The sequence below is a fragment of the Mytilus galloprovincialis genome, chromosome 3 (assembly GCF_965363235.1).
Source record: "Mytilus galloprovincialis chromosome 3, xbMytGall1.hap1.1, whole genome shotgun sequence".
Classification (NCBI taxonomy): domain Eukaryota; kingdom Metazoa; phylum Mollusca; class Bivalvia; order Mytilida; family Mytilidae; genus Mytilus; species Mytilus galloprovincialis.
The window spans coordinates 78203300-78347478 of record NC_134840.1 but is presented as its reverse complement, the minus strand read 5'-3'; the positions used below and the strand labels follow the sequence as shown (position 1 = coordinate 78347478).

General features: G+C 32.5%; 2 protein-coding genes and 2 long non-coding RNA genes across 4 annotated transcripts; 2 read left to right on the top strand and 2 right to left on the bottom strand.

The window, feature by feature from the left end:
• The first annotated feature begins 4768 nt into the window (after nucleotides 1–4768).
• LOC143069046 (uncharacterized) lies at nucleotides 4769–11337 on the top strand. The gene is made up of 5 exons (XM_076243481.1): nucleotides 4769–4924; nucleotides 8600–8674; nucleotides 9043–9108; nucleotides 10441–10488; nucleotides 11035–11337. Exons 1-5 carry the CDS (start codon nucleotides 4873–4875, stop codon nucleotides 11238–11240), a joined length of 447 nt encoding a protein of 148 aa, XP_076099596.1. The 5' UTR covers nucleotides 4769–4872; the 3' UTR covers nucleotides 11241–11337.
• Nucleotides 11338–41078: 29741 nt separating this feature from the next.
• Nucleotides 41079–46157, bottom strand: LOC143069047 (uncharacterized). The gene is made up of 3 exons (XR_012976306.1): nucleotides 46055–46157; nucleotides 42453–42540; nucleotides 41079–41578 (listed from the first exon to the last, which is right to left on the bottom strand). It is a non-coding gene; the product is annotated as an uncharacterized LOC143069047 (long non-coding RNA).
• A 5963-nt stretch (nucleotides 46158–52120) lies between these two features.
• On the top strand, nucleotides 52121–56828 carry LOC143069048 (uncharacterized). Its single transcript, XR_012976307.1, has 3 exons — nucleotides 52121–52347; nucleotides 54868–55068; nucleotides 56439–56828. It is a non-coding gene; the product is annotated as an uncharacterized LOC143069048 (long non-coding RNA).
• Nucleotides 56829–70812: 13984 nt separating this feature from the next.
• Nucleotides 70813–141917, bottom strand: LOC143069040 (uncharacterized). Its single transcript, XM_076243474.1, has 66 exons — nucleotides 141860–141917; nucleotides 139665–139946; nucleotides 138258–138419; nucleotides 136942–137058; nucleotides 136612–136731; nucleotides 135827–135943; nucleotides 134978–135094; nucleotides 132685–132801; nucleotides 132028–132144; nucleotides 131358–131474; nucleotides 130550–130686; nucleotides 129974–130106; nucleotides 129212–129328; nucleotides 128537–128653; nucleotides 127515–127651; nucleotides 127067–127199; nucleotides 126533–126652; nucleotides 125313–125477; nucleotides 124016–124132; nucleotides 123263–123399; nucleotides 121655–121787; nucleotides 120553–120669; nucleotides 118902–119348; nucleotides 117843–117950; nucleotides 116555–116796; nucleotides 114289–114584; nucleotides 113224–113519; nucleotides 112491–112693; nucleotides 111831–112020; nucleotides 109336–109629; nucleotides 108343–108453; nucleotides 107472–107716; nucleotides 105490–105794; nucleotides 104350–104645; nucleotides 103860–104062; nucleotides 102756–102945; nucleotides 101907–102005; nucleotides 97630–97701; nucleotides 96356–96451; nucleotides 96118–96189; nucleotides 94232–94327; nucleotides 93282–93353; nucleotides 91536–91631; nucleotides 91203–91274; nucleotides 90759–90854; nucleotides 90439–90510; nucleotides 89711–89806; nucleotides 89391–89462; nucleotides 88662–88757; nucleotides 88342–88413; nucleotides 87623–87718; nucleotides 87299–87370; nucleotides 86479–86574; nucleotides 86165–86236; nucleotides 81596–81691; nucleotides 80515–80586; nucleotides 79575–79670; nucleotides 78416–78520; nucleotides 77138–77371; nucleotides 76289–76516; nucleotides 75195–75227; nucleotides 74196–74423; nucleotides 73720–73746; nucleotides 72662–72889; nucleotides 71855–72140; nucleotides 70813–70939 (listed from the first exon to the last, which is right to left on the bottom strand). Exons 1-65 carry the CDS (start codon nucleotides 141915–141917, stop codon nucleotides 71869–71871), a joined length of 9447 nt encoding a protein of 3148 aa, XP_076099589.1. The 3' UTR covers nucleotides 70813–70939; nucleotides 71855–71868.
• Between the last annotated feature and the right edge of the window lie 2262 nt (nucleotides 141918–144179).

The window sequence follows — 144179 nt, the reverse complement described above, 5'->3', positions numbered from 1 at the left end:
AAGGGAAAATTAAGATTCGGACGAAGCATCGGAAAAACAATTGCATTGTTGTTATTCAATGTTACATTGTGATCGTCCTGAATATGTTTCTAAAATATCACTAGACTTCGTTTAAATCAACTCGATAAAAAAAGATTGTGTTTTATGGAAATAAAAAGACAAACTCCTATATTATATAATATATGTTGAGTTGATATGACGCTAGAAAAAAGTAGAATGACAAAAATACAGTACTGCAACTTCCAAGGAAAATTTAAAACGGAAAGTCCGTAATCAAATGACAAAATAAAAAACTCAATCAAATCAGACAATTAGATATCAACTGGCATATTCATAAATTGTTTCAGGCATTTTTTTGTGTAGAAAATTTAGGATTAAACCTGGTTTTATAGCTAGCTAAACCTCTCAGTTGTATAACAGTCGCATAAAAAGACATTTTATTGACAACGATTTGTGATCAAAACAAACAGCCATAATAGGTAAAAATGTCAAAAATATGGAACCAGCATTCAATATTGTGTATAATCTTAATCACATTGTATAATCAAAATAAAAACAAACAAATGTGTGAACAAAAAAAGGGCATACAGACAAAGCACATAAGCAAAAACGAAAGACAAGAATAAAAAAAAATACCAGGGCACAATAACTTAAACTTCTATTTCTTGTTTTATTACTACTGCATTTTTTAGCTAACTTGTAGTTTCTCTTTAAAGTGTTATCATACTTTTTTCTCAGAAACAATTGCAAATACTACAAACTTGATCTCTTTGAAGTTTTGACGAAAAGAAGAACGCTATTAATTTCATATGAAAACGTTCTGGTAAAAATGTAAATAACAAAAATACCGAACTCCGTGGAGTATTCAAACGGAAAGTACGTAATCAAATGACTAAATCAAAACCTCAATCACACCAAACGAATGGATAACAACTGTCATATTCCTGACTCGGTACGGACATTTTCTTACGTACAAAAATGGTGGATTAAACCTGATTCTATAGCTAGCTAAACTTCTCACTTGTATGACAGTCTTTGTAGAAAAAGTCTAAATATAAAATATATATGGTGCTGATTATGACGATTGAAGCAGGGAAGAAATCACTTAACAAAAGTCAATTCAGAAGTAATCATGTTCTTAAAAACATTCATTATGTATTCAAATGGCTCTGATCTTACAATGCATGCTTTTAAAAACCCACTTGGTCTTATGCGTTTTTGTTGTCTTTCAATTTTTCTAAGATAAATACAAGCTTTTTTCATTGTAGGTTTCCCACGGCGATATAGACAAAGGGAAAATTGAGATTCGGACGAAGCATCGGAAAAACAATTGCATTGTTGTTATTCAATGTTAGATTGTGATCGTCCTGAATATGTTTCTAAAATATCACTAGACTTCGTTTAAATCAACTCGATAAAAACAGATTGTGTTTTATGGAAATAAAAAGACAAACTCCTATATTATATAATATATATTGAGTTGATATGACGCTAGAAAAAAGTAGAATGACAAAAATACAGTACTCCAACTTCCAAGGAAAATTTAAAACGGAAAGTCCGTAATCAAATTGACAAAATAAAAAACTCAATCAAATCAGACAATTAGATATCAACTGGCATATTCATAAATTGTTTCAGGCATTTTCTTGTGTAGAAAATTTAGGATTAAACCTGGTTTTATAGCTAGCTAAACCTCTCAGTTGTATAACAGTCGCATAAAAAGACATTTTATTGACAACGATTTGTGATCAAAACAAACAGCCATAATAGGTAAACATGTCAAAAATATGGAACCAGCAGTCAATATTGTGTATAATCTTAATCACATTGTATAATCAAAATAAAAACAAACAAATGTGTGAACAAAAAAAGGGCATACAGACAAAGCACATAAGTAAAAACGAAAGACAAGAGTAAAAAAAATACCAGGGCACAATAACTTAAACTTCTATTTCTTGTTTTATTACTACTGCATTTTTTAGCTAACTTGTAGTTTCTCTTTAAAGTGTTATCATACTTTTTTCTCAGAAACAATTGCAAATACTACAAACTTGATCTCTTTGATGTTTTGACGAAAAGAAGAACGCTATTAATTTCATATGAAAACGTTCTGGTAAAATGTAAATAACAAAAATACCGAACTCCGTGGAGTATTCAAACGGAAAGTACGTAATCAAATGGCTAAATCAAAACCTCAAGCACACCAAACGAATGGATAACAACTGTCATATTCCTGACTCGGTACGGACATTTTCTTACGTACAAAAATGGTGGATTAAACCTGATTCTATAGCTAGCTAAACTTCTCACTTGTATGACAGTCTCTGTAAAAAAAGTCTAAATATAAAATATATACAAATAAATTGAAATAAACAGAGTCAGAATATAATGTTATTCTTTGTTTCATAATAAACCAAACGTTGGGAAAAGCAGGCTATACATGTAGAGCTTTTGAGCAAGTTTTGTTAAATGTGGATATGTAAATGAATTCCCGCGTATCAACCTATATTTATTTTTCTTCTGGCTGAAACTGTCACAGGAACATGTCTACTCTCTGTATATGATATATCAACCTAGATCAGATAAGTTCAGGAAAAAAAACCAAAAATAAGCGATTGATGAGAAGCAAAGACTAATACTTTAGAAATTGAGTTTTTAAGCAAATGCAAATACATCGAGAAGACAGCAAAAACCTATTTGCCGACGTAAGGAATCTATTGATTAAGTTGTTTGATGTTCTGGAGGGCTGCCAAGTCTCACGCTTAATACTCGCTGATGTTCATGCTTTTTTGGTGGTATTTTCCTTTGATCTATTTTTTTTTCTCTTTGATCTTGGCTAAATGTGCGCATTTGCTTCATGAAAAGTTGGCACAACTGGTTTTTTTTAAGAATCAGTATTGTTCATTGCTTTGACATTACAGGGCAATCACTATTAATTTCTGTATAGCTGTGTGTATCACATGATGATGTGAATACTGTTCATACATGTATATGGTTATGAAAGAGAGAACTAGTATTTATTGATAATTGATTGTTTTATGTTCAGTGGCAAATATTTCATAAATGTTCAGGATGAGAACTTATTAATAATAACCATGATTATCAGTAAGTATGCTGTACTAGGGGTCGACCGGAATGATGGACTAGACATTAGGAATGCCGCTGGAACACAAGGGTACATTTGATAAACATTTAGCCTTACAATATGTCACCTACATATACGGTCATACAAAAGACCTCGGTGGCCTAGTGGTCCACGAAGTTACTACTGTAATCACTAGCCAGTCAACACTGAGGTTGCAGATGCACTCGACTTCAATCTTAATTGACTACCATTGTCAGTTTCCTATCGAAGGTCTAAGGTTTACTCTGGGCACTGGTTTCCCTCCACAAAAACATTTGCCGCATTGGGATTTGGATAATAGGACAAACAGATGCTCAATGTTGCTCTTTTGTTACGACCGTCCGTAGAATCCTTGCCAATATGGAGCGTCTGTATGACTGTTAGGGATCATGTATAAACACGCGGCCACGTCCGGTACGATGTCTGTCCAATACACCCTCATTTTCCAGAGGCAGTCTTAATTTTCTGTCTTTCAATCCGGGCGATATCCTTCTTCAGGACCTACTAATTATATTAATTATTTAATTTACATGATTTTTGCCCTGAACATGCATGAAATATCTGCCACTAGACGTAAAGCAAACTTCAATTAATAAATAAAATTACCTTTTAAGCAGATTGTTTAAATTTACGAAATAACTAGTCACACAATAAGTCACACAATAAGTCAAGCAATAAAGCAAAATGCTATAAGATCGTAGATTGCCTACTATTTATGGGATATCATACATACATGTACCAGACGAGTAGTGCTGTCTTTTCTATTTAATTTGTATACTCATAAGTGAAAATAAACACAAGTCCTGACATGTCTGGCACCCGATTCTATGAACTGTATTTTTTATTTAAAAGGCTTGCACATGTGTTGCTCTGTTGAGTTGTCGAACGTACTAAGGTGTCGGACTAATGGGATGAAGAAATAGCCTGTATATATATATAAAAAAAATGAAATTATATCGCGTCGAAATATATTTTTTTTCTAGATCTTATTGCAAAGTGTCATTGATATAGCTTTTCTTGATATTCATGTATTGTCATCCACATAACTGTATTTGACTTTCAATCTTAATACTTATAATTTTTTATTCAAACTAAGATAATCGAAATGGAAAAAATAGGTGTCATTATTTAATTAAGTGAATTTAAATTAAAAATTGGCACAGAAAAAAACTTAACCATTTAATTATAAGAAAACGATTTTATTTCAATAATATTTTTAGTCAAACAAACTAAGATAGATGTATAGGCATCCGATGATACCAGGTCCAAATTGGTTCCAGTGTTAACTTTGCAGTAGTGTGAATCAGAATTTGTGGTAAAAACTGGGAAAAAATACAAAATTTGATTAAAATCATTTTGCGCTTGAATTTCAACAAAAATGGATATAAAGGTACACTACGTGTTTAATAAATGCACTGAATATTGTACTCAATACAATTAAATAGTCTTTATAAAACATATGTATTTAATAACAGTGGATAATTTGAAATATTGTATTAATGTATAATTAAAATTTGTTCGTCGCAAGTTGTCTACTGGTAATATATTAACTAGAAATCAATTTAAAGTATCAATCTGTCGTTTCAATACAATATGATAAAGAAAGAATCGAAGGTAGCTCACGTATTACAGAACAGCTGTAACACCTTACTGGGGTATAAAATGCAGTAGTTTAGAACAGCAAATGCAAAACGGTTGTCTACCAGTCATATACACAACAACAACAATCCAGAAACATATCATCCACCATGAAGGTTTTCGTAATACTGTGCGCCTTTGCTGCTTGTATGTTTGCTGCCGGTAAGTCTCTTGTAAAATTAGGTTTTTTTTAAAATTCATTTCATGAAGTATTTGAAAGATTTATATTTCAATTTATCGATTTCTACTGATAGTTTAGTTTTTAACACTATACCTTTTCATACGTTTATTTGCAACTGTCTTAAGTCAGGAACCTGTTCGGTGTGAGCCAAGGATCCGTGTTAAAGCCGTTCTTTGGCCCGTAATGGTTAACTTTTACAGCACTATTTACTATTACCACATCTTCTGATATCTATTTAATTCTGATAATTAAATTTTCAATTTTGGCCACGCCAAAAAATATTTTTTCGGAAGACATGGTTAAATTATTTTTTCATATTTTATTGTTTCATGAAAGCAACTTATATTAGACAACTTATCGTTCGATTATTAGCATAATGGAGAGAAAGCTAGCATGCAATTTTAAATCTAAACATATTAAAGGCTTTGCTAATTAATATAATCATTCAAATAATTTATTGATTGTTAACGTACAGTCACAAATATGTCATTATAATTCAATGCATATTAATTTATTAGATGTATTATAATCGCAATAAATATAGTAAAAAGTTTGAAAAACAAAAAACAATCATGTTTAAATAGTTATAATAACTAAAGGTAGATATAATTTAACTATCAATGTGTCCCGTAATTACATTTCATTAAAGTAAAGACAAAATGCATTTAAGAATTGAGTGTTTCTTTTTGTAACTTTTTGTGACCGAAGTACATTTTGTATGAAGCGTGGAAGCGCTTCATTCTCAAAATGTGCGCACGGTTAACGCTTTTACAACCCTATAAAGTTACAAAAAGAAGCATTCAATACTTATAATTACATTTTATAGCTAGGATCATAAAAACACGATTTTTATCAAGTTTTTATTGAATTTACCTGTGCACTTTATTGTGAGACCTCGTGTCATCATGAATAAAAAATCTTATTCTGAAATGAAGTTCATTGTGAAGGAATAACGCGAGATTGCAGTGCAGTCATTCAGAATAACGTATTATAAAGAAACATACATCTAATGTAATTATATTTAAATGATTCTATCTACATGCCGATTACGCAATGTTATCGTCTTTATAATTATGTTTAAAACATTCTATTTATGAAAAAAATAAAGTCTTCATTAAAAACTAAGTTAGCCTGCCCTTTTTTTTTATTGGTTGTGTTTTTCCGTTTTTGTTTCTGCTTGTCTGTGTCACAGTATATGTTATGTGACACAAATATAAAAACAAAGATAAGCCTATTTATAGTGTATCTTATTTTTTTTTCATATTTTATTGTTTCATGAAAGCAACTTATATTAGACAACTTATCGTTCGATTATTAGCATAATGGAGAGAAAGCTAGCATGCAATTTTAAATCTAAACATATTAAAGGCTTTGCTAATTAATATAATCATTCAAATAATTTATTGATTGTTAACGTACAGTCACAAATATGTCATTATAATTCAATGCATATTAATTTATTAGATGTATTATAATCGCAATAAATATAGTAAAAAGTTTGAAAAACAAAAAACAATCATGTTTAAATAGTTATAATAACTAAAGGTAGATATAATTTAACTATCAATGTGTCCCGTAATTACATTTCATTAAAGTAAAGACAAAATGCATTTAAGAATTGAGTGTTTCTTTTTGTAACTTTTTGTGACCGAAGTACATTTTGTATGAAGCGTGGAAGCGCTTCATTCTCAAAATGTGCGCACGGTTAACGCTTTTACAACCCTATAAAGTTACAAAAAGAAGCATTCAATACTTATAATTACATTTTATAGCTAGGATCATAAAAACACGATTTTTATCAAGTTTTTATTGAATTTACCTGTGCACTTTATTGTGAGACCTCGTGTCATCATGAATAAAAAATCTTATTCTGAAATGAAGTTCATTGTGAAGGAATAACGCGAGATTGCAGTGCAGTCATTCAGAATAACGTATTATAAAGAAACATACATCTAATGTAATTATATTTAAATGATTCTATCTACATGCCGATTACGCAATGTTATCGTCTTTATAATTATGTTTAAAACATTCTATTTATGAAAAAAATAAAGTCTTCATTAAAAACTAAGTTAGCCTGCCCTTTTTTTTTATTGGTTGTGTTTTTCCGTTTTTGTTTCTGCTTGTCTGTGTCACAGTATATGTTATGTGACACAAATATAAAAACAAAGATAAGCCTATTTATAGTGTATCTTATTTTTTTTTCATATTTTATTGTTTCATGAAAGCAACTTATATTAGACAACTTATCGTTCGATTATTAGCATAATGGAGAGAAAGCTAGCATGCAATTTTAAATCTAAACATATTAAAGGCTTTGCTAATTAATATAATCATTCAAATAATTTATTGATTGTTAACGTACAGTCACAAATATGTCATTATAATTCAATGCATATTAATTTATTAGATGTATTATAATCGCAATAAATATAGTAAAAAGTTTGAAAAACAAAAAACAATCATGTTTAAATAGTTATAATAACTAAAGGTAGATATAATTTAACTATCAATGTGTCCCGTAATTACATTTCATTAAAGTAAAGACAAAATGCATTTAAGAATTGAGTGTTTCTTTTTGTAACTTTTTGTGACCGAAGTACATTTTGTATGAAGCGTGGAAGCGCTTCATTCTCAAAATGTGCGCACGGTTAACGCTTTTACAACCCTATAAAGTTACAAAAAGAAGCATTCAATACTTATAATTACATTTTATAGCTAGGATCATAAAAACACGATTTTTATCAAGTTTTTATTGAATTTACCTGTGCACTTTATTGTGAGACCTCGTGTCATCATGAATAAAAAATCTTATTCTGAAATGAAGTTCATTGTGAAGGAATAACGCGAGATTGCAGTGCAGTCATTCAGAATAACGTATTATAAAGAAACATACATCTAATGTAATTATATTTAAATGATTCTATCTACATGCCGATTACGCAATGTTATCGTCTTTATAATTATGTTTAAAACATTCTATTTATGAAAAAAATAAAGTCTTCATTAAAAACTAAGTTAGCCTGCCCTTTTTTTTTATTGGTTGTGTTTTTCCGTTTTTGTTTCTGCTTGTCTGTGTCACAGTATATGTTATGTGACACAAATATAAAAACAAAGATAAGCCTATTTATAGTGTATCTTATTTTTGTATGTCTAATGTTTTGTCAATAATAACAGTCTTATGATGAACCTGAGTTGAACTCTGTTAAATTCTTTAATAAATACATAGTTTATTCATTTTGCCCTTTTAGGGACTTCCGGTTGTCCGACTGCTAGGTTCAATATTGTTTCAATATTATACAGTACTGTATAAATATGCTGCACACTGGAAAGGGGAAATAACATACTCATCGGTTGTCACATGTCATTATTTACATTAATTTGTGTAGCTATACAATGTAATGTTTGCATTTTGTATGTATCTTCATATGGTTAATATTTGCATTTTGTCAGAAAAATAATAGTCTAAAATTGATTTTAATAAATCTGAAAAGTAGTAAATTTAAACTTGAAAAGTGTTCAGCTACTTGTAATCTTAAACTGTAACTTTTAAAACAGAAAAAGAAGTAAAATAAATGAAACCAGTAAAAGAAAATGGATAACAATAATCCATGTTGAATTCAGCAGACATTAAATTTAATTGTATTAATTTACAGGAGAATCTGTGCCTGGGGTTGAACCTCCTGTGATTGACCCTCCTGTGATTGACCCTCCTGCATTGGAGACAAGCGGTATGGAAGATACTTATGTACTTTATTTTAAGAATGTGGACAAAGCATCCACTATGTCGTATTTGTAAAAATATTTCATACGTTTTTGTCAAATTTTATCTTCGTTCAAAATGCTCAGACAAGTTACATTTAGTTTTTTGTTATTCAATATATAAAGTCATATTTTATCGTATCTCTTGATTTTTCCCTCTCTTTCGTATCGTTAATTATTTATATCTATGCATTCAATGTGACTTTTAATAAATGAAAGTAATTAAAGCTATATTACTATACTTGTTTCGTTTGTGTTATATACGCTTTAATTATGTATGTCAATTCTTTGTAAAATATGAATTTAGCAAAATCATATCTATATTTTTATATTTTAGATGCCGTTGTGGTTCCGGACGCGCCAGCAGTAGCTGTAGAAGCGCCAGTAGAAGCAACAGAAGAAGGTGTGTATCGATTGATTTAAGGTGGTACCCAACACCTTGATTAAAATCAATTTGGCTCGTTTATTTTTCTTTTTTTTTCATTTTTTTTACAAAATATATATTTGACCTTTTAACAAAAATACAAAAATTTAAAAGGTTTTGAACCAACAATTTCATCAGAAAACTTTCATTTTGACAAACACTAATTTTGATCATTGGGAAGCTTAATATTTCCGTAACAATACAGTGTGATTAAAACGTTTATCTGATTTTACAGCGTTATCTCCCTGTAGTGTTAGGTACCGCCTTAAACAAATGGTATCAATCTCAAACCAGTTCTAAGAGTCGTCTTGTCCTGCTTCAATCTCATTATGACTTTGATATGAAGAACAGCTAAAAAAAAACGTTTTTTGTTTGATTAAGAGTTTTGTCAACAATTTTGTGTACACGTACCCTAACCTTTCGTTTCCATTATATTAAGTTGTGTTGATAACAATTAAGGTTTTCACGTAACCAATATGTAATAGAATTGAGAATGAAAACGGGGAATGTGTTATAGTGAACACTATCCGACGAAAGAGCCTAAAACAGCCGAATGCCACCATTTTAATATTTAACACAGCGAGAAAATCCCGAACCCGGCTGCTTATTTCATGCGATATATCATATAAATGTACATTAAATTATGAAACATATTTCCCTATGTTCACCCTAGCCCTCTCTCGTTCATTGTTGATTATACATATTCAATTTAATATTTGATGAATAAAACAACCGATTATTTATAACTTTATGTAAATAATACGCAGGTTTATTAATTTTACCATGTTTTTAATCGACTTCTCGGATTCATGCATATTAGTTTCAGACCTCCAATTCAAAACTTCTTTATAATCAACTATTTTTTTCAATATTCACAGTTTTAAAACATTTTACCTGTTTTTTTTATTATTAAATTCAACTTCATAGAAATTATGTTTGTTCCGAATTGTACATGTATGCCAATCAATTGTCATCCAATGTTTAGTCTTCCATTGAAATATCATCGTTCGGACGGAAAGTGCTACTAAAATAACCCTTCGTTTTCTGGAAATCTTAAATTAGTATACTAAGAAGCTAATTAATCCTCAATGTGTAATGCAAAGTCATGGACATGTACATTTAGGCTTAAAATGGTCTTCATGTAATAATTTCTGTCAACAAAAGTTTTATTTTCGGGGAAGGGCAACTTTTATATGATCTAAATTGCATTGGAAGAATTGATGGTCTGAATGTACACGTGTGGGATTGAATTTGTCAAAATTATTCGTTAGAATTAGTTCATTATCTGATTCATGTATATTTTAATTTTAGTCGCCCCTATGTCTGTGGAAGCACCAGAAGAAACAAGCGAAGAAGAAGGTGTGTATTGTATAAACTTAACAAATAGTACCAATCTCATACCGAGGCTTATTGACGTCTTGAAATTGCAAGTAGATATGTTAGTTTTTTCCATGTCTATAACAGATTATACCTCTGACTTGATAATCTTTTAGGTAGTCCAACTTCCGTTACGTGTGATATATATGATCTTATATTTTATAATTATGGCGGTGCAATACTTTCTTTTATTTACTTTTTATTGGTCTTTGAAAGTCTACACATAATTGTTTCTCCCGCTTCATTTGAACTCTAGTGGATGGTCTCCTTGGCTTTCTTACCACATTTCTTCATTTTTATATTCGTATTTGTACTGTTTCTTTATCTCACAGGAAAGTTGTCGGGTGAATTATGAATTTGTAATTATTTCAATTTTGTGTATTTTATAGTTTTTTTTATTTAATAATGATACGTCTGAGATGTTCTGCAAAGTTAGAAAGCAAATGAAAATAAGAATTTGCTTTGCAATTTGATTCTTGTTTCTACATTCATAGTTAAAAAGATATTGATTTTAATTTTAATATTCAGAAGGTGACAGCAGCAGTGAAGAACAAGAAGAAGAAGAGGAAGAAGAAGGAGATAGTGAAGAAACATCTTCAGAGGAAGCAGAAGGAGATGATGAAGAGGAAGAAGAAGAGGCAGAGGAGGAGGAGGAGGAAGCGGAAGAAGAAGAGGAAATAGAGCAAGAAAGTGCAAGTGAAACATCTGCTGATAATAGTGATGTAGTTGAATAATCTTCATCATAGAGTACTAGTGGTGATACATTAATAACTAGCGCTAATAAATATGCTGCGACTCAGTAAAACATATATATTAAATAATAGATAGACATTTATTGTTCAATTTATTAATAAAGTTTGCACCCACATATAAAACATGGTGTTGTAAATCATATCATATACAATAGTAAACACACTGTGCTAGTTCTTCCCTGTTGCTTGTTAGCGAAAGGGAAACTTTTGATTTCGTACATGTTAAAATTACCAGTATCAAATTGTTTTATAGATACGCAATCAAGATTCAAATACATCACAAGATATTAAAAAGATGTGGTATGGTTGCCAATGAGACAACTATTTATTGGTCCAAATGAAGCGGATTATAAGCACTGTTGATTTGTTGTCGTGTTAGTAAATTCAATACCATATCTGTTAAGATAATGCAATTCATCTATGCGCAACTCCTGTTTCGACATCTCTAAACTACAAAACATGTATAGCTGTGTCTCGACTCAAAGAATATCTTACGACACGATTTAGAACAAACTACCAAACAAAATCATGTTATTCTAGCAAAAAGTAAAATCACAAAAAAATCCGAACTAAGAGGAAAGTTAAAAAGGAAAGTCCCTCATAAAATGGCAATTTTAAAATAAAAAAAAAACCAACACATAAAACGAATGGATAACAACTGTCATATTTCTGATTTGGTACAGGATTTTCATATGTAAAAAATGGAAGATTAAACCTAGTTTTATAGCTAGCTAAACCTCTAAAGAGTTTGGATAGCTCCAGATCACATGGCTCTTTAAAAAATGACAACACTTGCCACAACATACATCTTCAATACCATTTTAAATTCTTTATTCGTTTGATCCCTTTAGTCAATTCACTAGATTTCTCTAAAAAGTTGTCATGTCATTTTGAAATTACTTTTAATGAATGTCTTCGCAATACAAAGCTGATTTTAGAAGTTAGTTTTAAGACTGGTTTGCTCGAAGTCTATAGAGATATGTATCCCGATTAAAACGCTTACTATACATATATATATAAAAAAATAACACATATGACAAGCAAGAACCAACGACAACATGTTATAGTCTTGGTATCTATGCAATAGTTGCCACTGGACGTAAAAAAACCAAATAATTGAATGATGTTACTAGGTAACTAGTAACAAAGTTTTCGATGGGATCAATATTTTGCATTTAAAATCGCAGCCATCTGTTGTCATAAACAAACATTGATACTTCAATTCGACTTTGTACTATTCTATATTTAAACAGTGTAAACTTTGTTTAAAACATACGTCGTTAACAGTGATCTCCATGGGGTGTTTAACGATGGCGCACCGCCTTCGTTCAAATGTCTTGCGCCATCGTCAAATGACTCGCGCCATCGTTAAATTGTCTTGCGCCATCGTTAAATTGTATTCCGCCATCGTTCAAAACTTCATCGTTTTTTGTAGCCCGACGCCATTTTTTTTATCAATTATAATCAAATGCATGTAATTGCATAACCCTTAGGCTTTTTATGTTATAATCCAATAAAGTTGGGGGATATCCGGATTAAGATCGCTAATCACTTGTACCTGAGCTTGTACAGGTAGATCAACAAACCAGACAGGAGAATACTATCTGAGGATAGACGATCCATTTGTCGAATTAATCAACTAAGTTTCAGCAAATGATTATGATAATTTAGATTAAATAAATAAATTAATAATCCAGTTATAAAGAAAACAGTTTAACAAGTCGAACACGTGCTTTATTTTGACTTACGCAATCAGCATCCCCCTTTTTAAAGAAGTACAAAATAAGACGCAAAACAGTAAATATAATTTCATTGCAAATAACTCGAGTACTGCTGTAACAATAATTTATAATTACTTTAAAAGTTTAAAAGTAAAACCTTAAATATTTCCTGTAAAGAAATATCGTATCGTAATTCCGAATTCATTTCGTATATTACAATCAAATTTATACATCCGCGTTTCCGGTTTCTAGGATTCAGACTCGAAAGATGCATGTTGCACAGCATCAATTTGCCAGATAAAGTCATTAAAAACCTTTTCATTTGTCAACGTTTGCTTTACAAATCTCTTTAACCTTTTACATAACCCGTACGAATCGTTTTGTTGTTGCTGCAAATCAGACATACCGGTAACGGGTTCTGAATTTGACAGTGTCCACGAAAAATAAGCTCCACATCATATGATTTTTAACCCCCATAACAATTACCAAAAATACAAGAAATCTACATGGGGACCTTCATGACAGCTTTTGGTCATTCTCGACTAAGGGGGGACCATGAAGACTTGGCATTTGAATGGTTAAAAACGACAATAAATGAAAATATTGATACTTTTAATTCTATAATGAAAATTCAAATAAATATAATTTAAATAAGCAATGAATTAGCATGTTCACCATTCCTTGTATGGAGGGATAAAATACTTCCGATCGCGCTACACTGTACAGCGTAGACACGGTTTGTAATGGTGAAAGTTCCTCCATCGTTCAATTTTCATCCATGGAGATCCCTGCGTTAATATCAACAAAAAAGCAATTTTCATAAAAATTGCTGGATGCTAACTGTTAATGCACACAAAAAAAGATAACTAGCATCGTGCTTTTCTCCGATTGTTTATGACGTCTAGACACTGTTGGATGTGTACCGATAGATACTTTGCTTGGGAGAGCAGGATTTATGACTAGTGTGAAGCTAGCCGTCGATAGCAGCCGGCGTTAATATTCATGAGGCCAACCTTCAATAATATTCATGAGCCGTCAATAATATTCATGACATGACTTGCGATCGAAGAAGTGTTGTTAGAAACTATGAACGATCATTATGATTAAATAACGTTCCTATTTATATTTGATATTGCTTCAAACAGGCATGTCAATGGGTGTCTTCTTCGAGGTCCGCGTTTACTTAATCAAATTTGGGTCTTCTGCAAGGTCTGTGTCTTTAAACAACATTGTAAATGTAACAAAAACAATGTTAATGCTTCCATAAATATAAAACCAAGTAATGGTCTATTAAAAGTCTGTGATAAGAGAAAAAATGTAAACTGAAGCAATAATAAATAAAAAAAAAATATGATTAAATAGAAATTTAACGGGACATTACACCGAAAAAATAAAGAAAAGAACAGTTCTTATAAATATTCTTGTCTTCTCAAAGTATTTACATAAATAGCAACTTTACATTACAAACTTTAAATTACAAACTGAAATAAATGACAAGGAATTAATTACCATGTGGGCATTCCATAATTTGTACAAATATAGTCCCATCTCAAAAGTATTCATATCGTAAATGCTATCGATTATCATCAATATCAAACAGACAAGACAAAAAAAAATTTAGAATTAAAGAAAAAGAGTAAAGTAAACCCTGACAATTACTTTATTAATAACCTTTCTTTATTTAAAACTACGGCGACTAATTGGAGACTTAACTTAATAAGGTAAACTGCTATTCAGATGTAGTCTCTTAACATAACCCATATTAATTATTCCCTAGACCACTACGAGTGTGTCAGCAACGGGTAAGGTGAGAACTCTTGTATATCACAAAGTCCGAATAAATTATTGCCGGCTGGCTAAACTAAGAGATTATACTCTTGGGCCACTATACCAGAGGTAGAGGTAGTCATCCACTTTAAATTTGCTCAAAGCGCTTACGCCCTAGACCCGTGCTAGTTAGTTAACAAAGGGTACAGGGGTACTCTGTTATATTACGACGCATCCGAAATAAATTATTGCCAGCTGGCCAAGCTAAGCACTTCTCCACATTATACCAGAAGTAGAGGTACTTATTGCCCTAGACCCGTACAAGTTTATCAGCACAGGGTAAAGGGATACCCTGGTATATCACGAAGTCGAACTGAACTATTGCCGGTTGGCCAAAGTAATAGATTCTCCACATCGGCCATTATAACAGAGGTAGATGTAGGTATTGCCTCTAAAATGGCTCATAGCACCTATGACCAAGACCCGTACGAGTTAGTATGGTGGGTACCCTCATATATCACAAATTCGAAATGAACTATTGCCGGCTGGCCAAACTAAGAGATACTCCACGTTGGCTATGATACCAGAGGTACAGGTACATATTCCTTTTGAAATGGCCAATAACACTTATACCCTAGACCCGTACGAGTTTGTCAGCAGAAGGTTTAAAGGGGTATATGGTATCCTTCTTTACAACGAAGTCAAATTACACTATTGCCGGCTGGCCAAAATAAGAGATTCTTATACCAGAGGTAGAAGTAGGTCTTGCCTCTTGATGGCTTATAGCACTTATCCCCTAGACCCGTACGAGTTAGTCAGGAAAGGGTAAGGTGGGTACCCTGGTATATCACCAATTCGAAATGAACTATTGACGGATGGCCAAACTAAGAGATTCTCAACGTAGGCCATGATACCAGAGGTAGAGGTACTTATTGCTTTTAAAATGGCCCGTAGCACGTATACCCTAGACCCGTACGAGTTTGTCAGCAGAGGGTTAAAAGGGGGATATTTTTTCTTGGTTTACAACGAAATCGAACTGAACTATTGCCGGCTGACCAAACTAAGAGATTCTCCACATCGGCCAGTATACCAGAGGTAGAGATGGGTGTTGGCTCTAAAATGGCCCATAGCACTTATCCCCTAGACCCGTACAAGTTAGTCAGGAAAGGGTAAGGTGGGTACCCTGGTATATCACAAATTCGAAATGAACTATTGCCGGCTGACCAAACTTAGAGATTCTCCACGTGGGCCATGATACCAGAGTTAGAGGTATTTATTGCCGTTGCAATGGCCGATAGCACTTATACCCTAGACCCGTATGAGTTTGTCAGCAGAGGGTTAAAAGGGGGATGTGGTATCCTGGTTTACAACGAAGTCGAACTGAACTATTACCGGCTGGCCAAACTAAGAGATTCTCTACATCAGCCATTATATACCAGAGGTAGAGGTGGGTATTGGCTCTTAAATGGCACGTAGCACTTTTGCCCCAGACCCGTACGAGTTAGTCAGTAAAGGGTAAGATGGGTACCCTGGTATATCACAAATTCGAAATAAACTATTGGCGGCTGGCCAAACTAAGAGACTCTCCACGTGGGCCATGATACCAGAGTTAGAGGTACTTATTGGCTTCAAAATGGCCCATAGCACTTATGCCCTAGACCCGTACAAGTTAGTCAGGAAAGGGTAAGGTGGGTACCCTGGTATATCACAAATTCGAAATGAACTCTTGACGGCTGGCCAAACTAAGAGATTCTCCACGTGAGCCATGATACCAGAGTTAGAGATACTTATTGCCTTTGCAATGGCCAATACCACTTATACCCTAGACCCGTATGAGTTTGTCAGCAGAGGGTTAAAAGGGGGACGTGGTATCCTGGTTTACAACGAAGTTGAACTGAACTATTGCCGGCTGGCCAAACTAAAAGATTCTCCACATCCGCCATTGTACCAGAGGTAGAGGTGGGTATTGCCTCTAAAATGGCCCATAGCACTTATGACCGAGACGCGTACGAGTTAGTCAGTAAAGGTTTAGGTGGTACCGTGATATATCACAAATTCGAAATGAACTGTTGCCGGCTGGCCAAACTAAGAGATTCTTCATGTGGGCAACTGTACCAGAGGTAGAGGTTGACATTGCCTTTAAAATGGTACATAGCACTTATGCCCTAGCTGCGTACGAGTTTGTCAGCAAAAGGTTAAAAGGGGAGGTGGAACCTCTATTTACAACGAAGTCAAAATGAACTATTACCGGCTGGTCAAACTAAGGAATTCTCAACGTTGGCCTTTATACAAGATTTAGAGATGGTCATTGTCTCTAAAATGGCCCATAACACTTATCTCTGGCTGGCCAAACTAACTGATTCTCCACTTGGGCCATAATACCAGAGGCAGAGGAAGTTATTGCCTGTAAAGTTACCTTAAGTAATCACGCCCTAGACCAGTATTAACTTGTCTGCAAATGGTAAGTAGGGGGAGGTGTAAGCTCTGTTTATAATGACGTCGAACTGAACTATTGCCGGATGGCCAAACTAAGGGATTCTCTACTTGGGTCATGATACCAGAGGTAGAGGTAGTAATTGTCTTTAAAATGGCTCATAACACTTATGCCTTAGACCTGTAAGAGTTAGTCAGCAGAGGGTAAAGGGGGTACCCTGGTATATCACAAAGTCGAAATGGACTGTTGCTGGCTGGTCAAACTAAATGATTCTCCACTTGGGCCATAACACCAGAGGCAGAGGAAGTTATTGCCTGTAAAGTGACCTTAAGCACTAACGCCCTAGACCTTATGCCTCAAACCCGTAAGAGTTTGTCAGCAGAGGGTTAAAAGGGGGATATACTAATCCGTATAAGTGGACATAAACGATAGTTTGTCAGCAGAGGGTTAAAAGAGATTCTCCACAAGGGCCATTATTGTTGAGATTATTGCGGGAACGTAACGTTCGAACTATTGTACTTGTTCTTTGTCGACGTCGTACTGCCTTGGGCGGAAATATGTTCTTGCATATTAAATGTTCTGGCTGAAAAGTTGTTGTAGTACATGTTGCCTGAACTATAATCTATATTTATGGTGCCGTGACCAGGATCTCGAAAAATTAAAATCAGTCAGATCGGGGAACAGAAGCGCTATCACCAAACTATTCCGAAATAGAATAAATCGGAGAGATACTTTCTAAACCGCTTGCTACCTTAATCCAAGTAGCCTTAAAGTTTTCCGGAACTTGTTCATTTCAGTCCAATCCATTTTTCCATAGATCCTGTATGAGCTTCTTTGCTCGTAATGTTCCCGGTCTAAGTATTCCAAGTGGATCGCATATTTTCGAAGAATAATTTAACGTATTGGAATATCACATTTCTGAGATATCAGATCATCGGATCTGCTATTCCATAACATACCAAGTACTTTTGTGTTTTTGTCCGTATATAATACATTTTCCGTCTTAGCTAGCATACGTATATTCTCACTGTTTGACGTCCAGGATCGTAGGTTGAATCCGGCTTCCTTCATCATTGGCCTCGCTTTTTCATAATCAGCCTTCCGCTCGTTCTTTAAACTTGTCAGAATGTTGTCTACGTACAAATGTCTTTCCGTCAATGTAGCTTTTTTACTGTTATAACGTTGTAAATATTCCAGTATCGTATCGTTTAGTTTTAGCAAGTCGCTCCGAACAGGACGGATTTGAACTTGTAAATCTGTAGATAACTTGTTGGGTCGGATGGGTTACTTAGCCACCAGAAACGTGTAGCGACTCGGTCACCCTGGTTTAATCTTACATGTCAAAAGACTTTTTCAATATTCGTTGTTATGGCAACAGGATTGGCTCTAAATCTCATCAGAATTTTTGTCAGGTCTTTTAGCTTTGGTGGTGTATCCAAAAGGCAGTCATTCAAACTTGGCGAATTAGGCGACTGGCGACAACTTCAGTCGTAAACAATTCCGATATGCGTAGTGCTTTTGATTCCGTCTGTACTGGAGGATGAGGAATGTAGTGATTTTTTTCTTGAGTTTCGGCTGTTATGGTAGCACTCCACAGTTAGGTGTGTAGTTTCGTATGTTGGCCCCTGTTGATTTTTCAAATATAAGAGCTAGTGCAGAATGTTGGCATGGATACACAGAAAAGGAATTATTTTAACTTTTTAACATCAAATCTATGGAAGATACTGATTACATGCATATGCACATGTACAACACAAACAGTTAGGTTAATGTATTAGAAATCCAGGAATAGGAGATGATAAAACATTTTGTGGCTCATTTTAAATTTTATTTTCTAACTGTGGAGTGCTATCTTATGGCACATCAGAAAGCACAGACATGCACTTTTTAAGATAAATTTAACCACAAATTTTCAGTCTTTTATGTTCTTGGTTTAGTTCTGAAGGTGAAACATCTGCTAGGACTGCAATTCATGTTTATTTTATTGTTTACTGTCCTTAGCAACCAAATGAACACATTTTGACACTGAGACATGTTTGCGGTCTTAAATGTGTACTCCATTAGCTTCGCCCTTGTAACCAAAGATTGCGCTTTATATGATATCCTCAGAATGTATTGCTTTATATTTTTGAATGTGAATAAGTCAAATAAACATTTTTAGCAGGATTTCATATTATAATTTGGAATTAATTAATTTTAATGATACCAGTACTGTTAGAAATTTATGCCCTGCTTGAGAGCTTCTTAACCAAGGTTAAGTATCCTAGTGTTCTTAAGCGATATGTTTTCTGACTTTCACGGGTAAGCTGTTCATAATAATGACCGTATGTTTCTAGTGACTGACCCAAAGCTTCTAACCCCCTTACGTAACCTTCCATTTTATCGTAAAAACTTCGTAAGCTTGTTAGCTAATTTGTAGGTGAAGGGATTTCGAATAATGCCTGCATGTATGCATTTATGATTTTGTCTTGCTGAACGAACCTCTCTTTTAACAAATTTACGGCTTCATCGTAATTTACATTTCTGAGTGCGAAACCTGATGCTGATCCTAGTGCTTCGTGTTGCAGTTGAGCTTTCAAGTAGTTTTTTAAAAACTTTTGTTTATTTGTAAGTGACAGGTTCAGATGTACGGCCGACTTATATGAGTTCCAGAAGTTTTGCCATTCTTAAATGGTGCATGAAAAAGTGGGAAGCTTAATTTTTGATCACTAGCTAGAGAAAATGTATTTTGTTGCGTGATGAAAGTGTGACTGGCTTGAACAGACGGGTTTTCAAACGACTATGCGTTGTATTAATTTGCATTGTTCTACGTTTGAACAAACGATATAGTTTCTGGATTTAATGTGTGAGTTGTAGTACTAAGTATGTGAATCAATATGACTGGACTGCGGATATCGGACATTTTGTATGAACGTACGCACATGTCGAATCGTTTCACATCTTCCGGTTCCGTTAACTTTTGATTTTTTTCATTCAAGTCCAAAAAACAATGTTTTGTTTTGCACAAGTTTTCCGAATATTGCAATGACTTTTCTTCATCGAAATGCGTATTCTCCTTTGCTTCATCTAATCTTCGGAATACCTTGAACTACACGTACTTTGCTATGCAAGTCTAAAGGCGTATGGAGCGACTGCATATCTGAATAACGGAACCGAAACTACGTTAGTGATGGCGAAACGTATTGTTGACAGTGAACAACATAACATAGCAGGTCATATCCAACTACCGATATACCAAACATCTGAGATGACAACATAAGGAAATATCCAAGAATAGACAATTAGGAATCTTCATAGATGACGATGGCCTTGTGATCAGACGAACAGAAGGATCCACAACACCACGATTTCAGAGAATACCAAATTTCTGTATCTATTACCTGCAAATCATTCACCTACCAACTGTTATACTAATAACCGATAGGCGCACAAGACCGTTTACTTCATTCTGGACTAAATACTACGCTAACTTATATACAACAATCGTATTATTGACACTTAGACAATTTAGAAGTTATTAAATAAGTTATCGCTGCTGCTATTCGTTGTAATGTTAACATAAGTGTGATGTGTTGACATTAGGAGCCCAAATAGATACATATGAAATAATCATACATACAGGTACATACTAGTCGCTTTTGTTACTGTTAGCCATATAGTTGCCCGATTTATCCACGTAACGATATTGGTGCCAAATGACCAGGATGAATTTGAAGCTGAAACCGATACGAGCAGGGTATAGAAGCGCCGTTTCAAGAATATTCAAGAAATTCGACGAAATTCGGCAGAGCGGAACAAAATTTGTTGATTCCGATGAAATTTCGAAACTGAAATCGTTGACTCGGATTTAATTTAGAAACAAAAATAAGTCAAATAGCAAAATTTATCAATGTACAAACATCAACGCTAAAAACAAATACCGCTAGTTCACCAAATCACAGACATGAATGCATTATTTTAAAAACCTCTCACTAAAATACCATACTGAGGTTAAGTATTTTTGTACGATAAAACTCCCTATGTAGATGATTGCAAATCACACCAAAGTTGAAGAAAATGTAAAATACAGCATCATACTGGTTAATTCAAAGACGAGGTTGAAAAAGATGAAACACAGAGTAACACTAATGGAAATATTAGCACAATTCAGGAAACGAAATAAAACACAAGAGAAACTGACACAGTTCTTCACTCACAGACACAGACCAATGTATTATTAAAAACTGCCATAGCGCAAGTAGGTTAAGACATTCAATGAACTAACGGAAACACATTATTTGACGATGGCGCACAGAGGTCCTTTGTCACAGAAAAATCCCTGCAAATCCAAATCACACAGGTACGTCAATGACATATTAGCAGGTCACAACTTTGAAAAGATTAACTTGGAGATATCGTTTGAAGATGAAGCTGCTGGTTAAAGAGTACTGATAACAAATCTGAAAACGGACAATTCCAAGATTTTTCGTCCTTTCCTACGCCTATATCACCCTGCTCAGTCGCTCAGTAATTCTCGTATCAAGACTTCAAAACGAGACCAAGCATTATCAAAGACGTCATAATGTGAGAGGAGAAGTTATCAAGCTTGCTTTCGACAAACGTAAAACTGTCTTAGGGAGAGGGAAAAAGACCAGTAATAGACCGATAAACAGATAATCGGGGTTTTTCTTCGTTTATATACCGTGAAATATCAGCCGCTCGACACAATATGAAACTTGTTAGCTCGTTCGTTACGCTCACTCGCCAAAAAGGTTCACATTGAGGCTCGCGGCTGATGTGTAGAAAACCCGATAATTTAAACGTATATGAAGCAAATTGAATAAGTTACCATATGGAAACCGATATGTTGCTAAGTTACCATGTAAGGAGGAACACTATAAAGGTTCATTCCAGCATCACCATCATGTACGTAAAGAGTCACAATCCACGCCTATCAGAATTGTATTTGATTGCAGCTGCAAACTTCACCTGTTAGTTCGAGTTTAAATGATTGCTTGATGGATCTTTCGCCAAACTTTAATAATTTAACCCGAATTTTTCATAGATTTAAAATGCACAAATACGCCGTTTCGACTGATATAGGAAAAGCCTTACTTAATATTGATCTTGATGAAGAGGATCGTGATGTTACCAGATTCTTTTGGCTTAGTAACCCGGATGCAGATTCAAGTCAGGATAATTTGGAGCAACTTTCTCTCCGTTTATCCTGAATACTGTTATACGTAAACATTGGACTGGATAACAATGATAAGGAAAGACTTATATGCTGACAATATTATTTCGAGCATTAATCAACAAAAGAGAAATGGTAGACTACATTAGGTTTAGTATTTATAAAAGCAGGTTTTAACTTATGCTCTTGGGTGCCCTTTCCAGAAATGTTCTAGACGAAGACAAATTGTCAAGATACTTGGTTTGCGATGGGACACAAAAAAAGACACACTCACATTTTCACGCAACAAAACGCGATATATATATTCCGTCAGTCATCATATTTATACGATCCACTCGATATAATCAGTCTTATTACCGTTAGGAGTAAAATGTTGATGCAAGATATATGGAAGTGGAAAGTAGATTTGGACGAACCGTTATAGTCGAACGTCGTTTTACAGTGGGTACAGATACAAAAAGTCACGAATAATTGTACCAAACTTGAGTTTTCCCGGTGTAACCTTGCCCACCTTAAAAACGAATAGCTGGCAGATCAATATTTTTACCGATGCAAGCGAATAGGCCTACAGATAATGTGCATATATGTTATAGTTATTGACCAAACACGTCGGAATATGAGATTTAATTTGCACGTCGTTCGGGTTAATTAGGGTCACACGAGCCGTGCAAATTAAATCCAATATACCGATTTGATTGGCCAAAACTGTTTTAACACATGACGCAATCAATTTACGTGAACGTTTTAGAAATGTTTCCATATTCCGCAATCCACGGATCCTAAGAAAGTTTCTTGTAGGGTAAAGAAAGGGGGGAAATACGACTTTGGTAAGTTTTAAATTAATAACTTTTTTTTATATTTAGACTTATTCTAAAATTGCGATTTAATGGTAGATTATTTTTATATCGTTTCTGTTAAATTTATTCACAATTTTTATTTAATTAGTGACGATTAAAACTTTGACAAAATTTAAGGGAACCGCCCCTAATGGTAAAAAATATATTTGAACTGTGCAGTATATCTGAGGTAGTTCCACACCTTTGCTGTGCATTATCCAGATTATAGCACAGTAAGAACAAAGAGAGTTTACCCTTGTCATGTGTTAATGTAAACGTAGTGTAAATCAAAGCACGCTAGTAATGGCAAAGAACAAAGATGCAACAGTGAAGAAAATGATAATTCCAAAACTTGAATTAATGGCGTCTGTTATAGTAGATGGACTAATAGTATTAAATCATTTCATGCAACATATTGATATTGAACAAGCTTTTTGGACTGATAGTCAGATACTACAAAACTGACTTAAGACTGACAAACAACAACATTGAACCCGCCTTTGTTTAAAATTAAGTCTCGGGAATCAAACAACTTATAGTCGCTGTCAGCTGAAATTCGTAGCGGTTATCGGTAAAAATAATCTAAACTATCAATCGCGTTCACTCGAGATATAGTTTTTCACATTCAATTCATAAATCGCAAAAAGAAAAACCACTACTGACCTACCTTTTAAGTGATCGCACTGTAATAATCCTGACCTTCACATTTTCCAGAATATTTTCCATTGTAATTCCGCCATCTTCGTTTCTATGAGGATCATTTGTTTACATATGACAATCGTCACTGTACGCAGTTTCCTGAAATGTTCCTTTCATTGATGTGATAAGGTTTCCCGCGCTTTATGCAAATTTTATGAAATTGAAGTCCACGAAAACACTTCCGGTAAAAACAATGGCTGATTCCACCATTCAAAATCGTCTATGAAAAAGTGAAGGTCAGGATTATTACAGTGCGATCACTTAAAAGGTAGGTCAGTAGTGGTTTTTCTTTTTGCGATTTATGAATGGAATGTGAAAAACTATATCTCGAGTGAACGCGATTGATAGTTTAGATTATTTTTACTGATAACCGCTACGAATTTCAGCTGACGGCGACTATACAAGAACGTTTAATGGAGGTATTGCCCGACAGACTCAAACCCGGCCGACTTATTATTAAGAGGGATATCAGCCGATAAATGTAGAAAAAGTCAATTATGGATGCATGGTCCACATACGATTACTGACAAGTCTAAATGACCGTCATTTATACCTAATGATCAACATCAAAATCTCTCCGTTTCCACAGACGACGTAGAAACAGTGAAAAGGGACGAGGCTAGTATGATAAGCCATACAATAGGACTTCATCAAATCATCAACGTTAATTAATTTTCTTCTTATCAGAAACTACTAAGTGTAAGTACTTTCGTATTAAGATTCATACAAAACTGCAGAAAAGGCAAACATAGAGGAATGTTAACCGTATTCTGAATATGTGTCTAATTGTAAGTAGAAATTCCCAACATAGAAAATGTAGAAACTATACTGAAATAACGAAAGACTTAGGGAGAAACAAACGAAAAACACAATAGTTAAACAACTCAAACTGTACTTTGATCACAAAAATATAATACGAAGCGGTGCAGGAAAAAATAACAATGCAAATACACTATAATCAGCTAAGTTTCCAGTTTTATTGTCATCTTAAGACAATTTAACCGATCTCATCATAAAAGAAATTTTCATTGTGGACTAGAAAGTACAGTTACGGTTTTGCGCAATCACTCCTGGATTCCAACGATCAGACCAAACGTATAGACAATATTGCGTCGCTGTATTACTTGTTATAAAGTAACAGGAAGACACTATTCAGTTATAGATCCAACACCCCTACCAGCACACAGACTTCGTGAAGACCATCAATTCGCAGTTACAGGAATAGATTCGCAAAACCATTACACATAAGAACTAAAGAAGGCCAACACCAAAAAGTATACATATGTCTTTTAACTTGTGCTAGTACACAGTTCATTTAGAAATTGTGCATGACTTTCACAAAATGATATTATTTTAGCTTTTCGTCCATTTTCAAGTAGAAAGTCACTCCAAAAAGTGATGATTTCAGACAACGCGTCTACGTAAGATGCGGGAGTATAAGAAATTGCACATTTTACAAAATCATCATATGTAACCGAGAAGCTCAATTCATATTGAACAATTTGGTTCCACGGACGCTACCATATAACAGCCTTGAAGACTGTAGTTTACAACCAGGAACCAAAAACACTATAGGTAACTAGAAAATCGAAGTTTCTTTCATTAATTCTAAAAAAACTACATAAAAAGATGGAAACAGGAATACTAAAATTTGCTTAGGGAACATTACCGATACACAGATCGAAACACACAGAACATTAAAGTCGGAGATGTAGTTTATTTTCATGACTATGTACCAAGAGAAATTGGACTTCGGCGGTAATTGACTAATCATTTTACGGCAAAGATGGACTTACACGATCAGCCATAATTCGAACAAAAACTGGTGTGATATTTAGACCAATCAACAAACGCATCCGTTAAAACTGAATTCTTTGGAAGTTGAAAATAGAGCAGCTCAGTGTGAGGCAAAGACGAATATAAAAACTTGGACTGCAGCGTGTTTAATGAAAATTGTGAAAAGTTAAAAGTTAATGTGTTATAAGCATATGGACATTTAGGTGAATATCAACCATGGACTGTTAAATATTCTATATAGAAACTTTAAAGTTTAATTTATTGTCACAGATTTAGTTTGTAATCACTTTTATTTTTTGTAAAGTAATTCATGTGCGGCCCCAATATGTTAGAAGTAACGAACAACCGTAACGTTCTCGTTGCCGCTATTCATTGTAACGTCACACGTCATCTAAGTCTGACGTGCTGAAATTAGAGCTTGAATAGAGAAACATACATGTTAGTCGACTTTGTTATTGTTAGCTATATAGTTGCCAGATTTTTCACCTTAATGATAACCGAGACCTTTATGACTTTTTCAGCAGAGGGTTAAAGGGTAGTAACCCGGTTTACTACGTAGTCGATATTAACTATTGCTGCCTGGCCAAACTAAGAGACTTATTACGTGGGCCATTGTAGCAGAGGGATAGGTATCCATTTACTCTAAAATGACCCATATGACTTATGTCCTAGATCCGTACGACTTAGTCAGCAAAGGGTAAGGTATGTACCTTTATTTATCTCAAAGTTGAAATGAACTATTGCATGCTGGCCAAATTAAGATATTATCCTTTTGAAGCATGATACCAGAGATAGAGATAGTAGTTGTCTAATGGCTCATAACACTTATGTCCTAGACCCGTACGAGTTTGTCAGCAGAGATAAAAAGGGTGATGTAGTAATCCGATTCACTAAAAAGACAAAATAAACTATTGCCGGATGGCCAAACTAAGAGATTCTCCACATGGGCCATGCGGAAGAAGTTGGCAATTTGCCTCTAAAATGGCCTATAGCACGTATGTCCTAGACCCGTACCCGTACCAGAAGAAAAGGTAAGGGGATACCCTTATATATCCCAAAGTCTAAATGAACTATAGGCGACTTGCCAAACTACGAGCTTCGACCATTATACAGAGGTATATGTAATAATTGGCTAGCCGGTAAAAGTATATTTGAGCATTTTGATAAAAAAGAGTACTCCCCTTACACAATTCCAACCAATACGAACGGATCTAGGTCATACGTACCATGGATTTTTTTTAGAGGAGACACCTACGTCAATCTCTGATAAAGTGGCTTACAAGGAGAATCTCTTAGTTTGGCCCAACGACAATAGTTTTTTTGTACTTTGTTATATACAAAAGGCCATTTTAAAGGCAATAAGTGGGTCAGGATCCCTAATGGACCTTGAGAAGAGGAGATCAGATGACGTAATTAAAAAACAATATTAGTCCGCCATACACTTGTGGATGCTGTGATTTTAAAAATGGACATAAATGAACAATAAGAACTGTTTTATAGAGCTGATGTGATGAGAAAAGAAATATGTAGATTTGACCTGAAATAAATTATTAGAAAGGACAATTTTTTTATTGAATTTTATGATCAGAATTTTGGGATTATTTCATGAGGAGAGTGACATTGTTCACCATCTTACGGGGTCCAGCAATTTGCGAAAAAAAGTAATCTCACTTGCCACCCCGAAAATTTAACCAGACATGTATAAATGTATCAGCTTCGATATGAGCCATGTTCAAGTAAACGATATGGACTGAGCAACGGAGGAAAACGTTACCATTACCGCCTAAGGAGAATTAATTATAAATGTTGACCCAATTTGTGAACTATTGATTCAAAGGTTTTGGAATGTTTCATGGTTCAATGATCACAATTTCGGATGGGAGCTGGTAAAATCGAGGTCAGTTACACTCTTTTAGTGCTATTTTATTAAAAACAATACAAAATGGCTTCCAATAATTTTGATTTTTATCAAAAATATACCAATTTTATACTTATAAACAGTGAGGAGGCAGAAAATGGGACATGCATTATTTGGACTGGGGCCACTCAGAGGAGAAATAATTATATTCTAGGGATGATCAATGTTACATACCCAAATGCCAAACGTACTAAAATGAATGTTGCACGTTTAGCAAAAATTTTGCAATTGAAATCTACTGATTTAGACAAAAATTTAGAAGCTTCACAACTTTGTCATAATGCATTAACAATCAAAGAAAAATATGTATAGCATGGCACAAACTATACTAACTGCATGCCGAATCTGAAATTGTGGTTTGTTATGATTTTGTAGTAAATTACATGCCTTGCACATTTTACCTCCACATTAATCATTTCTGAAAATACGAGTTTTTAACACTAGTAAAAAATGAAAATGGGAAAAACGCCCACCCTCATACCCCCAAGACCCTGAAACAAACATGGCAAATATGTTTATGCAAGATTCTTAGCTCGAAGTCAAACATTTATGTGTTTTTTTTTCACCAGTATTTACTAATTTTTGCAGTGCAAGGGGAGTAACTCTTGATGGTTTCATTCACTGTGTCAGAAAATTGGGTCATTCAATCAACGGAAGTAAACATGCTTAAAGAACTAAATGAAAGTGAAACATAGAGACAAATGAATGAACAAAGTATGACAGTCATTATTTAAATGAGACAACAAAAAACAAAATAAAGAATAACAGAATGAAAAAAATATCCAAATATGACATCGAGTTACAAAGGCAAACTGTGAATGACTTAATGTTGTAATAGAGATTTCCAATAAAATGACATACGTCCCTAAGGCAGCAACCATTTGATTTTCTGGGGGGGGGGGGGGCTATGGTTTTTTTTTCTGTACAAACTTTTTTTTTCGCCTGCGGCGAAAAACAATCTATTTTTTTCGGGATAAGTCGAAAACAATTTTTTTCTTTCAATTTTAGCATTACATATAGTGGCAGCTGAGGGTGAAACAAACAATTTTTTTTTTCTCAGAATCAAAAACAAATTATTTTTTTCTCCAAAAACTGGCAACAAACTTTTTTTTCCAAAAAAAACCATAGCCCCCCCCCCCCCCCCAGAAAATCAAATGGTTGCTGCCTAACTCGACGTACGCACGTAACGGGACCGGTTATTGCTAACCAAATAGTTTTGTTAAATGCGTTACTCAAGTTTTAACTAAGTATTCCTTAACTATGATACCCATTTGTAATAAATTTTATCAATATCAAATATTTCTCAGATGATGAAAAACGAAAGAAATCATGATTTTTATGTATCACGTGATTATTGAGATTCCCGCCTAAACTTCACTGTCATAAGACCACGTATATATACGTATCGTTACCTATCATACGATTCATTTGAGTTGTCTTTCATGGTTTTGACCATGACTTTGTTTTTCCGATATACTTCTGCAAAATTTAATGAACCTTTCATTATTTGATAGTTGTATTGCTTTTGTTTGTCTTTATCAATGTCTCTTCTTTTTTCGTTTTTTAATGTTTTATAATATTTAATTTCCGTAGGTATTTATTATAAGATAGATTTTTTGTAGCAATTTCAGAAAAAATGAGCTCAAAAGTGTTAATCAGAATGTATCTCTGTTAAAGTTGATTACTGGGGTGGCATCATACTTTATTAAGCATCAGTTCAAATGTTCGCTTCTTCTGCAGTTAATCTTCTTAATTTACCATCTCCGATTTTTTTTTCGACAGGGAAAACTTACGTCAACGGGAAGTTTATATTTAAAAAAAAAATAAACGGTCTTGTACTTCTTTCAATTTTAATAGTTGACATACACTTTTTTTTTCAAATGAAAGTCAACAAACATTAAAAAAAAGAATATTGTAATTGATAATAATTTATGTAAATAAATATGTACGCCAATTCGTTATATAGATTGTAATTTGGAAGGTGTACTTGATTCGCAATTGATGACTAATAATCTGCATATAAACATTGACCACTGTGGATAGTTAACCATCAATTTATAGTACATACTAATTGGCTAAAAATATCCTGTCCCCAAGTATCTCTGATTAAAAGTGAATGAGATTACCAATTTACATAGTTGTTACATTTTTCAGTCTTTACGGGAATTTTCTTTACTCTTACTTATCCAAATAGAAGTAGATTCTAAAGCTATATTGATTGATTTAGCAGAATTTTTTAGTTTCAATTTTTGTCTCGCTTTGGGGGTATATATATAAAAGTGACAACTATGCGATAGATCCATGGACAAGATAACCAGTGAAGGTGTTACACGACTGAAAAAAAAACACATTTTATATTCATAATTATGTACTTGTACATGGGATAGACTGGTAGCAGGCTGGCCTCGAATATGGGTTCCATTATTTTCTTGGACCCGCTGATCGAATGACTTTGAGACTGTATTTGTCGGCTTCTTCACAAAGCATGATGCATTCATGAGTAAGAGCAGGTATTGGTTTACTCTTAGAAAGACAAGTGGGTCTCTTTTGTTTCCTAGCACATGAAAATTCGACTCTAAGTGTTGTGCATGTATAAAAAGGTATATGCATTTTATCATTATCATTTCATTCTCTTTAATATATACCAGTGTGTAATATTTGTCGCTGGATATAAGACATATATAAGTATCATCATCATCATAAGTACTATAGCTTGAGGCTAAATCTCCGTCGTAAGTACATGTATTATATATATAGCTTGAGGCTTCTTCGTCGTAAGTATTATAACTTGAGGCTTAATTCAAATCTGATATTTTAGCCATTTTATGTCAAGAACTTATTTTACGCATGCAACTCTATGCTGCATAGTTTTTATAAATATCAAAGTTAAAGCCAATAGAGATCATAGAAGTGTGTTTATCAAATGATCATGTCACAATTAAAACAGTTAAAAAGAGATTGACTCGTGAGACTGAAACGAAGCATAAAAACAGCAATTTCTAGTATTTCTAAATAAACTCCATGTACTGATCTGATAGTGTCCACAGCTGCTAAACACTACCTTTAAAACAGCTACAACTAATAAAGTATAATTATCAAGTTTATAATATCGATCAATTATGTCGTACTGTTACACCATTGTCCTAGTATGGATGTGCCTGTCCCAAGTTAGGAGCCTGTAATTCAGTGCTTATCGTTTGTTGTTGTGTTTTCATTCATTATTTTTTTTTTTTAAATTTGCTGTTAGTTTTCTCGTTTTAGGTGTTTTACATTTGTCATTGTGAGGCCTCTAATAGCTGACTATGCTGTATGGGCTTTGCTCATTGTTGAAAGCCGTACAGTGGCCTATAGTTGTTTAAATTTCTGTGTCATTTGGACTCTTGTGAAGAGTTGTCTCATTGACAATCATACTACACCTTGTTTTTTTGTACATATCATAAATTAAGTATAAAAAAATCAGACAGTCTAGAAAAGTAAGACCTTTTGTCATGTCAAGAGCACAGTGTCTGTAGGACCATTAGTGGTTATTACTGTATAGCAGATTATATGTAGTTTCCATGTGTCCATTAGATTACACGTCAGTATCCAGTGAGCTACTAAATCACGGGAAAAAATGCAATTCAGTATGTAGTCTTAAATTTTAAAATCTCGTGCGAGATGCCTATTGGTTAGACATTGTTGTTTTTAAAAAGTATATATCTATCTAAGTCGAACGAAAATCATTTAAGTTTTTTTCGTGCAACACAATTTGTGATTATGGCCGGATCCAAGATATTTGAAAGATGTTGTAGTTGTCGATAAGTGAATTTATACTGACAAGCGGAGCGATGCGAAAAAAAATTTGGACGAGTATACGCTAATTTTTTTTTTAGATATTGTGGAAACATGAGATTTTCAAAATTATTTAGCGATCGAAAGGTGGGAGTACGCCCTCAACCCCTGTATCCTCGAAAGCAGGTTTAGGTATACATGGACAAAAACCTCGTCCCATACATCATGTTGTACATTAGTATAGGTAAAGACGAAAAAGTACTATTTGATAAATGTATCAATGATATGAATTGCTGCCCACATCAAATTATCTTCAATTAAATTATAGATTTTTTTTTAAATAGTCGAGTACACCTTTTACATTCGGGTGACTGTGTTGGATTCTTCGTTAAATGTTAAAAACTTGTAAAAACAATAAAAAGGCAACCTTTTCGCTTCGGAATTCATAATTTTAATATTTTCATGCTAAATTTTGTCTCGGAAGTTTTTTAAATTCATAATTGGAGAAGAGCTAAAATATTGGTAACTGAAATGACCAGAAATGATGGGTGTATTTGATTACAAGTTTTTAACTTACGTATTTCATTATAATACGTGTGTCAATAAAATCGTTCAAAATTTAATGACAAAATATTTAAAGATTAAAAAAAAAATTGGGGTTGATTTTCACTAAAGTATATTCCAGCAAACAATACGTGTTTAAAGAGCAAAACATTCATGCAGTGTGTGCTCCCGTCCTTCATGCTTCAATGCAATATGACGAAATACGTTGAGTTAGGTCGGTTTTGTCTAGTAAAGTAATTTTATTGGAAATCTCTAATATTCATTTTACACGGTTTTATTTTGTTTATAATTTTATTTCATGTCATTGTATGTCTTTTCCAATAAATGCATGTACTGTGGATCGATGCATGCATGCATTGGGAGATATGAAGTTGTCTTTTTGTCTGATTCAAAGTTTATTTCAGTGTCTTGGACCATTTAATCCCATTTTCATAACAAACTTAAAATGAAACAAACTTTTTAATTTAAAAAAAAACACAACTAATTCAAATCATGCTCATACATTCCTGAAAAAGTGTTTGTATTAATATATGATAAGATATTTAGTATTCTCTGTAAATAAATAAATAACTAAATATGCTTCCTGAAAGGCTAAAAAAAAACATATTGTGTAACCTTTTAATACAAATGTTAATCTGGCCAAGAACTACAACCTGGCTGTGGAACGAATTCTTTCGGACTTGAATTCTGACATAGCTTTGGTTCTAACTGATGTTTTTTATATCCACTAATCAACCTTTTTCGTACTCTCTTGTTTAACAAGAAATCGATAGCCTGTTTTTTTGCGAGCTTTTAACCTGTTTAATTTGACATGTAAACTGTTTTGATATGCACAATCATATATTTCACGTTTACGTATAATTTTTTTTCAGAGCCACTACAGCACTAGACTTTCTACCCAGACCACAACCTACAGCTTTTAGGGTCTTAGCCAATGCAACATCCCTTTTATTATTGACTTTCAAGACTGCTGCAGATGCACGGCCTAAGGTATTGCGTGAAAAATTCTTATTCTTAGGTAGATATGTAGAAATTGTCCTATTGACGGACTCGCACTTATTAGTGTTGCTGAAAAATTGCATCTGATTTAATGCGGTCTGAGAAAGTTTCATTTCTAACAATGATTCTATTAATAATTTGTCAGTCTTATTTGGTTTCAAAAACCCATTTTATAAACCATGACTGTTAAGGTTAATAGATTTGTACCACCAACTAGTTTTTATACCACCATTACATAGTGTTATGCTCCATCTACACGTATCGCTACAATTACCACTCTAACAATTCACGACAGACTTAACAATGCGGGGCAAACAATTGAAATTTGTTGTCGGTCAAAATTATATTTTGCAAATAAACATTTCATTATACCATGTGAACGTAATTTCAAATCATTGGCAAAAGCTATTTTATTATCATTCCTTTGGGCCTTTGTAGCTCCAGAGAACATACCGACACCAAATTTTGCTCGCAATACCTCACGGAACTGACTTTGACCCCGGTGTATAGTATCTGCCGGTCTATTTACTGACCATAGAGGGTCAAATATTTCTTGCATCGCTTCTTGTAAACCTTGTACATTTTTTTGCATCCCCATCAGTAGTACAATAGTCCACAAGTATATCAAGTTTAGCAATTTTTTTTACCTATTTCATACCCAAGATCCTTCTCACTCAAAGGATCATACCTATTTGTATTTGATGTGCAGTACTCGTGATTAGGACATTCAATGTCATAACCTTTACCGCGTAACCATGCACCAACCCAGGAAAGTTTGTTTACGAGGTGAAAACTAATGATATCATGATTGTCAGTTGCATTTTCACAGACAATACCAATAACTTGTGATGCATTTTGTCCCATTTTATGCCTACTTTTTATATGCACACTCTGATAGGTACCATCCATTTGTAATTTTACAGGACTATTTTTATTTAACCCTAAGGTTTGATTTCACTTTCTGAAACACTCAACCACTTGTTCGGTTTCATTTTCAGCAAGTTTTACAACCTTGTCACAAACATTATTTGTTATTCTCTGCATTGTTCCTTTTGACATAGGAGGAATACATGAACTAGTTAAAAGTAGTCGCGCGCTATCTTTACCAATATTACAGTTAATCACGCCAGTCTGAAACCCATAGTTAATTGTAGCACTCTTGCGACCAGCACGTCCTGTGTTAATTTCTCTAATATAAATAGTTTATATTTTTCTGAAATAAATTTACACTTGGTACACATCATTTCCCAAATCCAACCAAGACCCCATTGAGTCTCTTGTACCAGTTCAAAATGCGGAACAACACACTTTGGACTTTTATTTAAATGACAAATTATAAGACTATTGATCATTAAAATATTAAGATCTCTATCTACTGTTCTATTTTCAGTACTTTTCTCCTCTATGTATTCATCTAAATAATCATCTGACAATTTATCGGGTCTTAGTAGTTTGGGTCCGTGTATATCTGCGTCCATTCGTTCTTCGTTTTGAAATATCAAAAACAAAAAACAAAAAACGAAAATGTTTTCATTTTTCGTTTTTGATTTCTTAAAAACCAAAATGAAAAACGAAAGTGTTTTCATTTTTTGTTTTTGATTTCTTAAAAGTCAAAATGAAAAACAAAAGTGTTTTCGTTTTTCGTTTTTGATTTCAGAAAAACAAAAAACGAAAAACAAAAGTATTTTCATTTTTCATTTTTGATTTCACAAAAACAAAAAACGAAAAACGAAAGTGTATTCAATTTTATCTATCCCACACTGTTTAATTGTCATTCAAAATATGACAATGTTTTCATTTGTCAGCTTGAGAAAAGAGAATAAAATTATAACAATGTTGTCGATTTTGTTACATACTTAAACAAAAAGGGTTAACATAGAGTTTTGTATATAATTTTAATTATTTCTCGGTTGATAATGTAAAATGTTTCCTTAATTGGTGTACAGTCATTGATAGTAAATGTTGCCAAATTGTAAACACCCCGGTGTTCTTTCAACATAATGTAGACAAAATAGACCGCATGACTTCTGAATTGAACTATTGTGTGAAGTAATCAAATACTTTCAAATTACCTTGTTTATATCTTTGATAAATAATAAATTATTATAATTAAATATTAAACGAATCACAAATTTAGATTGTACAATATAATATTTTATAAAGATGGAATAAGTAAATAGATTGATGACAATATCACACTAACAAGGGAGGTATAACTACTGTAAAAACTGACACGAAAACTAGCCCGGTTGCCGGATCAATACTACTTTAATCGAAGATAATATCAACGGATGCAAATCAACAATCTGAACAATATGGGTTCGTGATCTTTACTTTTAAGTTTAGAAAGGTTGATACAAGATTATTAGAATTGATGACCAAGGTCCATCTGCCAGCATTTTATGAACATCGAGGACGATAATGTATTTTGCTTGATCAATTGAGTAAAAAACAAATTTCTGCAATTTTACAATTCAAACCAGGATATTAAAGCATTCAATTATGTTGCCATTCGGAGCCTATTCTGTATTAGTTTTGCTTATTTGTGAAGACTATAAGGTGCATATTGAACAATAACTAGAGGCCGTTGATGGGTGATTATGGTATAATTGAGAATAGTGGACAAAAATGTAAATAATCGAGACAATGGCCCAAGAAATAAATAAAATAGCTAAAAAATTTATGGTGTTAAAATGTCATGTAGTTTGTCTCTAGGAGATTGTTATTGGTTATCATACGGTTTCTCTTTATTTCTATGTCTATTAATTATGCTTTCATTATTTGCCAACATATTACTTATTTTGCGAACTATATATATCATAGATTTCCGGTAATTGTTCTGCATAAAACCACATTGGAGTCCTTGTATTTTTTGTTTCAAGTGGACCAGAATGCATAAAGCTACTTAAGTTAATATTTTTCTTAGGCCACACCAATTTAATTTCTTGTTCTACGGATTTTTGGACTCCAAAATTTGGGACGAGCAAGCGATTTGAAAATTTTAATAAAAAAATATTTAATTTGCAAATTTTTTAGGCGAAGCTTGAAAAGTAAAGGCGAGCGATTATAATTTTTTTTTGTAAACATAAAATAGTAGGTTTTGACAATATTAAAACTTGATTTATCAACATGATCAATGTTTATCACTTGTACTTTGACATTTCTTTAATTTCTGAAGTATTTTATCCCTGTTCACCAAGAAATAATTAAATCTGGTCTATGTACAAATGATGTATGTGTGACTGACAATGAGACAATTCTCCATCCAAGTCATAATCAGTTTGGGTACAACCCCTTTATGTTATAAATATCCCTTTTACATGTTTTATGAGGGATCAATATAAGTTACAATATATTTGTTTGTACAAAAGGGCTCATATTTTCTCAAAGAACTATATATCTATCTAGTATTAAATGGTCAAAACATGTGATTGTCCAAGAATTTTGTAATATTTCTGGACTTTAACCATGTTAAATTAACACATTTACTTTAACAGTTTAATATTATTCAAAATAAGTGGACCCCTCTTTTAGAAAAAAGTTGTTAAAATATGATGTAACTACTCTTTTTGAGTACAAAATTCTAAGTTTTCAAAGGGTTTTGTATAGAAGAACTATAGTACAAATCCTTGGTATTTCTATTTTCTTTTCTACATCAGTAAAATGACCCCTTATCTGAGGGAGGGTTGTTCTCAACCTGATAATAACAAACACAGGTCAAAGTACGGCCTTTTACACAGGGCTTTGATACAGACCAAACAGCAAGCTATAAAGGACCCCAAAATTATTAGCATACACAATTCGAACAGGAAAACAAACGATCTAATTTATATATCCAAACGGGAAAATACCAATGAACAACATCAACAAACGATAACTGTCGAACAACAGGCCCCTGAATCAATCAGAACAGGTACATAAACATGCAGCAGCTATGGATAGTTTTGTTTCGCCAGCATACAATATAATTGCAGTTGAAGGCAAATCCTTCAGAAGTTTTCTGTACTTTATTCTAACAACGAACATTTTTTGATAGGGAATTTAAGTAAGAGGGAAAGAAACCAATTTTTGTTCTTTACAGGTATTTCCGCTGAACATTATATATTTATTTCGGAGCACTCCTTCTTTGGATAAATAGGTTTCATGCTGAAAAAAATATTCTCACAGATATTTACACAGTGTGGTGGGGTGCTTTTATGTTTAAAATAGTTATATACAGGTTAGACTGTGATTTTAAAATCAAATGTTGATATCTTTTTATAATATTTACAAAAAAAAACGGTGCGGGAAATGGACATGATTACATTTCCGGATGCGGGAAGCGGAAAAATAAATAAAATATAAAAAAATTTTGTTTTGAAAAAAATAGGTGCGGGCGGGTCCGTCGAACAAGGAATCAAATTGGTGTGGCCTTAGTAAACACTTAAGTTATGGAAACTCTGCCCTTTTTATCTAAGTGGTATGCATAAAAAATCTTAAACTAAGTATATTTAAGTAAAATCTTAGTTGTTTGAAGTCACGCCCACAATACTTAAGTGGTATGCTTAAAACTCCTTATACTAAGGAAACGCCTAAGATAACACTTAAGTCTAAGGTACCTATAGAGCTTCCTGAAATTTAAAAAAATAGTTAAAATCAATCGAAAGTATGCGATTTTTGCAGAACATTAATAGGTTACCTAAAATTAAATTGATTAATAACTATATCAGTAATAAAATACTAATTATTCGTTTATTTATTTCCAAATATTAACGATCATTGTGATTTTCATCAAATCACATATAATCAACAAATCAAGAGATAACAGTGGGTAGTTATATACTATTTCTAATATCTCGTGTGTATCTATACCGAAAAGTACTCAGTTTTTTACTCATGTAATTCATGGTTCTATTTTGCTTTTGTTTACTCTGTACGTGCACGTTTTTAATTTTTTTTAAATACACCGCGCGGGTATCATTTGTAACCGTAAGTTCAAACATAATTAAGGAATGAAGAGAGGGCATGCAAAACCGCATTTTTAGCTCACCTGGCCTAAAAGGCCATGTGAGCTTTTCTCATCACTTGGCGTCCGTCGTCGTCGTCGTCGTCGTTAACAATTTTTCAAACATCTTCTCCTCTGAAACTACTGAATGGATTTGAATGAAACTTAGCATGATTGTTCCTTAGATTATCCTGCACAAAGTGTGTGCTTCGATTTTTGATCCGTCAAAAAACATGGCCGCCGTTACATTTTTACTTAAAATAGAACATAGGGGTCAAATGCAGTTTTTGGCTTATATCTCAAAAACGAAAGCATTTAGAGCAAATCTGACAGGGGTAAAAATGTTCATTAGGTCAAGATCTATCAGCCCTGAAATTTTCAGATGAATCAAACAAACCATTGTTGGGTTGCTGCCACTTAATTGGTAATTTTAAGGAAATTTTGCAGTTTTTGGTCATTATCTTGAATATTATTATAAATAAAGATTAACTGTAAACAGCAAAAATGATCAGCAAAGTAAGATCTACAAATAAGTTAATATGACCAAAATTGTCAATTGACCCCTTAAGGGGTTATTGTCCTTTAATGACAATTTTTCACAATTTGTTCATCACATTTGCTAACTTTAAAAAATCTCATCCTCTGAAACTACTAAATGGATTTGGATGAAACTTAGCATGATTGTTCCTTAGATTATCCTGCACAAAGTGTGTGCTTTGATTTTTGATCCGTCAAAAAACATGGCCGCTGTTACTTAAAATAGAACATAGGGGTCAAATGCAGTTTTTGGCTTATATCTCAAAAACGAAAGCATTTAGAGCAAATCTGACAGGGGTAAAAATGTTCATTAGGTCAAGACCTATCAGCCCTGAAATTTTCAGATGAATCAAACAAACCATTGTTGGGTTGCTGCCACTTAATTGGTAATTTTAAGGAAATTTTGCAGTTTTTGGTCATTATCTTGAATATTATTATAGATAAAGATAAACTGTAAACAGCAAAAATCATCAGCAAAGTAAGATCTACAAATAAGTTAATATGACCAAAATTGTCAATTGACCCCTTAAGGGGTTATTGTCCTTTAATGACAATTTTTCACAATTTGTTCATCATATTTGCTAACTTTAAAAAATCTTCTCCTCTAAAACTACTAAACCAAATTCAACCAAACTTCAACTGAATGATCAGTAGGGTGTATGAAATAAAGTTTGTGCTTTATTTTTTATTTCGTCAAAAAACATGGCCGTCATGGCTAAAAATAGAACACAGGGTAAAATGCAGTTTTTGGCTTATATCTCAAAAACTCCAGCATTTAGAGCAAATAAGACAAGAAGTTAAAGTATTTATTAGGTCAAGGTCTACCTGTCCTGAAATTTTCAGCCAAATTGGGTAACTGGTTTTTCAGGTATAATGCCCCTGAATTGATGATTTTAAAGAAATTTTGCAGTTTTTGGTTATTATCTTGAATATTATTATAGATACAGATAAACTGTTAATAGCAAAAATGTTAAGCAAAGTAAGATCTACAAATAAGTCAATTTGACCAAAATTGTCAATTGACCCCTTAAGGAGTTATTGCCCTTTAAAGACTTTTTTCACAATTTGTTCATCATGTTGACTTACTTTAAAAAATCTTCTCCTTTCAAACTGCTGTATCAATTTCAGCCAAACTTAGGCTAAATGAGTTTCAGAGTATCTAGTATAAATTTTATATTTCATTTCCTTGTATGCTAGAAACATAGCTCCTATGGCTAAAATAGAACATAGGAGAAAATGATTTTTTTTTTGCTTTTGAAGAAAATAGGACGATTCAAAGAACATTTAAATAAATTGAAAAGCCAAAATAATCATTGATGAGAGATTTAACCAAAAAAATTAAGGTGAGCGATTCAGGCTCTTGAGAGCCTCTTGTTTTATATCATGTGTGTGTGGTTTTTTTTTTTTTTTTTGTTGTTTTTTTTATCGTTTTAAAACCTACCGAGAGGTTGATTTCTTTCATAAAAAGGGGGGTGGACATGGACCTCCATTTTGTTGAAACAATAAGTTGATTGTTTATGGAATCACTGTTAACGTTACGGCAGTCAGAAGTCCCCACTGCTACACCCCATGAAATTCGAGAAGTTTATATTAGATCATATAAGGTATTTATGATACCTTACTCGTATCAAATTATTTTTTTATATTTCCTTATGTATTCAACAAAAATGATTTGTTTTGTAAAATGATTGCTTAGTTTAAACATATTTATTTATAAACACTGGACACTTTTAATTTGCAAAACACTCATTTGCAAATCCGCCGCCGCCTCAAACAAGAGCTACAATATCATGTATACAACCAAAATGTGCGGAATTACATGGGATTCAATAATTTCATTGGTTTTATACTGTTACTTTCATATTTATTTTGCAATTTGAATTATAAAAACATGGGATTTTCAATATCCCATGGGACAGGGCAAAATCCCATGGGATTTACCATTATCCCATGGGATTTTGGTTAAATGCCATGGGATTTTTTTTGGTCCCATGGGATTATTGTTGTCCCATGGGATATTTGTTGTCCCATGGGACAAAAAAAATCCCATGGGACTATAATTATCCCATGGGATTTTTAATATCCCATGGGACAAAATAAAATCCTATGGGATTAAAATTATAAATATATATATATATATAAATATAAAGTTATGTGTATGTTACAATGAATGCTGTTTGGTAGTAAAATGTTTTAAATGTATACAAGTTTTTTTTATATTTTTTATATATACATATATATAATTTTTTTTAAATTTTGTCACAAACATGTTTTTTATTTGTTTATATGACAATAAAGATTATTCTTATTTTGGAATGTATAATAATAATATTTTACAGTCAAAGAATAAAGTCCTTTCACTGAAACAAAATGATGAAATTTCTAAATAAATGAAAAAATATTGTTTTGAAATCTTTGTCTTGTTTATTCTATTATGAAAAATAGAACTGAAAAAATATTTCATATTCTGACTGAATAGTTCACTCTTTTCATGAGGTAAGATTTTCTTTGTTATAGGTTCATTGCAATACTTGTATAGGCAAACGATTTGAATTATAATATATAACTTTGTGGTGTACATAATAGTATGCTTATATTTGCAAATTTATAATATAAACACTTTTTGTTAAAGTTTTTGCTTTCTTTATTCACAACTTGCTATGTACAATTATTCAGTCCACTATATAAGAGTGAAGTCAATAAATAATTTCATTCACTAGAATATTCCTGCAATTCTTAGACAAAACATTTTTTCAATCTGTTCTTCAAAGATCTTCCTCTGTACATCTTTATTGAATCGAGAGATTCAAATGAGAAGACAAAGCAAGTTTATTTGGACAACAACATTCTAATATCTTGTTCATTCGTTCCATCTTTCAATTGATAATTACATTGTTGTATTTATATGATCAAGTTCTTGTGCATCAATGATCGTGATGATATGACTCCTTTTTGTTTATAGTCATCATGTTGAAATTTCCTCTTTCAAATAAATGTAGGAAAAAACATGTTCCATTTCAAATTAATAAAAAAGTCGCACTATGGAGAAAAATATCAGCTTTAAGTTTTCCGTTCAGTATTGATCTGTGAATGATGACCATGAAAATCCAGATTTCTGACCTACAAATACACAAACTCAAAAATTATCAGTGAAGAGATCAATAAAATGGCTATTTTATCATGTTTATGATTAATATGATAAACTTTCATTTAAATATTCAAGTACTAAATTACAGAAATCGCTTAAATTTTATAATAGTTTAGTTAAAGTACAGCTTATTTAAAATTATAATAAAAAATATAGGCCACCGTTGAGTTAAATAAGATATTACATTTTTAATGCCAAAAAATGGCATTTTTGCACCAAAGGGAGATAATTTGGAGCTTTTTCAATGATATATGCATTATAAAAGTCATCTGGGGCCAAACCAAATTGATTGTTTTGAATGATTTGGTGTACCATATGATGAAGATATAAATAAATTGAGTTATGAAAAAAAAATATTAAAACATTTTTCTGAAATTGTTATACCCTAGAGCCTCCTTAAATGTCATTTGATCTCTATTGGAGAAATGTCTCATTGGAAATCAGACTGCTAAGTGTTTCTTATTTTTATATCAACCCAGCCATATTATACCTGTCTAATATCAGGAGCTTGTACATAGTTCAGTGGTTGATGTTGGTTCATACCCGTCATTTTTATTTTTCATAATTTTTTGTTTTTATAAATTAGTCTGGTATATTTGACGTTTGAATTGATGCTCTGTTTCAAATTTGGTTAGTGTTGACTTTTATAGATTACTATAACATGTATAGGGTATGGGTTTTCTCATTACTTACAGGTCATCAATGGCCTCTAATAAGTAATTACAATGCTTACATCCACTAAATTGAACTCTGATGGATAGTTTTCTCTTTAATCATACCACATCTTATTCTAATAAATATTTAATTATCATTCAAGGACAAAATTTTTTATAACAGTGGACTTACCATTTAGGCTTTGTTGACCTCTGTAAATCTTATTTTGTTGATAATTTCTTCTGTTTATAGTTTCCCCTTTATCTTTCATGTTCTTGCCCTACACATAAAAGGGTAAACATCATTTAATGACAAAAATAACTACTACATGTATTACATAATTAGTAGGCAACTGAAAATTTTGTCTTATTTGTATATAACATCAACTTACTCATCATTCTTGCTGTTCAATATCATGAATATTATCATTATTCTATGAATATGAGGTCACAGTAAAATTAACCTTGGCAGGCAGACATATTTTTTTATTTGATACCTTGTAGTCATTCCATACAACAAGTAGACCTATGCTTAAAAAATCTAAGGCCAAAATTAAAAATATGTTTGTTTCCCCTCCCCCCACACGGGTCAAAAAATTATTTTCCACAAAAAAATCGAAATTATTTTTTTCCTGAAAATAATTTGTTTCCATTTTTGGAAAGTGCTTGAAAGCAGAAGGATTGATAATCTAAATAAATACACTCAAATTGAGCACAAACAACTGATAAGTGGCCTGGACTGGACAAGTCAAACCATTCATGTGACCATGCTATGACAATCACATCCAGTTAAAAAAAACTAGAGGCTCTCAAGAGCCTGTGTCGCTCACCTGTTAATGTGTTTACTGATGTCGGCCATCTTCGTTGGTAGGCGGGGTCATTAGACACTTTTTTTTAAATAGATACCCTAGTATTATGATTGTGGCCAAGTTTGGTTAAATTTGGCCAAGTAGTTTTAGAAATGATTTTTATACAAGTTACAAAAATGACGAAAAGTTGTTCAATATTGACTATAAAGGGCAATAACTCCTTAAGGGGTCCTCTAACAATTTTGATCATGCTGACTTATTTGTAGATCTTACTTTGCTGAACATTATTGCTGTCTACAGTTTATCTCTATCTATAATAGTATTCAAGATAATAACCAAAAACTGCAAAATTACCTTAAAATCACCAATTTTAGGGCAGCAACCCAACAACAGGTTGTCCAATTCAACTGAAAATTTGTGAGGGGATATATCTTATTCTGATGGACATTTAAATCTTGAAAGATTTGCCCTTAATGTCTTAGTTTCAAAGATATAAAGCAAAACCTGCATTTTACCACTATGTTCTAATTTTAGCCATGTCGGCCATTTTGTTTGGTAGGCTGGGTCAGCGGACACATTTTTTAAACTACAAACCACAATGATAACTGTGGCCAAGTTTGGTTAAATTTGGCAAAGTAGTTTCAGAGAAGAAGATTTTTAAAAAAGTTACAAAAAATGATGAAAAGTTGTTAAAAATTGACTATAAAGGCAATAACTCCTTAAGGGATCGACTGACAATTTTGGTCATGTTGACTTATTTGTAGGTCATACTTTGCTGAACATTATTGCTTTTACAGTTTATCTCTATCTATAATAGTATTCAAGATAATAACCAAAAACTGCAAAATTTTCTTAAAATAACCATTTCACAGGCAGCAACCCATCAACAGGTTGTCCGATTCGTCTGAAAATTTCAGGGCAGATAGATCTTGACCTGATCAACAATTTTACCCCCATGTCAGATTTGCTCTAAATGCTTTGGTTTTTGAGTTATAAGCCAAAAACTGCATTTTACCCCTATGTTCTATTTTTAGCCATGGCGGCCATCTTGGTTGGTTTGACAGGACACGCCACACAATTTTTAAACTAGATACCCCAAGGATGATTGTGGCCAAGTTTGGTAGAACTTGGCCAAGTAGTTTCAGAGGAGAAGATTTTTGTAAAAGTTTACGGACGACGGACGCAGGACGACAGACGACGAACGCCAAGTGATGAGAAAAGCTCACTTGACCTTTCAGGTCAGGTGAGCTAAAAAAAACCTGCCTTCCTGGTCTGTTTACAAAGGGTAGACCCGGGGGAGGGGAAACAGACATTCTTTTAAATGTGGCCTGATAAAATGACAAAACCAAGAAAACTTATCATTGACCAAAGAACAATAAAATACGGTCATGGTTTATATATGAATCTGCCATTCAGACATGCACACCTTACAATTGTTTCATATCTACCAAATATAATCTACCTGTTACTTTAAACATATGATAAACTGACAAAACAATGCAGTGTTTCATTGACCGATGAACCATGCATGAAAATGAGGTCAAGTTCATATAAAATATGACAGACAGCTAAGTCATTGTAAGTGCATCTTACAATTATTTCATTCACTAAATAAAGTGGCCTCATTGCTTACAGTATCCGGAAAATAGACCAAACCACAAAAACTAAATATTTTCAAAGTTCCTTATACCCTGCCAATTTGTTATGGTTGTGCCTGTTCCAAGTCAGGATCCGATAATTCAGTGATTGTCGTTTGTTTATGTGTAACATATCTGTTTTTCAATTTTTTTGTACATAAATTAGGTTGTTAGTTTTCAACTTTCAACTTGGCTAACATGTGTAAAATCATACAAGTGTTGGGAAAACAGGAAGTTGTCGAGTGATGAATCTGAAAATGCATCACACGGTATAGCTGACTTATTTAACCCTGAAATTTCAGAAATCCTTCTATTGTAGTTCCTAAGGAAAATGGGACGAAAAATATTCATCGGACGGACTGACTGACGCAAGGATGGATGGACAGACAGGGGTAAAACAGTATACCCCCCCCCTTTTTTTGAAGTGGGGGCATAATTTTAATACGGGGCTATAAAAACCCATGCAAGATGTCAAAACAAAAAGAAGTAACCTAATTCTTACTTGTTAGGGGCTATTTATTTATTGTCGGTTATACATATAACAATACAACATATTAAAGGTCTGTAGAGCTTTTATCCGACATACATATATGACAAGCACAATACATTTGTACATGAAACATAAAGCTCATCACTGAGATAGTAGTCTCCGATAGAGGGAGGCGGGGTCAACCAAACTCCCCTATTCAATCTGAATGCAGGACAGAAAGTCACAGTCAAAAAGTCACAATTTAGTTTTGAGATTATTTTTCTTTGAACAAGAAAACACTCTTTTTGTATTTTTCTTGAAGTTTTATACATGAACATGATGTAGCAACTTTAAATTAAAATTTATTAAAAACAAATAAATCAGTGCATTAGGTTTGCGCACATTACCATTACATTTGCGCACAAAAATCATTACGTTTGTGTGCAGCTTTTGATTACATTTGCACACATTTTTTAACATGTAAATATAAAAAAAAAAATATAGTATGATTGCCTTTTACAGCTGACTATGCGGTATGGGCTTTACCTCGGGCTTTGCTCATTGTTGAAGGCTGTTTGGTGACCTATGGTTGTTAATGTCTGTGTCATTTTGGTCTCTTGTGGACAGTTGTCTCATTGGCAATCATACCACATCTTCTTTTTTATATTATGAACAATTTCCTAAAATTAAAAATGAATATATGTAATAAAAAGAAGATATTTCAAAATCTTTTTTCATTTATATTCAATCAATTGTCAACAAATTGTTTGTGACTTTTTGTCCTATCAACTTTGTTACTTTATGCCTGAGTTTGACATGTGTTTGACTTTTTGTCCTGTGACTTTTTGTCGGAATGTCCTGTGACTTTCTGTTCGTTTACCTTCCATCTAAATCAGTGAACTGAATAATTGTTTTTTGCAGAAGTCCGGGGAGTGTTAAAAAATCACATGTGCAAGTTGAGAGTCAACACTTACACAGGGACTCACGTGCAGGGACTACACAATACTTTTTCAGAATGTCAGCAAAAAAGAATCACTGGTGACAGGGGAGTGTAACCGATGAATTGATCCTGAATCAGATAAGATTTTCCCGGTACGTCTAAACACCGCTCAGGAGGACCTCCTGGGTGCACACATGCAGGACATACAAAGTGCACTCATGGCAGACCCTATATAGTCGCCGTCGTATCTGCACACATGATGGATGTATATATTCGTTATAGATCGTCATACACTTCTCATTTTAGAGTTAAATTTGCAAGCAACCTCTTAAGATTTTAAAATAATAATGCTACTAAAAATATATTATTTCCCCCAATTTTCGCAATTTTTTCGCCATATAAAATATTTAGGCGACTGTGCTTTTAGTGAATATAAAATTTACGAGGCCTCACGAATAAATATAAATATGAAATATACTGGAACATCGATTAGCATAGATCGAGCAGCAGAGTAAACTTCCACATAAATCTCGAAGTTATTTACGCCGGATAATATAGACTGTGCTCCTGAATAAAGTTGTCAAATACATTAATTTGTGTTTTTTACTTCTACAAGAAATTTGATTCAAATGCTAATTACGCACCATTTGCTGAGCAGAGAATCATTCTAAGCCAGGAACCGTCTATACTAACTGATAACAGTAAGAATAGAAAGTCTCTGTAAAAAGGCAGTCAATCCTAACAGAACTGTATTAACTTAATGATACATGTACATCAAGTTCCAGCACCTCACCAAGCACCCTTGCCTTGCATACTGAGATGGCAAACTGGTGTGTGTCAGTATTTTAATATAAAACTGCGTAGGTTCATATCGTTTGATTCAACGTTTGTTTGGTTATATTTTAAGGATCGTTGTAAAATTATATCTAAATCTTTGTTAAAATACGATTTTAAATTGTTCAATTCTTTCTTTTTCATAATTTTGTCAAAGTCTACTTTTTAAAGTTTTAAATTTTACAGAAAAAATGAATATTCCATTTTGATTTGAAGAAAATCTTTTTGAACTGTCATGACATGGTGTTGCAAAGCTGATTACAGGTAACTATAACATACAGTAATTTTCCATTTCGACAGTGCGTGTATTCTCGGGTGTGTATAACGTATAGTTTTCTAGAGAACATCCTGTCTACGTGTAATACAGATTGATGACATTATACAACATTTCTTTGGTTAAATGTGATAAGGTATCTGTGTCCATTCCCTATTTCAACACCACTAATTTTTCGAAGAAAAAAAATCGAAAAAAAATTTATATGAAATTAAGAAGAAAAGTAGCAAATATAAACTTCAGTAATTGCGCATTGAGTAAACATAATTCCAATATTGCATGAACAAATCCGTGAGAAAACGTATATATACATGTATGAATAAAGATGTGTTTTAAAAGACCTATTGGCATTATTTCACACTAGGACCTAAGATAACTAGAACTAAGCAATGGTTGATCCAGAAATTTTCATAAGTGTGGACTCATTGACTGCCTTAGAGTGTTCACGTCCAGTCATGCTTCCGTGATTCCCTATATAATCTACCATTTGTTTCCAAAGATTTAGGAGGGGGGCTGGTACACACATATATATATAAATATACCTCTGCGGCGGAGCCAGCCATTTGAAACGGAGGGGGGTCTCAACCCAGGACAAAAGGGGGAGGGGGTGGTTCCAACCATATGTCCCCATTCAAATGCATTGATCGTTCAAAAAAAAGGGGAGGTTCCAACCCCCGAAACCCTCCCCTGGATCCGCCACTGATACCTAGTATGCATATAATTAAGAACAGCTTTGAATATATGCATATAAAATAATGGTACGTTTAAAAACCGTTCGGGATCTCCTGGTTGCACACAGGACATTAAGTAACTTAGGACATATATATATAATAGTAAGAGTTCAGGGTATACATTCGATAACTAACATATTTTATAATTTTGTTATTTTTGTTTTGATAAAATCAGAGACATATAATACATGTATTGAGACATATATATGTGTGTGTCTCTGAAAAAATCAAACCATCTTTAAAGAAGTTATTTCAGTTTGAATCGACTGTCTTTGGCATTAGAATTCCAAAACGTTAATGTTATTTACAAATGCCAAAACCTGCAAGAAAGAAACATTTATATTCGGTGATTTTTACACTAAACGTTTTCGTAATTTGTTTTAAAAAATATTAAAAAGTACATGTACATCGTTTTTTCAAGATTTGTATAGTAACTGGTTTAATTAAGTCCCCTTGATGAAATTTAAATTGCGAGACGCTAATTAATAAACTATGATCTATCTATCGGCATGCGTCGTTATTTGGGATACGTCACGGATGACCGATGATCATATTCAATACGATATACCAATCATCATTTGAATTTGGTCAATTGATCTTTAATAATTAGGACTAATTGGTGATGGCAGAGAATAAGTCGCTGGTGATGGTTAAAAACACATAGAAGTAAACTTTGCAAAAAAAAAAGGTTTCCTCGGAAAAAATTATGAAAATATATGAATATGCTAAATATTTTTTTTTTCCGAAATAATAATTAAAGACGTTTAGAAATAACAAATTTTCACAGTTGGGAAATTTTCAATTCAAGTTATTTCATTTTGAAAACGTTGAGAAATATAGATCTTATTATATGTTAAATGTGGGCCGCTTGGAGATCAACTTGTGAAACCCTGCATAATTAGGGTTTGTTTACTTTCGTCTTTTTCAATTGCCAAACATTCTATAATCAAGGATTTGTACAAGGCCTTGTTATAATGAATATTATCGCCAATATCACCATAATTAAATAAAGAACAGAAACAATATTCGCCTAAAGAGTTTGCCATCTAACAATTCAAAATGAAATGTTGAGTCGAAACTGAGGTACCAAATCTATAAAAAGAATCACTATTTTAGTCGAAATTAAACTGTATATATTCTTTTTTTCAAAACTCCTGAAATAATTTAACATTATCTATAGAGAGCTTACATATGCAAATCTGTTTAGAAGTATGTGAGCGTAAATAAAATTTGTTTATTACCCCCCCCCTTTTTCCTTCTATAAAATTTAATTGTAAACAATTTTCGTTCTTAATTTGTGTTTGCTCATTAACTGGGGTTCATGCTGTCAAAAAACAAAAATGTCTCCTTGTGTAAAAGTTATTGATAAAAAAAAAATTGAAGCTTCCAGAAGAATAACGGTACGTCTAAACACCGCTTGAAGGACCTCCTGATTGCACTCATGACATACGAAGTGCACTCAGGACCCTTTATAGTCATCGCACACAGGATGGATGCATATATTCTTTATACGCTTCTTATTTTAGAGTTAAATTTGGTAGAATTTGAAATCGAACTTAGATAGATATGTTACATTTGTAATTCTTAGAAAATAATAAGGGCACGTGTCACTGATTACACAACTACTGAGCCATGAATTATCCAATTAACAAAATTAATTGGATTATCTTTATTGTTGTTTTATACATTGTGTTGTTAGTACAGTGTGACCATGCGGGAAGTAATATTGTGACGTCTAGAATGAATATCACGATGTTTTAAGATTTTCGTCTTTTATTAAGATTTCGTTCCATAAATTTTTAAGTTTTATTCTTAATTTTATTATCATGTCCTGGACCAGTAATTAATTCTTTGCACGAGTTTGAAAAGGGAAATAAATGTTCATACTTTAAAAGTATTTATATTAATTAAAGTTTTGTATATGGAATCCGTTCTAAACGGTAAAAGCCGTACTTTTCAAACAATCAAACTCATATACATGTAGTTAGATGTTATTTCTCATTTTTATCGAACTTGTCCAGGAATTTTATTTTTGAGTTATACGAATATTTTAAGAAATCCGTTTTTATTAAGTTTTTTTTCTCTAATTAAAGTCGTTTTGTCCAGTTTCACAAGCCTGAAACGAATTTCAATGCGAAAATAAATTCTGAAAATGAAATTGTCTCCGTTTTCGTCTCCGTTTTTAAAAAATTATGATATTTTGGGTATAATTATTTCTAAAAAAATATGTAAGTTAGATTGTAGTAGCGAGAAATTATAAAAAAGAAGATGTGGTATGATTGCTAATGAGACAACTATCCACAAAAGACCAAAATGACACAAACATTAACAAAGAAAGACTATTTCGAAGACAGTTTATTGACACGAAATCTGTTCAAACCACGACTAAGTCTTCGTGCACAGATTTCCGTTAAGGTTAAACTGAATATTGTACATAATTGTCTTCTCTTGTATAATGGTTTGTTGAGAATAAAGATATACAAATGTAATAAAATTTGATATTCAGTCAACATTGTGTTTGTTTAAAAACTTGATTTAGATAGAGAGAGAGAAAAGAATCACACTGAAAAACAAAAATCGAACTTGTTACAGAAAAAAAAACTGTAAAATAATTTTCTTTATTCGTGAACTGCAAAACACAACAAATTAATTTACCCGTCATCATGAAAAATAAACTGAAAAAGCACATCGAATGAGATATATATTTTATTTTTTCTATATGCAAATTCATGTTAAAGGTAAAACTGAACTAAACAATACAATTCCTAAAAAACAATAAAAATAATCCAATCAATTTTGTTGATTGGATAATTCATGGCTCAGTAGTTGTGTAATCAGTGACACGTGCCCTCATTATTTTATAAGAATTAACATATCTATCTAAGTTCGATTCAGGCGCGGATCCAGAGGGGGGAGGGGGTTCCGGGGGGGTTGGAACCCCCCTTTTTTTGGCCGATCAATGCATTTGAATGGGGACATGTAGTTGAACCCCCCTTTTTTTTGCCCTGGGTTAGGACCCCCCCCCCCCTTTTTAAAATGGCTGGATCCGCCCCTGTGATTTCAACTTCTACCAAAATTTAACTCTAAAATAAGAAGCGTATAAAGAATATAAACATCCATCATGTGTGCAGATATGATTACGGTAATGGGTCCTGAGTGCACTTTGTATGTCCTGAGTGCACTTTGTATGTCCTGAGTGCACTCAGGAGGTCCTGAGCGGTTGTTTAGACGTAACCGAAGAATAAATCATTTCCTGAACCTAAAATACATTTATCTGTAATTAAAGAAAATTCGCCTAAAACATTCTCTCATATAAAAATTCGCCTAAAACATTCTCTCATATAAAAATTCGCCTAAAACATTCTCTCATATATTTAAACAATTAATTGTAAAATAATTAATTCAACGTCGGACTTTCTGTCTGTTTACTAATACTTTTCTTGTTCAGTTTAGTTTATACCCATAATAGATGAAGGGAAATAAGTACTTATTTTAGGAAAATTTACAACTAGATGAACGGAATTAAGTACTTTTTAGGAAAATTTACAACTCAAATTTTCAAAAACAAAATTCTACACTTTTTACCTGGATGTTTTTCTCTGTCTCGAAGCCGCTACCTTTGACCCCGTATCAAACGTAGCGACCAACACTTCACATGACGTATTCTCGATGTTGAGGCATTGACAATATACAATCACATTTATCAATATACAGCAAGTAAGTAATTTGGTGTTGAATGCCAGTAGATCAGAATTTGTTAATTGAACTTTACCTGTTTAAGGGGCACTAGCTGCCAAATTCATGTTCTTCATCGATTTTAATAAAATTCACATTAAACGTGTATATAGTGTTGAATTGTTTATTAAAATGTTGCGCACAATCTTGGCTGATATGCATAAAACCATTATATTTCATGACACTGCATGAAAAAGAAATTGACTTATCGTATAATACCAGAACCAGAGACATATATATTGTATCTAATATCTCTTCCAGAACTAAAAAATAAACTACAGTAAGTCCACATACACATAAGAGGGTATGGATGTGAATTAACAGAATAGAGAACAAAGGACAAAGAAAAAAAAAGGAATAAAGAATAGTGAAAGAAAGAGAATAATGGAAAAAAGTGTAAGTTATTAAAAATATAACTAAAAAAAGAAGACAGAAAAAAAGACACCTCTCCGAGACGAGCCTTACATGCACTGTTATTACCCAAGGTTAATTTTACGGCGGCTCATTTTATTTTGGCTTAGAAATAAACATAATTGACAAGTTTCCTTCCCCTGCATTCTCGATCCCACATGTAAATAGCACGGTGATTTTCAAAAAGACATTGATACATCATTACAACACACACTTGCCGTCAGTATTTGAATATATTGATTAAGAAGGTATAGAAGATTAATGCACGCACACTATTATCCACCACTGGCCTAAATAGTTAGTCCGCAAACAACGAGGGTAATAAAAACCCAGCACTTTGAACACAGCCACCGGTGTGAATCTGAAAGCTTCCCACTATCCATTTCTACCCATAGAAAACTTTTGCCTTTCATTTATCAAAAATGAAATATGTTGATATTAATGGTATATAAGAATTATTGGGGAATTCAAACCATTCCTATTGTAAGTGATAAAACTAAATTTATATCAGGGTGATTGAAATGAGGAAAAAAAGGGGGGATCAGGAGTTCAGGGCCCCCTGTTTGGGAAAAGAATTGGTTGATTATATATGGAATCACTGAGTCATGGCAGGAGCAGGCCCCTCTTAGGCAGTCGGTAGACCCCACTTATGAAAAATTCTGGATCCACCACTGTGGTCAGGGTGGTCTTCAGTTGTATTATCTTTTTAAAAAAAAATTACACCTGTATAGTGTATATTCTTTAGTGTAAATCAAGGGAAAATACTGTGAACTATCTGTGCATTGGGGCTTATTAAAAGGTATTTCGGGTGGGAAGAAAGAAGGGAGGGTGAGTCCATGGGAGGTAATCCCCACCCCTTTCAATTTGAGAATATGCTATTATCTTGTAAACGGTCCAGATCCCCATCCCTAAACCATATATATTCTTGAATGGGACAATAAAATTAATAATGAAATAAAATAAAAGTGAAGTCCCACCCCCTCTAGTTTGAAAACTTGTAAACGGTCAAGATCCCCACCCCTAAACCATATTTATATATTCTTGTATAGAACAATAAAACAAATAAAAGGAAATATAGGGAGAGTCCATGGGGTTCACCCCCACCCCCACATGTTTGAGAAACTTTTAAATGGTTGAGATCCCCTGTCATCCAGTGGTTAGGTGAAAAAATTTCAAGATCCCTGATCCCCACCGTCAAACCATATATATTCTTGTATGAGACAATAAAACAAATCAAATGAATATAGGATCATCCCCTTTGTCTTGGGTTGGGAACCCCCCTTTTTAAAATGGCTGGATCCGCCCCGGCATACCATCTAGCTAGCTATAAAGGCTTTAAAAATATGAAATCAAACAAGGAAATTAACAGTGTAGGCAACTGTTTTGAATTTAAAAAAAAGTCTTTTACATATATAACAATGTTAAATTTTTTGTGCATTTATTTTTATACCCCCGCTTTAAAAAAGGGGGGGTATACTGTTTTACCTCTGTCTGTCAGTCCGTCCGTCAGTCCGTCCGTCCATCAGTCCGTCAGTCCGTCAGTCAGTCCGTCCCATGAAACTTTCGTCACATTTTTCTTAGGAACTACACATCCACCCTTTCTGTAATTTGGTATCAACATTTATATATGTCAGCCATACCGTGTGATGCGTTTTCAGATTCATCACTTGACAACTTCCTGTTTACCGAACACTTGTCTGATTTTACACATGATAGCCAAGTTGAAAATTTTTGTCACATTTTTCTCAGGAACTACAATACAAGGATTTCTGAAATTTGGTTTCAGGATTTATATAAGTCAGCTATACCGTGTGATGCGTTTTCAGATTCATCACTCGACAACTTCCTGTTTACGGAACACTTGTATGATTTTACACATGATAGCCAAGTTGAAAATTTTCGTCACATTTTTCTCAGGAACTACAATACAAGGATTTCTGAAATTTGGTTTCAGGATTTTTATAAGTCAGCTATACCGTGTGATGCATTTTCAGATTCATCACTCGACAACTTCCTGTTTACCGAACACTTGCATATTTTTACACTATTAATATTATCCACTTGCGGCGGGGGTATCATCAGTGAGCAGTAGCTCGCAGTTTCACTTGTTGCTTATCGTATTTTCAATAATGGACAAAATTGCATGATTGAATATTGTAATTTAAGAAAAATCAGCATACATGATATAAAATGGGAAGTGGAAACTGGGAATTTGACAAAGAGACAACAACCCAATCAAAGAGCAGACAACGGCCGAAGGTCACCTATGGGACTTCAATGCAGTGAGAAAAATTCGGCACTGGTCTTCAGCTCATAAATATGTATCAGAAATGAAAACGAGATACAGCTTTCAGTTGTATTAATAAAAACCTCACAATAAGTTCTGAATATCAGAATATACAGTATTGCAAGATTCTCTCAAAATGTACACATAGAGCTGAAAAACTGTCAGTGACTGTAAAATTAATCATGCTAACATTAAAGTCCATGGAGTCCATCTTAATATGCATACTCTCGTACAAAGGAATATAAGTATGCAATAGACATCAAGTTTTCAAAAATAAGAGTATCTATGCCATTAATTTACGACAAGATCTTAATCAAGTAATAATTTCGGTTTGTTTAAATATTTCGGAGGTTAGTATGACCTCCTCTTTGGTGATGATGTTTTCGTTTTAAAGTTGGGAAAATTGTTTGTACATGTACCAACAAAAATAAAAACACAAAGTCAATCTAGAATTATGTTTTTATCATTTTTTTATGTTTAGGTTGTCAGCAAGATGAAAAGGACAAGTATGCAGTTCAAAATTCAAAATGTGGATAAGTTGAGGTTCTAGGTCTTACCTTTGCAGATTTTCATATTTTGCATGAATGAAATCAAAGGTTATATGATGGACAGCAGAGAAAGAAAAAAACAACTTTTCAATTGTATCCTGCTCCTGGATAAATGTAAAACATCTTGTTTTTCGGTAAGTTTTATGCTCTGTTTTGATAGTGTTAGTGCATTCATCTTTCCAGTCTTTCCTCTAAATTGTAAGTTTTTGGTGAGTGTTCACCATGAATTTCAGTAAGTAACTTGTGGATTTACATGTATATACTCAAAATTTAGTACTAATATTAATGGGATTTTAGCATGACATCCTGCCAAATGCTTGTTAATCATGTTTATGTTCCAGAACAAACAAGTATTTGGACTGTACGCTTGCCCAATTTTAAGAAGTTGGTCAAGTTTATTACAAACAAATGTACAGTACAGATCAACATAACTGAAATCTTTAATAGATTAATACAAAAAGTTTAATTGCAGTTAAAATACAAACACAGGTTTGGTCGAGCTGGTACCAGACAGTACAAATATACTTAAATGGTTTGACTGTACACATATGGTGGGACTGTAAGTTCTGGACCGTAAAAGTAACATCCGAATACTGATATGGTCTGGAACATTTATACATGTCTTAAAATTAATATCAAACACATTGGTGTTTGATAGAACTATAATGTTTTGGGATATCAAAATCAAAAATATCCCATTTTTACTTTTAATAAAGAAGAAGATTATTGATGTATGTTTAAATGTATATTAAAATGAGACAGCAAGCCAACAACACAAAAAATAAGGATAAAACATACATATTTTTTTTGTATCAATGTTATAATTTCCAATATGTTCAAGGTATTTTTTCATTGAAATAAAACACAAATTGAAATCTGTCTGAACTTCAAAAGCTTAAAGAAATATTGTTTCTGTTGTCTGCATTTTGTATAATATATTGCAAATTCTTGTGAATAATGGAATGTTATTATAGTTGTCTAAAGTTTTAACATTGATCTTTATACTGTAAATTCATAAATTATTGCGTGCATTTATTATTGCGATTCTGTCATTTTAGACTTAAATGCGATTTTAAATTTTACGATTTTGAGAAAAATCCTGTTTAATCCATATAAAATATTTCATAATGCGAGTTTAAATTATTGCGTTTACAACTCCGTTGCATTTTTCGCAATAAAAAAAAACTCGCATTAATTCCGAATTTACAGTATATATATATATTATGTATATAACTTGGGAAAATACCCAAATGTTATAAAGAAGAATAAATTAATTGATTGTTATATGGTATTAGAATAGGAAGATGTGGTATATTGCTAATTTGACAACCCTCCATCAGAGACCAAAGGATGTAGGCCGTTAGCAACTGATGACACTGGACAACCTTTAACAATCAGTAAAATCCATCTGATAGCTATTTTTATTGAAAATCATATTATTGCTACATGTATGAAAACAATTTTGTATAATCCATTACTTTAGATTTTATTGGTTCTTTTTCAGAAGGATTGAAATTCACCACCTAGAATAAATGGAGAAAACATAAAAACAAGACCAGAATAAATTCAAAGACAAAAGTTGGATCAGTTATTATTTTCATCACTCAGTCAATGATTTGAAGTTCTTTTAAATTCAAAAAAATATTGAAACCACAATAATGTCAAAGTTCTGTGCTGAATGTCCAAAAAGGGGACTATACCATCAAACAATGCTGGATGATAAGAAACTATTAATGTTTTGTGTTGAGGGATATTGTGAAAAAAATAGATTTACTTAAATAGCTACTAGTATGTTAAGCCTAACAATAGAGTTTTTATTGATTTCAAATGGCAAATAATTGTGTTTCAAGAAAGTATTCTATAATTCATGAATAAACATATATTGATACTTACATTATCTGCTTTGTTGTTTAAAAGTTTAGTTTTGAACAGTTAAAGAACAATATGCTAAATTAACATTTCCCAAGAAAAAAAGATATTCAATTAAAAAGATTCATCTTATAATAATTTACTACCAAATAGAAAACATTGTAACATACACATTACTGTTTATTTATATCTATATATTTACAATTAGAATCCCATAGGATTTTAATTTGTCCCATGGGATATTAAAAATCCCATGGGATAATAAAAATCCCATGGGATTTTTTTTGTCCCATGGGACAACAAATATCCCATGGGACTACAATAATCCCATGGGACAAAAAAAAATCCCATGGGATTTAACCAAAATCCCATGGGATAATGGTAAATCCCATGGGATTTTGCCCTGTCCCATGGGATATTGAAAATCCCATGTTTTTATAATTCAAATTGCAAAATAAATATGAAAGTAACTGTAGAAAACTAATGAAATTATTGAATCCCATGTAATTCTGCACATTTTGGTTATATACATGATATTGTAGCTCTTGTTTGAGGCGGCGGCGGATTTGCAAATGAGTGTTTTGCAAATTAAAAGTGTCCAGTGTTTATAGTGGATTGAGAAACAAGTTTTTGCAACTTATATTAATCCCTTTCCACTTTGCGGGTGCGAGTGCTGCCTTGTAGCGGCATTAGCCTGCTCTTTTTCGAAATCTTGACGTGCAAGAGATATGGCTCTCTCTTAACACGGGTCAGCCATTTATCGTCCCCTTCCGACGGACTATTTGCGATATGGCTCTCTCTTAACACGGGTCAGCCATTTATCGTCCCCTTCTGACGGACGATTTGCTTACAATGCTACCCTTAGTCTTATGCTACGTGTACGCCACTGAAACCTTGGTCATGTTTTGTTAGAGTTTAAAACATATTATTGTATCCAGGAAATATTACACCCATTAAAAGATGATTAAAGATTAAGTATAGGAAAGTCTTGGATAACCGAAATATTTTTCTTCCAATGCTCATCCGTCAAAACATCAACCGTAAAAAGCGTTGTCTTATATGCGCCAATCGTTCATCATTACAATGTATACTATGTTTATACGTTCCAATGAATTCTTTTACATACCGATATCAATTTAGCCCCAGCTCTTTAAAAAAGAGCATGCAATGATCAATAAATTTAAATAATTATAACAAACTTTTACCCGGATGAGTACATGTGAGGAACTAGTATATATCATACGGTAATTAGAGAAAGGTTCCGATTTAAGTATGAAGACTTAAGTAAGTTTATGAATACCGCTTAAGAATTTTACTTACTAGTATCTAAGGAAATATTCTTAGTGAAATCTAAATTATGGAATACTTATTAAGTTAAGATGTTTTATGCATACGGCCCCTGCAGGTACCACTCTACCCCATCACTACGTAAAAATTTCTACGGCAATACTTTTGTCGAAAAATGTGTAAAGGGGAGCTGGGTAGCTGATGTCTGCTGGAGAAAAAAAATCAAGGTTGCTGTTTTGGCTTTTATTTTTTTAAAGATAGGTCCAAAGTTGGGGTCGAACACTCAACCCCACCCTTACCAAAAATGTAATAAATATTGTCCCCACTAGGTGCAAAGTGAAGCTGGGTATTTGAGGTCTACAAGAAAAATCCAGGGTGTTGTTTTACTTAGTTGTTTTAATATTTTCAATTGCACTAGGTGAGAACGTAAGCTAGAGATCGAGGGCCTACTTGATCAAAATTACAAGTTAATTCATAGCACGGATTAATCGTTTTTAAGCTAATAAACAATTTTCTTGACCACCATACTTTGAATACAAAAAATAAACCTTTGTCCAATTATATTTAAGCGAAATCCACTAGTTCAGAGGTAGAATGTTTTGTAAAAACAGTTTTGTGTGGCAAAAAAAGGTTAAAAGTTTCTTTTAATGCAGAATTATTATTCCTTTTCATGAAAACTATTTGACAGGATGCCGATAATAAGGAAAGCTATTTCGCACAATAATGCAATTAAAAAAAAAATCATAATCATTTACGATCCTATAAACACTCAAAAGTGTTGACTATTTAAAATGTAAAGCGGGCAGTACGCTGTGTAGTATATCGAAAGCGATTGATTTTGCCTTTATATAGCTAATGAACCAGAAATGAAATATTAAAATTCATTGAATAGTGTCTTTGACTGATTAATTATATATTAAAAGCTGGTGATATAGTAGTTAAATTTTAATAAAAACATTTGAAGTACGTTTGAGTCTTTTGCAACATTCATAAATATTTGAAAACTGGCTGCTACCGACTGGCTGCTTGAGCCTGGTCTCACAAACTCCGCATTTTCATTACAGCCGATTACATTGAGTGTATAGACAAGGGTTATCTCTTTGGTTTTCTTGCTTGTTAGCTGTAGAAGGAGCCTAGTCCTAAAGACAGATTGATTGGTTATCTGTCACACTAGTCTTCTCTTAAAGGAGTGTAGTTTACCTAACCTAATGAAACAAGCAAGATAACCAAGGAAGCTACCTTTGCCTACACACACAATGCAATGGCTGTAACTTCTTTACATTATAGGTTGCAACCCCTTGCCAAATTATTGGGTTCCAATAACGTTTGGAAAATTAAGTCAATGCGCTTTCCAATAGGGTTTTATGCAGAACAATTACCGGAAATCTATAATGGAAGCTTGCAAATCAATATCAAAATCGAAATCTAACTGAACAATGAAGTTACTCACATTAAAATAGGTTGAGACATTGAAGGCCAAATAAGTTTTCATATTTCATATTCTTGAGTGTCTTATTATAATCAGACGGTCATTACAAAGACATTTAATACCAAGACAAAAATTAATGGAGAGTTTCATTGGTGAAATTAACACTACAATACAAATAAAGGATTTTCAAATAATCATGACTTTTGCTTGAAGTAAAATTATCAATCAATCAATCAATCAATCAATCAATCAACAAATCAATTAATCAATCAATTTGTCAATCAATAAAATTAAGAATGGAAATAAAAAACGTGTAAAAGAGACAACAGCCTAACCAAAGTGCACAGCCGAAGGCCACCAATGGGTCTTCAACACAACAAGAAAAATCCCTCAACCAGAGGCGGGCTTCAGCTGGTCTCTAAAACATTATATACTAGTTATGTGAAAATGGACTTCACACTTAACTAAGATAAAAAAAAAAAAAAGAGCTCACCCCTCCCACTATACAACTATAGCTAGCTAATGTAGAACAAACAAGCACACACCAATATGCACAAACAAACTTAGTTTAAAATAAATCCGAATCCGATGTCAGTAGCACTTTTCACAAAAAATCTTAAGTGTAAAATTTATCGTATGTCTTAAATATTCCTTAACAATTCAATGAAATATATTTATCGTAAGATTGATTTTACACTTAAGATTGTTTGTGAAAAGGGCTACAGGGGAGGATAGAGCGCTCACAAACATGTTTAACCCCGCCATATATTGCATGTGCCTGATCCAATCCAGGAGCATGTAGTTCAGTTGTTGTCGTTTGTTGATGTCTTTCATATTTGTTTTTTCGTAATTTATGTTGTTTTAAAATAGGCCGTGATTTTTCTGTTTCATATTTTTCATTTCATGGACTATTTTTCAGCCGATAATACCTTATTTTTTTCTCATTTTTCTCATTGTTGAAGGTTATATGGTTGCCTATATATAATTGCTTACATCAACAACATTTGAACTTTGTGGGATAGTTAACTCATTTGCAATAATACCATATCTCCTTATTAAAAAATTGAGGTGGGAGTTTGAATAGAATATTTTGACATTTTGCTGTGCTCTTGTATTTGTGTTAAGAGCAAACCAGAGCTCACGACATGATAGTGGGTAGTTGATGATTAATGGTAATCTCTGGGTGTCTTTTTGAGTATGATATACGGTGCTTTGGTGATGTCTTCATGCCATACATTGTCCCATTACTTTATATAGACAGCCTATCTGACAACATGGTCTATCAACGTAGCTCTCCTAGCCTTTTGTATAGTAAGACGAGGAACAAGATATAAACTGACTTATCTTGGTATATACGTGTATATTTAATATACTCATATAGATATAAAAAGAAGATGTGACTTCGGACAGGCACATACATTTAGAATGTGGCGGGGTTAAATATGTAAGCGGGATCCGAAATTCAAGTCAAATTGATATTTTAAAACAACATAAAAATAAAAAAAGTAAAGCAAATTATTTTAATAAATGTTGAAAATATTATTGTGTTTGTGAGTGGAAAACGGCTTGAAATTGTAGAAATATTCGAAAGTAGCTCTATCGTCTTTGTTCTGCAGCTACGTCAACGGAACACCAATCAAGTAATCGATCTTTATGACTATGGATTCAGTATTCCATGGTATAAAATATCATGTTCTGCTTGTCGTTCACTCAATAAGACTTAAGTTGGAATAGATCTACGAAGACTTAAGAACGGGCATGTGTTGTTTGGTAATTGTACATGCCCACGGCAATGATGTCCAGATATTGTTCGGAAGATGTTTTGAGAAGTTACGATTCTACCGGACATGAAAAATTAAACTTACAATACATTACAGAACACAAAACTGGCTATCTTTGCTGTAAATACAAGTTAAAAAGCTGACATGGGTTACATTAAAGCTAAAAATCTCAATCCTGCGGCATCAATTATTTAAAAAAAAAAAAAAACATATAGCCTTTAAAATTGGAGGGCTTAACTAGCATTGAGCCGTATCCAGGTCCTAAATAGAAAACAAAGAGATGTGGAGTAAGTGTACACGGGACAAAATCGCACAAAATATACAGAAAAAATACAAATAAATAATGAACAGGGCTTTTATTCCTGTTCTTCATCTTGGATGTACCTGGAGGGGTCTTCAACGAGGAACCAAACCATTGATACTCATTATACAAATTAACATAGGTTAGTGCATCGGACTACAAAAACAAAAGTTCCTGGTTCGATCCCTGCTCCGTGGAGAACATTTCCTTTCCACTATTAATAAATATGTTAAAACTAGCAATAGCCACACACTTGACTATGTGGATTACATTGTTTTTTCTTCATCCTACATATGTTTTTTGATATTGTTCCTACATGTAAAAATTAAAAGCCTAACACTGTATCTATATATTTTGCTACAAGATCAGAACATAATAAAATAAGTAAGACAAAACTTGCGCTTTAGATTAGGAAAGGTCCGAAAGATTTTGTATCATTTTTTTCCCAGTTCTTCCGGGGTCCTTGAGCCCTTCCCTCGCCAACAATATAGTTTGCTTTTTTTGTAATAGAGGCTAGTTACGCTTCTGTATTTTCATCTTAGATCAACCTCTTCAAACTGAAAAGTAAAGATCACGCACCCTTATTATTTAGATTGATAAAGACTTTTGCATCCGTCGAAATTTTCTTCGATTAAAATAATATTGATCCGACAACCGCTGTTCATGTATACTTTAAGGTCGACCGGGCTAGTTTTCGTGTCAGTTTTAAAAGTAGTTAACTACCTTGTTAGTGTGATGTTGTCGTCAATCTATTTATTCGTATCACTTCTATATAATATTAAATTGTACAATTTAAATTTGTGATTCGTCTAATATTTAAATATAATAATTTATTCTTTATCAAAGATATAAACAAGGTAATTTGAAAGTCTTTGATTACTTTATCACCGTAGTTCAATTCAGAAGTCATGCGGTCTATTGTGTCTACATGATGTTGAATGAACACCGGGTGAACACCGGGGTGTTTACATTAGCAACATTTACTATCAATGACTGTACAACAATTAAGGAAACGTTTTACATTATAAACCGAGAAATAATTAAAATTATATACAAAACTCTATGTTAATCCTTTTTGTTTATTAAGTATGTAACAAAATCGACAACATTGTTATAGTTTCATTCCATATTCTAAAGCACCTTTAAATGAAGGACACATGACAACATTGTCATCTTTTGAATGACAATAAAAACAGTGTGGGAATAATAAATTGAATACACTTTCATTTTTCGTTTTTCGTTTTTTGTTTTTGTGAAATCAAAAATGAAAAATAAAAACACTTTCATTTTTCGATTTTAGTTTTTAAGAAATCAAAAACGACAAATGAAGACACTTTCGTTTTTCATTTTGGTTTTTAAGAAATCAAAAACAAAAAATGAAAACACTATCGCTTTTTGTTTTTGATATTTCAAAACGAAAAACGAATGGACGCAGATATACACGGACCCCTTTGCTCAAATGCTCTTTCGTTAGTCAATGGTATAGTTTTCATCTTCATCATCGTCATTCATTTGATCTTCGAGGTCGATGTCCTCTTTAGGTATCACTACCCTGGCATGGACAAAGCTCAGTGTAACACATCTGCTGCTCTCGGCAAATACATGACTTGCTACATATATATTTCCCCTTGCAAGAACATATTAAATCTTGCAGGAAATCGGACGTCATCATGCCTAAAAAGTAGACTGGATCCGGGCCATGTGAACTCTTTTTCCATCCGTATTTATAAGGAGACAAATGATTTGGGTGATCAAGATGTGAGGACATTTAAATTTTCGTTGGAAGACATGACCGCAAAACATGTTCTTTGAATGCGGGTTCGCTTGGTGGCAATCGCAACAAACTTGTGTCTTTGCATGTTGCAAGTTCAACACGTAACTTGTTTAAGTCAACATGTGATGAAGCGAATTTGTCTTTTGGATCATACAAGCTTGAAATAAGCTCCCTGGCTGCTGACAACGATGTGGAAAAATCAATCTTGTCAAAGTTTTGGATATTTGTAAACTTACTCGGAGATTTTCTTATCAACTTGAATACAGTCTTTTTGCCAACCCCACATATAACGGAAGTGGTATCACAACCAGTTAAAGCATGAACTGAAGGGAAAATGTTGGCTACTAAAGGTGAAAGAGATTTACCTAACACATGGATTGGTATGTACCTTCTACAGTCCCTAAGAGAATTAGTTGACCATGTCAAAAACCGCATTTGTTCAGTCGACACCAGAACCTTGAAATAAGGAATACAGAGCACGAGAACATCTGTATCGGAACACTTGACTATGATTCGTCCCCTTATATTTAACTGCTGAAAGATTTTATCAGAGTTTATAATATAAAGCAAGATTCTTGTGTCTGCTTCCTCGTGCGAACAGAAAAGGTCTGGGAGATCGATTACATGCTCATAAGAGAGTTGTCGCACTATTTCTGGATTGGAAAATGCACCCACAAAAACTAAACATTTTGTTTTTCTCTTGGAACATATCAGACAAATTGCTGCTCAGATAATCACCAAGGAAAGTAATCAGAGCTTGCTTGTTTTTGTTGCTTGATAGAATTTTTTCCAGTCTGGAACAGTTTGGCCTTCAGCGATATGATAAATTTTTGCGTAGTTGTTGTTGCCGATCGTCTATGACGCTCTGCTGATTTTATGGAATGTTCAGTGTCATAGCGATCGAAGACATCAACAACCTTGTTTGTGAATCGGAAGCATGATTGTGCCTGCATAATGTACGATTTGGCCAAGTCTCCAAATGTGGACATCCTTTTAACATCAAATGACTGAACTAAGCTCATGCAATCTCTTATTAATTCATGGGCAAGATCAAACGTATTTGTCTTTCTCATAGTTCCATCGTCATGAAATAGTGCAGTGGGAATGGGACAAATTGGATAGGACAAAACTATATACGAAGTTAGACCCTCTTGGCCGTGATTTACATCAACCAAAATGTTCTCGAATGTGATTTTTTAATCGGAGTTGAAGTCTATAAGAAGTGTATTTAGATGATACGTCTTCTGGCAGAAATGATTTATATTTAAAAAGGAGATAAGACAAGGAGAACACCAATTTGTGAACGAACAATTCTTAGTCAGGTACTATTACTTCTTATAAACTCAACAAATGAGGTAAAGGCTTTATTGTACATGGTACCAGTAGTATTTTCATTGGTTTCTGCTGTAATTTCTTTTCCTCGCAAAAGGTTTTTTGTTATGCAAGCAGAGTGATATAAAGCATTGATGTTAAATCTTTATCTGCAATTTGAAAGAGCATTTCATTGTCAGCATGTTTAGCTGTTTCAAAAAGGCAATATTTTGACATATTATACAGCGTTGCTAATTTATGGACATGCGAGCGCGCTTCATTGGAGGTGGCGCACATTTCAAATATACTATTCTACAAAATGCAGTCTGCTGCTTACATATCACATGCCAATATCGTTAGTAATGCTTAAAATGGTCTTTCGTTAAAACATATACGAATATGTTTTTAATAATATGTTAAAACGACTTGTTTTTTGGCAATTCAAATGTTACCTGTGCATATTAGATACTCGAGTTATATAAATTTTGAGCGTCTTGGATAAACACGATACAGATCCGGAATACCGTTTAATGATGCAGATTTTAGAGAAGTCGTCAAACATTTATTATCCATCATTGATCTTCAATGTGTGTCGCAATCTTTTCAAGGTATATGGAATTTGTAAAAACAAAACATATGAGAGTTTTAATAAGTCATTGATACTGGCAATCTTAAAAAATATGTTTTGGTTTTTTTTTACATTTTAGGGTTGGTCTGACAGATGCCTCGGAATTAACTAATTTTTCATATTTATTATTAAAATCTTTTTTTTTTTTTTTTTGGGGGGGGGGGGGGGGGGTGGGGATTTGATGTCTTCTTAGAATGTAGTCAAAGCTATCTTAGATAAAAATGAAAAATATATTTACAACAATGCCGATCAATTCAATTTTAAATGTCACCGTATAATCTAAAGTATTTCGACATGTTTGTGTTCTCGTGAGATTTGCAAACAAACGTGACCATATGGAACTTTGACGACCACCCAAATCGTATGCTCTAGAAGTTTTTCTTTCAATTGATACCAAAACTAGCTGTGTGTTAGATAGGTGCAGTAAAAACCTTAGCGAGAGGCTTTTTCACAAATTGGCGCTCGCCTATAAATAACGAACGCGCGTAGCGGATGAGTTTATTATCAGTGATGTTCGGTCATGAGTTGAATATTTTGCGGTATTTCGAATTTTTTTTTTTATGTTCTTGTTTTTCTTACATTGACAATTGGCTCGTTATGAAAATAAAGATGAAAATGTCAGGAACTGTATCTTTACTATGCATGAATTTTTATTTTCTTGGGAATCCATTGCAACTACTATACGTTGAATACATTAGCAAGACTTAATATAGAAAAGGTCATGTTTTTCTTTGACTGTTTATGACGTCTTTACACAAAATCCATTGGATATTGGATATGTATTGATTGATAATTTAGTCCGAAATATCGTGAGCCTAAATCCATCAATTGGAAATACAACTTTAAAATTTTGATGGATTCAGTCGAGGATTATGCCAGGCAATGGGCTAAGCGCGAGAAGGAAGACGTAGACACTATTTCCGAATGGATTAAGGCAGTGATGTCGTTGATACAAATCTGAATTAAGAAACTGAATGGGTCCATCAATGCCCATGCTACGTCAATCTTTAAAGACCCAAATGTTGCAAAAGACCTATCCGACCTCCATAACAAATATGTTGTTGTCCCCGCAGATAAAGCCCAAAAATAACATCGTTTTTGTGTGTAAAAGTCATTACATTAACTGCTTGATAAATGAATTAGGTATTGACAATTCACTTGGAAACTCAACATATACCCTCACGACACTTACCAAAGAGGAAATCCTGGATAATCATAGGTCTGTTCTATGTTCCTTTGAAATTTCAACCAAAGATGAAGAACTGGATCTTCCATCACTGTATTGGATACCTAAACTACATAAGTGTCCTTACAAACAACGGTATATTGCTGGGTCTTCCAAGTGCTCCACGAAACCTCTTTCTAAATTATTAACATCTATTTTATCAGCAATCAAAGACGGGCTTCAAAGTTATTGTGAAACTGCCTATTCTAGAGGTGGCGTGAATCAGATGTGGATACTTAAAAATTCCAAAGATCTTTTAGAGTACATACAATCTAACTCTCTTTCATCTTGTAACAGTATTGAAACATTTGACTTTTCTACTCTTTACACAAGTATTCCACATTCCAAACTAAAAGACAAATTGAAAGAGTTGGTATTACTTTGCTTCATAAAAAAGAATGGCCAACGTAGATACAAGTATCTTGTCTTAGGGAGGGATAAATCCTACTTTGTAAAGAATCACTCTGATTCAAACAAAAAATTCTCTGAAACTGATATTATCAAGATGCTTGATTTCTTGATTGACAACATATTTGTTACGTTCGGAGGACGTGTTTTTCAACAGACTGTTGGCATTCCAATGGGAACAAACTGTGCCCCTCTACTTGCCGACTTGTTTCTTTATTATTATGAGGCTGACTTCATGCAGGAACTTCTTAGGAAGAAAGATAAGAAGTTAGCAATATCCTTTAACTCTACTTTCCGCAATATAGATTATGTTCTTTCACTAAACAATTCAAAATTTGGTGACTATGTGGAACGCATCTATCCCATCGAACTAGAGATAAAGGATACTACATATACAGTTAAGTCGGCTTCATATCTTAACTTACATCTAGAAATTGATAATGAGGGTCGGTTGAAAACAAAACTTTACGACAAAAGAGATGATTTCAGCTTTCCAATTGTGAACTTTCCATTTCTAAGTAGCAACATTTCAGCAGCACCTGCATACGGGGTATATATCTCCCAATTGATACTATATTCCCGTGCTTGCATTTCCTATCATGATTTTCTTGATAGAGGGTTGCTGCTCACAAGGAAGCTATTAAACCAAGAGTTCCAAATGGTGAAGTTGAAATCATCCCTTCGTAAATTTTACGAACGCCATCACGAGTTGGTTGACCGTTATGGAATAACCGTTTCACAAATGATATCGGATATGTTCCTTACGTCGTAACTAAAATCCCCTTCCTTTTCATAAATATGACCTACCGAATTGGACTATTTACCGGATTTGTTATCACATAAGCAACACGACGGGTGCCACATGTGGAGCAGGATTTGCTTACCCTTCAGGAGCACCTGAGATCACCCCTAGTTTTTGGTGGGGTTCGTGTTGTTTATTCTTTAGTTTTCTATGTTGTGTCATGTTTACTATTGTTTTTCTGTTTGTCTTTTTCATTTTTAGCCATGGCGTTGTCAGTTTGTTTTAGATTTATGAGTTTGACTATCCCTTTGGTATCTTTCGTCCCTCTTTTAGTCTTAGATGCATGATGTTTTTTATTAGTTGTTATTGGCTTTGAACTAGCTGTCAGTAACTGCGAGTACTCACAGAGTTCAGTACTTAATGTCTTTTTGTTGTTAGGATATACAAGTAATCGGCCACGTCCACTCTGTGTTTTGTTAGATGTAATTCTATATGTATCCATCAGATGTGTTAGCATTTTTCGACTGATTTCTATAGTTCGTTCTCATGTTGTACTGCAACACCACTTTCCCTGGTAATAAGGAGGGGATAAGATCCCTCTAACATACTTAAACCCATCCCATTACACGTATGTATGTGCCTGTCCTTAGTCAGGATCCTGTAATTCAGTGGTTATCGTTTGTTGATGTGTTTCATATTTCTTTTTCGTTCATTTTTGTACTTACATTAGGCTTCTAGTTTCCTCGTTTGAATTGTTTGTATCTGTTTAATCGGGGCCTTTTATAGCTGACTGTGTGGTATTGGCTTTGCTCATTGTTGAAGGCCGTATGATGACCGGTACATGTAGTTGTTAAATTCTGTGTCAGTTGGTCTCTTGTGAATAGTTGTCTTATTGGCAATCATACTACATCTTATTTTTTATATAGAAGCTAAACTCATCAAGTGGTGTATAAGTATGTTAGAGCTATCCATATTGCTGATTTATATGACAATTGACCCTTGATTATGTCACGTCTGTGTGTTACCTGTAGTAACACATTGATCTTAGTGATTAGTTTGCCAATATCAGAACAGAAAGGAGAAGTCATATAGATCAACATACATGTAATTTGTAGCTTTTTTTACGATCAATTGTGTTTACGTAAGAGTATAGAAGTGCCAAGAAGTTCTGTTTCTTGAACTTGTATAGGATATATTGAATATTAGGAGATGTGTGGGTCAACGTCGATGAGACAGCAACCAACGATGCAAAAAAAAGACAATCAAAGGTCAAAATGCAGTCAGAATGGTTGGTAGTTTTGTTTCATGTCTTAAGAACATGCATTGTACATTACGTATCCTACGTTGTACATGTAGCAGTATATTAATCGTTAAAAACTCGACCTTAAATTAAATGTTTTGAAAGTTTATAACCTGCACAATTTTGTTAACTAGTAGTTTGAAAATTGACAACCTTGCATAGTCAAAGATAACTAGACAATTTACAATAAAAATAGGCCACGACAATTTAATTCCTTGTTCCACGGCACATGTTTTTCCCTCAAAGAACTCGTGTCTATTTCCTGCAATTTACCTTTAGCAAAACTATCCATACCCGCTGCATTTTAAAGCACCTCTCCTAAGTAAGGTGCCTGTTGTTTAGTATATATATAGTTGTGGTTTGTTTGTGTGGTTCTCGTTTCATATATAGATTAGACCGTTGTAATTTCATGTTTGAATTGTTTAACACTAGTAATTTCGGCCCTTTATATTTTGCTGATCGGTTTGAGCTTATGTTCATTGTTTAATGCCGTACTTTGACATACATTCTTAACATTAAATACATTGTCACTTGGATGGAGAGTTGTCTCATTGGCAATAGTAATCAAAGGTACCAGGATTATTATATAATACACCAAAAACGCGTTTCGTCCAAATAGGACTCATCGGTGACGCTTAGATCAAAATAGTTATAAAGCAAAACAAGTACAGCATGTACAAAGTTGAAGAGCATTGAGAACCCAAAATTCCAAAAATTGCGCCAAATACGGCTAAGGTAATATATGCCTGGGAAAAGAAAATCCTTTGTTTGTCGAAAAAAGTTTAAGTTTTGTAAACAAGAAATTTATAAACATGACCCTATGATTGATATTCATGTAACCACCGAATACAACACAAGTGCTGACTACTAGGTTGGAGATACCCTCGGAGACGAAACGTCCACCAGCAGTGGCATCAACCCAGAGGTGTAAATAGTTATTAAATCAATGCTGATTAGTCAAGTGATTCCAAACTGACTTTAATAGTTTGTTCTGAAATCTGATGTTACAACACCACTGTCCAAAATTAAAGGAGGGCACTTACAAACACGTTTAAACCTGTCACAATCTTTGGTTGAAACAATCATTCCCATGTGTTGCTGTCAGATTTGCTTTGTATATTGTTTTGTCGTAATTCAGGCCGTCGAATATAGCGTTTGAATTGTTTTACATGTTGCCATAGATATAGGAAGATGTGATGTGAGTGCCAATGAGACAACTCTCTAAACAATTAACAATTTATAAAAGTAAACCGTTATAGGTCAATGTACGGCCTTCAACACGGAGCCTTGGCTCACACGGAACAATAAGATATAAATGGCACCAAAATTACTAGTGTAAAACCATTCAAACGGGAAAACAAACGATCTAATCTATATAAATAAAATGCCATGCCTTTATATTTTTATAGCTAACTATAGGATATTGATTGCATGTATTGTTGTAGACTTTACGTTGACCTTAATTTCCTTGTATTCATGTAATTTAGCCTTACTATGGTTAATAGTTGTCTCATCGGCAAACATGCCAAATCTCATTATCCTTACATATACTGAAAGATTCAATCTATTGTTAATCTACCATTTTCTACATTTGAAAATGCCTGTACCAAGTCAGGAATTCGTTTATGATGTGTTTTGTCATTTGATTTTGCCATGTGATTATGGACTTTCCAATTGAATTTTCCTCTGTGTTCAGTATTTTTGTGAATTTACTTTGTACATGTAACACTTTAGTCCATATCTAAAAACTTTACACATGATTGTTCTTAAATCTTTCGAAGTATTTTGTTATAATTCTAAGTGGGTGAATATAGAAAAAATAATATCGGCAATTTTATTTTATTAGATGATAATTTATTTAAAGCTAAGCACACAATTATTGAGAGTGCACTCTGTCTATACTAAGCACAATGCCTCTAAATATTTTCAGTCCTCATAGTGATATGTAACCTGCAAAGAAAAAAACCTTCTAATTTAAAAATGAAAATATATAAAGCGGTTATTTTCTCTGTATGTATTGGATATAGTAATGTGTTATGCAGTTAGTTTCATGTATGTATTACTAAGTCAAAAGTAAATAACAAAAATACCGGACTCCAAGGGAAATTCAAAACAAGCTTAAACACATTATTGAATGGAAGTGTATTAATAACTTGGTACAGGCTTTTCCTTATGTTGAAAATGGTGGATTAAACCTGGTTTTATAGCTAGCTAAACCTCTCACTGGTATGACAGTTGCATTGAATTCAATTATATTGACCAGAATGTGTGAGCAACACATAAAGACATGAGAGGTAAATACGTCAAAAAATGCGATACAGCAGACAACATTGTGTACAATCGTTTTCAATATTAAACAATAGATAGTTCGAATGGTTCGTAATCAATTGAATAAAGTTTGTTTTACATCCAACTGCAAATGATACATATCCATGCAAAACGATATCATGTGAAATCTGATAAAAATATATTTTGCTAAACCCAATCTACTAAATCGTATTTTAGTTTGCAATCGCACAACGTAACGGAATAGTCTGCAGGAAGATACATTAAAATTTATTGAGGTTTTTCTGTTATATACAGCATACGCATGTATGGACATTTAGCTCAACGAAAGAAGTAATACATTTTTGTAAAACGAAAACTGTTTAACAGTTCTGAAATTCTGAATTCTGTTTTTCTCAAATCAACTGCTCTATTTTCTATATCTACTCAATATATGTGATGCATGACGTAGTTAGTACATTTCAATTTCAACTTTTATTGTTGTCTTTATTGTCGTAGATTTAAGTGCCATTTGTGTCCTTTTTGATATTGTGCTCCCTTTTTTTCCCGAATAAATAGTCATCAAAATCTGATACATACTGTTTCATGCAGTCTTATTTGTTCACCATAGTGGCTTCAAAGCATTTGCAGACGTCATCTTCTATTTTTAGAGTTCCATCATTAAAGGTAAAAATAGCACATTCAGCCAGATTTCCTCCATTTGTGAGTACCATTTCCTGTGTTGATGTTTTGATGATTGCCTGTGAATCTGACAGCTGCACGGTGTAAACACAGCTTGATCCTACTTTGGATTTATAAAAACATGAACCAGAGACTCTCACAGTAGCTTTACATTCTACAATCTCTTCTCTAACAGAACAAGCAGCTGTTAAATAAATATAAATGATTAAAACAACCATTAGCATAAAAAGGTATCACCTTGGTAAAACTTTTTGTGTCATATAATATGTCTTAAAACTTGATTTTATATGGACCTGTTTTATTTTGAATACGTTTTTGGTATAGTAGTTTTTGTTATGTATGTTTTAAAAAAAGACACGAAAAGTTGCAGATACCTTCAAAGCGAAAAATTAGGACGGTAATAATTGTGTTTTAGACAAATTAAACATTCTGTATTGAACTCCACACTTGAGATACAAAAGTATATCAATTATTTATCCAAATATTTTCAATTTATTCAAATGTTTTAATATAAAATTCGATAATGAAAAGAAAACGCTTTGCATGCACATTATTAGTTATGGCTGTAATTGATACTAAATAAGAATATCGGAGGATCATTTTGTCGTTTAATTCCTAAAAAAAAAGTAAACAAAACAATATAATGATTCTGATATCACTAGCTCTTTACACTTTGGAATGCAAGAACTCAAAGTTAAAACCTACCACACATTGGTATCTGGCAATATTCCCAACGTGTTGTTGGATCATTTGTATAACACCATGGTTGTCCACTGTTGTCAGGATTTCTACAATAATTATGTTCCGTTTTGAAGCTGATGCTAAATGGGTGTTTATGTGGATATTGTCGTTCCCAATACTGACAGGTACGTCCAGTTTGTGTCAAACTTATTCGACCTTTGTATTCTGTACCCTTTGCAGATTTTCGACATTCTGAAATATGTATTAATAACATTGGAAATGGTTGAGGCAGCAGTACAACGACATAGCAAATGAAGTTTAAAGATCAACAAACTTTAAAGGTTGTCTTCACCAATTAACCGTTTTCATTAAAAAATAAATAACCGAAAATGGCATTACTCCGGGCATCATATTGCTGATGATATCTGTGTCTTTCCTTAAGCATTTTACATTCGAGTAGGCCTTGGTTTTACATTTGACCGTGAGCTGATGTATATGGACAGGTTAACTACGGTCTATAACTTTCACAATACTGGCTTTTTCATAGCATGTTAATTAAAAAGAAGAATATGTGACAAGATTGCCAATAGGAAAACTCTAAACCAGAGACCAAATGACGTTAGAGATGTTAGGTCTTCAACGCATATACCACACATCAAGCTATTAAAGTATGTACTCGTTAATGACGATTGTAAGAAATGTTATAAATGGGTGGTTAACAAACACATCTTTTTTAAGGATAAATCAGTTTTGAAATTATTTTTTTCAAACACTGAATTCATTTTCTAGAAGTTGTTTTAGACGGTCAACGATTTAAATAAATTCTTGCGTATTTCAAAGTTCAAATACAACCAAGTTTTTGGTGGGGATTGTGTTGCTTTGTCTGTAGTTGTCTATGTTGTGTCTCCTATTATATGTCTGTTTGTCTTTTTCTTAACCATGCCGTTGTCAGTTTATTTTTGATCTATAAGTTTGACTGTCCCTCTTGTATCTTTCGTCCCTCTTCTATGATTGTTCTTTTTTGTATTCTTTTTTACCTCCATAATATTTACCCTCTCCTTTATAAGAAAATAAATACTCACCATCTACATCCTCTGGATCTTCGGGTGCTTTAAATAAAAATTAAAAAATATATTGTATCTTAATTCTAATTCCAGATAATAATCCCAAACATTTATTTAAAATACACACAATAGAAACGTCGACCTTTTGATAACATGTTAATTTGTTGGTAATTGGGTGATTCTGTCACTTGTATAAATAGTTAAAGGTGGTAAACATTTATATATTCAATTATCAGCTCATCTTAGCTTCCAAGACCATTTCATTTTTTAGGTTAGTTAGTAGCCAGAATATTTGTATTAGGTTTAGGATCAACAAGTATAACTTCACTCTATCATTTCTGATGAAAAATGAATAATCAAAATACGCATCTTGTCCAGTGAAATACTTTGTGTTTTATGTAATCATTACAAAAATTGTGAATGGTTTGTATTACACCTTTACTCTACAAGGTATGAGATTAAACAAGAAAAAAATAGAGATTATGTTAACTCACCACATTTATGTATAGCACAATATTCTCTTTCAGTGTAAGGATCTTCTGTATAACACCAAGGTCTCAAAGAACCGTCAAAATTTCTACAGTAATTTTCAGAATCTTTTCCATCAAGAAAGAATTTGTGTGTATGTGGAAATTGTTGGTCCCATCTCTGACAATTCTTTCCAGTTTCAGTTTTACTCCATTTTCCAACATAATCCTCTCCCTTCTCAGTATTGCGGCATTCTAAAAGAAATACAAATAATTGTGAACTCAAACAAAAGTGTGATTATTAAATCTAGCTAATCTGATGGAACATGTCAAATGTATATCAGATAACTACTATTATATTAATATATTTGCTACTGTCGCACAAAGTAGAAATAGCTAGGTTTTATAAAAAAAATGTTATTGAGGATGTACGTTATACACCATTGAGGAGCCAAAAATTTCTGGAATCTTTTTCTGAACCTGATTTTTGGCCGGGTTTATAAGACTGTAAACAAATAGTTAGTTAAGAAAAAATCATATGGTGGTGGACTTCTTTTTCTTCTACAGCCCTTTGAAAATACCCAATTTTGATGATTTTCCCATGTTTCATCAATTTTTACCTATTTCTGGGTTATTATTGTGAAAAAATCAAAGATCCACAATTAAACTTTTTTTCATACTTTCAATAAAGATGAAGTGAACCAATATGAATAAATTTAACTAAAAAAACTATAGGTAGGTGTTAATATATGAAAGTTTTATCATATTTTGATGCTTTTTAGTGTCAAATTAACAATGCTGGCAATTTTATTAATTTGTGATTTTTCACATTTTAAAGAGCAAAATGCATAGTATTTCAACTTTTTTGTTATAAATAATTGAAAAAATATATATCTAAGAAATTTGAAAAGACAAAATGATATGGGATGTACTGAAGTCAGAAGAATACATCCTTAAGTAGAAGTTAATACAATTATCAAAATTGAACTACTTGAAAAGATGGTTAAGAAACACATTGAGACGTACCTTCTGGAGGAGGAAGAATTGGAACACGATTCTCTGTAAAATTAAAATTAAAACGATATCTCAAAAATAAATAACCACTTGTGTAACGGCTAGTTTAGCGACAATTATCTTAAACTTCGTACATGAATTTGAAGTTACAAGAATTGTGAGTAAAAAATTCGTTGAAAGCAAAAATTCAGAGTTATGGATACCTTGTATATGAAATATGTCTTCGAATTTTTCTAATTTTGCGAATTATCTTTAATCAATATACAAATTTCTACGGTGATAAACCATTTTCTAGTGTGAGGTAACCTTTTAGTTAGTTTTAGGTAAATGTTAGCAAATTACATACACTTGAACGTGTTGAATATGAACCTTATATTCAGTGGTTGACGTTTGATGGTGTGGCTCATAAATGCTTATCGTTTCTCGTACTTTTATATTGAATAGACAGTTGGTTTCCCTGTTTGCATGTTTATACACAAGTCATTTTAGGGATCTGTTTAGCTTTCTATTCGGTGTTATCTACAGCTCCGTGTTGAAGAACTGACCATACTTTTACCGTTAGTGGATTACTTATACAAATTGTGACATTGATGGGGAGTTGTCTTATTAGCAGTCATACCACGTCTTTTTATATCTATACATGCAATAACTAGTCTACATATGTATGTCTTCTCATTTTTACATATACCAACTATCACATTTAAATAGATGTACAATTACACGGTTTCTTCCGAATGATGTGACTCTTGTGTACCAGGAAATCACACGTTTGTCGACTTTGACAATCTCGTAGAAATTTGGATTATATCAACTTGATTTGAATATGTTTTTTTTTATATAATTCAACTATATGATCGCGTGAAACATTTTCAATTTCTAGGGAAAAATGACTTTTGTTTAAAGTTTGACGACTTCGACAATCTCGTAGAAATTTGGAACATATCATTTGAATATGTTTTTTGTTTATAATTCAACTATATGATTGCGTGAAACATTTTCAATTTCTAGGGGTAATAAATGACTTTTGTTTAAAGTTGGTTTAATGTCTTTCATATTTATATGAATAAAGAACTAGACTATATAAAGATTCTCAAATAAGAACATACTTGGAGTTAAGCAAACTTTGATTTTTTCCCGGCAACTCTCTTTTGACCATATCGTTACTCCGTAGAAACCATAAGTGACACCAAATGTGCACGACGGATTGTCCACGCCACTTTTAAGTTCAATATAATTTATTCTCTCAGCATTTGGAACAAGACATTCCGTTCTGTGTTCACGATCTGAATGACAAGCCATTATTACCATATCACCACAGGGTGGTTTAGGTGCACCTGTAAAACATTCCAAAATCATATAAGTAAACTACTATATCCTTAGAGGAATATAGGACTTTGGTGAAAGGAGATTACTCTGATATTAATTTGATAGTGCGTTCTAATTGTAAATTTCCTCTATATTGATAAACAAACAGATATTCTCGCATATGAATCACATATAATGATGTTTACCAGCTATACACGATTGGTACATCATATAATTATATTAAATAGCATATCTACTTTACACATGCAATTTCGTTTCGATCTATTAATATCCAGGTCAATAGAATAAAAATGTTGCCTGGTTTCGGTTTCAAATAGCCACATATACGATGTCAAGAATTTTCAATAAAGTATGTTTGTAACTGATGTCGTGTAAGATACATAAAACAGTGTGAAAAGATGACACAATTTTGTTAAATTAGATACGTTGTCCATCGTGATTGATTGTTCTGAAAACCAAAGATAGCTTGTAGAAATCTGATATGTAATGTAGGTTAAAACCGAAAATAAATACATGACAACCGCACACGAAAAAAAACCATTTAGAAATTAAGAGTAAAACATACATACATAAATATTGAATAGCAAAATGTGCATTTTATTCATCTAAGACTATCTAAGACTACTTGCCACAAATTGAAATTCTACAAAATTCCCAACGTTTCCTGCTATCTGTTGTATAACACCATGGCCGTGCTTCGTTGTCCATATTCCTGCAGTAGTTTTTGGCATCTCTTACATTCGATTTGCTGTGACGGTGTGGTGTTTGTTTATTCCATGCTTGACATGTTCTTCCAGATTCTGTTGTACTCATTCTTCCGTTGTAGTCATTTCCTCTTGCATTTTTGATACATTCTTTAACTTCTGAAAGTGTATTTTTAGACTATCAATTATCTAATACTACTATTTGAGTGGCTGTGACTTTCAAAGCTTCATATTTAGACATGGTTTAACAACACATCAATTGAAAGGTAAGGCGATGACCCTTTGCTATGGTAATGAGGAGGTTATGTTGATTAATAATCTGCCCTGGATGATAAAGCAGAACAAGGAAAGTTTTGCGCAGAAGTTTAAATAAATAAGTCGTACTTTTAAAATAAATATGCAATCCACAAACATCTAAACATATTACTGAAACTGCCTTATTGCGTCAAAGTACAACACAATCATATCAAAGCATATGAATGTTTACTAGCACATTGCCATTTTTATGATAATAAGATTTGATTTTTTATTCTTGGTGTTTTAACGCCTCTTTTAAGCACTGCATTTGGGCTTTTTCGTGGCGGCCAGTTTTAATTGTTGGCGGAAGCCAAATTGCACGGAGAAAACCACCGACTATCAATAGGAAAACTGACAATCCTAGTCAATTAAGATTGTAGTCGAGTGCACCCGTACGAGAGAATTTCGAACGCATCACCTCAGTGTTTACTGGCTAGTGGTTGCAGTAGTAACTACTTAGACCACTCGGCCAATGAGGCCCATACATATAATAATAAGATCAGTATTTACTATATATTATATGTTAATAGTCTTACTATTTTAACATTATGTATTCATACATCTTCTGATATCAATTGTATATGAAATACAGTACTGTAAAACATTTTTTTTTAATTGTTGGTCGGTAGAAATTATTATTGGTGTTGTGACCACATTTGTTAGTGCTGGATTGCTGATGAACGACCGGCAATGGAAAACATTGCATAAATAACAAAACAATACATAATTGCCAATCCTGGAATTGATAACAGACGTGATCGAATAAAATTTGTCGTTACATGCCAAATTGCATTAAAACTGGTTAGCTTGTCCTGCATATTTTTGTGTAATTGAGATTTTTGCATGCTTTAACATAATTATCTGTGATGTTAGTCGATTTTAAAATGCTGACAATTAGTCGTTTACCTTCACATAATGTTTTTGGATGACCAGCATATCCCCTTTTACATCGACAATATTTCCTCTTCACACATACTGCGTTCACTCCGCAGCTATCAGCATTACATCGCTCTAAAAAAATCTTTACATTATAACCATGATAACGGTCTGTGTTAAACATTTTACTCTATGCAATATCATTTAAAACAGGTTTGATTTAAAAAAATTCTTTACTCTCTTTCACACTTCTTTACAATACAAAAACTGTTTTACTAAACCAAATGAAAACAGAAATACCTGTTGAATTTATTATGCATATGCATCTGTTATTCGTTCATCAGAATATCATTATATTGTTTTCAGCATATGACTTTAAATATCACTATGGTATCTTTCGCCTCCCTAAAAAAAATCTTTTCTTGATTGACTTACGTGTTTGATCTTAAATCATTTGATTTTCAACAATGAAGATATAGGTGAAACAGAAATAAATGATTAGTAAAACATAACGCGACTTGAGATAAATGACAGAGACTATCGATGGAACATCAAGTTGAATGGTTTGGTTTTGCGACAGCCTCTCATTTTGCAACGTGTTCAGCGGTCTAATACATTCTGCTTTCTATATACGTTTTCTATAGAAATATCTTAATGTATGAATATATGTGGCTATATATTAGGAAATGAAATACAACGGCAAAGAATACAATGCTCAAATAAAGAATATGGATATAGGCAATAATTTATCACGGTGATGCATTTATTTTTTGCAAAAAGCAAAACCTATGTCTCGCAGTATTCTGTAATGGGCAATACTGAATGCAAAAACTATATGCATACGTAACAATTAACGGAAAAAAACATTAAAATAAAGAACGGATTATGTAAAGTCCTCTGATTCAGCACAGGCACATACGGAATGTGGCTTTCTAACACATTATTGTGAGCAAATGAAATGGCTTCTATATTTATTTCTTTAATACGGATTCAAATACCTACTCGTCAATGCTCCTAGTTTAGTATTTGTTCGATTATTATAAGAAACATTTAGAAACTTTAGAAAATGTTAAGATTGCATCATGTCGTCAAATATTCAGCGGTAAATTAATAGTGTTACACCTTAAGGATGAAGTGAAATGTCAATTACATTATAACCTTTCCCAATAATCATAGTGGCGACACCTACTTTTACATGTTCCTAGTTTTGTCCTAAAAGAACTCTTATTGCATCTGCATTTCCCCTTGAAGCATCTTTCATTGATCCTACATTTTCGTTTACATCCTACAGAGAACACAAAAAACATAGAAAAATATATAATTACCGTTTAGTGCTTTTGATATTTTTGCCAATTGATTAGGGACGTTCCGTTATAAGATTTCCTCAGAGTTCAGTATTTTAGTGATTTTACATGTTTTGTTTAGCATTCAACAATACGTTGCATTACATCTTTATGGTATCACGTAGATTAAATGCCATTATGTATTTTATGTTGCATATTGAAGACTTTGTCTGTTATCATATAAAGTGTATATGGTTGATATAATATGTAGCATACATTTTTGTTTATATTATAACAACATTTGCAAAATCAATAATAAAAAACTCAGGCACACTATAATTATTCCCTTTGTCGTAGTCAACATCTCCAAAGACAAATTAAGTTAAAAAAGGTACAAATAATGTTCTTAGGCGCTCCGGAAGGGTAATCAAATCCTGCTTTACATTTGGCATCCGTCGTGTGGCTCAATTTATTACAACTACGGTAATAAGTCCAATACGGTAGATCCCCTTAGTGAAAAAAAAGGAAATGAGGTAACGATTTCAGAACATATTTGCTATCACCTGTGAATCGCTTGAACGAACTTGTGTAATGTCGTCCGTAAAATTAACGAAGAAAAATGTTTCAACTTCACCACTTGGAACTGGTTAAATAGATTCCTCGTGAACATATCGCTATATCAAGGAAATCCGTATAGGAAAAGCTAAAATTCATTGCTAACATTTGAACAAAAATAATTCTTGAACTTGATTCTGTCAAAATTATTTTGATTTTATTTCCAATTTTTGATCGAAACCATCATTATGTTTTTTGATGTTAATTCAAGAAGAATAAATATAAATTTACCTCTTGGTCTGCATTTTCCGAGGAAACTACACACAAATCCTCTTTTACATCTTGGCGTACATTGAATCTTTGCTAAAAAGTATCAATAATGTTCTTAAATATGAAGCAGAGTATAACAACAGCAAAGCAGAAGATACTACATTAATAATACACTTGGAAGAAACTAACATTTCCAAATATGTTTGGATATAATGTTGATATATTTTAAATGATATTTTTGAACGTACTGGATTTGAGATAGTTATCAAAGGTACCAGGATTATAATTTAGTACGCCAGACGCGCGTTTCGTCTGCACAATACTCATCAGTGACGATCATATCAAAATATTTATAAAGCCAAACAGGTACAAAGTTAAAGAGCATTGAGGATTCAAAATTCCAAAAAGTTGTGCCAAATACGGCTAAGGTAATCTATGTCTGGGATTAGAAAATTCTTAGTTTTTCGAAAATTTTTAAAGTTTTGTAAACAGAAAATTTATAGAAATGACCACATTATTGATATTCATGTCAACACCGAAGTGTTGACTACTGGGCTGCTGATACCCTCGGCCCGGACGAAACGTCCACCAGCAGTGGCATCGACCCAGTGGTGTAAATAGTGATCAAAGGTACCAGGATTATAATTTAGTATGCCAGACGCACGTTTCGTCTGCATAAGACTCATCAGTGACGCTCATATCAAAATATATATAAAGCCAAACAGGTACAAAGTTGAAGAGCATTGAGGATCCAAAATTCCAAAAAGTTGTGCCAAATACGGCTAAGGTAATCTATGCCTGGGATAAGAAAATCCGTAGTTTTTCGAAAAATTCAAAGTTTTGTAAACAGAAAATTTATAAAAATAACCACATTATTGAGAAATGTTAATCAATATTTTTTAACAACTAAATCAAGACAGCTTTTTGAATTGTTTTGAGTTTGAGACATTTACATAATACAATGTAAACTTATAGTCTCGCTACATTGAAGACCTGTTAGTGACCTTCTGCTGTTGTTTTTTCTATGGTCGGGTTGTTGTCTCTTTGACACATTCCCCATTTCCATTCTCAATTTTATAATGTATATAATTTCAAAACTTACTCCTACATGCTCCTAGTTTTGTCCTATATGAACCTTTCTTGCATCTGCATTTTCCTTTAACACATCTTTCATTAATTCTACACTTTCGTTTACATCCTGCAAAAACAAAACAGAAAGCATAGAAAATACATACGTATGTTTCTTATGGTAGTGGCCTTGACTGAATAGACATTTCTCGTATCACACAGCACAGAGTGTGATAAGAAAACCTGCACTAATTCGATTATCATCGTAAGACGTTATTACAGCTTTCCCATTGGTTATTCGTCATTGATGACTTTCAAAAGTTACGACGATGTACATTTCGTCCACGGCAACGGACATATGCATTTTCTTCAATTATATACAAAACACTCACACTTTTCATCTGACAATCTTCTTTTTGTCAAGTTTTAATATATTCTTAAGCGTTAAAAAGTCTTATTATGCTTGATGTTAAAGTTTGACACCGGAAAACCTTGAGGACATATAATGTCATACTGTTATGTGCAAAAGACTAAATCAACGATTCGTCGAATTTCAATTCAACACAATAAGAGTATTGAACATAAAAGGCTCGTTTATTATTTTATCGAAATTAAATAAGTCGAGTTGATTTCAAGTAATATTCGATTCTTACTCGTTATGAAACCTATAAAAACTCCTACAAAAGGTTGATTTGCATTTAAATATATATCAGCCGGTATATTAAATTTCATCATATATTTGATGTATCACTTCGAAAACACATGTCTTTTGTTTACATTCATACAGCGTAGATGGTAATTCATTCATTCATTCATGTCTTTATTTCCTCTTTATAGAGATTACATGAATTATATTATCATGAACAATAAATTAATACATTAATAACAGAAAATAAAATAGTAAAGTTATGAACAATGCGTAGTATTTACATATACATGAAAATGTTAATATATATTGCAAGCTGTAAATGAGTCTATGTTGCGAGCTGTCGATATTACATGTGTTACCATAAAATTGAGAATGGAAATGGGGAATGTGACAAAGAGACAACAACCCGACCATAGAAAAAAACAACAGCAGAAGGTCACCAACAGGTCTTCAATGTAGCGAGAAATTCCCGCACCCGGAGGCGTCCTTCAACTGGTCCCTAAACAAATATATACTAGTTCAGTGATAATGAACGCCATACTAATTTCCAAATTGTACACAAGAAACAAAAATTAAAATAATACAAGACTAACAAAGGCCAGAGGCTCCTGACTTGGGACAGGCGCAAAAATGCGGCGGGGTTAAACATGTTTGTGAGATCTCAACCCTCCCCCTATACCTCTACCCAATGTAGAAAAGTAAACGCATAACAATACGCACATTAAAATTCAGTTCAAGAGAAGTCCGAGTCTGATGTCAGAAGATGTAACCAAAGAAAATAAACAAAATGACAATAATACATAAATAACAACAGACTACTAGCAGTTAACTGACACGCCAGCTCCAGACTTCAATTAAACTGACTGAAAGATTATGATTTCATCATATGAACATCAGGCACAATCCTTCCCGTTAGGGGTTTAGTATCATAACATCATAACATATATGAGACTATACTATATAGTTAATTGGCGATTGTATTCGGGTGCAGATTTTATTACATGGACGTAGCAAAGTCGCTTAAATGAATCTAAGTCGGAGTCACTGAGCGCAGTTGAAAGGTCTTTTCCTAGACAGATTATAAATAACGATTCATCACTACATTCACTGAGTTCAACATAGAGATCGCGAGAAAAGTTTTCTATTATTACGTCTAGCCAAGTACTGTACATATTTGATGTGCACGTATAGCCAAAGCATGCATGTACAAAAACGTCAGTGAATAGACGGTCACAAATTTCACAAGATTTGGAATCGTGGTTTGGAGCGGTAAATATAAGTTTTCCGATAAACTGTGCAGTGCGAATTTCGAAGCTGTTCGTCGGGAATTTCCATACATGAGCCATAGATATGGATTTATGTATATATTTGAATCTCTTGAAGTCATTGTCCGAATTAATGTGAATTAGCCAGTCATTATCATGTTTTGGTTCAACTGCATTTACGTTTCCATTGTAGCTTTTCAGGAAAGTTGCCATCACTAATGTAGGTAATAAGAAATTCATACAGATTGTATTTACTTAGATTTCCAATTTGTCCGAAAAATTTGTTTTGCAAGACAAGAGTTTTTTGTTTTACAAAGTTTTCCAAAGAAATCCAATTTACGTTTTTCGATATCACACGTTATATTACGTAACCCAACCATACTTTCACACATATCGGATCTTGTTGACGTCTTAAACTTTTGTACGTGCTTTACAACAAAATGCTGGAGTCTATTCAGTAATGTGATATCTTGCTTTTTCAGATCACACCACAGCCATACAAAAAAGTAGGAATTATCACTGACTTGTACAGTTTCACTAGAACTAGTGGATTTGTATTATCGCTTCTAAAGTTTGAAATTGCAAAATAAGTGTTTCTACCCTTCCTACAAGCTTTTGTCGTTCGTGCAACCGCATTCAATTTTCCGTTTATTTCAATGCCTAGATGAATATGGTTGTCTACAACAGGTACAGATTCTTGGTTTAGTTTCCAGTCATAGTCTGTTTTTATTGAAGATTTTGAAAATTGAATAACACATGATTTTTTTCCGTTGAACTGAAACCGCCATTTATTTGAATATCTTGTACATATATCATTCATGTGTTGTAAACGCTTCGGTGTTGTAGCAATACATGTAATATCGTCAGCAAGTGAGGGTGCGTAACATTTTATACTATTGACACCAGTGACTCTATTACATCTTTCTAATTCATTAATTAATTCATCAATAAACACTAAGTATAAAAAACAAGACCATACCCCTCCTTGTATAACACCTTCTTCGACTACAAAGTTATTTGATTTACATTGATTAACAATAACTGCACCTTGTGTTTTACTATATATATCATTAATCAGGGACCATGCTTTCCCTTTGACACCCAATTTGAATAATTTATACATAAGTGCTTTACGCCATACTGTATCAAAAGCCTTTCTACTGTCTAGAAACGCTACAAATACTTTGCTGTTTAGTTCTATATTATGGTAAATTGTTTCAAGGAGACAAAAAGACGCAGTCAGACAACCAAGACATTTTTGAAATCCATGTTGAAGAGGATTCAGAAACGTCCCCGGTAAAACGACAAATGTTTGTAGACGGATAAGTACTATCTATTCAAAAAGCTTCAAAACACACGATAATAAGCATACGGGTCGATAGCTGTTCAGGCTCATTTTTGGTTTATCCCCTCCTTTAAACAAGGGAACAACCAATCCTTTCTGCCAGTCACTAGGAACTTGCTGTTTTTCTATAACGATATTAAGATAAATGGAAAGACATTCCGCAACTTTTGGTCCACCATATATCAAGTGTTCGTTTTGTATCATGTCATTGCCACACGCTTTTCTACGTTTTAGCTGTTAAATAACAGAGCTTACATCATCACAAGAAATTATTCCACCCGGTAAGTATAGGTCTTCACCAGCTTTGCATACACGTTTGATTTCACGGTAAGCTTTATTCATATCATTTAGAGTCGGATTATCGAACGTGGACTTATCAGCTGGTGTATAAAAATCGAAATAATTCGCAAATGCATTACAGATCGACTCTGGGGATGTATGAACAATGTTATTATGTTTTATTTGCTGACAAACTTTTGAATGTTTTGGTTTTTGGCGCTTAAATAGTTTCCAGAATAGTCTTATATCACATTCGGCAGCGTTATTAATGTCATCATACGTTTCTTCGATATATCGTTCATTTTCAAGCTTCTGGATGTTTCTAAAATCTCGTTTGGCTCGTTTGTAATTAAAATACGACTCGTGTTGCATACCTCTGGGTCTTCCATCTTGCATCCATACCCTACGCATATTTCGTTCTTTAGTATGTGCTTTTTTTTACATCTGCATTCCATTATGGTTTTGTGTACGGATTTTACGTATTACACGGAATTGTCTCTTTTGCAGTATTTATTAGCATATTCACTAGATTATGATAAAAAATATTTATGTCAGGGTTATCATTCTGTGCCTTCAGTATAAGTTTATCTAAAGGAGCACACAATTTATCTTGGTAGTCTTTAATATTATGTTCTGTGATCTTGTGCCAAGCTGGGAGTTTTGTAAAATTCTTTAAGTCAATATGCGAATTTTCGTCTAGTTCCACACAGGCGATAATTGGTAGGTGATCAGACGTCGCACTTAACGTTCCTTCTTCTAGGATTTCATACCGTCGTTATTGTTTGACTAACGTCTCGTCTATCAATATATAATCTAACATTGTATTTTTACAAGTATGTATCATTTATTAGAACCTATTTTGAAAGTCACAGATATATGCACACAAAACATTGCAAAACGAATGAATGACGTAAACTGTTGAAAAAACAGGAATTTCGTTACTTAATCTCCAAAAGACATGATGTAAGTAGATTGTAAATGCTGACAGCTTAAACTAAATATTTCTTTTTTCACAAATTATTTCTAACTTTTAAATTTAGTTTTTGTTACGAAATGTACATTTACCTTTTGGTCTGCATTTTCCGAGGAAACTACATACAAATCCCATCTCACATTTTTGCACACATGGAATCTTTGCTGAAAATGTCATATGTGTTTAAAAATACAACAATATGGCAAAAACTAAGTTAAAGGTAATTTATTTTTCTGACACTTATAAGACATTTGTATCTATGTTTTTGGTATATCATGTCGTTAGTTTTTTACTTGTCGAACGATTTTATTGTAAACGAATGAAACAAATGAACGCAGTTCGCATGTGATTTCAAATAAACAATTATAATACATTGTAAACTGTTATTTACGGTTAAGACACTTACTTTTACATGTTCCTAGTTTTGTCCTGAATGAATCTTTCTTGCATCTGCATTTTCCTCTAATACACCATTCATTGATCCTACACTTTCGTTTACATTCTACAAACACAACAATCATGTAATATATGAAATAAACGTGTATCTATCTTAAACAAACTTAATTTGTATTTGAATATTAGCCTGTTCATCATACTTCATTTATTAGATATATTTTGGATGGATATATTTCGATAACAGTCTGACGTAAATACAAAATTTAAATATTGGTATCTACGATGAGTTTATTTAGTTACTTATATGCCATTAGGTTTCTGCTTGAGAGTTGTCTCATTGCAATTAAACTACATCTTCTAAAAAATTTAATAGTAGTAGATGTTATTGCCTATATAACTTTAACTCAAGAGAAACAGGTTCGTAGCAATTTAACAGTTACCATCTGTTAAGACAAATGACGTAAACTAAAGCACAAACTGGAAGGTCTGAATATTGTATCAACACAACTGTAAACGTTGTACATACATATACATCTCTGTCTGCTGATCTATGAAAATATTCATTTGTTAAAACACGAATCTTCATTTTGTTTTATCGTAAAATAATTGAGTTGAAGGCGTAAAAATGCCCTTTTAATAAAGGATAACTGCCACTTGTTTAAAATAAACTCATCATAGATACCAGGACTAAATTGCGTATATACACCAGACGCACGTTTCGTCCACTTGTTTAAAATGTATTTGTTGAACATTGCCCTCTGCAATATATATAAATAAAAAATATTTAAAACAGTTTGAATGTCATTTTTTTTTATCAAAAGTAAATATACCTTTTGGTTTGCATTTTCCAAGGAAATTACAAACAAATCCCTTCTGACATTTTGGTTTGCATGGTGTCTTTGCTGAAAAATATCAAGTGTGTCTTAAAATATTAAACAATATAGCAATTTCAGCTACAGGGGAATTATTTCTGATACTTGTTATACATTCATATACTATTTGCTAATTTTTTTTATATCATGTCGCTCTATTTTCACTGATCGAACGATGGTAAAGTATATGATTAAATAAAAGAACGCAGTTCACATGTTATATCAAATAAACAATAATGATAATACATTGTATTTTTGTTTGTTTATAATTCAGACACTTACTTCTACATGCTCCTAATTTTGTTCTGTAAGAACCTTTCTTGCATCTACATTTTCCTCTAACACACCTTTCATTAATCCTACACTTTCGTTTACATCCTACAAAAAACAATATTCACAGATCATATGAAATAACCGTTTATCTTCCGTGAAAATTGAAATGTATCTCAATATCAGCCTTTTCATGAGACTTCATGTATTAGATTTATATAGGAAGAATATGTTTGGATAAAAGTTATTAACTTATATGTCATTTGGTCTCGGGTGGAGAGTTGCCTTATAGCAATTTTACTACATCTTCCTATTTGTATACTAGTTGGTGTCGTTATTGCCTATATGACATGAATTTGAAAGAAATAGATTCGTTGCAAATTGGCAGTGACCATCTTAAATGACAAATGACGTACACTGAAGGACAAACAGACATTTTTTATTGTTACATGTATACCAAAATTCGTGTAAACGTAATACATTAACGAACATCCATGTCTGCTTGTCTATGAAAAATTTGCAATTGTTTAAACACAATTCCTTATTTTGTTTTATGTATCGTATAGTTGATAAATTGTGATGAAGGCGATTGTGCATTTTTAATAAAGAATAATTGCTACTAGTTTAAAAATGTATCTTTTAACACCATTTAGTCCAATTAATATCATAACTTTAACAATATAATTGAAATATTGTTTAATATGTTTTTCAGTATCGAACGGAAAATATACCTTTTGGTCTACATTTTCCGAGGAAATTACAAACAAATCCCTTCTGACATTTTGGTTTGCATGGTGTCTTTGCTGAAAAATATCATATGTGTTTTAAAATATTCAACAATATTGCAATTTTAGCTACATGGAAAGTATTTCTGATACTTGTTATACATTTATGTACTATTTGCTATCTTTTTATATCATGTCGCTCTATTTTCAGTGATTGAACGATGGTAAAGTAAATGATTGAATAAAAGAACGCAGTTCACATGTTATATCAAATAAACAATAATGATAATGCATTGTAAAGTTTTGTTTATGGTTAAGACACTTACTTCTACATGCTCCTAATTTTGTCCTGTAAGAACCTTTCTTGCATCTACATTTTCCTCTAACACACCTTTCATTAATCCTACACTTTCGTTTACATCCTACAAAAAACAATAATCACAGATCATATGCAATAACCGTTTATCTTCCTTGAAAATTGATTTGTATCTGAAAATCAGCCTTTTCACGAGACTTCATGTATTAGATATATATAGGAAGAATATGTTTCGATAACAGTTATTTACTTATATGTCATTTGGTCTCGTGTGGGGGGTTGTCTCATAGCAATTTTACTACATCTTCCTATTTGTATAGTAGTTGGATTCGTTATTGCCTATGTAGCATGAATTTGAAAGAAATAGATTCGTTGCAAATTGGCAGTGACCATCTTAAATGACAAATGACGTACACTAAAGGACAAACAGACATTTTTTAATTTTTTTTAATGTTACATGTATACCAAAATTCGTGTAAACATAATACAATAACGTACACATTAGTCTGCTTGTCTATGAAAAGTTTACCATTGTTTAAACACAATTTCTTATTTTGTTTTATGTATAGTATAGTTGATGAATTGGGATGAAGGCGATTATGCGTTTTTAATAAAGAATAATTGCTACTAGTTTAAAAATGTATCTTTTAACCCCATTTAGTCCAATTAATATCATAACTTTAACAATATAATTGAAATATTGTTTAATATGTTTTTCAGTATCGAACGGAAAATATACCTTTTGGTCTACATTTTCCGAGGAAATTACAAACAAATCCCTTCTGACATTTTGGTTTGCATGGTGTCTTTGCTGAAAAATATCATATGTGTTTTAAAATATTCAACAATATAGCAATTTTAGCTACATGGAAAGTATTTCTGATACTTGTTATACATTTATATACTATTTGCTATCTTTTTATATCATGTCGCTCTATTTTCAGTGATTGAACGATGGTAAAGTAAATGATTGAATAAAAGAACGCAGTTCACATGTTATATCAAATAAACAATAATGATAATGCATTGTAAAGTTTTGTTTATGGTTAAGACACTTACTTCTACATGCTCCTAATTTTGTCCTGTAAGAACCTTTCTTGCATCTACATTTTCCTCTAACACACCTTTCATTAATCCTACACTTTCGTTTACATCCTACAAAAAACAATAATCACAGATCATATGAAATAACCGTTTATCTTCATTCAAAATTGATTTGTATCTAAAAATCAGCCTTTTCACGAGACTTCGTGTATTAGATATATATAGGAAGAATATGTTTCGATAACAGTTATTTACTTGTATGTCATTTGATCTCGGGTGGGGGGTTGTCTCATAGCAATTTTACTACATCTTCCTATTTGTATAGTAGTTGGATTCGTTATTGCCTATGTAGCATGAATTTGAAAGAAATAGATTCGTTGCAAATTGGCAGTGACCATCTTAAATGACAAATGACGTACACTAAAGGACAAACAGACATTTTTTAATTTTTTTAATGTTACATGTATACTAAAATTCGTGTAAACATAATACAATAACGTACATCTTAGTCTGCTTGTCTATGAAAAGTTTACCATTGTTTAAACACACTTCCTTATTTTGTTTTATGTATAGTATAGTTGATAAATTGTGATGAAGGCGATTATGCATTTTTAATAAAGAATAATTGCTACTAGTTTAAAAATGTATCTTTCAACACCATTTAGTCCAATTAATATCATAACTTTAACAATATAATTGAAATATTGTTGAATATGTTTTTCAGTATCGAACGGAAAATATACCTTTTGGTCTACATTTTCCGAGGAAATTACAAACAAATCCCTTCTGACATTTTGGTTTGCATGGTGTCTTTGCTGAAAAATATCATATGTGTTTTAAAATATTAAACAATATTGCAATTTTAGCTACATGGAAATTATTTCTGATACTTGTTATACATTTATATACTATTTGCTATCTTTTTATATCATGTCGCTCTATTTTCACTGATCGAACGATGGTAAAGTATATGATTGAATAAAAGAACGCAGTTCATATGTTATATCAAATAAACAATAATGATAATGCATTGTAAAATTTTGTTAATGGTTACGACACTTACTTCTACATGCTCCTAATTTTGTCCTGTAAGAACCTTTCTTGCATCTACATTTTCCTCTAACACACCTTTCATTGATTTTACACTTTCGTTTACATCCTACAAAAAAAAAATAATCACAGAACATACAAAATAACCTTTAAATAAAAGGATGAGTAAAAGCCTATAGCTTTTATATATTTGATGTATGATTACGTATACAAATCTGTTATCATATCAAGTGTATATAGAAAGGACATTTTTCGATAACAGCTAGTTTCTTGTATAGCATTTGGTCCCTCGTTGTACATGTGTGTGGTTGATGGCGAAAATGCCCTTTTAATAAAGAATAATTACCAATGGTTTAGAAAATATGTTTCTTGAACAAAATTTCTGTCAAATTTCTACATTGTTGTATAAATTACTACTACAGTTTAATTGAAACAGTAATGAACTTAGTCAATATACCTTTTGGTTTGCATTTTCCGCTGAAACTACAAACAAATCCTCTCTTACATTTTCGTTTGCATGGTGTCTTTGCTAAAAAAATATTTATTGAGATTTTAAATATTCAAAAACACAGCAAAACCAATGCAGAGAAAAATAGTTTTATATAATACATTTTCAATTATAATTGAATTACATAAATATAAGAAGTTAACGAAAGAATTCCAATGACACAACTCTCCAATACAAATCACAATTTATAAAAGTAAACCATTAAAGGTCAAAGTAAAGTCTTCAAAACCTTTAACACAATTAGCAGCAAGCTATTAAGGGTCCCAGAGGTGAGAGACTTACTTTTACATGTTCCTAGTTTTGTCCTGTAGGAACCTTTCTTGCATCTGCATTTTCCTTTACGACACCTTTCATTGATCCTACACTTTCGTTTACATGCTGTCAACAAAAAAATCATAAAGAATTTGAAATAACGGTTAATCTTCCGTGAAACGGTTCATTTGTGCCTGTAGATGTGATTTAATACTTTTAAAAGATTCATTTTATTCTTGGGTAACAAGTTACTGGCATGATTTTTAACTAACTGTTCAAAAATTTCCGTTTATAAATTTTGGAATTATACTGAAACTAAGGTTTTATCTCCCTCAGGCAAAGTAAGCCTTATATGGATTTGACATTTTTTCTTGTTCCTTTTGGATTACAGTTCTGCAACGTTTTCGATACTTATATATCCTTGAATTTCAAATATTCGACTTTGAGCGTTCCTGATTCAGGTCAATCCAGAAAAGCACTTCGGACAAATCAAAGTTTTAACGTGTTAATTTCACATTTTTTGCCGTTTCGTAGATTTTTTATTTCGCCAATTTCGCCAATTTCTGTAAACAAAGCCTTACGAAAATTTGTAATTCATTGAGTATTGAAGTCTGTAACCACTAAACCTACGAAATTGGTATCTAACGAATAATGATGAATCAAAGGTATACTTGATATATCATTCCGAATACATATCTGTAATCATATCCAGTGTATAAAGAAATAATAATTTAATAACAGGCCGTGTTCTCATTGGCCTAAACTCGGTGTTGAGTTAGTGTAATTCACACGTAAACTAAACACAATTACGTTCCAGTTACATGTAGTTTAAATCATGTTTTGTTTACAAGCAGTCGATAGTCAATGTAGAACTGGTGTGGTTCAGTGTACACGAAACAAGGTATTTAAATCATGCATTTTACCATGTACATTTAATGAAGAAACGTTTTGTTAATAAATTTGATATTTATATCAAATATCTATGTAATTATTTTACCGAATTATTTGTCTAAACTCGATATATAAATTGATTTGATATTTTAAAAAAAAATTTAAGTAGCCTTATTAGGGAGCAACCATTAAACTACATGCGGGAAGGGGGTAATGGTTTTTATGTTCGAAACAGAATAATTTTTTTCGCGCATAGCATATTTACTCATAAATGCGTTACTAAAACATCTCGATCGTTCTTCTTCGGTTATAGCCTACGTGATGTATGGCGGATTCAGATGAAGGCGGATTCCGGAGGGTTGGAATCCCCTTTTTCGGACGATCAATGTTTGGAACCCCATGCGTTTTAAAAAGGCCTTTATCCGCCTCTGGTAATCGAGACATCTTTAGTATCTTTAACATAGGTGCAAATCATCAAAATGGCTTTCATCACTTCTAAAAAAGTTGTCCAAGAAATTTTAATTCGATTCTATTTAATAAACATTTAAATGACATATAGTTTATAAGTGTGAACAAAACTTATGCACAAGTAACTAAACAAGGTGTATAGATGTGAACAAAATTAATGTGAAACCAGTGTACATTACATTTAACTTATTGTAAACATTTTTACTGTATATGGCGTTTGGTGTTAACACGGCCACAGTTAGTTACTTCTATGTCATTTAGTCTCTGGATATATGTGGTTGATGGCGAAAATGGCCTTTTAATAAAGAATAATTATCAATGATTTAAAAAATGTATTTCTTGAATATAATTCTGTCAAATTTATATTAATAACTACTACAATTTCATTAAAACAGTTAGCGAGCTAATGAAATATACCTTTTGGTTTGCATTTTCCTTGGAAGCTACAAGCAAATCCACTCTTACATTTTGGTTTGCATGGTGTCTTTGCTGAAAAAATATTTATTGAGATTTAAAATATTCAAAAAACATAGGAAAACCAAAGCAGATAAAAATACGTGTATTTAATACTTGTAAGATTTTTCAACATTTCTAATTATAATTTGACTAGTATGTAGGTATAGGAAGATGACGTATGAATGCCAATGCGCAATGTTCCGTACAAATCACAATTTCTGAAATTAAACCATTATTGGTCAAAGGAAGATCTTCAACACGGAGCCTTGGCTCACATCGAACAACTGGCTATTACGGGTCCCAAAAATAACTAATAAGTGTAAATCCATTCAAACAGTAGTATCTATTTACAAAAACAAGAAACGAGAAACAATAATAAACATGTTGCTATAATTTTCTGTCTAATTTTATTATTCCATATTTGTTAATCTGTTTGACGTGGAGCTTATGTGATTCAATACGTTTGATATCACCAAGACGTACTTGGATTTCGTCAAGTTCAGGATCAGACGATTGTTCATGAGATCGGCAGTGCAAATTACCACGTAGTTTATATAAATAATTTACTTGATGAATTGCTTCTTGGCGTAAAAGGTTCATCAGAGTAAAAGAACTGTTGTATAGAATGTTATTCCATCTATGTAAAAATCTGTTTGACTTTTCTCCTGTTGTAAGTGGGGAGGCTTTTAAAACTAATCCTTTCGGAATAATTCCTTGATTAATGTTGGTTATACATATATAAAAGGCTATTCCGAACAGATTTAACAAAGAGAAGACAGTTTCCACTTTCATCAGAAATATGGGATTGATTGGTCAATATTTTTTTCAAACAACTAAATTAACATAACCTTAGTCATTTATTTCAGATACTTACTTTTACATATTAAGAGTCCCAGAGGTGAGAGACTTACTTTTACATCTTCTTAGTTTTGTCCTATAGGAACCTTTCTTGCATCTACATTTTCCTTTAACACACCTTTCATTGATTCTGCACTTTCGTTTACATCCTGGCAACAAAATTATTATAGAACATATATATTAATCGTAAATCTGTAAACATTTAGTTTATTATCTGATTATACGTCCGTGGATGAAATGCCATTATAAATTTGGTTTTTCATCTCGAATAAATCAGATGTTTCAGAAAGTGGACATACATATTTTTTATAACAATAGTTGGAATATGTATAGAAAATAAAATAAAAATTTGAAAGAAGCAGATACACAATAACATGTCGCAATGTGGAAGTCAAAATATTTTGATAAATTCAAGTCAAATACAACAGAACTACATCATATCGTCTATTAAAACAAATTTCACGTACTGTAAACGTAATACATACATGTTCACCTTTTTCTGTTGGGATAAGGAAAGGTTGTATTGTAATAAAACGATCCCATATTTTGTTTTCTATATATATATATATATACGAGTCTAAATTGAAAACTACGTTCAAACCTATGATTGCGTTGGATAAAAAACGCAATTTTTATACGTGTGCATGTAAAACAAATTTCGTTGTAGAAGGGTAAAAAAACAGCACAAACAATATTTTCCAAAAGACCACCAAAAAAGTGAAAAAGTATATTTAAACAAAACGCATTTGACTAACAGGTCGAACAACTGATGTTCTTTAACCCTGCTGACTGTCATTGGCGATTGCCAAAAAAATTGATCACAAGACGTAACAAAATGGATCTTAATATCAATTTAATACTAAACAGAATTTGTTTTACTTGTGGCCACAATGTTATGCCACAAACATAAGGTGTCAATATTTTTTTAGTACACCAGATCCGGATTTCGACAATAAATGTCTCTTCAGTGATGTTAGGGATCGAAACGGTATTTGGAAGGCCATATAAAGAAGTACCCTCATTTTTAGATAAACTCTTTAATTCTAAGAGCCAATATAGGATGAACGGATCATATAAACCGGAGGGAAAATATGATACAAGCCCAAACGAAAAAATATAAACGAGTCTAAATTGAAAACTACGTTCAAACCTATGATTGCGTTGGATAAAAACCGCAATTTTTATACGTGTGCATGTAACACAAATTTCGTTGTAGAAGGGTAAAAAAACAGCACAAACAACATTTTCCAAAAGACCAAAAAAGTGAAAAAAGTATATTTAAACAAAACGCATTTGACTAACAGGTCGAACAACTGATGTTCTTTAACCCTGTTGACTGCCATTGGCGATTGCCAAATAAAATTGATCACAAGATGTAACAAAATGGATCTTAATATCAATTTAATACTAAACAGAATTTTGTTTTACTTGTGGCCACGATGTTATGCCACAAACATAAAGTGTCAATATTTTTTTAGTACACCTGATCCGGATTTCGACAATAAATGTCTCTTCAGTGATGTTAGGGATCGAAACGGTATTTGGAAGGCCATATAAAGATAGACTCTTTAATTCTAAGAGCCAATATAGGATGAACGGATCATATAAACCGGAGGGAAAATATGATACAAGCCCAAACGAAAAAATATATACGAGTCTAAATTGAAAACTACGTTCAAACCTATGATTGCGTTGGATAAAAACCGCAATTTTTATACGTGTGCATGTAAAAAAAAATCGTTGTAGAAGGGTCATATATATATATATATATATATATATATATAGTATAGTTGATAATTGAGGTTGAAGGCAAAACTGTCCTTTTAAAAATGAACCATTGACACTATAAAACATTTATTTATTTGAACATGATTCTGTGGATTTGAATGAAACAACAATATACTTTAAACTTTTCTGTCAGTACCGTAAGTAAATATACCTTTTGGTTTGCATTTTCCACGGAAACTACAAACAAATCCACTCCTACATTTTGGTTTGCATGGTGTCTTTGCTAAAAAATATAAGTTAAAAATCATTATTTAAAAACACAGCAAAACCAAAGCATAACAAATATATTGATATGATGCATATATTAATGTTTTTTAACCACCCAAATATATTTGGATTTCATGCTATAATTTCTTTATATGATGTTTATAAAGTAATTAGACACTTACTTTTACATACTCCTAATTTTGTTCTGACTAAACCTTTGTTGCATCTACATTTTCCTCTGAAACATCTTTCGTTCATCTTACATTTTCGTTTACACCCTGAAAGCATAAAATAATATGATGACAATATTCCTTGTGATCCCAAACGAGCTTGTTTGCATATTAAGGAAGTTCGCTTCTAAGTTTCAAAATAACAAGCGTTTTCTTTCACTAGTATATATTAATAGGGGTTTACTAAAGGAATCCAAAAAACAAAACAATATATAGGTCAATGTGCTTGTTTTCTGGATATTAGCCATTGAAATTTTGGCGGAAAAATGTTCTCTCTTGATTTTTCAACATTGACAAGTTAAAGTTCTCATAAACTATTAAAGAATAACAGAGATATAAGACTTTTACCGATGGCTTATACATATAAAAGATTTATAAAAAGAAAAATGGGAAACAATGGGGAAATTTTTTTAAACATTCAAATGGATAAAACCAGAGGATTTCGAGAATCTGACAAAAATCGTAAAACATGACAAGCAAACATCCTTAATGTCAGTTTTTAGTTGAATTATTATGTATTTGTTGCACCGTATCGAACTATATGTCTCTCTTTACGGTGTATTAACCTAGAGAAATGATATTATGAAAGCAACGTGTAGTAAATATAATTGTTTACAAATTTATACTTTAAAACATAAAGAATATCATTTTCTCCGAATTAACAGGAATTAAACACAATCAATTTTTAAAAATGCACTAAATAGGTTGTACTAATGTCCCATGTTAGGGAGTTGGTGCCTTTATACTAGTTAAACATCGCCACATTCTATATTTGTCTTTCCCAAGAATCTGTAATTTATGATCATTTGTTGTCGTTAGTTGCTATGTTACATATTTTTTTTTTCGTTAATTACTTTATATATACATTATCAGTTACTTTTCTCGTTTGCCTCATTGACAATCATATCACATTTAGTATTTTTATATCTACATGAAAAAATCTTTGTCTTTCGGTCTATGAATAGTTCTCTAATATGCAATCATGAAACGTCCGCCTATTTGCAAAATACGGTCTTTTACATAATGTAATTGAAGACCATAATGTTATTTTATATCGTGAAATGCATAACTGTGAAAATAAAAATGCATGTTTAGTATGATTCTGTACGTATCCTATTTTATTTCTACATCTATGTCATTTGGTTTCTTGTGGACAGTTGTCTCGTGGGAAATCATCTTCTGTTTTTTTTTTTTGTTCATCAATTTTAATCATGAGTTGTATATACCTTTCGGTTTGCATTTTCCAAAGAGACTACAAACAAATCCTCTCTTACACTTTGGCTTACATGGTATCTTTACTGAAAACAAAATCGATGATATAAAACAATTAGGCAGTAATATCGTATAAGAAACTTGATTGATGTCTCTGACTTTGAATGCTAATATCAAGCGTGTTTTTGTTTTTCAGAATTTGATTTTGATTTGTTTTGTTTTTACATTTGACCTTAGACTTTTTCACATACTGCAATCACAAAAATAAAACAAAAATAACAAAATAACAAAATAAATCGCGTGGTGATAATATCCTTGTTTATCGCTATTGTGTGCATTTTTATGGAACGCCACAGCTGTCTTATGTGGAACTCTGATATTACTTTATGTTGTTTTATTATAACTTGATGATAATTTGTCTTTACTCAATATGGTTTTGAAGTTACGTAATGCTGTTATGATTTAACTCAATATGGATTAGTCATTACTTAATGATGTTTCGATATTACACTTTATGGTTTCGTATTGACTTGATATAGTTTTGTCATTACTCAATACGGTTTTGTCATTACTCGATGTGGTTTCACCATTATTTAATATGGTTGTGTCATTAGTCAATGTGGTTTTAACATAACTTGATGTGTATGTGACTTAACGTAATGTAGTTGTTTCATTACATGATGTGGTTGTGTTATTTCGTAATGATGATTTGTCTATTCTTTATATGGTTTTAACATTACGTAATGACGTTTCAAAATTTGACGATTTTACACTACTTGATGTGTTTGTTTCATTTTTTGATGTGGTCTAGTCATTGTTTGATGTGGTCCTGTCATTCTTTGATGTGATTATCCCATTACTTGATAAGGTAAAACCACGTGACCAATTCAGAAAAACATGTTCTATTTTTAGATAGATTTCCATGTTGTATGTGCGTTGAATGAGTGTGGCCACCCATCGAATTAGTGTTCAAATTAAAGTTCGGGTTACTGTTTGAGTTAATCTTTGAGTTAGTTTTCAAATTCAAGTCATACTTAGAATTAAAGTTCTACTTAGCATTGAGTCTCGAGTTGGACTTCGAGTTTGAGTCACATTTAAAGGCAGAGTTATAGTTACAACTTTCAATTTGAGTCACTTCTTGAGGTAGAGTTTGAGTAAGATCGAATTTAAGTCTCATTTAGATTAATTAAGATTTCAAGTTGAAATTCGAGCTATTTTATATGTCATTTTGAGTTCGTAATTAAATTTTCTATCGCGGAACAAGTTTTTGCTAGGGCTTCCGAAAAGAGGGCTCCGGGGTATGCGTACTAAATAAACAATGTTACAGTATACAAAACGCAACATAGGAGTTGAAATAAAGTTAGATGCGGTGTGATTGCCAATGAGACAACTATCCACCAGTTTAAATGCAGTGGATGTTAGAAATCATATACATGTATAGGCAACACAGGCACTTGTCTCAGAATTGTTTTAAGGTATATAGGAATAGGCAGCCGTACAGCCTTCAACACTCCTCATTGTCAGCTACAAAAGGCCACCATGCACTATGTGAAAAAAATCAAACGAAAAAGGTAATGGTCTAATTTACAAAAAAAAACAAATATGACACATATATGTATACAAAGACAACAATTGAACTCCATGCTCCTGACTTGGGGCAGGTACATAAAGAAAGTGCAAGTGGCGGGGTTTAGGTATGTGAGCGATAAATCCTAACCTATACATCGGACTGTAACAGTAGTGTAACAGCACAACACGATAAAAAGATGTAAACTAGACACTCCACTCATTTCAGCGCTTATACCTCTAAAAGGACAAAGTTCAATTTTTCTCCCAAAAGAGGAAAAATAATAAAAAGAAAAAACCCGACCACATGCACACCTTTAATACATGTACAAACAGCCAGCAGAGTGATAAATTCTTCGCATTCAAACTGTAGGAGAAATTATTTGGAAACGCCCTACTTATGCAAGTCAATTTCCCCAAAAATAACAAAGTTCAACTTTCTCCCAAACTGAGAGCAAATATTAATAAAAATTAAACCCTGACCACATGCAGCACACCTTCAATATATGTACAACCATACAGTAAGGAGAAAACTTCCTAGATTTCAAACTGTTGGAGGAGTTATGCGGAATAACTATATACCCATAATGAGACGAACAGACGGACGGACGGACAGAGGTTAAACACTATGCCCTCCAACTTTCAGTTGCGGTAAAGGTGCAGTGACTTTAAAAAACAGTGTCAATTGGCTGTCTCAATAGATCGGTATGACTGGGTAATTTAAATCCATCGGGGGATCTCGGGTTCCCCAGAAAGCTAAGGAGATTCTGCTCAACGTGTGGCAAACGTCGTGTTATTCGCGAAATAACAAACCGAGTGATTTTTTTTTTTTGGTAGTTCACATTCGAGTAAAAGATGACGGTATTATGGTTACGACAACTGGAACATGATCGTCGTCACATGTGGAACAAATATTCCAAAAAGTTAGTTTTTCAATTAATGCGAGGTAGATCAGGGAATTCAACTGATTAAAAATAAAAGATTGATATTCGTATATATGTTCAAATGATCATTCACGCTAACGCTAAACAAAATTCGGATAATTCTAATTTTATAGTATTGATGCTTTGTCGCTTAGTCCGAGCCCCCCTCCCCCGATTTTCCTGTAACTTAAGTGTGAGTTGATTTGAATTATCTCATTTGTTAACACTTAAGTGTTAGTCTTTTAATTTTGTCGAGCCTGCGACATCATTGTAGCGACAGTGGGACACAACAATGTCGTCGATAGTGGCGTCATTTCGGGACCTTTTTAGCTTACTATGGGGTATGGGTTTTGCTCATTGTTGAAAACCATACAGTTTTGTTTTAGTTAAATAAAACCGAATTAAACTGTTTTGACATGATAAATTTATTACCTCTATGAAGTGTTTTAAAACTTGTATAGAAGTTGTTCCTCAATATCAAGAAACAGCATCTACAGAAAAACACTTTTTTAAATTTGACCGATGAATGTACGGCCGATCAACATTACGCTTTAAACTGAAAGCAGCAATATCAGGCGAGACACAGCGTTCCGAGGAATATTTTACAAATTTATTAAAATACTGCTTCTATTTGAGAACTTCGGATGAAATAACAGGACCAAGTGGTTTGGGGATATCCCAATTATGTCCGAAATCCGAAATACTGTAAACATTTTAGTATTTTTTTATTATTATTGTCTGCCGTTCCCCTTTTTCATACCAAATAGTTCTAAATAACCACTCGAACTTTAATTTGAACTTTAACTTTGGTGATACCCATTCAAAGTACATTAAGCAAACGACATATGAAAATCTATCTAAAAATAGACCAGGTTTTTTCGAATTGGTCAGTTAGAAAGGAACATTTGGTTACGAAAGCTCTTTAATACAAAGTATAACGTTAGCGCATCCCCCCTTTTTTCTTCGTATGCACGGTGATACTTTAAAGATGCATTAACACCTCAAGAGTAAAAATTAAAAAAAATAACATTATTTTATATCTTTAATGTGTCTATTTTTAGTCGAAATCTATCAAAATGTCGATTATTTCTTTTCCGGCATTTTTACACCGAAAAGGGGAATAATCGATCTGAATCAATTCAGTGTTCAAATGTCGCCGCGTAAGGACTTGAATACCATTTATCTATAATGATCGCATTGACACACCCCGTTAAAATTTATTGATCTCTTTAAAACTTGGAATATTTATTCTTAGAAATCCTATGAATACCAAGATTGCTGTTTCTTGTTTTTAAAACGATTACAACATTTTAAAAATTGACAAGATAGTTGACTTTTGGTGTGGCCACGGTTGGATTGTATGTCACTTCTGTTATTTTTTATTATAAAAGGGCACATTTAAAGAAAGAAACAGCTGTTACGGGAAAGATAACATCTTTGTCAACCAAATACAACTTTATTTTCATTCATTTGTCTAGTTCTTTGGGGTGCGCCAGGCTCTTGAAGTTGGACGTTCAAACGCCATCTTTGAATGCTGACCGTTACCATGGTAACCAGGTGGGGGGTTCTGAGACACCAGAAATTAAAACTTTGGGTGATATTATGGATGATAAAAATAAGTTCTGGGTAAGAAAGTTTCTAGACTAAAATTCTAAATAATTTCAAATTTCATTGATTTTTATATGAATAAATAGCCGATTTACTCCAGAACAGCATTAACCTACCTGCGACATTCTTCATTTATTTTTATATGTACTAGTTAGATAAAGCTTGTAACATTTATTATAGGTTGAGATACTTACTCGTGCATACTCCCAGTTTTGTTCTGACTGAACCTTTCTTGCATCTGCATTTTCCTTTGACACACCTTTCATTGATTTGACACTTTCGGTTACATTTAGCTACAAACATAATAGGAAGTTTTTATTGAGCGCAAATAATTTTCTACAATCTGGTAAGGGAAGAAAATTATCAAAGGCCTACACCCTCCACCCGCAGAAAAATATGTTTTTCAAAAAGTTTTACGATAAAAACAGGGAAAAAAGAGGATACCTTTGAAATTAATTTGTAGTAAGAAGCTATCAAAACTTGGTTGATTAATTTGGAAAATTTATGTTGCTTATGACCTCTTGTACTAATTTTGCTCAAACAACTTCACTATACTTATGACACATAAACTTCCGATTAATAATTGATTTCAAACGTAGAACCCTTAGGATCTAAAAGAATAAACACATTCCTCTAAGATCAACTTTTGGTTTGCTAACCCAGAAATAGACAACCTTAGCTGTAGAAACAACACATTTTGGAAAATTTTAGTCCTCCATGCTTTTCAACTTCATTATTTGGTCTTTTTAACTTTATTCGAGCGTCACTGATAAGTCCTTTTTAGACGACACGTGCGTCTACACACAAATTCAATCCTGGTATTTATGTTGAGTTTAAATTATTTGCATGAGGGAGGCGAGCTTAACTTATAGCCGACTATGCGGTATGGACTTTGCTGATTGTTGAAGGTCTATAGTTGTTAATTTGTATGTCATTTTGGTCTCTTGTGGAGAGTTGTCTCATTGGTAATCATACCACATCTTCTTTTTTATATAAAGTTGAGCCGTTAGAAAATGTGAACTTAAATATTTGAATATACTTACGAGTGCATACATCCACACCATTTCCCTTGAATTTCCTTTTACAGATACATCTATATTGACCTCTTCTAAGACGACATTTAGCATTTTGATGACAAAGTTGATTTTTAACAACTGTCAAATTCGGTTTCCCGTTTTCACTGGAACACTTGGTTACAATAGTGCAGTCTGATGAAGTAAATTGCTTTCCAAGCTGAGAAAAAAAATGACTAAATCAATGGACTATAAGAAAATCTGAATGCATTTGAAAGAAAATTATATATCACTCTAATCGTAACAATATTTTATTTTTCAAAACTTAGACGTATCTCTGAATTTTTACAAAATGTTGAGTATATTCATATAAGACAGCTTCGTCAAGAGACACAATCAGACTGAGCATCCAAGTCATAACCAATGCGGATTTAGTCATAATTAGTATGTTACGGTTTTGAATCTTACTCACGTTTTGATACTAAGGCCATCTATACAACTGCCTTTGACCTACTTGAAATAGTTATCAACATTATGCAAGTACACATTGTCGTATGTTGATTTGGTTCATAAGTGTTTCTCGCTTCCCGATTTATTCTACATATTTTACCGTTCATTTTTCTGTTTTAAATGTTCAAACTAGTAATTTTGAAGCCATTAATAACTTGCTAATCGATGAAAGCCAATGCTTTGCGTTGAAGGCAGTACTTTGACCTAAAATCATGATAATAGTTTATTATTTACAAGTTGTGACTTGGATAAAGAGTTGTCTTTTTGACACTCATTCCACATCTTCTTATATCTTTTTTAACACAAGTGAACATAATTACACTGAACGAATCGAATTGTTCTATGACACAATTTAAATACAAAATCAAATAAATAAGGGATGAATTTATAAAAGCAACAATAGTATACCGCTATGATATGTTCAATTATTCTAGAAAGTCAACCATACATGTAACTTTAAACAAACAAAATTGCCGCAAAAAAGAATAATGTACACAGGTAAAAGAAAATTATTTTGTTGTAAGGTATACAGTATAAATGGAGAATGGAAATAATTTTTACAAAATAACTAATTTTGTTGTTCATAGTACGAGAAACTATGTATATATGTATATGTTTACATACGGGATAGTATTCTCCCTCTGGTCCGCGACACCCACATTGTTCTTTAGGCACACATTCATTTCCACTAAGAAAAAATCCGGCTTTACATTGACAGCCTTCAGTATTTGGTAATCTGCATGTAAGTGGAGCATCTGGGTCAACGCAAGTTGCTGGACATCCACTGCCAGAAGTACTATATTCCATATTCTCTGGACATGTGAGTGCTAAAAATGGAAAATGGGTACAAATGTATTTTAATGTTCCATATAAATTCAGGCATTTCAGAATCAAAATTTGATTTTATCATAAGACTATTCCACGCCGACTGGCAAAACTTTTAAAAGTTTATTTCGGCGTTCGATTTAGCCATTACTTTCTGATAGAAGATAAAGGTTCACATCATTTTTTGTAACTTCATTAAAAATTATATCCACTATCGAATTCAGGTAAATATGTAGTAATCCGTACATTGAGATCACAGTATTAAATTATTAGTAAATCGTTTACATACGACAAAAATCTTTTCTTCGCCAAGTTATTGATAATCCCATATCTTCGCATTGTTCTTCGTAACCCTCCAAAGATTCACAAATGAATCGTTCGAGTTCCGGTGATCCTGCTAGACTACAGTAATCATATAAACAGGATTCATATAAATTGTTGGCCATATCCATATCTTTTTTCGCACAAGACATGAATGGACTTTTGTAATTTTTAGGATTCAATAGACCACAGTATTTGTCGCTAGCAGCTTTTTTAGACTCTTCTGTAGAACATGGGTCTTCTGGTACAGGACCAACAACGCACCTGCAATAGCATTCGATCACTCATTAGTTAAAATGTTATTAACATGATTAACTCTCATTTTGATTAAATATAATACAAAAAAAAAACAAAAGAACGTTCAAGTACCCGTACTTATGTCAGGTTTTCGGAATTTGTTTTCATATGTTCGGACTCCATGTTGTTTTCCTGCGATACAGGGAAAGCTTTTTTCCATTCGGTCCCATAACATATTTCCTTAGCATATAAGACTTCAATAGCTAATAAAAGGTCATTTACCCAAGTATAATGTACAAGTCCGAGTCAGCCTTTTTCTCACATTTTTTAATCAAATGTCTCGAAAAGGAGTCCCATAACCTGTCAATATTCTTAGTTTATTTTGTTCCTTAACAAGGGCTCTTCTGACTAATAGAATGTGTATTTTAAGTTTCGCTTAAATACATCCGTAAAACGACAAAAGGATACATTGAAAAATAACAAGGAAGATAAATAAATTCATACTAAAACCATTTAGCTGCATGTCAATATGGTATACATAAAAGTTAAGTTTAGCCTGGGTAGTATGTCTTTTCTATTCCATGTTATGTTGTTTATAATATTGTTTGTTCTTTCTTCGCTTCTAATGTTTAACATGGCATTATCAGTTTCAATTTAAAGTTTTTGCTCTCTTTCATCATATCAATCCCCAGTAAAAAAAACTCATCATAGATAATAAAGTGTATTTTCATGTTTTACCACATTAATAGACAAAAGAGAATAGAAATTAATATTGAGCTTTTATAAAATGGGTAAGTTGCATTTACGTTTCTCCTTTACCCCAGTATAGGGGACTTTACAAAGGTGAATTGTTATTATTGCATTGACTTACTTTTTATCCTTTGTTTCATAGATTCCTGGTACTGTATAGCTTTGTCCAATTAGTTCGAATTTGTCTTTCTTGAGACTAACATCCTCGCCAGTTGCTGTTCTGAAATCGTCTTTCTTGCCGTTGCAATCACCGCAAAGTCCAGAGACAATTCCCGAATAACTCTTTGGAACAGATACTGCCACGGTACCGGCACCATTCCATGTAATCAATATGTTACATTTTGTTTGCAGCCGTACATATCTACCGGAAGTGGTAATTTCAAAGTTTGTACAAGAGTATGGAGTATAAACCTGAACGTCATTAACCTATTAATACATAGAAACATTGTAACATTATAAAAATATGACTAGCAAGAGTAATATCAACAAAAAAAACCAACAACGAAGAAATCATTTACATGTCCCAACAGATCACATTCTTATGAGATCCATGAAGAGACACTTATTTTAGAAATGTGCATCTGATGTTGGTACCTTCATTTTTATTACTTAATACTTTATTGATCATATATTAGTCTTGAAATGTAAAAACAGTCATGTAGCAAATAAATCGGTACTGTCGTGAAAAAAACCCACTTGTTTAGGTTTGTCAGGTCGTTTAAAATTTGGTTTTGTATTTCATTTGTTTGGCTGCGAGAATCGCTGGAGAAATATTAAATGTTGAACGCGGATCTGATGCAATAGGCATTGGTAGTGTCAATGTTATTATTGTTTAAGAAGATTATCTTGGGTTACCTTAAAAATAACGTTTTTTGAAATTATTTGAAACTATATTTGAACGATTCTTATTCAAGTTGTAACATAATATCATAATATCATTGATAATAAACTATCTGAGGAACAGTAGTTGTCGTCTGTTTGTGTAATTCATACGTGTTTCTCGTTTCCCGTTTTTATGAGTTTGACTGTCCCTTTGGTATCTTTCGTCCCTCTTTTTTATGTAAATTAGACCTTTGGTTTTCCCGTTTGAATTGTTTTACACTAGTATTTTTTGGGACCCTTTATAGCTTGCTGTTCGGTGTGATCCAATGGTTCCGTGTTAAAAGCCGTACCTTGACCTGTAATGATTTACTTTTATAAATTATCTCTTGCATAGAGAGTTGTCTCATTGGCATTCATACCACATCTTCCTTTATCTAAATATGCAAATCAATTATAGCGGATTTAACATATACGGTTGATGAGTTGAGTCTCTTAATTGATCTGAACTGAATCTATTCGAAGTTTTAAAAAATGGCGTGTAGCATAACAAACTTGCGAAGATTGATTGTGACAGTGATCTGTCACCGTTTACAGTCAAGAGTTCTACTGAAAAATGTAAAGTATGATGTGTTCTATGTGTTCTATCTATTATCGAATTGAATTTTAATACAGTTACTTTGTTTTGTCCAAAAGTTGATTCGGATTATTTTGATCTGAGCGTCACTGATGAGTCTTATGTAGATAAAACGCGCGTCTGGCGTATTAAAGTATAAGACTGATACTTTTGATTATTACCATGTCGACATGTATTGTATTGTATTGTTTATTGGTGTATTTCTCTGTCCTGAATGTTCTTGCAAATTTTTGTACTGTAGTCATGTTTTGTAATGTTGTTCTTTTTAAAATGTTCTGTTCCAAGTAAGGAAAATGGCAGTTGTTATTTGATAGTTCGTTTATGTGTGTGTTACATTAGCGTTTGGTCTTTTGTTACACTTTAGTGTGCCTGTCGTTTCGCCCTTTTCCTCTTATAGTTGATGTGTTTCCCTCGGTTTTAGTTTGTAACCCGGATCTGTTTTCTCTCAATCGATTTATGACTTTCGAACAGCAGTATACTACTGTTGACTTTATGCATGTACATGAAAACCAAAACTTAACATTCTAAATCATATTATCTATATTTGGTTTAATTCCATGACCGAATAGACAGAACGTGACAATATAAGCTATTCAAACGTTTTAAAGTAAACCGTTTTTCATGTTCCTTAAAAATCAGTTACTTACAAATACGACGTTCTTTTTATCTAACCGAATTGTAGCATCTGCTAACTTGACCAAAACATATTGTGTATATGAGACTTTTGTGTTTGCACCACGGTGTTCATTCTGCACTTGAACTTCAAAACCACCACATTTGTCATTGGATGTTGATTTGACCATGGTATAAGTACATATTCCCATAAAGTGAATGACTTGTCCATCAAAACTCTTATAATGTGGATCTCCACTAGCAATACAGGTACAGGTTCCTGTAGTCAAATAGTCAAAAACAAAAATTTTTAAAAATATTCTGTTACTTCATTACCTTAATACTAAACATTATTTTACAGAAAACCATTTTGTTATCCTATGTTTCGTTTACTTGTATTTACAAGTTCATTAAGGTGGCATGCTTTAAATAAAAAAAGAGGTTATTTTATATGCGGGAGCTATGCCTTGATATAAATTCAAGTGCATAATCATAATCACACCAATCATTATAAATATATATAACTTAAATCATGGCGCCAACGCATTGGCAATTTGTGTTTACGATATTTTAAATTTATGCCTTTTAACGAGTTTTGAAAATACGAACGTTCCTCAAATTGTTTGTCTTACTTTATACGCTTTAAGAATAAAATAACTGTGTCAAAAACAAATATTTAGTGTAACCTTACGGAAAGAAACTCACCATAACAGTTTTTTTAACATTTAATAAGACTGACGTATTACTGCATCTTTAATTTCTATTTAGTTACAATACAATATGGTATTTATATGCAGTTCTCGACTTTATTTAAATTTAACGCCACAAAAAAAGATTGAATGGTCAAGCACTTCCTTTTCCTTGACTATCTGTTCTACTAAATATATGAAATAATAAATTGTATACCTGTGCAGCTATTTACACCGTCTCCGACAAATCCTTTTCTGCATACACATCGACCTCTGTGACATTTGGCATTTGGATGACAAACACTTGATCCACATTTTGGTCCCGTTGCTATTGAAAACATAATTACTTCTCAGTAACTATACATATTTATAACGTCTATAATACTTCTGTTAAATGAAATTAATCTACATGTATATTGAAAGTAATAACTAATAATAGCTAATGATTAGAGTAAAAATGTTATGCATATATTTTATTCAAATATTCGACGTTAGTTTGTATATTCCCTATCGAATGTTTTTTTTACTCTCGTCGATAAAAATCATTTCCTATAAATCTGTTATCTTTCTATATAATTCAGTCAGGAAATATTATCTTTACACTTTAGTAACCTTCAACACTTAGCTACTGTTAAACATACACATTATGGTCTAAACGGATGATCGTGTAGATTAATTTCAGTTCTTGTCACGTTTTTGATGTGATTTTGCCATGTGATTATGGACTTTCCGATTGGATTTTCCTCTGAGTTCAGTATTTTTGTGATTTTACTTTATCCTATGTACTTCTTTATTCAAGGAGAATCAAGTGGTTTTTTTTTTTTCATTATAACTAATCACTTCTGATTTTCATAGATGATTGTTTTAAAGTTAGTAAAAAGTAATCAATAACCGATTTCAATAAATTGATTTACACTCCCAATGATTTTTTTATTAATATTTTCTTAGATTTAAATAAAGTTTGCCAAAAGTTTATCAAAACATACGACAATTGCAATTGTTTTGGGTTTTTGGCTGTCTCTTGTTTCTAGTTTTTTCCTCATGCATTTGTAAATTTATCTTTGAGTTATAAATGTCACCCTAGTATCTTTTGCCACTTTTTTGTATAAACACAAACTGAAATAAATATACATATCAAAACACACGAAGCACATTGCCAAATTATCTTGATAAATGTGACTATGTGCATTCTAAACAGTTTAAGAAATACCTTCACAGACGTATCGAACAGAAACGTATTTGTATGTTCCACCACAAGGATCGCCGTACAAGCCGTTATTTGCTGAGACCATGCATGATTTCATTCCATCACAAGTTTTTCTTATTATAGGTAATGGTTTGTTAGATGAACATGACGTCGTTTTCACTCTTGGGTCTTTACACGTGCTCATGTCAGTTCTCCCATATGTTGCCTCTAAAATTCGTATCGTTTTCTTCCTTGGACATGATATTCTACCTTTTAAGCCCTCACAGATTACTTTCTCTATACCAGTTTCTGGCTTCCCTTTGAATACAGATATTTTTATTATTTAAATCTGCAAAGTATAAATCACAAGAATTGTCATTTTTATTTTTATCAAATAATTTACCTGATTAAGGTGGTATGGGTGTCTTTTGCCATCTTGGATTGTAAAAAACGGAGAATCTGAAGTCCAGATTTTCTATCAAGGTAGCGAAATTTGATTCAGGAATGCAGATATATCTAATGTGAATTTTCATTTAAAAGAACCAATTTATAAGAATATAACTCTTGAATATTGACATATTTACAAGTGTAGATTATTTTTTGTTGTTTTTTAAAATGATTTTAAATTGGCATTTTAAGGGGAGGTAACTCTAAAACAGTGCATTTTCTGAAGGAATCTACATGGAATTTTGTATTTTAGCCGTAAAAAACGTACGGTGACCCATTCTTTTCTTTTTATATTCTCAAAGCATTGTCTGAAAACTATCTTTTCCTAATTTCTATCATTTTGTTTAGTTTCTTATCACAAAATGGTGTTTTTTCCTGTATAATCCATACAAAATATGTCATTTTGTCACAACCTGTAGCTTGAGAAAATGCGCGGTGACCTACATTTTTATTATATTTTTGACCTTATATTGAAAGATCCTACGTTTTTGGCAAAGTATGAACAAATTCTATCATTTTTATTTTAGACTCCCATACCACCTTAAGGAGATATAAATATCAGTTACAGTATTGTCGTTGTGTCTGTTTGGAGATAAAACAAGAGTTAACCCACCATTTTCTTTGAAAACTGCCTACACAAGTCAGAAAAATGAGATATGTCTTTCATTCGTATCGTTATTTGATGATGTTTGATTTCTTCAGATGTTTTGAACTTCAAAAATCAGAAAAAGAACCAAAATTGGCAGTGCATCAAAAGATTGTGTTTCGACAAAAATGTATATTTCAGTGATTGATATATGTAACAACGTATTAGATTTTAGCGAGAGAAATTTATGTATTACTGAAAAATTATTACACCAGGGTTTTCGATATCACAAACTAGTCAAAACATTTACTTAATTTTATCATCGGTATAAGGAAATAATTCGTAAATATAACTCAACATGCAGACATCTTATATGTTCAAGTATTTCACATCCAATCTGTTATGGTAATATTCTTTACAAAGCACAAAAATGTCAGTATTCACATCAAAAGCTTAAAAAACCTTTAAACAAACTTATTAAGAAGGGATATAGTTACGATACTGTTGTCAGGTCATTAAAGATTGCATATTTTGACGTTAATATTGATTCACTAATAGGGTCTTTGCATCGGAACTTAACACAGTTGTTGGCATGACACGGGTTCTTCTCATATATTTTACGATAGTATGATACTAAACCCTTAACGGTAGGGATTGTGCCTGATATTCATATGATGAAGACATAATCTTTCAATCAGTTTAATTGAGGTCTGGAGCTGGCATGTCAGTTAACTGCTAGTAGTCTGTTGTTATTTATGTATTATTGTCATTTTATTTATTTTCTTTTGTTACATCTTCTGACATCGGACTCGGACTTCTCTTGAACTGAATTTTAAAGCACGTATTGTTATGCGTTTACTTTTCTACATTGGCTAGATGTATAGGGGGAGGGTTGAGATCTCATAAACATGTTTAACCCCGCTGCAATTTTGCGCCTGTCCCAAGTCAGGAGCCTCTGGCCTTTGTTAGTCTTGTATGATTTTAATTTTAGTTTCTTGTGTATAATTCGGAGTTTAGTATGACGTCCATTATCACTGTACTAGTATACATATTTTCTAAGGGGCTAGCTGAAGGACGCCTACGGGTGCGGTAGTTTCTCGCTACATTGAAGACCCATTGGTGGCCTTCGGCTGTTGTCTACTCTATGGTCGGGTTGTTGTCGCTTTGGCACATTCCCCATTTCCTTTCTCAATTTTATTTGTTAGATTATCCATTTAAACTTACTTTACACTATCTTTAATCTTGATTAAAACGAAGGTTAGCCACATAATAATACACGTATTTATACTTGTGGAATAATTTTTCATGAATTTTGTCTCCGAAGTACTATTTTATTAATAATTAATTCTAATTATGACGTCGATTTTTTTAATTGAGATGCAGTATTTTGTGACAACTTGTATGCTTTTATTATGATATGTTATTAAGGACAATTTTCCAAACCCGTGTTTTAAAACGTTTTTTAAGACTTATAAAATAGCAATACCTTTGCATTTTTTGATTCCATCTCCTTTGAAACCTTCTTCGCAAGCACAATCATAAACGCCATTGAGTAGTTTACATTGTGCATTCCTGTGACATCTTTGCCGTCTAATGACTTGCATTTTTGCGTAACCCTTTTTAGCCACGCATTTGGACACCGTCCGACAATCTCTAGATGTAATTTCTGTATTAATCTGATTGCAAAAAGACAAAATTGTTATTTACATGCATTTTCAACTTTAAAAACGAAACTGAATATTATCAAACACTCAAATGAGTTTAGAATTTAAATTGGGAAATAAAAAACGATAGTCTTTTCAGTTTTTTAATTCTCTAGTCTTATCTTTTACGCGGTAGATTATAATTACTAAATTATGCTGTATAAATGATGGCCTTCCATACCGAAATGAACAAGTCTTTCAATTGAAATAATAATAAAGTTAAAAATATTATGTTTTATAAAAATATATCATTTAAAATGTTGAAAATTCAAAACCATTAAGACATGAACTGTTCAAGCCTATTTAGCACGCTATTTAGGTTCGTAAATGCTTCTTGGTTTGACCCTCCAACCGATTCAGTGACAGTTATCAGTCTGATGAGTATATATTCCCCCAAATTATACGCTTTATATATTTTATGCGTTATAAATTGATCAACTTACTGGATAGTAGTCACCGGTAGGTAACCTACAACCACACTGAGCTCTTGGTATACATGTGTTGTCACTGAGTACAAATCCCTTTTTACACTGACATCCCTCTGATGGTGGTAGTTTGCATGTTTTGGGGGCATCTAAATCTACGCATGTGGCTGGGCATCCACTTACAGAACTACTGTATTCCATATTGTCTTCACATGTAAAAGCTATTTAAAACAAATAAAGGTAGTCGCATATTCAGATATAATATCATGCATTATGTATTAAAAGATAAAATGACTGTATAGGTTTATTTTGCACAAATTTAAAAAGTTGAACGTTAATGATGTTTTAGTGTACAAGCATTGTTAAGCTTCTAGTTTTTCTGAAATCATAAGAATCATTAAGATGGGGTACAAAACATCTTGATTAAAATTAATTTGGCTCGTTCACTTTTCATTAATTTTCGACAAAATATTTACTATGACCCTTTGACAAATTTACTATGACCCTTTTTTTCAAAAATTCCAAACAAAACAGAAACCACACACTTTATCGGAGAAATTTTATTGGATATACACCAGTGTGACACTTATTTTTATCATTGAGAAGCTTAATCTGTCCTCAGAATAGAAAGTAATTAAAACGTTCAGCGGATTTGAAGAGAGTTCTGTACCACCTTTTACAGTTAGCTCTGAAAGCATTTTTTTTTCTTTTAAGTATACACTTGATTACAAATTTTGAATGGCATACTCACGACAAAACTGTTTTGTTCTCCATGATATATCAAAACCCATGTTTTCACATCTTTCTTCAAGGCCTTCAGCAGCTTCACAAACAACTGTATTTAATATGTCTGGTTGGTCACTATATGCACAATAGTCATATATGCAACTGTCATAAATATCCTGAACTAATGCCATGTCTTCTTGTGAGCAATCTCTAAATGGGCTCCTAGAGTTAGCTGGGTTTAACCGCCCACATACGGTGTTTCTTGTCGCTTTGTTTCTCAGTGTTGGTGTACAAGGATCCGGTGGGGCTGACACACCACACCTAAGTTGAAAAACACAAGTCGGCATAGACACAAACTTATAACAGTTTTTATAATTTATAAAAAAAGAAATCAATGAAGAAATATCTATAAAAAAAGAAGTTAAATAACAAATATCAAACTTCAAAAAAATAGCCCATTATCCAACAGAAGAATCAAAGGTCAAGCCATTTAAACGAATGGAAAAAATCAAAGTTCAAACTCATTAAACACATTGAAAACAATTGTCATATTCCTGAATTGGTACAGGCATTTCCTTATGTAGACAATTTTGGAGAATTCCTGGTTTTATAGCTAGCTTTATCCATTACTTGCATAGAAAATAGCGTTATATACACTACATCCTATCAATATATTCAATATTCATGTAATACACAATGGTATATTCGTCAATGACCAAATAATATGACAATCAATAGACAAGAGAAAAAACAGAGAGAGAAAACAACGAAAAATCATTTGATGAAGCAAAATGTTTTGAAATCTCGTCTCATCTAGTCTACATATATTCTTCTGTCATTGGGAAAACATATTCTACTACCAATTAAGCATTTATAAAGGTTATATATATATATGTATGGAAAACGTTTGTTCGGACATTATTTATAATGGCCGACAACGGTGTTAGCCTTATATTCCTTTGTAGATATTCATTATTGTTTCGTGCTATTGTGTTAAGTTCTGATTTTTTTATGTTTTTCTTAGATTGCTACATGTAGTGATTTTACCCCATATCTCCTTTATGTATGATTATACGACTTGAACGCTTACTTTTCGTCCTTGCCCTCTCTAATCAGGTAACTTTCACCAATAAGCGTAAACTTGTCCCGTTTTGTGCGCACGTCCAAACCATCTGTTGTCCTAAAATCATCTTTAATACCATTACAATTCCCACACAAGCCAATTAAATTCTGGCTTAAATGACTTGGTACCGATATGGTTGCTGCACTTCTCCCGTCCCATGTAATAATGACGTTGCATGTAGTTTTCAGTCTTACATAACGTCCTGAGTTTATAATACTGAAATATCCAGTTGTATATGGTAGATATCTTTTAACTCCATCCACCTACAAATCATAAAAACAACGTAAAAATTGAATAATATTCGTATTTGATTATAGAACTATGTTACTTATTGAAGGAATGATAACGGCTGTTTATGTGGTTTTGTTCTAGGTCATGCCTGTTTTGACGCATTGTTAACCATAAAACAACATATGAATTAGTGATATAACAAAAATGTATATTCATTCTTGTTGAGGTTTCCATTTTTACAAAGTAAATAAACTCATCATATATTCCAGGAATAAATTGTGTGGGATATATACGCCAGACGCGCGTTTCGTCTACAAAAGACTCATCAGTGACGCTCGAATCCAAAAAAGTTAAAAGGCCATATAAAGTACGAAATTGAAGAGCATTGAGGACCAAAATTCCTAAACGTTTTGCCAAATACAACTAATGTTATATATTCCTGAGGTAGAAAGGCCTTAGTATTTCAAACATTCAAAAGTTTTGTAAACAGTTAGTTTATAACTATGCCCATATCAATGATAATTCAAAAACAATTGAAGTTACTTTTGTTACCTTTTGAGGTCAATTATACTATAATTGCCCCAACTTATTTAATCTATCTCTTACGTCATTCATATTTTAATCTTTACATCTAACATTATAACACTTTCAGTAGCTGACTGATTTTAATAATTTTGAGACAAACGGGATGAATTTAGCGTTTCAAATGTGAACTTTTATTTCTATGTAGCAATAAACTCATCATAGATACTAGGATCAAAATTTTATATATACGCCAGACGCGCGTTTCGTCTAAAAAAGACTCATCAATGACGCTCGAATCACAAAATGTTTAAAAGGCAAAATAGAGTACAAAGTTGAAGAGCATTGTGGACCAAACATTCCTAAAAGTTTTGCCAAATACAGCTAAGGTAATCTATTCCAGAGGTAGAAAAGCCTAAAAAAGCAACATACCGATAACGCAAAAGTCAGAGTATATACCGATTTTCAATAGCTTATGTTTCCTATCATGCTTTACTTGATAAAGGGTTACTGACCACAGGGAGGCTTCTGGACAAAGGGTTTTTCAATGGTTAAGTTCTGATTATCATGTTGTCAGTTTTAATGGCGCAATTTTGAGAAAATGTCATATCATCGAGTGATATTTTTTTACCAAATTATATTTGCATAAAGAACAGAAGCATCTGGTTCCATCCCCTGTTTGTAGTGGAGGTCATGTTTCTTAATCTATGTGTTTCTGGTTTTATTTGTTTGTTGTGGCTTGTTTTTGCCTTTGCATTGTCTGGTTACGTCCACCTATAGGTTTAAGTGTTCCCTTTGTATCTTATGCCTCTTTTTTACGCGTCTCTGTTTTGTAAAAGGCTTTGATTATGAACGTTTCCCAGACGCCGCGAGTTCTAGGCAAATTATGTTCGGTGTATCTAAGTAAATTAAAATAAGATGTGGAATGAAAAACACAACTATCAACCAAAAACCAGATAACATTAATGCACCTATCTGTAACTTAACTGTCTTCAACTATGATTAAAACCCGTACATCCTCCCAAAAAAAAGACAATACGTACAAATATATGAGTACATGCAGTTATTGATAGCTAGTTCAACGGAAATACAACTAACAAAAATGCATGCAACAGGACAAACAGCCCTATGTCTATCAAATTAGTATCGTTTTAGTCCGGCCTATTTGTGTCTTGTAAAAATGTCAAAATAAAAGAGTTGAAAGATACCAAAGAGATTATAAAACACAACGTAGAAACCTAAAGACTTAACAGCACAACCCTATCCAAAAACCAGTGGTTATCGTGAGGAAGTGATATACAAGCAATGCAACCAATGCTTATAGTGATTTGTTAACTTGTTTGTCTTTTAGTTGTATTTGGTAGGCTTTTTTCCCATTACGTTGTTAGTTGTACGTGGTCATTTATGTTTCCTTTTAAAGGAGTAAGTATTTAACTCTTTTACTATCTATTCTTTGATATATTGAGTTTTAAGATATTACCTTGACAACTCTATTCTTCAACAGGTCAATCTTTGTGTTTCTGACGACTACATGAACAGATCTTGTATATGAGACACGTTTGTTTCCTCTGTTTTCATTCCTGACTTGAACATTGAATCTGCATGTACTTTTTGGATTAACATATTGGGACAAAGTATATTTACATGTTCCCATGAAATGTAATATTTGTCCGTCGAAAGTCCTGTAATGTGGATCGCCGCTCGCTGAACATGTACAGCTTTCTGGTGATAGAGTATATACAGAACATATGAGTATTAAAAGAAACAACAAATTTTTAAATATCATACAGTTGTTAGAATCACGTTTTAACAAATTTTCGTTGATAACTATATGACAATTAAACTAAAACTAGTCAATGTAATCATTAGCTAGCTATAAAACCAGGTTCAATCCACCATTTTCTACATCAGAAAATGCCTGTACCAAGTCAGGAATATGACAGTTGTTATCCATTCGTTTTATGTGTTTGAACTTTTGATTTTGTCATTTGATTTTGGACTTTCCTTTTTTAATTTTCCTCGGAGTTCAGTATTTTTGTGTTTTTACTTTTTACTACATGAACATGCACATTATCTACTAGATACTATTTTCCATTAATAATATATATAAATATGTATGGTATGCATTTCCATCTCCTTTAACAATATTTAATTATACTCTGATAACAATTAAAATTGTCTACCAAAATCAAGACATTTACCTTGATCTATGAATTTTAATATTTACACATTGTGAATTGTCTCATTGGAACTTATATCCCATTTTCTGATTTCTTTTTGACATGTTTAACTTGCTTTCTTTCTCTCTTTTTAAAGCTAACTGCCTTCGGTTAAAGTCTTATATAATTTGAAATATTATGCATTAAATACACCATCGGTTCCCGTTAGTCCACTATGATGAAATTGTCATCCTCAGATGTGGACAAATCAAAATTTTTCGAATTCAAAATGTCTTCAGCTGATATACACTTACAGCCGATTGCATTGAGTGTGTATACGTAGGTATATCTAATATATGTGGTTAACCGTGAAGTCATTATTAGGTAAAGTATACTATCCTCAATTTGAAAACATCTAGTCATACAGACAGGTAGATTGTTTATCTGTCGGACTAGTCTACTCTTAAAAGAGGGTGGTTTATCGTACCTAACAATGACTTCACTGTTCAGCTAGCAAGCAAGCGAACCACAGGTATTAGATATACCTATACACTCATTGCAATCGGCTGTAGCATGATGCCCTTTTTCATATAAGTAAACGTTACTTACTGGAGCAAACGTTAATGCCATCTCCTGTGTATCCTCTTTTACATCTACATCTTCCTTTCTTGCATTTACCATTTTTGTGACATTTTCTCTTACAACTCCCTGGTTTGCCTGCAAAGACGAATAAAGCGTTTTTTGACTTTGTTCATTGTTGAAGGCCGTACGGTGACATATAGTTGTTAATGTCTGTGTCATTTTGGTCTCTTCTGGACAGTTGTTTCATTGGCAATCATACCAAATCTTCTTTTTTTTATTTATCTATAATTACATTACGTCGTCCATTCAAAGCCATCATAGTGAGAAATTGGTGTTAACATTTAGAAATTAAACTGGAACGTCCCATCAATATCAAGAAGAGTATACATAATGTTTATTGTTGATGGCCGTACTTATCATCCACGCCATTTGAATTCAAGGGAAATATGAAATATTACAGGTTTTACGAATGAACTCTGCCTCATTGCAGTCTCACCTATATAGTCCCGTAATAGGACTTAGTTTAATTGAAGAATATATATATCATAAAGGATCGGTGTAAATTATTAAATAGAGTGAATAGTTTTATTAAGCGATGTCGTGAACAATTTATTTCATAATATAGTAGCGAGTAAAATAAAGAACTTTTCCGTTAGTCTTTTCAGAATAATGTTTTAGTAAGAATAGACGTCCTAATGAGATGACTTTCTTGTTGCAAAACTCCGGCAGAATTGAAAATATTTTGCATTCCTAAAATGAATTTAAAAGAGATGCTGAAATATGTTACAGCCATAAAACAATTCTTCCATTATTTTACAAAACGAAAAATCGAAAAAAAAACATGCTCCCTACAAACAAACGACATTCAAGTCTTTAAAACACCACAAAGAAAACTAAAGACCATACTTGTCAACAGTTACCCTTTATCAAGAAAATTCAGACTCTTTTATATCATATTACCTGAATTTGACAAATGTGTTTCTAAGCAGACAATTTATGAAAAAACTAGCCAGGAACAAACGTGATCATATTTCCTTGAGAGAAAATATTTTTATGACAAATATTAAACAGAAATCAGATATTTACCTTTACATGGAAATGACCATATTCCAGTTGCTCCCCAGCCTGTAGATATTCCAATATTTCTTATTTTTAATGGATTAGAAGTATCTGTCCACTGCATGATTTTCTTTCCACGTCTGTTTTCTACTCTGATTTTCCCTTTATTCCATATAACCTTAAATGTTTGAAATTTATTTGAACGAAGCACTTTTCCTTTATGTTCCGATAAGCTTCTGCCTTGCTTCTTGTCACGGACTACTGACTTTGAGTTTCTCCAACCACCTAGTACTAACTCATACAATGGATCCTTCTCATTATTGGAAGACATCAAGGCCAAATGTGCATCATTTTTAGCCCTCACTTTGAACTTGATAGTATATCTGTCAGGATTATCTACCCTGATGCCATAATCTGAGAGTAGTTTGTATTTATACTTGTTTGGCGTTCGAATTTTTTTGGCCGATCGACAACCTAGAAATATTAACGTACAACATTGCAAGACAAAGTTAGTTCTATAAAAAAATAGCTAGAAATAAATGTTAACGCTAAGCAACACATGTTTAACTCCCATCCACTCTTGAACCCCAAATTAGCATGCTATTAGAATTTGCACATACATTTTTTGCTTGAAACAAAGTTATTGCATAACAATACGGCCATTCAGATTTATTAGATTTGATCGATAAATAATATCAAAATAAAATTGAGTAATATAATTTCTACGTTTATAGTTACAAATCAAAGGTCATCATATCAGAAAACAAACAGATAACGCCGTACACTTAAAATTGATTCAAAATCACAATCTTTATATATTGTATGTTTTAAATGTTAAACAACAATATCCATTATCTTAAGAATCTGTATCATGCAGTATAATGTTTTCCTACAATACAATAGCTTGTCCCTTATCTCAAAATTGTCTTCAAAAGGTCATTAAAGGTGATTACAAAGAGACTCTGTTGACCATGAAATGAATAAATAAATATCAATGAACAGTGAATGATTGCATTATAAAAGGCAACATCTGACTATTTTTGAAAAAGGTTGACAATGATAATGTACTAGTCTATTGAAATGTGTTACACAATTTTCCATAGATATTTTATAAAACTTTTTTGCAATTCCTTCAGCATTCATATATACTGAAACTTTTTTTAACCGAGACATAGCATGTTTAATTAAAAATACTGTAATTAAAAATGAAAACACGTTTAAAATGGCATGGGTCCGAAGAGCTTTTCTCGATTTACCTTTTTAGGAACGTTCAAAGCCGAATATATGAAAGCAAACGATGTATGAGACCTAAACAGAGATCTTTATAACTAAAAAAAGGACACAACAAAAAGGCCAACCATCTAAGGTCAACTTTGCCTGAAGACGATCTCTGAAGATTGTTTTATTGGTACTGACATAGATTTTATGTACGTTGTCATAAATAGAAATATCAAATTGTATGTATTTCAATACAGTAATAAACGACGATCTACGGTTCTTCATACTGTAGATAATTATAGTTTGAGAGTGCACAAGATCCTTGTTTTCTCAAACTTTTTATAACCCCTTTACACTTAATGACTTAAATGTGTATTGAGTAATACTCAAGTGTTGGAAACATGATTTATTTATTAGTTGTAATTTGCCTTGTGTACAAAATAATAAAATTAATACTCACGTTTGACTTTTTTACAAGATTTAACTCCATCGCCTTGGTATTTAGCTTTACAAACGCATTTTCCTTTTCTACACTTCGCTTTCTTATGGCATTTGTTCCTGCACTTGGATGTCTGAGCTGCAATGATATATAATTATTTAAATAATCAACAATGTATTTACTGATATTATCATGCATTGGAAACAGGTACCTATAGGCCTTACGGAATAAACCTATTTATTGATCTTGCTATTAAAACGTACAAAATACGAACAATGCTGATTGGTTGCTTCAAACAAGATCTCAATGTAACACATACATGTAATGACATAAATTGAACAATCTATGACTAAAATCCTTTTCGTCTAGTCCTTATTTATCTCTATTATAAAACTACTAAACCCATATGTTGAAAAAATAAGAAAATCAATAATACTTTGTATTTAAGTGGAACTCATCTATACAATATTAAAGAAAGAAGTGTTATTGGTAAATATGATCAGAATGGTTTATAATTTATAACAACATTTACATATACTTGGGTAAGCTACATTTCTGCTCTAATGCGTAAATGGAAAAATATCGTAATTCTAATATGACGTCTTTATTACGCTTTCTAAACAAAGCCGAGTTGTTATCAACACACAACATGTACATATGTTTGACACATGCGCACATACATAGAATCGAAATAATTCCTTCATGTTATTATCTATGCTCATGTGAACATGGGTAGGACTTACATATGACAATATTCTACAACTCGCTTATGCTCAGTGTAAAATATCGACGAATATAATGCCTATCCATGTTAAAATGAGCATAGAGCATGAGATGAATGAATTATTTCTGAAATGAAATGTTTTCTTAAAGGATCATTCGAATTAATTGTAATATTCTTTTTATCATAGAGCCGTTATTACTGGCCATCTAATTTACAAATTTCTAAACCTTTTTTTTCAAACGACTGATGTATTTAGTTGTTATCTGGTGATTAGCAGAGATATTAAATGAACTGGGAACATCGCATTTGCTTATCTCAACTTGGCAATTATAAAAATAGTAGCTTGCTTAGAAATAGGTTGTATAGAGGTAGGGGAAATATATACACATGAACCGGTACCTGTATAAATAGAGATCCTCCAGGTACCACCACATATCTGCTGTTTATTTCCTGAGCATGGCGTTTTGCAATCACTTTCTTTTCTTTTCTTGTTCTTTCGTAAAGCATCACCACAAAAGCATTCGATCCCATACTGTAAAAGTAAAATTAGTTGTATCGTAAGAAACACCTTTTGAATTCCATATGCCAATTAGATAAAAGGCAGTGCGAAAAAAAATCGTAAAATAAGTAAAATATATACCAAACTGCAAAGAAAATTAAAAACGCAAATCTTTTAATCAAATGGTAAAATCAAAAGCTCATACGCATCAAACGAATGGAAAACAACAGTTATATTATTGACTTGGTAAAGGCATTATTATGCCAAAAATACTAGTTTAACCTGGTATTATAGATACCCTTACCTCTCACTTGTATGACAATCGAATAGAATTCCATTATATTGGCTTAAAAGAGGGACGAAAGATACCAGATGTACAGTCATACTCATAAATCGAAAATAAACTGACAAAGCCTGGTTGAAAATGAAATAAGACAAACAGATAAACAATAGAACACATGACACAACATAGAAAACTGAAGAATTAACTATTTGTCTACGAAAAGGGAAATAAAGTAAATATGCACTTTTCCATCTTATGATTAAATACGAATATTCAAATTTGAAGGCATGTGCATTGCGACTCGGAAAGCGGTGTGATGTGGATTTTATTTATAAAAAAGCTCATCTGGCTTAAGATTGGTTATACCCCTGGGACTAGTCCGAATAATTTTGACGTCTTGAAAGGCTATTATATTAATTTTGCTTTGGCGCCTTACTTCGACGTCATAACGTCAAGCATTTTTTGCTGTTAGACTTCGAAAGATGTTTTACTTCTTCCTGAAAACATTAAGTTGATATCTCCCCAAGACGTCACTTAATTAATAAAAGAAATATTTGTACGAAACTCGGTAAAATAAAACGTACCCGAATTTCCGGATAATATAAATCAAATGTTACGGAAAGTCGGGACTGTCAAATTTATCAAGTTGGGTGCAAACGCATATTTTATCCTCTTCTAAAATGATATCAACCAAACGTTAAAAAATAGCAGAAGATATTCGTTCGACTTGGATTGAAATGTAACGTATTTTATCATTACTTTGAGAAATTATTGAAAATATTTTGCGCCAATAAACAAAGAAAAGGTAAGAATTTGTAAATATCTAAACATTCCTAGTCGTCATTGAAATTTTTATAGTTAAATTGCGTCTCAAAGTTGAGAAAGAAATTCCCTCTGATAATCCCAACAAAAAATGGCCTCGGTGTTATGAAGTCGCAGTAAAGCGTCAAAGCGAAATAATAAAATAGCTTTCAAGACGTCATAATTTCTACACTACACTGGGACATAATTTTCAAAGATTAACCATATTAATGAAAACCAAAGGTTGTCTTAATTTAAAATTATTATTTTTTTAAAAAGACGTTTACGAGTCAAAAACATTATGACGAAAACGAAAAAGACCTTGTTTCTGTGTTAGATGATATATATATTAAATACAATTTAACAACTAAGTACCGTATTTCACATATTCATGAACACAAGCTTCTAACTTTCATTGACTTACCTCAACACCTGCGTACTTGAATCCTTTTTTGCCACAAAACTGTCGGCATTTTTGAACTGTCATACGTTTGTCTTTCAGTACATCTTTGGGTAATATTCTTTTGCTGTGATCCTGATAACAACCAATATATGCTGATTCTGTAACAAAATGGAATAAAAACCCTGCAGATTAAATATTTTCAAGATAAAGTGGACTAAAGTTCGTGTTATCTCTAAACATCAACGTTTTACCACTTTTGTTAACCGTCAGCATACAAAGTCAAATTTAAAAGGATTAGGTATATTCTAAAGGCAATGTTTGACTCCTAGAACTTGAAGATGAAAAGTATGAATATATATAAAAAAACAAACACGCCTACTAACCGCACATTTAATGTACAATGTCGCCATTCGGTCGCTTTTAACCAATGGTAAAACTAGAAATGTATATGAGATAACATACAGATACTTACTTTTCTTCATTAGGTCTATTTTAAAAAAATGTCTCATTGATGATCATACCGGATCTTTTTATTTATACTTTTACGATAATCAATTATCTTCTGTGTGTTTAATGTTCGATTAATGATAAAATTATGCATATAACATTTACAATATTTTCTCAACATCTCTATAGTAGAAGTACATTCAAATACAGCATGCATAAACATTCAATGATGCTGATTTGTCATATATATGTATGTGTGTAATGAGGCTGATAGTTTTTCTATATTGGCATTAAAAGCATAAATTTGTACAAAATAGAAACACTTACTCTTGGCTTTTTTACAAGATCTAACTCCGTCACCTTGGTATTTTGATTTACAGACACATTTTCCTTTTATACACTTTGCCTTTTTATGACATTTATTCCTGCACTTTGGTGTCTTGCCTACATAAAATATACAAACAAACAAAAACTGCCAAGTAAATTTCAAAACGGAAAGTCCTTGAACAATGGCAAAATCAAAACGTCGTACATTAAAATAGTAGAATCAACTTTCATAGAACTGACTTGATTTAGAATTTGAAACTAGCTGTAACTAGTTGCTAACAGAACCATTTTTCCATAAATGTGGCCGTGATCCTCAAATCATAACATATGTGATAAAGGTCACAATTATGTTTTATATCGATTATTTTTCAATGGCCTCAAGTAGAACAGGGATACACTGTAGGCTCCAAAAATACAAAAATACATGTGCATGTATCGAGTCTAAAAGCCTTGGAAAACCTAAGATAAGACTCAATTACCTCATTCCTTTCAATATAACATTTCAACGTATTTTATTTGAGTAACACGACGGGACTCTCTGGTCCAGCAGGATCAGCTAACATTTAAGAAACACCAGAGAACACTTAGTGCTTTTAAATAGTTCGCGGTGTTCATAATTTAGTGCAGTTTTTCTACTGTGTGTTTGTAACAGGTTTGTCTATTTGTCGTCTTTCATTATAAGCGAAAGCACTGTCAGTTAATCAAGTCTGAATCGAGAATATGGCCTATTTTAACCTTTAATAAAATATCTCCTTGTTAAAACATCGGTGCTTGCACATGTTGAAGATGACACACCTACGACCTTTTTTGATTCGATTTAACATCCACCTGAATGGAAAAAAATCCTTTCTTTCAAAACTGGTCGATATATTTGTCTGTTTTGCGTTTTTTTTTTTATTTCTGCCATTGTGTTGTCAGTTTCATCTCGAAATGAGGGTTTGGAGAGTCCCTTTAGTATTTTCAGCCTCTATTCTTCAATCTTCAATAATAAGTACAAAAGATTATATCGGCAGGAGTTTGACCAAAACTTATAATAGCTCTTAATGTTGGCTTATATATACAACTTCAAAAGAAAAAAAAATCATATTATACCGTTTAAATAAGAGACTAAACACAGACAGTGGTGCTCAGTAGGATGCTTATAAAACTTTCAGGTAATATTACAGATCACCTAACAAGAACAAAAAAGACATACCAAAGGAAATACCAATTGAATAAATAAGTTTCTTTTGGCCGAAATGATAAAATATCCAAAGTGATTTAAAAAATTTAATCTTTTTTCGGGAAAATGTTTTACCTTTTGCTTTCTGACAGCACCAGCAAGTCCCACAGCCTGGGTATCTTTTATTTCTGCCTTTCGTGAACTTCCGTCCATGTTTTTCACATATCGATTTTTGTCCAAATAGTTTAATTGCCAATTTGTTTGCCAGTGTATAATGATAGCATTTCCATTTTCTTGAAGCTGAAAAAAATTTCCCGTTTCTTGAAATACTGATTCTTTATAATACATTGGCAAAATACTGGTTAAGTTTATAACTGATGAAATTTCCATACAGATATATTGCGTATTTTTACAATTTTCTTATCCCAGGCATAGAATATCGTAGCTGTATTTGGCGCAACATTTTGGAATTTAGGGTCCTCAATGTTTTTCAACTCTATACTTTCTAACTATTTTTATCTGAGCGTCACAGATGAGTATTACAAAACGTGTGTCCGGCGTATTAAGTTAAATGCCTGGTACCTCTGATAACTATTTAAACAATAACAATGCTTTACAAAATTCCCTTGCATTGATGAAATTCCCATACAGACACATTGCGTATTTTTATGATTTTCTTATCCCAGGCATAGAATACCTTAGCCGTATTTGACACAACTTTTGGGAATTTAGGCTCCTCAATGCTGTTTAACTCTATACTTTCTAACTCTTTTTATCTGAGCGTCACTGATGAGTCTTACAAAACCCGTGTCTGGCGTAGTAACTTAAAAGCCTGGTACCTATGGTACTTATGGTCACTATTTGAACAATAGAAATGCTATACAAAATTCCCTTGCATTTGGATGATTATAATGAAAATAAAATATTTGGATGATTATAATTAAAATAAAATATTTGGATGTTTATAATGAAAATAAAATATTTGGATGATAATAATGAAAATAAAATATTTGACCATTAAAATGATTATAATGAAATAAAATTATCTATTTACTATTAGTTTTACACCATAGTCCTAATGGTGTTTGACCTTTTATCCATTTCAACAATAAAGAGTTATATGTCTTATCCAACTGATTGGTTGATTCGATCAAATGATACCACATACTTACAGCAAATAGATCTTTTATCGTGTCTTTTTAATTGGATATTAATGAGATCAATGATGATAAGCACAGGTAACGATATGATAATGTTTTATTAGTTTTGTTTCGAAATGTGCATTGACTACAACTCAAAAAACAAGATTTATTTATTAGTTTCAATTTGCTATGTTTAGAAATAAAAATACTTACATTTCACTTTTTTACAGGATTTAACTCCGTCGCCTTTGTATTTCGCTTTACAAACGCATTTTCCTTTTCTACACTTCGCTTTCTTATGACATTTCTGCATGCACTTAGATGTTTTGGCTACTATAATATATAATTGTTCAAATTATGAGCAACTATATTAGTTGGAATTATCATTAGATGCAGATATTTTAAGCTTATGAAGATTAAAATTGAGAATGGAAATGGCGAATATGTCAAAGACACAATAACCCGACTAAAGAGTTGACAACAGCCAAAGACCACCAAAAGACTTTCATATCATTGGGCTGGAAAAATGAACAAACACCAAAAATGCTGATAGGCGTTTCAAACAAAATCGCAATTTAGCACATACCAGTAGTAAAATAAATAACTTTAACCTTCGATTAGTTTAAAAATAAAATGAAGTAAAAATATTTCAAAAGCGTATCTATATAACGTGGCAGTTAAATAAAGATTATTATATAGTTATATGTGGTGTATAAAAAGGGGAAATATATACAAACAACTAGTTACCTGTATAAATAGAGATCCTCCATGTACCTCCACATATCTGTCGTTTATTTCCTGCGCATGGCGTTTTGCAATCACTTTCCTTTTGTTTTCTGTCTTTTCGTAAAACATTTCCACAAAAGCACTCGAATCCATACTATAAAAAGAATATTAGTTGTATTATAAGTATCTCCTTGTCAGTAACATAGACCAATGATATATAACGTAGTGCAAAAATTTGTAACATAATAAACGGTGGAGATTTTTTTTTCGATAACATCATATGTATTATTTTAAATATAAAATGGAAAACATTTTACGAGTATAAAATCCTTATACATGTACAGTAAGCAAAAAAGACCATGTTTTTATGGAAGGTGATCTGAAGTACATTTTAACAACAACATGTACGTAAGAATCTACCGTATTTCAAATATTCATAAACATAAGCCTCTAACTTTCATTGCCTTACCTCAACACCTGCGTACTTGAATCCTTTTTTACCACAAAACTGTTGGCATTTTTGAACTGTCATTCTTTTGTCTTTTAATACTTTTTTGGATAATATTCTTTTGCTGTCATCTTGATAGCAACCAATATATAGTGATCCTTTAAAAAATTGGGGGGAAACTATAGATCGAATGTTGTCAAGATATTAAATACTAAAATACTGTTTATGTGTAATCATTTAAAGATGTTATTACATACATGAACGGTGTATCTCCCTCATGCAAAGCTCTGATTCCTTTCACGGATTTGGCTATACTTTTTTGACCTTTTGGATTATAGCTCTTCATCTTTTATATAAGCTTTTGATTTTAAATATTTTGGCCACGAGCATCACTGAAGAGACGTGTATTGTCGAAATGCGAATCTGGTGCAGGAAAATTGGTACCGTTTATGTTATTCAACAATTGTTGATCAATTTTTAAAAAGTTTTCTTGATCGTCCACGTACCAACTTAAATTTCTAGGGAGAAGGTAAAATTTTGTCGCCATCTTTGTATTTATAAATCAAAAAAGTATGAGCAAATCAAATAAATAAGTTAGAAGTTCTTCGTAAATTTATAAGATATATCATTTCGGAGACTATATATAATTACTTTTAATTGTATAGCACGATACATATAGCTGCATACATCCATCTCAATTGATCTCTTGTGAATATTTGTCTCGTTTATATTTATACCGCATATTCTTATTTGAATATGTTTGTAGATGTTAAGCATGGTTGGAGGTTTTTTGTTCGATTCCGTGCTATGTGGTACAGATAACGTTTGCCGGAGTTTTTTTTTTTTTTGGGGGGGGGGGGGGGGGGTATTTCTATAGTTGAAGTTAATTGAATAACAATAACAGTTAAAAGAAAAAACATAAAAGGCTTGTGATTTGTCACATTTTTTGTTAGTGATGATGGTTGTGTTTTTATTACGTTGGTTTTTTTTTACATTGACATTGACATTTAAGTGTAAACTGTGTACAAAATAAAACTACATACGTTTGGTTTTTTTACAAGATCGAACTCCGTCACCTTGGTATTTGCCTTTACAGACGCATTTTCCCTTTATACATCTGGCTTTCTTATGACATTTACTCCTGCACTTGGAAGTCTGAACTGCAAAACGGTATACAGAATGATTGTAACTACTCTGCTGATATAGTTAGTATCTTATATATATTTATCGTAAATTGAAACAGTCTACTAAAAATCGACTTTTGTCGATCAATGAAAATGATAAGTCAGTCCCAATGATTACTGGAATATAGATAACATGTTAAGTAGGAACTCAAATAATATAGAAGTACATCCTTTTGTTTTTGTAAAGGATATCACTCTGTCGCCTTGATGATTGACTTACCAGAACGCTTATAAATTTCCTGTTTACAAAACTATGATTTTTTCGAAATAATAAGGATTTTCTAATCCAAAGCAAAGATTACTTTAGCCGTATTTGGCAAAACTTTTCGGAATTTGTGATTCCACAATGCTCTTCAACTTTGTACTTGTTTGACTTTATAACTTTATGATCTGAGTGGCACTTGTGCGTCTTGAGTAGACGAAACGCGCGTCTAGCGTTATAAACTATTATCATGGTATCGTTGATAACTATAAATTAATGATGTTATTGGGTAGATCTAACAGTTATTGAAATCTTAATTATGATTAAATTACCTTTGACCTTTTTACAAGATCTAACTCCGTCGCCTTTGTATTTGCTTTTACAGACGCATTTTCCATTTATACATCTGGCTTTCTTATGACATTTACTCCTGCACTTGGAAGTCTGAACTGCAAAACGGTATAAAGTATGATTGTTACTTCTTTTCTGATAAAATTAGTATCTTATTTATGTTTATCGTAAATTGTAACAGTCTACTCAACAATGACTTTTGTCGATCAATAAGTCCGTCCACATGATCACTGGAATATAGATGACATGTTAAGCAGGAACTCGAATAATATAAAAGCACGTTCCTTTGTTTTTTGTAAAGGATATAACTCCGTCGCCTTGATAATTGACTTTACAGAACGTATATAAATATCCTGTTTACAAAACTTTGAATTTTTTGATAAACAAAGGATTTTCTTCCCCCAGCCATAGATTACCTTAGACGTACTTGGCAAAACTTATCGGAGTTTGGGTGGTCAATGCTCCTCAACTATGTACTTGTTTATAAAATGTTAAGATGTATTTATCGTATATGTGTTATAATAGTGCCGTGTTTACTGGTAATTTAGTTTCAAAATGTCGAACCTGTTTTCAAAAGTACTTATGAAGTTGTAGATAGTTATCCTTCGATTAGCTTAAAATTGAAATGAACTTAGAATATTTCAAAAGCGTATCTAGCGTGGCTATAAAAAAAATATCATCAACTCATTATATAGTAATATGTGGTGTAGAAAAAGGAGAAATCTATACAAACAACATGTTACCTGTATAAATAGAGATCCTCCATGTACCTCCACATATCTGTCGTTTATTTCCTGCGCATGGCGTTTTGCAATCACTTTCCTTTCGTTTTCTGTCTTTTCGTAAAACATTTCCACAAAAGCACTCGACTCCATACTATAAAAAGAATATTAGTTGTATTATAAGTGTCTCATTGTCAGTAACATAGACCAATCCTATACAACTTAGTGCAAAAATGTGTTACCTAATAAGGAAAATTCCAAACGGACATTTACTTATTAAATGGCAAAAATCAAAGGATCGAACACATCAAAACATCAAAACTGGTAAACAACTAATTTTTCTTACTCTTTACGGGTATTTCCTTATGATGAAAACGGTGGAGAAAATCTAGACATTTGTTGTAATACAACATATGTCCTAAATTAAATAAAACATGGAACATAATTTACGAGTCTAGAATCCTTATAATTGTACAGTAAAGCAAATAGGATCATGTTTTTATTGAAGGTGGCATGAAGTACAATTGAACAACTACGTAGGAATTTACCGTTTTTTAAATATTCATAAACATAAGCCTCTAACTTTCATTGGCTTACCTCAACACCTGCGTACTTGAATCCTTTTTTACCACAAAACTGTTGGCATTTTTGAACTGTCATTCTTTTGTCTTTTAATACTTTTTTGGATAATATTCTTTTGCTGTCATCTTGATAGCAACCAATATATATTGATCCTTTAAAAAATTAGAGGGAAAAACTATATATTGAATATTTTCAAGATATTCTATACTAATTACCTATTTCGATTATGTGTAATTATTTCAAGATGTTATAACATACATGAACGCTTCAACAATTGTTGATCAATTTTTAAAAAGTTTTCTTTATCGTCCACGTACCACTTAAATTCCAAGGGAGAAGGTACAATAAGGGCAATTTTATCGCCCCCTTTGTATTTAAAAATCAAAAAGTATGAGCAAATCAAATAAATAACGTTCTTCGTATATTTATAAGACATATCATTTCGGAGACTATTTATAATTATTTCTAATCATATAGCACGAGACATATAGCTGCCTACATCCATCTCAATTGGTCCCTTGTGAATCTTTGTCTCGTTAATATTTATCCCGCATATTCTTATTTGAATATGTTTGTGCATGGTTTGAGCTTTTGTGTTCGATTCCGTGCTTATGTGATACAAATAATGGTTGCCGGAGTTTTAGGGCATTTCTAAAGTTGAACTAAATTGAATAACAGTAACAGTTAAAAGAAAAAACATATAAGGCTTGCGATGTGTCATATATTGTGTTAGTGATGTTGGTTGTATTTTTTTACGTTGTATTTTTTTTTAAATTTAAATTGAAATTTAAGTATAAACTGTGTACAGAATAAAACTACATACGTTTGACTTTTTTACAAGATCTAACTCCGTCACCTTGGTATTTGCCTTTACAGACACATTTTCCCTTTAAACATCTGGCTTTCTTGTGACATTTACTCCTGCACTTGGACGTCTGAGCTGCAAAACGGTATAATGTATGGTTGTTACTACCTTGCTGATGTAGTAATTAGTATCTTATATATTTTTATCGTAAATTGTAACAGTCTTCTCAACATCGACTTTTGTCGATCAATAAGTCAGTCCCAATGATCACTGGAATATAGATAACATGTAAAGTAGGAACTCGAATAATATAAAAGTACATCCCTTTGTTTTTGTAAAAGATATCACTCTGTCGCCTTGATGATTGACTTAACAGAACGCTTATAAATTTCCTGTTTACAAAACTATGATTTTTTCGAAATAATAAGGATTTTCTAATCCCAGGCATAGATTACCTTAGCCGTATTTGGCAAAACTTTTTTGAACTTTTGGTTCCACAATGCTCTTCAACTTTGTACTTGTTAAGCTTTATAACTGTTTTGATCTGAGAGGTACTTATGAGTCTTATGTAGATGAAGCGCGCGTCTTGCGTATTAAATTATAATCCTGGTACCTTTGATAACTATTAATGAATGATGTTATTGGGTAGGTCTAACAGTTATTGAAATCTTAATTATGATTATATTACCTTTGACCTTTTTACAAGATCTAACTCCGTCACCTTGGTATTTGCCTTTACAGACGCATTTTCCCTTTATACATCTGGCTTTCTTATGACATTTTCTCTTGCACTTGGAAGTTTGAACTGCAAAACGGTATAAAGTATGATTGTAACTACTTTTCTGATATAGTTAATAGTTTATCTATGTTTATCGTAAATTGTAACAGTACACTCAACATCGACTTTTGTCGATCAATTAGTCAGTCACTGGAATATAGATAACATCATAAGTATGAACTCGAATAATATGAAAGTACATCCCTTTGTCTTCTGTAAAGAATATAACTTCGTCGCCATGATAATTGACTTAACATAATGCATATAAATTTTCCGTTTAAAAACTTTGAATTTTTCGAAAAACTAAGGATTTTCTTACCCCAGGCATAGATTACCGTAGCCGTATTTTGCACAACCTTTCCGAATTTTGGGTCCTCAATGCTCTTCAACTTTGTACTTGTTGGGCTTGATAACATTTATGATCTGTGCGTCACTGATGAGTCTTATAAAGACGAAACGCGTATCTGGCGTCTTAAATCAAAATCATGGTACCTTTGATAACTATTATTGAATGATGTTACTGGCGATATCTAGCAGTTATTGAAATCTTAATAACGATTAAATTACCTTTGACCTTTTTACAGGATCTAACTCCGTCGCCTTTGTATTTGCCCTTACAGACGCATTTTCCCTTTATACATCTGGCTTTCTTATGACATTTTCTCCTGCAGATGGAAGTCTGAACTGCAAAACGGTATAAAGTATGATTGTAACTACGTTTCTGATATAGTTAGCATCTATCTATGTTTATCGTAAATTGTAACAGTCGACTCAACATCGACTTTTGTCGATCAATAAGTCAGTCCCCATGATCACTTTAATATAGATAACATGTTAAGTTGAAACTCGAATAATATAAAAGTACATCCCTTTGTCTTTTTATAAAGGATATAACTCCGTCGCCTTGTAAATTGACTTAACAGAACGGATATAAAATTCCTGTTTACAAAAATTTGAATTTTTCGAAAAACTCAGGATTTTTTTTCCCAAACATAGATTACGCACGCCGTGCTTGGCACACCTTTTTGAAATCTTGGATCCTCAATTGTCTTCAACATGTTAAGTAGGAACTCGAATGATATAAAAGTACATCCCTTTGCCTTTTGTAGGGTATATACCTCCGTCACCTTGATAATTGATTTATCATTTAGGGACCTTCTATAGCTGACTATGCGGTATGGCGTTTGCTCATTGTTGAAGGCCGTACTGTGACTTATAGTTGTTAATTTCTGTGTCATTTTGGTCTCTTGTAGACAGTTCTCTTAAGCAATCATACCACATCTTCATTTTTTATATTGACAGAACGCATATATATATCCTGTTTACAAAGCTTTGAATTTTTCGAAAAACTTAAGATTTTCATATCCCAGGCATAGATTACCTTCGCCGTATTTGTCACAACTTTTTAGAATTTTGGGTCCTCAATGCTCTTTAACTTTGTACATTTTTGACTTTATAAGTATTTTGATCTAAGCGTCACTGATAAGTCTCAGTGGCGGATTTACCGGGGGGCACAGGGGGCATTTGCCCCCCCCCCCCCCCCCCGCCCAGTTCAGGTCACCAAAAAAAAATCTAACATAATTTTATAGCTATTGAATCTTCTTATCCAGAGCGGAAATTAATCTCAGCTTGATTTGACTTCTTAAACTGGCCGTTATGTAATTAATACCAGCGTCCACATGTGTGATTTATGACAAATTATCGGTGGGTGTGTAAATATTGACACCTGTGTGTAATGTCTGTTTTCAAAAGCTTTTATGTAAAATACATTTACATGTTGATTCGAATAGCACGATTTTTTATTGGTTTATAATTACGATTACCAGGTGAAACTTCTGATGTTTTTTTTTTTTTTTTTTTTAAATAGGTACAAATATATGTTTGAAGTCGATAAGGATGGCATAAGCATTTATATTTGGGTATCTCTTCATTCCAAAATACAGTACTCACAAATAAAATTTCTTCTTCTTCAATTTCAAAACTCGTTTTGAGAATTCATTCAGCAAACAAATTAAACTATTTTTTTAATACCATATAAGATTTGGTTTTTTTTTAAACGGCATGTCATATTTCTTTCCCCTCTTATTTTCATGGAAAATTAACAATTTGTTTTACCCCTCCCCCTTTTCACCAGGTCCAGGAAAAATGAATTGATATTTTCTAATAAATAATCATTTATAAATGCTATTTTATTTCCATAAGATCTACTTTAAAACAGAATCTGGGACTTATACAGCCCAAGCATACAGTTATATTTGTTTATTTTTCTTGTTTCAATTACGGTACCATATGTACGTACATGTACAAGGAAATGAAAAGGTCACCATATATAAGGATATGAAGGTGTTTTACAGAGATAAGAATTCTGTGCAAAAAAGTAAGCCTGGAAGGGAGGCCAAAAAGTATAGATAAAAGAAGGTAGAGGCGATGAAATATAATGAAAATATTGATTGATTGTTGGTTGTTTAATTAAAGTCCAGTGGCAAATATTTGATGCATGTTTAGGACGAATATAAAAAAGATCAATAATAAAGTATAAAGTGAAATAGTTATAAAAAAAATAGAAAACGATGATGTGACCCCCCCCCCCCCCCCACAAAAAAAACCCAAAAAAAAAAACAACTAAACAAACCCACCCACACTCGCATATAAACATGTATACATCTCTAAAAAAATATATAAATTTTGGTTTCATGGTGGCCCCCAGGAATCGAGGTTCTGGATCCGCCCCTAAGTCTTATGTAGACGAAACGCGCGTCTAGCGTATTACATGATAACCTGGTACCTTTATTAACTATTATTGAATGATGTTATTTGGTAGATCTGACAGTTATTGCAATTTTAATTATAATTAAATTACCTTTGACTTTTTTACAAGATCTAACTCCGTCGCCTTTATATTTGCCTTTACAGACACATTTTCCCCGTATACATCTGGCTTTCTTATGACATTTTCTCCTACACTTGGGTGTCTGGACTGCAAAAATGACAATTTATCGAAATTTAAGGTTAAATGGTTGTTATTGTATTTCTGAGAATGATTAATTCTTAATTCATGTTTACCATACATTTCAACGATCTGCTCAAAATCTAGTTAATTTGTCGATGACAAAGTGATTAACTAAGGGAAGGTTGAATACAAAACATGTTACACATATAAAATACAAGTACGTACAGACCGTGGCATTTTGTACAAGATCTTACTTTGTCCCACTGATATCATGTTTCACAGAAGCATAACCTATTTATAATATCCTGCTTAACAGACGCCTATTACCTATTCATAAATTCTGATATTTTATGATTTTGATGTCTTCCCCAACATAACACAATTTTACAAATTACGAGGTACTTAAATTGTTGTAATTTCTTTGCTGGCACTCAGAAACGTTTTTGTTTTATTATGACACTGAAGTTTAATGATCGGCTGGACAACTACTTTTGCTGCAGACTAGTCATTTATACCGACAAGTCAGTAATACGTTAAGACGCTAAATAACGCGGGAATATCTAGCCTTTTGGCATGAAAACTCAAAACCCTATTTAAAATATGATTGGAGTAAAATACACATCGAAACCTACTGCTCGAAACACAAGAGTTGTAGACTATTGTGTCTGAAGATACACATCTAAGACCACCAGCTACGTATACAGTCACTATAATTCTAGTAGGTAAAAGTTATTGAAATCTTAATTATGATTATATTACCTTTGACTTTTTTACAAGATCTAACTCCATCGCCTTTGTAATTGCCTTTACAGACACATTTTCCCTTCATACATCTGGCTTTCTTATGACATTTTCTCCTGCACTTGGGAGTCTGGACTGTAAAATGGACAATTTATCGAAATATAAGGTTAAGCGATTGTAATTTCATTTAAGGATGACTGTAATATTTTTTCTGTCTATGAAGAAATAACATAAAAAATTTGGTGCACACTGAATAACGCGCGTAGCGGTTTATTTAACAGTGTGCACCACATTTTTTATGTTATTTTGAATAGACAGAAAAAATATTACAGTCATTTCTTATAATTTAATTCTAAATTCCATTTTAAACCGTAGAAAACCATGAAAAAACGTTGATGACGTCACGGTCACATGACTAAATTATGTTTATGGGCTGATAACAAAATAGCGTCAGCCAATCAAAAGACGCGTTACATCCAAAATAAATTATTTCTAAATATTCTAGAAATTATAAATTCATAATTTATTTTTACAATACATTTCAACGATCATCTGCTCAAAATGTAGTTAGTTTGTCTATTACAAAGTAAGTACTTAGGTAAAGTTGAATACAAGACATGAATATATACAAGTGCATATCGTGGCCTTTTATACAAGATCTTACTTCGTCTCACTGATATCCTGTTTCACACAAGCATTTTCTATTCATACACTTAGCTCTTCAACGCAGCGAGAAAATTCCGCACGCGGAAGTGGTCCTCAAGTGGCCCATAAAAAAAAGTATATAGTCTAAATTTGCAAACCTTTGATGTTTGTGCAAGATCTTATTCCATCGCCCTTGTATCCTGATTTACAAATACATTTTCCTCTTATACACTTGGCTTGTCTGTGACATCTTCGCAAGCATTTGGGTGTCTTCTTAACTACAAATAAGACAATTGTTTTAATTGTGAGGTAGTGGAATAATTATAATTTCATTAATATTATTTGTGACTATTCATTTTTAATTGACCATGAATTTTGAAGATCTACTCGACAAATGCTCTTGCTGTTGATTATAGTCATTCCAAATAAAAAGGTTAATAAGAAAAAAAATAAGTATAATGATTTATATATACTATACATGTGCGTACCTTTGATGTTTGTGCAAGATCTAATTCCATCACCTCTGTATCCGGATTTACAGACGCATTTTCCTCTTATACACTTGGCTTGTCTATGACATTTTCTCAAACATTTTGGTGTCTTGTCTACAAAAAGAACAAGCGTTCGAATCATGAGATATAAGTGTTGTGGTTTCATTTCTGGCATTGATGAATATCTCATGTATGTTTACAATGACTATTAACGATGAATAAGTCAGTCCTTATAAAAAAAATTTAATAAAAACATATCAAACAAAAACTTGGATGATACGAAATGACATGTATTTGACTTTTGTCCGTCGTTTTTCTGCGGTTTACATGTTAAAATGAACTACCGAGTATTATACCATTTAATTAGTATGCGTTTCTCTGTGCTAAGTGTTCTTGTGTTTTTTTGTACTGTATTCCTATCTCATGTTTGCAATATTTTGTAACATTGCCATATAAGTGCGAGGTTTAGCTAGCCATAACACCAGGTTCAATCCACCATTGTGTTCCTTTATGTCTTATACATTGTCAGGAATATAGCAGTTGTTAGCAAATAGTCCGTTTTTATGGATATTGTCGTTTGCTTTTGTCGCACTTCAGTGTTTCTGTTGTTCCGTTGTTTTCCTCTCATAGTTAATTTGTTACCATCGTTTTTAGTTAGTAACCCGGATTTGTTTCTTTTCAATTGATTTTTACCTTAAAAAAGCGGTATACTACTATTGCCTTTTACTTTTTTTACAACAATATACTTCGTAGCCTCGGTTTCCCGCTTCACAGACGCATGCAAATTGTCTATGACATTTATTCATTTCAATTTAATAAATGAATATGCACTGTACTCGTTGTAGTTTCTTTGTTGATACTGAGAAACGTTGTTTTTCTATTGTTTAATTCTAACTCTGATGTACAAAATCGGATCGACGACTAGTTTTGACTGACGAATTTAATCAGTCATAATAAATAATAGAGTTAAGATATCAAAATGCTGATTTTGAGTTTTCCTCAAGTTAGATTTTATGGGAATTTTTTCTGTGTATATAAAGGGCATAATGCTATAGATTAGAACTAAAACATTTTCTGTTCCAATTAGTTTGAGGTTAAATCTTAGTTTGACTGGACTAAAAGGGATATCGTAATTCATAAGTCGAAATTATACTAACAATGCTAAGGCAAAAAACGAAAATTACAAAAAGGCAAATAACTTATATATAACACAACATAGAAAACTGAAGCTTTGCAACCCACAGAAAAAAAGACAGAAAATGAATTAACAATAACATCTTAATAGTTATAATATATAGTAATGATATACATACTTTTCTTGTTTTTACAAGATCTAACTCCATCGCCTTGGTATCGTGGTTTGCATACGCATTTTCCATTTATACACTTGGCTTTTTTATGACATTTTGTCCTGCACTTGGGCTTCCTGGGCTTCCTAGGCTTCCTGGACTTCCTGGGCTTCTTGGACTTTATGCCTGCAAAATTGGCAATCGCTCTAACAATGAGTAATGTATTGGCTATTTTTTATGGCTGAGACATTGATGAATATTAATAGTATAATTAATACTGCTTTTACGTGTATAATTTTGGTAAAAAAAGCGTTTGATGTACAATTGATTTTGGTTAATATTTTCCATTACATACATTTTTCTTGCAATATGGAATAAAACAATTACTGTCTTTTGTTTCGGTAAATTGTATACAATAACTGTCTTTTGATGAGGTAAATATGTAGTTTTATTGACTTTTGAAAAACTGATATTCACTGAGGCCAAGTCAATTAAACCACATATTTACCGAAACAAAAGACGACATTAATTGTTTTATTCCATATTCCGAGAGAAATGTATGTAATGGCACTTTTTTACCAAAACCAATTGCACAGCAAACGTTTTGTATCAAATTATGCACGGAAAGCAAACCACGGTTAGCGCGGTAAATATACTTTTTCCGCAAACGAATATGCTTATTTATTTAAAATCCAATTATATAGAAGAACCTACTAAAATTTTATCAATTGATATGGAATAAGTGGTTTAATGAGATAAAGAACCACTTATTCGGGTCCGGTTCGAAAGAACATGCCAGAAAGTACTACTAGTATATATTTGAAACAAAATAGTTCCTACGTAAAGCTGTCAGTTTGTCAATATGTTCAATATTAGCCATGACAGGATTTGGTCTGAAGAAGAAGGCTTGAGGACATAAAAATCACCGTATGATCCTTGTTAAAAGTGTCTTTTAGATATCAAACAATATATGAAACAAAAGAAGAGGAAGGCATATTTTGCCTGTTGTTAAGATCAGAAGTATTGTTTTCTGTACTACAAAGTTTCCGGGAACCAGTACGATTTGAAAATGACTGACATTGTGCATACTTCAGCGCAAGTCAGGATAGGTTATATTTATGGCATGAAATAACACTTTATTTAATTGACAAAAAACAATGGCTGCTTGAAATTGCAGACTTCAACATAAAAAGAAATGATAATTTTAAAACAAAGTAATTCAGATCCACCAAAAAAGAATACCGTTAAAAGTAAGAAATTTACACTAGACTTTAAACGTTTTTACATAATTGCATATACGGAATAATATAACTGATATTATAGTGCCAGATTCAAGGCTTACTGTTGCTATTTCACTGTTCATGAGTGATTTACATTGTGATTTCAATTTTAAAACATAGTCATGACATCAATATATAATCACAAACATACCTTTACAGGAATAGGAAACAGTGACGTATTTGTATGTCCCGGGACAAGGATCACCATACAGCCCGTTATTTGCAGAAACAGTGCATGATTTTCGCCCATTACAATTCTTCCTTGAGATGCCCAGCGGTTTATTCGTAGAACATCGAGTTGTTTTTATGTTTGGGTGTTTGCATGTTCTTTTATTAGATCTACCATACGTTGCCTGCTTAATCTTGATAACTTGGTTCGATGGACATGACAATGTTGTTTTGGAGTTTTCGCAAATTACTTTCCTTTTGCTCTCTGGAAATAGAAATATTGGCATACATGTAGAAAATGGAAATGTTACGATTATTTTGTTTGGTGCATTTGCTGTCGAATGACTCATACCGTATTTATTCAAATTTGATATACTTAAAACTAAAAAAGTAACAATAGTTCCATGGAAACCAATACGCATGTCATGAATCTTAGGGGAATTCAAATTTCGTTCTATTCCTGACGACACAACATCCAATAAAGTACCGACAGGAACAACGAAGAACGAACTCATTCGATGGCCATGCGACACCGTTATAATCATAAATAAAACATTCGCATTGAATATATCAATGAACTCTACGGTCTTCCTGTTGCTTGTTTCTTGTTCAAATCATGGTACATGCTATGGGGTTGCATTATTGACTTATACAATACAATAGTATACATAAACGCTGTATGTTGGCTTATTTTGTCATATTTGAACCAAAGTTACCGCTTTTCTAAATGAAACAAAATCGTGTTTTAATTGCTTGTCTAAATATAACCACCATATAGCACGTCAATTATCAGATTAAAGAGAGCACACTTATAAATGAAAGGATTTTCCATTTGTTTTATATAACACAATGCCACTGCATGCGAACGAGGTATCACCGATTTTATGACTCGTTGTGCAAGTAGCATTTCTGTGCTGGGTTTGCGTTCAATATCGTAGCGACTACATAGGTTTACGACGATTTCTGACTTTTGATTGTGTAGTAAGCCTAGCTGCTATATATGATACTCGTTCAGTAGACAAAAATCTACGTAGAAATACGTAGCCGCTACGATATTGAACGCAACATAGATATGAAGCCTCAATTTTGTAAACATTCTGTTCAATTTAGAAACCATGCGAGTTATAAGTTGTTTTTTTTTTGTCCCTTCGCAAAAACTGATTGGCCAGCATCGATACAAATGGCTTGTTTTATGGATAGAAAAATCCTCATTTGTGAAGCTACAACGCTGAATCAGTTTTAAAAAATCGATAACTGAACTACTAGTATCTTGATTGGTTAAATCCGTAATCCGATGGTACAAATCTGAATATGTATTATTTAAATGATAACAGTACTTTTGCAGAGGAATACAATGGCCGTGGGACATTAGCGCCAATTTCTAAAATTTTCATTCATTCATTTCCGCCGATTTCATCTTTTTAATTTTCGCCGATTTTATGTTTGCTCCTAATTGCATTTACAGTTTTTCATAGATGAGTAAATACTGGCCATACATATCGAAAGGTCAGTACAAATAATCGAGAGAAAGGTATACTTATTTATCGCACTTGCAAAACGCCGCATACAATGTACTATAAATTGAAAACTTGATCAGTGGAGCGAGACAAAAAGGAATTGTCAACAAAACCCAAACTCTGTAGATGTATCTCAAACTAGTATATTTTATATATTTCGTATTTTCTACGTCGATACATAATACTATATTTGACTTTGTATAAACATAAAAACAATTTCAAACTTGTATATAATACAAAAATGATATTATTTGAAAAAAAAACTATTGAATTGCAATTATGACGAGCTGTCTTAAAAAATCTGCATATATGTAATTTGTATCTAAATGTATTCTGCTCGACTTTAAATCAATACCTTTGACTGAGAACACCAACCCCCATTTCAGAACAATGAAAAATCAATCAAATTAAGGAGAAACATGAGTAAAGAAAATGATAATTTAAATTCAGCATTTAGGTAGGATGGTTATTGATTTATGCAACATTTCTCTACCGATGTTCAAACGCATACACCCTCTTCTAAATTAGATAAGATTAGGTGTAAGTGCACAAATTTTTTTAAATTATTTATTTTTAAAGGGAATTAACTCTAACAACAAATCAAATGCCTGAAACTCTGGCACTTGATATTTCACGTAACGCTTTTAAAAATTCATCTTACCAACTGTCTGTATGACTATAACAAGCAACAGGAGGAAAACTCCGTGTCGTGCCGCCATGACTCCGGCCGTTTGAGTGTCATGTGATTCGACGTTGCTTATGTACCCCTAATAAGCCCACGTGTGAACAAGTACATTGATCCGAAATATTGATGAATTCGGGTACGTATCTGTCAATCTAAGTCAATATTATATATTGTCCTTCCAATTTCAAAAAGGTTTCAAAAGAATTGGTGAAACAGGTTGTGCTGTTTACGCAGTAAAAATTAAATAAATCTGACAATAATTACACTTAAAGATTTTTGATTGTATCAAAATTTGAAAAATAGTTTTTATGTATATTTTTTTTAATATGTTATACAAAATTATCAGCAAATTAAATAAAGTAACATGAGTTGGTACAGGTTACTATGATTGTATCTTCTAGTAGGTTATAGGCTATCTATATTAAAATGCTACTTTGTCAATCCGTCAATAGCAATTGAAACATACATCTCAAGTACCGTCTCATATATCTGACATTATCATTATTTATTGTAAACCACTATAAGGCAATTGTTTCCAAAAATTGCATCTCCTTGTGTTGGATACGTAACACATGTTTTAATTGTGTTATATACAATTATATTTCAAATAACTGGCATTGTACACCGACGCATGTTGAATTAAAATTTTGTATTGCTTCGGTTTTGTTCGAAAAAATACTTTTACGAATTTACACATGTAGAAAAAGGCATACTGAAAAATTCTAATAAGTCTTAGTTTGATAATACTTTTAAAAAATGAAAATCCAAACAGTTTCTCAAAATTGAAGACTTAATTTTATTAATCTTTAAAATCTGTATGAAATGGATGCTTGTGATTCATTCATTGTGTATTGAAAAACAGACATTCATGTCTGTGTCATTTTGGTCTCTTGTGGACAGTTGTCTCATTGGCAATCATACCACATCTTCTTTTTTTTTTTATATTTGTTGGTATTTTTTACTCTTAAAATAATCAAAACGAGGAAACATGATTTGAAAAGAATTGAATATGGTGCTGATTCTGACGTTTGGAGCAGGGAAAAAATCACTTAACAAAAGTCAATTCAGAAGTAATCATGTTCTTAAGAACATTCATTCTGTATTCAAATGGCTCTGATCTTACAATGCATGCTTTTAAAAACCGCTTGCTCTTATGCGTTTTTGTTGTCTTTCATTTTTGTTAAGATAAATCCAAGCTTTTTACATTGTAGGTTTCCCACGGTGATATAAACAAAGGGAAATTGAGATTCGGACGAAGCATCGGAAAAACAATTGCATTGTTGTTATTCAATGTTAGATTGTGATCGTCCTGAATATGTTTTTAAAATATTACTAGACTGCGTTTAAATCAACTAGATAAAAAAATATTGTGTTTTATGGAAATAAAAAGACAAAGTCCTATATTATATAATATATGTTGAGTTGATATGACGCTAGAAAAAAGTAGAATGACAAAAATACAGTACTCCAACTTCCAAGGAAAATTCAAAACGGAAAGTCCGTAATCAAATGGCAAAATAAAAAAAACCTAAATCACTTTAGACAATTAGATATCAACTGGCATATTCATAAATTGTTTCAGGCATTTTCTTGTGTAGAAAATTTAGGATTAAACCTGGTTTTATAGCTAGCTAAACCTCTCAGTTGTATAACAGTCGCATAAAACGACATTATATTGACAACGATTTGTGAACAAAACAAACAGAAATAATAGGTAAAAATCTCAAAAATATGGAACCAGCAGTCCATATTGTGTATAATCTTAATCACATTGTATAATCAAAATAAAAACAAACAAATGTGTGAACAAAAAAAAGGCATACAGACAAAGCACATAAGCAAAAACGAAAGACAAGAATAAAAAAAAATACCAGGGCACAGTAACTTAAACTTCTATTTTTTGGTTTATCATTCAATTTACTGCATTTTTTAGCTAATTTGTAGTTTCTCTTTAAAGTGTTATCATATTTTTTTCTCAAAAACAATAACAAATACTACAAACTTGATCTCTTCGATGTTTTGACGAAAAGAAGAACGCTATTAATTTCATATTTCAAATGTTCTGGTAAAATGTAAATAACAAAAATACCGAACTCCGTGGAGTATTCAAACGGAAAGTACGTAATCAAATGGCTAAATCAAAAGCTCAATCACACCAAACAAATGGATAACAACTGACATATTCCTGAATTGGTAAGGACATTTTTTTACGTACAAAAACGGTGGATTAAACCTGATTATATAGCTAGCTAAACTTATGACAGTCTTTGTAGAAAAAGTCTAAAATATAAAAATA

What these genes read in the sequence shown, in the direction of transcription:
- LOC143069046 (XM_076243481.1), top strand. Translation starts at nt 4,873, where the DNA reads ATGAAGGTTTTCGTAATACTGTGCGCCTTTGCTGCTTGTATGTTTGCT. An exon ending in TCCTGCATTGGAGACAAGCG is followed by an intron (nt 8,675 to 9,042) that starts GTATGGAAGATA and finishes TTTATATTTTAG; the next exon opens with ATGCCGTTGTGGTTCCGGAC. An exon ending in AGTAGAAGCAACAGAAGAAG is followed by an intron (nt 9,109 to 10,440) that starts GTGTGTATCGAT and finishes TTTTAATTTTAG; the next exon opens with TCGCCCCTATGTCTGTGGAA.
- LOC143069040 (XM_076243474.1), bottom strand. Translation starts at nt 141,917, where the DNA reads ATGGCGGCACGACACGGAGTTTTCCTCCTGTTGCTTGTTATAGTCATA. An exon ending in TCAAGTACGCAGGTGTTGAG is followed by an intron (nt 121,788 to 123,262) that starts GTAAGTCAATGA and finishes TTACTTTTACAG; the next exon opens with TATGGGATCGAATGCTTTTG. An exon ending in TGGAAAATGCAAACCAAAAG is followed by an intron (nt 94,328 to 96,117) that starts GTATATTTACTT and finishes TTTTGTTGCCAG; the next exon opens with GATGTAAACGAAAGTGCAGA.